At 36.4% G+C, this 111,519-nt stretch overlaps 3 protein-coding genes across 8 annotated transcripts; 1 reads left to right on the top strand and 2 right to left on the bottom strand.

Moving 5' to 3' along the window:
* Positions 1–24,009: 24,009 nt before the first annotated feature.
* On the bottom strand, positions 24,010–56,286 carry LOC127634665 (glycogen debranching enzyme-like). The gene is given in 35 exon segments (XM_052114298.1): positions 24,010–24,540; positions 24,700–24,833; positions 24,940–25,027; positions 25,205–25,302; positions 26,446–26,657; positions 27,819–27,931; positions 28,064–28,199; positions 28,316–28,433; positions 31,233–31,458; positions 31,562–31,622; positions 31,625–31,663; positions 33,974–34,143; positions 34,607–34,740; positions 34,870–35,006; positions 37,410–37,540; positions 37,701–37,835; positions 39,200–39,312; positions 40,071–40,195; positions 40,334–40,484; positions 42,423–42,578; positions 43,379–43,480; positions 44,072–44,235; positions 47,062–47,185; positions 47,450–47,637; positions 47,769–47,908; positions 48,025–48,122; positions 48,576–48,678; positions 48,904–49,030; positions 49,156–49,267; positions 49,382–49,563; positions 51,943–52,146; positions 52,749–52,918; positions 54,376–54,586; positions 55,440–55,601; positions 56,223–56,286. Coding segments are annotated over 34 exon segments (4,602 nt in total). The 5' UTR covers positions 55,522–55,601; positions 56,223–56,286; the 3' UTR covers positions 24,010–24,422.
* A 2,729-nt stretch (positions 56,287–59,015) lies between these two features.
* LOC127634337 (putative ferric-chelate reductase 1) lies at positions 59,016–72,141 on the top strand. Of its 2 annotated transcripts, none has more exons than XM_052113843.1 (16): positions 59,016–59,098; positions 60,077–60,232; positions 60,350–60,501; positions 60,919–61,013; positions 61,107–61,260; positions 62,829–63,011; positions 63,196–63,294; positions 63,628–63,778; positions 63,861–63,974; positions 64,503–64,618; positions 64,701–64,787; positions 66,838–66,935; positions 67,723–67,781; positions 68,137–68,280; positions 70,838–70,938; positions 71,026–72,141. In XM_052113843.1, the coding sequence occupies exons 1-16, from the start codon at positions 59,089–59,091 to the stop codon at positions 71,116–71,118; spliced, it is 1,812 nt and encodes a 603-aa protein (XP_051969803.1). In that variant the 5' UTR covers positions 59,016–59,088; the 3' UTR covers positions 71,119–72,141. The 2 variants fall into 2 exon arrangements, with proteins under 2 accessions (XP_051969803.1, XP_051969802.1); XM_052113842.1 differs by having other exon boundaries at positions 59,026–59,098; positions 60,037–60,232.
* Positions 72,142–72,255: 114 nt separating this feature from the next.
* Positions 72,256–107,139, bottom strand: LOC127634335 (palmdelphin-like). 5 transcript variants are annotated; one of them, XM_052113841.1, is made up of 9 exons: positions 106,893–107,139; positions 94,531–94,582; positions 93,436–93,516; positions 92,396–92,505; positions 90,882–90,996; positions 90,569–90,593; positions 90,347–90,463; positions 88,700–89,674; positions 83,808–85,770 (listed from the first exon to the last, which is right to left on the bottom strand). In XM_052113841.1, exons 2-9 carry the CDS (start codon positions 94,573–94,575, stop codon positions 85,730–85,732), a joined length of 1,509 nt encoding a protein of 502 aa, XP_051969801.1. In that variant the 5' UTR covers positions 94,576–94,582; positions 106,893–107,139; the 3' UTR covers positions 83,808–85,729. The 5 variants fall into 5 exon arrangements, with proteins under 5 accessions (XP_051969797.1, XP_051969798.1, XP_051969800.1 ...); XM_052113837.1 differs by lacking the exons at positions 83,808–85,770; positions 88,700–89,674; positions 90,347–90,463; positions 90,569–90,593 and adding exons at positions 72,256–73,134; positions 73,427–73,515; positions 73,819–75,874; XM_052113838.1 differs by lacking the exons at positions 83,808–85,770; positions 88,700–89,674; positions 90,347–90,463; ... (4 more) ...; positions 94,531–94,582; positions 106,893–107,139 and adding exons at positions 72,256–73,134; positions 73,427–73,515; positions 73,819–75,874; positions 76,137–77,896.
* Positions 107,140–111,519: the final 4,380 nt, after the last annotated feature.

Here is a 111,519-nt window from a genome sequence, read left to right as displayed (position 1 = left end):
CTCAAAGTGTCAAAAGTAATGCCAATCATGAATAGGATTTGTTCTTAATGACGTGTCACTATATTTCATTTGTGCTTAGCATACATTTGTAAATGCTGTCTTTACATCATAAAAAGTGATCTTGTGCTTTCAGACTTCTTGGTATATGATGCACAAGTCACATGAACTACTTTTATGACAATTTTGGGTTCTTTTTCAAGCCTAAAATGAGTCACTATTAACTTTTATTGTCTGGAAATCAGCAATCTCAAAAGTCTTTAAAATGTCTCCTTTTGTGTACCACAAAAGAAAGAAAGTTTGGAATGATCTATGATGATTTTGAACAAGAGAGTGAGCAAATAATTACAGAATTATCATTTTTTGTGTGACCATGAAAATACACTGCATAGTAGAATTTACCTAGAGGGTAGCTTGGCTGATGTTACAGTCCTCAACCTCAACTCATCCCCTTGGGTGTTTCTATCCCCTTTAATACCAGTATGGAATGGCTGGATGATACCATCCAGGGCTGGACTGGGAAGACAAATCGGCCTGGGATTTTACATGGCAACTGGCCCAAAACTTGTTGAGTGGGGGCGGCGTCACAATTTTCTGCATATCACGCTGCCGTTCTGCATAACGCGGCTGCTCATTTTTGCTTGTCGTGGCCCATTCTTTTCTGTTCTAACGATGGCCTGTCCGCCCCTGATTGGCCCCAAAGTGCGTCGGCCCACCGGGAAAATGTCCGGTATCCCAGATTACCAGTCCAGCCCTGATACCATCAATCACATATCAATCTCTTGTGACTGTTCCCACATTGTGGGTGGGGCATAACTGTAAGGTAGCGCCCCATTTTGAGCTCCTCCTGTTTGGTGATTTGTTGGAGAAGAGTAAGAGGAAGTCTCACTAAGTGAGGCAGTGCAAGAAGGAAGTGGAGAGCTCAGGATGTTTGGAGCCAATGTATATCTCACTTTCCCTTCCTCCACAATTTTAGAGACTTGGCACAAGACAGATGGCCCCCTCCGAGTTGACAGATGACCAAAGAGCCACACACAAGCCAAATGCTTAGAGAGACTTAGGCCTTGCCACATTGCTGCCATTCCAATAATTGCCATCCTTGTCGTGACCTGCATTGTCTTGGTAATTTATAGTCAGACCTGCCGTGATAATGACACTTCATCTGGCTTTGCTGTGCTCTCTGCGCAAGCATCAAGATTATATTTCACAAGCAAAGGATCAAGGTATAATTACACAGTCATTGTTTCATCAAAACCACTGATCTCAAAGGTATATTCCAGTTTAAATACAAGTTAAACTCTATCAATAGCAGAACCATAGCAAAAACAAACAAAAACGTTTGTTCAGAAATTATCTTATAATAGAAGTCAATGGGGCAACAACTTTTAAATGCAGAACTGTCAACACAATGAAATTGCACACTTGACCTTTTAAGAACCACTGTATGTAAGGCTTTTAACCCTTAAATGCATTGGAATTTCACCAAACACTCAAAAATCAGAGCAAATTTAGATCAGGATTTATTGAACAAATTTAATGAGACACATGGGACCTAGGGTCACTAATGGTCCTGTACACTTTTAATACTTAAACAATTAGAAAAACAAGATTTAATTATTTTATTTAAAAGTTTTTTTTAATTTTTGCATTTTTTATGTTTTACTCTATTTATAAGAGAGAGATTAATGAATACTAATGAGGTGTGGGCACAACAGCAAAAAATGGATGAGCTACAGGGTCAGGGTCACTAAAAACCCGAGGTGTGAATTTAAGTGTTAAGAACCTTTTCCTAAATAAGGTCAAATCATTACAGAACAGTTTCTATTTCATTTAAACGGACAATTGAACAGGAAATAAAACGAGTTGTACACTGAAATAATTATGAATTACCCTTGCTAATATCTATACAATATAATTTGAGTTAACCCTTTTGAAGAAGCATTGATGTGTGTACACAGAGTCCACTGCAGAAATCAATAACCTGAAAACCCAGGAGAAATGGAGCCAGACATCTGATAAGGTTTAAAGGGCATAGAGCTGTCAGCTTTGCAAGGACAGGAGTAAAGCACCGGATGATAAACAATGAGAAACACACCATAGAGACAGCAAAAGTCACAAAGGTCACAAGGTCTGTAATAGTGACCCACAAGGCAAATAAAAGCTGCTATTAAAAAAGTGTGTAGAGCTGCACTTTACACACACACTCATAGCATAACGATATATATATATACACGTACATTTGATTTTCTTCAGGTAGGCCTACTGGCTTTGGTCACAATCAAACTTACTGTAAGTACACTTGCATACAGAAATCTTCAAAGCTAAGACGCATGGACTAAAATCCACAAAACTCCCATTCTGATGACATTGAGTGTTTACATATATGAATTTAGTGTAGCTTGTGGTTCCAGTCCATGTGAAGTGATATCACTCAAGCAATAGAGGGAGCACTACAGACTGTCATGTTAACAGCAAAAACATATACAGTATGTATATATATATTAATACATACATGCAAAGTCATTTTAATTGTACTTTGGCTAAGTTTTGTGATTACATAAAATTATGGCTAGGGTCAGAGTTAGGGTTAATTATTTAAATGTGTAAAATTGCGAAATATTTATTTATTTATTGGGGGGTTGTCTAGGGGCAACAGGAAATAATAATACAAAAATCAATATATAGATCTAAATGCAATTATATAATTGTAAATCTGAATATATACGTAGTTATAAATCCTGAATATACTGCCAGAAATCTTAATATATAGTAAATAAAGTAAGTACTGAAAATATACTGCAAGAGTAACTCTGAATATATTCATATCATTTTAATAAAAATATATATAATAATTCATATACAACTCCAATTCAGAAAAAGCTGGGACAGTATGCAAAATGCCAATAAAAACAAAAAGGAGTGATTTGTATATTATATTCACCTTTTTCTATATTGAAAGCACTACAACTACACATTACATTATGTTTTTCCTTGTGAATTTAAGTCTTTTGAAAATGAACAGTAATTTCAAATCAGATAATTGCAACTCTCCAAAAAAGTAGAGACAGTCGCGTGTTTACCACTATGTAACATCACAATTTCTTCTAATAACACTTATTAAGCAGTTAGGCACTGACGACACACATTTGTTAAGTTTAGAAAGTGGAATTTCCCCCCATTCATCCATTATGTAAGTCTTTATCTGCATAATTGTACGGGGACTTCGTTGCTATATGGCGTGCTTCATAATGTACCACACATTCTCAATTGGAGATGGTCAGGACTGCAGGTAGGCCAATCTAGCACCCGCACTCTCTGCTTCACAGCTCTGCACTAGTAATCCGGGCAGTATGTGGTTTGAAGTTGTCCTGCAGGAAAATGCAGGGATGTCCCTGGAAAAGATGGTGCTGGATGGCAGTATATGCTGCTTCGAAACTAGTACATATCTTTCTGCATTCATGGTGTTCACACAGATGTGTGACTTACCCATGCCATGGACACTGACACACCCCTGGCCCATACAGACAATGGCTTTTGGACCTGACGCTGATAACAGCTTGGATGGTCCTTTTCCTCTTTGGCCAGGATAACACAACAGCTTTGTTTTTCAATAGCTTTTTGAAATGTGGACTCTTTAGACCAAAAACACAGTTCCACTGTTCTACTTTCCATCTAAGATGAGACCGAGCCCAGAGAAGTAGGCAGCACTTCTGGACAGTGTTGATGTAGGGCATCTGATTTGCATAGTTAAGTCTTAACTTGCATCTGTGGATGCAGGGGTAAATGGTGTTGACTAACAAAGGTTTACTAAAGCTATTCCAAGCCCATGTTCATGATATCTATTACAGATGAACGCCGATTTGTAAGGCAGTGACGTCTGAGGGATTAGAGACCACACACATTCAGTAGTGGTTTTCACCTTGCCCTTTACGCACTGAGATTTGACAAGATTCCATGAATCTTTTAACTGTATTGTGCACTGTAGAGCAGTAATGCCGCTCCCTACATGCATACTACGCAGTCTGTGTAGGGCATCAACTACCAAGGGGGGCAACATCTTACCCTAGGAGGGCACCAGAAAGTCCACCGGCTGCCCTTACTCGCATGTTATATGTTATTCAAGGACACGAAAGCAGTTGCGGAACCCAGATGATCGCATCACGCTCATATCACGTGTGTGCATATTCTTTTGATGGAGTGCCATATTTCAAAATCCATCCAGGACCAAAAGACAGTTTTAAAAGTATTAAGGAAGCAAATGCTCATTAAAAATTTATATTATTAAGAAAATGTACTAGGTGCATTAGATATAGTCCCTGACATGTAAACTAAGATTAATAGTTAGCCTCTATGGGTGCCAATACTCTAAGGTGTTTGGCATGGTAGTAGCTGTAACTATATTATATATTTTAGCACAGCTTGAAGGCTGTATTTACAATCAGCATCCAGGACCAGAACTGTGAATTTCATATTACTGTTATTATTTTTATGAGAGGGAATTGCCATTTATATATTATAGAAAATAAGACAACCGTGTCACTGTGTGGGTGTAAACTTGTGTAAGGGTGGTTAACATGACACAACATCACAACAGTGGTGGCGTAGTGGGCTAAAGCACATAACTGTTAATCAGAAGGTTGCTGGTTCGATCCCTACAGCCACCACCATTGTGTCATTGAGCAAGGCACTTAACTCCAGGTTGCTCTGGGGGGATTGTCCCTGTAATAAGTGCACTGTAAGTCACTTTGGATAAAAGTGTCTGCCAAATGCATAAAAAAAAAATAAAAAATGTAAACATCATGCTTGCCAACAAATTTTTTGGGATAGCAAGTGAAACAGAGTTAGACAGTGTGAGAGACCGCAGTGAGGTACAATTTCAGTACATGCTTTCAAATACACTAATGCAATATGTGACTAACAATATTTTATTCTTGCCTATGAATCATATGTGTGGTCTGAAAGCTGATGCATCTCATGAATAACGTTTTGAGTGACTTTTTGTTCTTGGTGTCACAGATGGCCTGCAACAATTGCCTGACCGGGCAATTGGTGCCATCATTGGTGCAGCTGTATTTACATTTACATTTATGCATTTGGCAGACGCTTTTATCCAAAGCGACTTACAGTGCACTTATTACAGGGACAATCCCCCAAGAGCCACCTGGAGTTAAGTGCCTTGCACAAGGACACAATAGTGGTGGGCGTGGGGATCAAACCAGTGACCTCCTGATTAACAGTTATGTGCTTTAGCTCACTACGCCACCACCACTCCATTGCTGTATCAGTTGCAGCAGGTATACAGTCCTATGAAATCAATATTTGTCAAAAATGTAAGTGTATTGAGGAGTAATCATAATATGCAAATTATGTATTGCATGTTCTTGGGGGAGGTGATGTTGTTTCTAAGGCTGTAATCTGTGTTCTTATTATTAGTGTGTGTAACTTCAAAGATAAGTCAAAGGAGAAAGGGGCATGGTCTGAGTTCAATAACGGCAACACAATTCTTACTTAATATGCGGTGATGTCAATGACAGTCAGTGTTATGGATATGAGCAGTATTGACATTAACAGATCTCAAAAGAACTTGTATCTCACCAAAAACATTATTTAGAAACATTTAGAAATTGTGACATTATTTGTATGCCCCATTCTTATTAATGTAATGCATCTGAATATTTTCCTTTTGAGTTTGTTTGTAATTATTATCTGATTATTTTTATTAGATTTTAATTACAGTAATATGTTTAATATTTTTTTTCATAAAAAATGATAATATAAATTCCTACATAAATTATATTTATATAATATGAGAATAAATTAAAGCCAGAACAACAAAAACTTGCATGATGTAAACTTTAAATACTTTATTTAAATACTGTAATAATTAATTATTTAGTTACAAAATTTTGGATAGTGGTAAAGAGAGTTTATGTGAATCTTTTGCTTACTTTTAATGATAATAAGGCAAAAATATATGTTTTTAATTATAAATGAATGATATTTTACATTGCGGCCAAAGGTTTGGAATAATGTACAGATTTAGCTGTTTTGGAAGAAAATTGGTACTCTAATTCACCAAAGTGGTATTCATCTGATCACAAAGTATAGTCAGGATATTACTGATGTAAAAAACCGCACCATCACTATTTGAAAAAAGTCATTTTTGATCAAATCTAGACAGGCCCCATTTCAAGCAGCCATCACTCCAACATCTTATGCTTGAGTAATAATTCTAAATTGATAATTTGATACTAGAATATAAATTGCCATTATATCAAACACAGTTGAAAGCTATTTGGTTTGTTAAATGAAGCTTAACATTGTCTTTCCGTTTGTTTTTGAGTTGCCACAGTATGCAATAGAGTGGCATGTCTTAAGGTCAATATTAGGTCAAAAATGCCAAAAAAGAAACCCGTCAGTCAATCATTGTTTTGAGGAATGAAGGCTGCTTGAAATTGCCAAAAAACTGAAGATTTCATACAAAGTTGTACAATACAGTCTTCAAAGACAAAGGACAACTGGCTCTAACAAGGACAAAACAAGAGGTGGAAGGCCAGATGTACAACTAAAAAAAGAGTTTAATTACATCAGAATCTCTAGTTTGAGAAATAGATGCCTCACATGTCCTCAGCTGACAGCTTCATTGAATTCTACCCGCTCAACACCAGTTGCATGTACAACAGTAAAGAGAAGACTCAGGGGTGCAGGCCTTATGTGAGGAATTGCAAAGAAATAGACACTTTTGAAACAGAAAAACTAAAAGAAAAGGTTAGAGTGGGCAAAGAAAGACAAACATTGGATATAAGATAATTGGAAAAGAGTGTTATGGATCTTAACCCCATTGAGCTTTTGTGGGATCAGCTAGACTGTAAGGTGCGTGAGAAATGCCCGACAAGACAGCCACATCTGTGGCAAGTGCTACAGGAAGCGTGTGGTGAAAGGTCACCTCAGTATCTGGACAAACTGACAGCTAGAATGCCAAGGATATGCAAAGCTCATTGCTACACGTGGAGGATTTTTGATGAGAACTTTTTGAAGTAGTTTAAGAAGTTCTGAATTTATTTATTTTTTCAAACTGTAATTATAATTTTTCAAGTTATTAATGTCCTGACTATACATTGTGATCAGTTGAATGCCACTTTGGTGAATAAAAGTAACAATTTCTTTCCATAAGAGCAAAATTTGTATATTATTCCAAACTTTTGGCCACCAGTGTATAAAATATGAAAACAAAATATAATGGTCCTAAAATTGTATTAATCTATTGTGATATACTGTGTGACCTGGACATGTTCTTGATAAGCTGTTTGATATTCAACCATTAATCAGTTCAGACTCTTTCTATCTCTCTTCACATCTCCATACAGTAGTACTGCCAAAGCAGTGTAAAATAAGTACAAAATAAAAAAATACACTAATTTACTAAAATATTCTACAAAAAATACTGCAAAAGGAGTAAAATTAAATTAAATACAAAAAATCCACAAATGTAACAATTACAAAGAGTTTTGAAATGGGATAAAAATAATGCTTAAAAAAGACTGATTATTAATTTATTCATTCATTCATTTCATTTGGCAGATGCTTTTATCCAAAGCGACTGACAAAAGAGGAATGATACATCATAAACGATTGATCTTAAGTTGTACAAAAAGTTTCACTAGCATCAGAATAGTATTCAAGACAGATTAGAGTGCAACAAGTATATATATATAATTTTTATTTTATAAAAAGTGTTTTTTTTAGCTGTTGTTTGAAGACAGAGAGTAAGTCTGCTTCATGTATGGAGTTGGGAAGGTCATTTTGGTGCCTCTTTCTGTTGGTACAATGAGGCGGTAATACAGTAGTCCAGTCTAGTACTGACAAGTGAATAAAAAAACAAGTTGTGTGGCATGTTCAGAGAGGAAGGGTCTTATTTTCCTGATACTGCACTGTGTATATCTACATGACCATGGTGTCTTTGAGATGTGGTCTGTGCAACTGAGTTATCAATGTTTAACCCTAGATCTCTGAGAGTTCTGGAAGGCGTTACTGCAGCTGAACCCAGCGGAATGGTGATGTTGTGTTCAACAGCAGGATTGGCTGGAAAGACGAGGAGCTCTGTCTTCGCTGGGTTAAGTTGCTGGTGGTGTTCCTTCATCCAGGCCAAGATGTCTGCCAAACAGGCCGAGATTTGAGCAGTCACTGTGGTGTTGTTGGGATGGAAATACAAGTAGAGATGTGTGTCATTGGCATAGCAGTGGTCTGCTATGCCACATCATCAAGTTCGCCGATGACACGACCGTGGTGGGTCTCATCATATAGCCAAAAACCTGTCTCTGAATGTGGACAAAACAAAAGAGATGGTTGTTGACTTTAGGAGAGCACAGAGTGACCGCTCTCCGCTGAACATCGACGGCTCTTCTGTGGAGATCATCAAGAGCACCAAATTCCTTGGTGTTCACCTGGAGGAGAACCTCACCTGGTCCCTCAACACCAGCTCTATTGCCAAGAAAGCCCAGTAGCATCTCTACTTTCTTCAAAGGCTGAGGAAAGCACATCTCCCACCCCCCATCCTCACTACATTCTATAGAGGGACTATTGAGAGAATCCAGCAGCATCACTGCCTGGTTTGGGACTTGCACCGTTTCAGATCGCAAAGCCCTGCAGAGGATAGTGAGGACAGCTGAGAAGATCATGGGGTCTCTCTTCCCTCCATCAAAGACATTTACAAAAAACACTGCATCCGCAAAGTGACCAGCGCTGTGGATGACCCCACACACCCCTCACACAAACTCAAAAGCATTCGGGACCTCACGGCCAGACTGTGTAACAGCTTCTTCCCCAAAGCCATCAGATTCCTCAATACTCATAGACTGGACTAACACACACACATTTCCTGAGTTGAACTTTAATTCTTATCACTTTATACCTGGCTGCTACCTCATTAACTGCTATGTCCATAGAACACTATCTCATAGTATGTTATTGTGGCAGCGGGGCGTGGTCAAGCGCCCGTCCGGGAGAGGAAAGCGGAAAGGGCGCTTACACCTGAGCTAAATTATGCCTAACACCTGTCTCTAATTCCAGTGAGCACGAGGAGAGCAGCATAAAAGCAGACACAGAGCCTCCAGTCGGGAGAGAGAGAACCCGACAAGCCAAACCAATGCGCTTGTGTACTATTGTGTGACATTTTGTAAACTATTAAAAGAAAGACGGCAATTAACGCCTTACTTTTGTGTCGAAGCCTCGTTTCCTGTCCTCCTTCCCGTGAGGGTCTTTACAGTTATGTTTACATTTGGCATTTTTAGAAACTGTCATGCAGCTTTTTGCACTACTGTGTACTGGTCTCTCACTGTGCCTATTGTCCTGTTCATTTTTAGTAATTTATTGTACTGTCCCGGACTTTTGCACGTGCACTTTATATAGGTATGCTATTTAGTCTGTGTAGTCTCATGTGGTTCTGTGTTTGTCCTATCTTGTTTTATGTAGCACCATGGTCCTGGAGGAACGTTGTCTCGTTTCACTGTGTACTGTACTAACTTTATATGGTTGAACGACAATAAAAACCACTTGACTTGACTTGAAGAGAACCCATGTGCCTGAATGATGGGTCCCAGTGATGTTGTGTATAAAGAGAAGAGAAGTGACCCAAGCACTGAGCCCTGAGGTACCCCAGTAAGTAGCTGATGTGACTTGGACCCCTCACCTCTTCAGGTTACATTGAAGGACCTACCTGAGAGATATTACGTAAACCAGTCAAGCACAGTTCCTGTGATGCCCAGAGTAGAGAGGGTGGAGAGTAGGATATGATGGTTGACAGTGTCAAAGGCTGCAGAAAGGTCCAGGAGAATCAAGACGGATGATCTAGCCAACAATTCTGGCATATTGGATCCTTGTCTCACTTTCTCTCCACCACCACATTCAATTTTTCTTCCTCAAACCGTTTATTTCAATTAACCATTAAAAACATATCGACAGTCCTGCAATTTTTTTTTATTTCTTTTTAACTGTAACTCCACAAAATGTTTGCATCAGAGGGCCACAAAGTCACACTCCCCATTGAAGAACCGTGGAGAAACGCAAATCTGAAAGCTTTCATGAGGAATGTGGAATCTGGAAAAGAGGAAACTGGTGACTGTGACCATTTTTCCCTTCACGTCATACTATAAACCATATAAATAGTCACAGTTACTTTCCATTTTCAATCAAAAAGACAAAAGACACTCACTCTCTGCACCTCAACAGGATGTGATGTCAATTGTCAAATGGATGGAGTCATTAAACTGTTCCTGCTGCATGAAGGAAAGCCAGAGATGCTGGACAGAGTGGAGGAAGTCATCTGTGTCATATAGAACAACGACATGTGTGTGGCCATGACTCTAGCTGCAACCAGGTACCTCAGAAACATTCAGACATCTGTGCTTTCTGGTACCAACAGGAAATGATTAACTAAAATGCAAAGTTTGCAGTTTTATATTGGCCCATGCTATACAGTAGTCTTCTTAGAATATGTAAATGTATAAATAATCAAATCATATTTTTATTAGTGAGTTTAAAAAATCATGACATGACTAACTTCCCCAACCCCAACCCTTTGTTTTGTCTTTCTCTGTGGGGGTCAAGCCTAAACAAGCCTTAATTGTGTGGAATCAAATACTCCCCTAAATATTCCCATAATTCACACCCCACCAACTGCCTTGTCCAACCCGGTTTAGTGACAAATTGTAGTTATAGTATGAGATGGCGAAGTTATAAAAAATTGTATGAGTTGGCTCAACCTGATGTAATGTCGGTTGTCAAATGGAGTCATTAAACTAGCCCCAGAGGTCACGCTGGACACAGGCATAATGCAGCGGCACATTTCATCTAATCTCTGCCCCATTTCATGGCCGGCCCACCAGGAAAGTCCTATTTCTCCCTACGGCTAGTCCGCCCCTGCCTGCATAAAAATTAAAAAAAATGTATTCAATTGTGGATAGTGGTTCCATGTGTTTGAAATTAGTTTTCTTCACTTAAAATTACTTTATAATCTCAATGAAAACACTTTGTGTAGAAATTAGTTGAATAGGGTAATCCCAACAAACCTAGATGTATCAATGTCATTCAATGTAACAATGTAAAATGAATCTCTTTTATTTCTTTCTGTAATAACTAGTGAAAGTGCATGTTAACATGCTAAATACAAGCTGGTTGGAAGTACTTCAGTGTTGTTTCGTAACTATGTTATGGTTAGCACAGCATTTGCTAAAGGATGTATCCCCTTTACATTCATTTGCAAAAAAAAACCCTACATAAAATAACACAATTTTAACAAATACTCTCCCAATCGAGTCCCATGCAAAGCATGCTGTGAAATGGAAATTCCCTGTCCAGTTTCATCAATGCTACATTTACACCACAAAAAGTATTCATGTAGTCCCAACTCAAATGGGTTATGGATTATGTAAATTTAGAACACAGTGAAAGCAATATGTGACAAAATGTTCTAGAACTATGTTGCTTTACTTCATTTTAATGAAGTAAATTAAACAAGCAGCAAAAAAAATATTTTGTGTGTGGAGATTTGAAATTTTAGAATTTGTAAATAAGTTGGTCTTAAAGTCATATCTTTTTGTAAATGATAAGCCTAACAATATAATTTCACCATCTCATACAAATTAGTATGAGTATGTAAAATGTCTATTATATGCCAATGGATCTTAGAGCACTTAATCTTGAGTGGCCCTGATGCCAATGTTCTGGATTGTGTGCTGAACCAACTTAATGACCCAAACAGTATGAACCCACAGGATCTGGACATAGCTGTAATTGGTGAATGTCCTTCTACTTATCACCCAATCATTGTGTTTACAGTGCCCATTTGGAAGCTAAAAATGAAATCTTCTTCCTTCCAACTCATTTTCTTGGGCATCTGAACCAGGTGAAGGAGAACTTAGCCAAGATTCCCCAGGAGCTGATACCTGCTGTGTTCTCTAACATACGAGGTGGGCACCAATGCCAGCTTTATACTACCAAAAAATGCTGCAGGCTCTGCTCTGTTCCACCTGCCTCCCTGTTAGTGCAGCCAGCTCTGCACTAGTGAGGATTCTGCACCTGTAATACTTTGTTAATGCATCAGTTATCTACCACTCTGAAGCAGAGAGAAACAAACAGGAAAAGGGCTGTTTATGCATTAATCCTGAAGATGAAAGGTTTTGAGCCAAGGGCCTAAATGCACTGAGGTACCAACTTTTGGGAAAAATAAAAAGTTATTTTGAAAACTTGGGATGGTAGGAAAGACACAGATAAAATGTTTTTGTCAGCAGTATACAGCTACATAAATGTAATAGTAGAATAAAGAATGTGATTGAATCACTTGAAAAGCAAATTAATTGGAATTGAATGAATGGAATTGCAGACGCACATTATTCTGTATTGTATAATGATTTAAAAAAGAAAAAGAGAGACCTAAGTCTGGTCCTAAATGAGAAAGTAAAGGGAGCTTTGATATGGTCCCGTTTCATGTCTTTAGCAGAAATGGATGCTCCAACTTTTTTTTTTTAACCTGGAATATAAGGTGGCTCAACAAAAACAAATGTCTTGTCTTAAACTCCCTGATGGGAGGATAACGTCTAAGACTATAGAAATGAGAAACCATGCTGTGGATTTTTATTTAAGCCTTTATGCAGCAGAAAACTGTGAAAATGATGACTGTATGACAGCTTCTTCAGAGTCTTCCTCAGCTGGACTCTGATTCTAAAACTGTCTTGGATTCTAGTATAACATTTAAGGAAATTACTGCTGCTGTGGGGCAACTCGGTTACGGACAATCCCCTGGATGGACTGCCAGCAGACATTTATAAAAGGTTTTGGAACTGCATTGGACATGATTATTTTGATGTTTTTGAGTCTATAAGAGATGGTGTTTTACCTACTACCTGTCAGTATGCTGTTTTATCATTATTGCCAAAAAAGGGGGATTTACATTTTCAAAGAACTGGCGTCCTGTTACTCTTGTTACAACATAATCACATTTTTTTTCAAAATGTCTGGCAAATAGATTAAAATATTACTTAGGTTTGTTTGTACACAAGGATCAATCATATTGTATTCCAAAGAGATCTATTATGGATAATTTGTTTAAGTGCGAGACATTGTCGATATTTGTAATGGTTTCAATGTGAATGTTGGATTAGTTGCCCTGGATCAAGAGAAGGCTTTTGATCGTGTTGATTATAATTATCTTTTTAATATATTGACAGTTTTTGGTTTTGGTGAAACTTTTTTAAATTTGATACAGTTATTATATAATGGTACATCATGTATGGTTGAGGTAGGGGGTGCTTTGAGTCGGCCAATTCCTATTCTAAGGGGTATTAGGCAAGGCTGTCCATTGTCTGGTCAACTAAATAGTTTAGCAATTGAGCCGCTGCTTTTTAAACTTCGAGAAAGATTGTCAGGTTTTAATGTGCCTGGTTTCTCTTTAGACTCAATAATTTCTCTTTCTGCTTATGCTGATGATGTCACAGTTTTTGTAAATCACACTGAGGATATTAAGTGTTTATCTGAGGTACTCAATCTTTATGAGAAAGCTTCATCAGCTAAGTGAACTGGGATAAAAGTGAAGCTTTTTGGGCAGGTATTGATAGACATTAGATCCTGAAATATGTCTTTCTGTTTAAATGCAGCTCAGAGATTGTTCTATCACATGGACGTATCATGGATAGAGAAAGCTTCTGCTATTCTCAGGCGGCTCAGAAGTATGGGGTTGGTCAAACATTTGTTCTTAATGGAGCTCCAGAATGATGATCGTGTGAATCTTAAATCCTTCTATAAGTCAGTTCTGGAATCATGGAATTTGTTTACCATTTCACATTCATCAGATACACATGCTTGATTATGGCTTTTTGAAGAGCCACTTTATCTTAATGACTTTTTACTTTCAAGACTTATGTCTGGTCCCAATCTGCGTGCATGTCTAACTGCTGCTGGATGCACAAAATGCTTTTTGTAATGGCTTTTTCCTATAAGACAGGGCCAGGTGGTAAGATGTTCTTTACGCATAGTTTGGAATAAACAAATATCCATTTCAACTGCTTTGTTTTCCATTTAATGAAATATATATATATATATATATATTACAGAGTGTAACGCATGTTGCTCTATGTTAAGAAACATATGTTCCCGCCACCTGTCCTTGATACAACCCACGGGAAATTTAAATACCATGTTAAATTAACAGGTGACCACACCCTAGTGTTGTTACAACTCTTATGAAGCCAACTAGAAATTGGGATACAATGTGTCTCTAAAGATTTCTGTTATTGAATTGAAACTGTATTATTGAGAGAGGAGTCATTTCTCACAACAGAAGAAAGTCATGCTGTGTGTGTCTATCAGCAGTAATGGGTAGACACACCTAATCCTACAGACATTACATCACATTTAAAGGCTCTCACAGAAACCACTGCCTCACAAAAATACTACGTTTATGCTGTAGTTATTCTGTGAAACTAAAAGGATTGAACATTTTGAAATCTGAAAAAAAGGAAAGAAAAAAAGCAAACAAAATCTCTGAATCATTGTTCTGAAAATAGAAGTAGGAAAAAACATTGACTGCTTTTTCCAAGTCATATCAAGATGTTTTTATCAATAAATAGTTTTTTAGATATTAAAGCAAAAAAATTAAATACAATAAAAATAAAGGAGCTAGAGTTCACTACAGTTTTGTTTAAAAGCTGATCGTCTTTGCCTCTCTGAGGATGTTAAAAAGACAATTGAATTCTCTCATCATTCTCACTCACTCTTGCCATCCCAGATGTGTATGACTTTCTTCCTTCTGCTGAACACAAACAAAGATATCTAAAAGAATATCTCAGCTCTGTAGGTCCTCACATTACAAGTAAATGTGTACCAACATTTTGGAGCTCCAAAATGCACATAAACACAGCATAAACATAATCAATATGACTCCAGTGATTAAATGTATATTTTCAGAATCGATATGATAAGTTTGGGTGAAAAACAGATCATTATTAAAGTAAATTTGACCTTCCATTCTCCTCCCTGCCCAGTAGGTGGCGATATGAACGAAGAATGCAAATCACCAAAAAGAAAAGGAACGTGAAAGTGGAGATTGATAGTACAAAATGACTATTTATTTCTCACCCACAACTATCCTAACGCTTCTGAAGATATGGATATACACTGGAGTCATATGGATTACTTGAATCATTTTGGAGCTTCAAAGTTTTGGTACCCACTGACTTGCATTGTTAGGACCTACCGAGCAAAAAATCTTGAGTTTGGCAGAAGAATGAAAATTATCCACATCTGGGCATGTGGGTGTATTTGATGTCAGAATAATTACTTGAATAGGAATTAACATCTATCAGGAACACGGATTAAATATGCAATAATCAGATATGGTGTTCAGATGTTCACAAGCAGCATTTATGAGGAATGAAAACAAGTAAGTATGACGTATTTCATCCTTTGCTTAGGGAAATACATGTAGAAATCCATTAAGTCTCTCTAAATTATTAAACTGGACATGGTACAGGGAACATTTCAGAAAAATGCTGCAGGCATAGCCAGTCCTGCATCTGTTCAGGTCCAGGGGTCTTAAAGCAGTTCAGCAAGGGTGCATATCTGAATCACTGGCCCTTCATGCCAAACATTAGTCAGACCATCTCCAATGATTCACACGGCAAGTTTGAGCATCATCAAGTCAAGTTCAAAACTATACAGCAAAGGGATCAACTAAGGACTAATTCAATTTAAACATCTCTTAAAATCCTGCAAACCATTGCAAGAAAAATAATTCACCTGTAGAATCTTGCGACTTGAAAGGGACATTTTTGCCAAAAAAATAGACCAGATCAACATGATTGTGGCTTGTCTTCTGGTATTTTATGGTTGTGTTGACTTCGAATGTGATGTGAAAACTCTTTTCTGATTTAAGCCGAGATGAAAGGATGGCCCCTGACCCTGATTAGCAAAGTGCTAGTATTACACTGCAAGAGCCATTAGCTTTTCTGTCTGTTTCCTCTCTGCTGTGCCACAGCTTCCCTTGTCCACGTTTACCAGCCGAACACCAGGAGGCCAGTGCTGAAACAGCAAGAACCAAGCAGTACAACACTGTAAAAGATGAAAGCCAACCAGCTGACTTCATACAAGCTGCTAAATCAACACCAGAGCAACACAGCGGCCTGTTTCTTTTTACAAGTTTGTGCAAGGAGTGTTCCTATGCAGAATGTATGTTGAACATTAAACAATATAACATTTTAATGTTTTATTAGAGCAGGGAGGTAAAGACAAGGTATAAAATAAGCAGAAGAAACTGTTATTTTGATATTTATTTCAAGTTAATACGAAATCAAAACTGACCCCATTTATTTTCTAAATACATGTTTTTGGTCTTCTTCTTAATGACTCATCAGTGCACATTTTCCCAAAGAAAATACAATTTTTATCTTTGTAATCTTTCATCAAAATGTAACTTGGCTCTGAAACAACTTTTCTTTTCGTCTGATGTCACCAAGCCCTTTTATTTTTCAACACCTTCCCTCCAACAGCTCGTCTACTAGAGACCACTTTTCATAATCCAGTCAATACCCAAAAGATAAAAGGAAGTCCCGCCCTAATGATTTTATTATTATAATGTTTTTAATATCTCATTTCACTCAGATATACATCATAAAATTGATAAAACACATTTCAGCTAAATAATTCATCTGCTGAATTGTTTAGAAATATACAATACAAATATTTCACAGTTCCTTAGAAAAAAAAAAGAATAAATAAACAAATAAATATGACACTGCCATCTAGTGGTTGGTTGCTTTTGTTCTGATCAAAATACAAAATCTGTTCAGTGCATACAGTTCACCCCAAAAACATTGTCATCATTTACTCACCCTTGTGTTGTTCTAAACCTTATAATTTCTTCTGTCTGCAGAATGTTCAGTCTCAGTAACAATTTACTTACACTATATGGAAATAAAAAAAGATGGTGATTTTTTACATTTATGCATTTGGCAGACTCTTTTATCCAAAGCGACTTACAGTGCACTTATTACAGGGACAATCCCCCCGGTACAACCTGGAGTTAAGTGCAATTGCTCAAGGACACAATGGTGGTGGCTGTGGGGATCGAACCAGCAACCTTCTGATTACCAGTTTACCAGTTATGTGCATTAGACCACCAATTTTTGAAGGTAAATGGTGACTAATACTACAGTCCAGTTCCACAGAGGACAGAAAGTTATATGTATTTGGCTCAACATAAAGTTGAGTAAATGATGGCAGAAGTTTTATTTTTGGGTGAACTATCCCTTGAAGTTTCAAAAACAATCTAACAATTCTATAAACATTCATGAAAGTTGAAATATACACCAATGTTCAATTAAAAACATTTGAGATAGAGAGAGAAAAAAGTCTGAGAAAGATTTGTACATTTTCACTATTGTTCTTCCATTTCATTGGGTAACTTACAGTACAGTCATTTTGGGGACTTTCTCCTAGCAAAACACAGTTAAGTTCAGTTAAGCACAATGGTGATAGAGAAACTCTACTTAGTATAAAAATAATAATAAAATTAAAAAAATCCATACAAACTGAAACAAACATCATGAAGGAGATTGGAAATGTTAGGCTTTTATGGAAATACAAATTAAGATGTACTGAGTTGATTTGAAAAATTAAACAAATAGCTTTATTTATTTGCTCATGCAAAATCTGGCTGTGGCATGTTGGACTTTCTTAACCTGCTCTGCCTATTTCAACAAGGAGTGCTATCAAGAAGGCCAGGTTTCCCAATAGAAACAGGATAAGCAGGACCATTTCAGTGCTGATCAGTACATAACAAGAAACAAAAAAAAACATAGTTAAGAATATGAAATATTTCACTCTTAATGATTATTTTATTCATATGTTTAATTTTCTTAATTATCTATATAATGAAATTTGAGACTTTTATGCAATGTTTTTTACACTTACCATTCAATGGAAATCAGAATCATCATGGCCCCGCCAGTGGTTAGTCAGGAAAACTATGGATAATCAGTTTCCATGGTTTTGAATGAGGCTCATACCATCAGAATTTAGAGCCCTAACAACTTGTTTAATAAATCTAATTTGAAAAGGACGAAAAACAACTTTATTTGTTCTAATAAACACAATTAAAGTTGCTATTATTCTTCAATATGCAATAAATGCTACTTTACAGTAAACATGAACAGCGACTGCAGTTTTAACTTTTTTCTTGGAGCGCATGTTCAGATCTTGTAGAACAAAACCTCCCATAACTGTCATCATCCACTCATCCTCCTCAGATCCTTCAATTAGTGACAGACCACTGAAAATTGCAGCCACTAAGACACAAAATGAAAAGATTTTGAAATATAGTGTAATGCCAAGTCATTAAGAAACCTTATAAAACCCTCAACAGAGCAGTAGTTCATGTACATACAAATATTAATAAATAAATACATATACAAATATATGAATATATGAAAATATTAATTTAATATTTTCATGACATTTTATCTAATATGTTTGGCATTAAATTATGTAATTGTTTATTTTTAAAGTTAACATTTTTGTTCATTAATAGACCTATTTATTTATTAATGAAGTGACTTTAAAGATTTACCAATGGAAGACATTGATCAAGATGATGAAGAAAACGTTATTGTTATTGAATTATTGAGGTATAAATCATAGCAACTTTATGACTATCAACAATAAAGTTTTCATACCTGCAAGGCCTTTTATAGCTAAAGCAATGAGCCCAGTTGAAGATAAATCTCCAGCAAAGAAAACCATCACAGTGAGATACTGTATATGATCATACCTTTACTTTATTCTTTTCTCTTATTTGATTAGATAGGAGAGGTAAACGTTGTCTAACTGCTCATGGTGCGACTCACATCGGAAAACAGCTACAATCCCCTGAATAAGACTAAGAATCATCACCAAACAGCCCAGTACAGGATGAGCCCCCTGAACACACACACAAACAATTCTATTGAAACATCTGAATAATAGAACTAAAATGAAAATATTAATCTCTGTCCCGTTAACATTTGCCATTTTCTCAAAGAGAGTGTTTTTACTTTTAAATGACAAATTAATCTTGACGACCTATATACTATGTTAAATCTTTGACATTTAATCACTAAATACTATTTTGTTATACCAATAACATTATTCCAAATTTGGGTATGTAATTTTTTAGAGTTGTGCTTGAAAGAAAATTCAATGTTAAGAGGAAGAATACAATATATTAATATATTCTTTTACTTCTAAATCTCATGTTCTGTTGAGATTGACTGTACTATTTATGTTTGTGGTCCCAATGCTGTGCATTTTAAAATAATAATAATAAAGAACTTTCCAAATAAACCTATTTCCTATTGTTCATTGGACAATCAAAAGACAGTAGGCAGATATTATCCCTTTGCTATACTACAGAGCAGTTCTGTACGTTCCAAAAAGGTTTTTGTTATCCAGTAAAGTAACATTATTTCTGTTTGAGGTCAGTTTACCCAATACTTTAAATATCAAAATAAACAACTGCCAGCAGTATAGATAGTATTTCTATAGTCTGCACACCAATCAGAAAATCTCAGCATGTGAAAATGTATTGTATTTATTTGATATTTAGTCGATATCAAGGGGGGCTCTGAGACCTCAAACACAAGTATTGTAAAAAAAAAAAAAAAAAAAGCATGTTATTGTGTTATTGTGTAAAAAAAAAAAAAGCATGTTATTGTGTTATTGTGTAGAAAAAAAAGCATGTTATTGTGTTATTGTGTAAAAAAAAGCATGTTATTGTGTTATTGTGTAAAAAAAAGCATGTTATTGTGTAAAAAAAAAGCATGTTATTGTGTTATTGAGTAAAAAAAAGCATGTTATTGTGTTATTGTGTAAAAAAGCATGTTATTGTGTTATTGAGTAAAAAAAAGCATGTTATTGTGTTATTGTGTAAAAAAAGCATGTTATTGTGTTATTGTGTAGAAAAAAAGCATGTTATTGTGTTATTGTGTAAAAAAAAGCATGTTATTGTGTTATTGTGTAGAAAAAAAGCATGTTATTGTGTAAAAAAAGCATGTTATTGTGTTATTGAGTAAAAAAAGCATGTTATTGTGTTATTGTGTAAAAAAGCATGTTATTGTGTAGAAAAAAAGCATGTTATTGTGTTATTGTGTAAAAAAAAGCATGTTATTGTGTTATTGTGTAGAAAAAAAGCATGTTATTGTGTTATTGTGTAAAAAAAAAGCATGTTATTGTGTTATTGAGTAAAAAAAAGCATGTTATTGTGTAAAAAAAAGCATGTTATTGTGTTATTGTGTAAAAAAAAGCATGTTATTGTGTTATTGTGTAAAAAAAAAGCATGTTATTGTGTAAAAACAGCATGTTATTGTGTTATTGTGTAAAAAAAAGCATGTTATTGTGTTATTGTGTAAAAAAAAGCATGTTATTGTGTTATTGTGTAAAAAAAGCATGTTATTGTGTAAAAAAGCATGTTATTGTGTTATTGTGTAAAAAAAAAGCATGTTATTGTGTTATTGTGTAAAAAAAAGCATGTTATTGTGTTATTGTGTATAAAAAAAGCATGTTATTATGTTATTGTGTATAAAAAAAGCATGTTATTGTGTTATTGTGTATAAAAAAAGCATGTTATTGTGTTATTGTGGAAAAAAAAGCATGTTATTGTGTTATTGTGGAAAAAAAAGCATGTTATTGTGTTATTGTGGAAAAAAAAGCATGTTATTGTGTTGTTGTGTAAAAAAAGCATGTTATTGTGTTGTTGTGTAAAAAAAGCATGTTATTTTGTTAATGTGTAAAAAAAGCATGTTATTGTGTTATTGTGTAAAAAAAGCATGTTATTGTGTATAAAAAAAAGCATGTTATTGTGTAAAAAAAAGCATGTTATTGTGTTATTGTGTATAAAAAAAGCATGTTATTGTGTTATTGTGTATAAAAAAAGCATGTTATTGTGTTATTGTGTAAAAAAAAAAAAGCATGTTATTGTGTTATTGTGTAAAAAAAAAAGCAAGTTATAAACTTCACTTCCCGTCTTTCCCGGCGCTGTCACAGCTCTATTGTCCACACCTGTTCTTCATTTTGTTATCACCTTGTCTGTCCATTTAAACCCCGCTGTTTTCTCCTTCCCCTGTCGATCGTTGATGTTCCATGTCTCCACCCGTGTATGGTTCGACTCTCTCTTCGTTTTTCCCTGCCTGTCTGTCAGCCCGCTCAAGGTTACCCTGTTGTCTGTCTGTTCGAGGTTACCCTGTCGTTCTCCGCCCTCCGTATCCCCTAGTATTTAGTTTGCCTTTTTTCCCATCGAGGACTTTCTTTTGTTCCTGTGTTCTGTTTATTCTGTTTTCTTATAATAAAAGCCGCACTTGGATCCACACCCCCGTCTGCATTCTCCTGTTTCCATGCATCATTACAGTAATGTTACCTTAGAGATGGAATCCAGCAAACGTCTCCCAGCACAACACCGACTCCAACACAAACTCAGAGTAAGCCAAAAAAACATTTAGCTACTGAATCCCATCTGGCTAAGCAGGAACTTGATCATGGTCGAGCGAAAACTAGAATAAACATCGGCAGGGCATTTGATTCCTGGAAGGATCTTCGTTCGGATTTGGGGATCAAAACTGACCCTGAATTGGCATTCTTCTTATTGGATGGGTAAGCTTACATAACTGCAAAGCATCTGAAATATAGTGCCATAAGGATTGATCTGTGTAATTTTAGCTAAATTGATCTTGCAAGCTACCTCACAACTTAACTTTCAAATAATTTCAACGATCTTCTCTTGATACTAAAAGTCAGGTTAATGTCAATTTTCACACTGACTGATGTGTGAGAAACTCTTCTATTCTAAATGTAATAAAATATAATATGAGAAAAAAAATGTATGTCTTTGTTTCTTCTGCACCAAACACTATAATAATGTACATATACTCACAGCCCTGCGAACCATTGGCTGTCACAGTAAAAGTGCCAATCAGATTGCTCGATCCAACTTGATGTGCTTGTAACATAAACCCGTCAAATTCCACTCCTGATTGTGCATTAAGTGTTACTGAGAAAGCAGAAACAGTTCCATGAACGTCCTTAACTAAAGTGAGACCCTCAGCTAACATAATGTACATTAACTGATAAGCGTCTTGTATGGCTATGACAACAAGCTCTGAGCATTTAACTAATTACTGACAATAAAGACTCAAAGTAATTAATTACTACTGATAGGAAGCCAATAACTGATGTATAAAATAATACAGTAAAGCATACCCTCCTAAAAGAGGCAGTCTTTCATTTTTGTCTATGAAGAGGGCATCTTGTTATTTTAAATTGTGCTTAGCCCATACATCGCCCAGTTATAAATCCTACTTTATTTTAATTGAAGAGGACACCCTGGGCTTTTCAGAAATGCTGATTCTTATTTTATAGATTATTGAAAAATGTGGGGGTGATATTTTATGCAAATTTAACATTTGATCCTCATGTCAAGAATACTGTTAAAACATCATTTGTCCATCTCAGAAACATTACAAGACTGCGCCCCATGTTATCTTTCTCTGTGTCAGAAAAGCCGATCAATACTTTTGTATTTTCTTGTATTGATTATTGCAATGCTTTACTTGTTGGGGTCTTTAAATCTACCTTAAATAAGTTGCAGTATGTGCAAAACTCTGCTGCTAGAATCTTGACTAGGACCAGGACAAGTGATCACATCACTCCTAACTTGGAGTCCTTGCACTGCCTCCCTGTCAAGTTTCGTGCAACTTTACAATTCTCATGCTTACCTACAAGGCTTTGCATGGTTTTGCCCCTCAATACTTGTCTGAACTTTTAACCCCCTTCACTCCAATGCATGATCTCCACTCTTAAATGAGAGTTAGAAAAAGGTTTTATAACTGTTCCTCCTACTCGTCTACATTCTGTGGGTGACAGGGCCTTCTCTTCTTTTGCTCCAAAACTGTGGAACTCTCTTCCATCTGAGGTTAGATATGCTGAATCTTTTAATATTTTTAAATCTCCTCTTAAAACTCACTTTTTTAGGGTTTCTTTTCTGTGATTATTATTGTATTATTTTTAAACTTCTGATTCCATGTTTTCTTTTTTGTATTTCAATGTATTTTTTATTTTCCTCTTGTAAAGAAAGCGCTTTGAGATGCAACTTTTAGAGGCGCTATAGAAAATAATGTTTTATTATTATTATACTAATTGTAAACAAACACCTAAATATACAGTTTTCAAAGCAGGATTTGATTTTCATTTACAAGAAATAAATTGTAAACTTTATTTTCCTTTTCAAAGTAATTAGTAATGTGATTACTTTTCAATGAATTAGTAAAGTATTCTGATTACAATTTTAGAGGAAATAATCAGTCATTTGTAGTGGATGACTATATTTAAGTAACTTACCCAACACTGATTATAGTAGAGTAAAGTATAGGATAGTGTATTTAGTATGGTATCTATTTACCATTTATATTAATAAACTTTATAATAATAATAAAAAAAAAATCTTCCTATATACTGTATATAGTAGGTGGTAAATGCTTTAATATGACATACTATATTTAGTATGGTATAGTATATACTTTATAAAACAAATCTATTTCTTAAGTGTTTGTTAAGTTTAGAATTGACCACATAGTAGGCAATATAGTAGGTCTACACTATAACTATAACACTAAACCATAGACTCACTAAATAGCATAAGATTGAGAAAGCAATGCATGTCCTCCAGAAAACTCATACAAATGAAACATCCGCACCTGTGATTTCATCGCCCTCTTTAAATTTGGTCCTGTCAGAAGTAACGTTGAACGGAGAAGAAATGAGGCATGCTATGGACCACAGAATAAAATGTGTAGGCTTATATCATCTCAAGTGGTTTGTTTTGAAAAGTATTTTCACGTAGGCTGAACAATGATCTTTTGTTGTCCTTGGGCAAGTAATGAATCAACCATGACATAGCAAAACATGAAAGACTGCTTACCTTGTAGATTTGTATCAAGAGCTGTTTTTAATACGTTTTTGGTTTATTTAGAGAATACAGAATGAATATTGAATATGAGTATATTAGTAATATTATGGCATCAGCTGAATTTTTTAAGTTGAGGAAAGCTGTCACCAATGGGCATACATCTGTTTACAAACAAACAAGCAAAGAAACAATCTGAATATGACAGTAATCTGGCCAAAATACAAGCCAAAATGTGTACACATGACAAAGTAAAGCTGTAAAACCTCTCTAAAAGTGAGTTTACATCCAGTAGTTAAAGATAAAGGGTTTTCATTTCTACCAAACATCTCAGAAAGTTCCAACACATATTTGTGTCTGCACGATGTTCTGAATGCAAAACATGTCCTCTGAGCTTCTCAGGCTGGCAGGAAGAGGTTGGTTAGACCTACAAGGTCCTTGCATGACATTAAAGGTCATATAGGGCCTCCAGAACAGTAGCAATGGACCATGCCTGGGTTTCACAACTGAAAGGGCAGTACTGTCCATTTTCATTGGTCAGCTCAGGTAAGCCTTTCGTAGGTGATCTATATCAGAAAGAAAATATAGACATGAATAGCAGCATATACTGTACAAGCCACTAACGGAACTATTCAATTCAAATGCACATCGATAAAAATTTATGCAAATGTGTATTTATTTATTTATTTATTTATTTTTGTCCACATATATGAGGTCTGTAATACCTTTCTAAATGGGAATAAAGTCTGGATAGGACGTTTTTCACCAGGTAAATGGTTTCGTTGTATTTCTCTTGGCCCGTTTTCTTAGCAAAATAAAGTTTGGCTCGTAGAAAGTATCCAACAGGCCAAAGCCATTCCTGAAAAGAATGATAAAATGTGTGCAGTTAAAGCACCAAAATAAATCTCTTATTGTCAAAGACAATTGGTGAACCTTAAATATACACTTAATGTATGAAAACTTACAGGTCCTTGGTGATAATTGAATCCTTTTGCACTATTGTAGTTGTCATTATCCAGGGCGTTGTCATAGACACCACAGTACAGGATATCACTGTCAAGACAAACAGATTTCAACATGCGATGACTTCACTGAAGCAGATGTAGTGTGGTCTAGATTAAGAGCACTTGTTTTATCAAACTGTGTCTGGGCAACAGACCAGAAGAGTGCACTCTGAACACAAAATGCAAGTACTATAAGTCAACAGCGGCAGGGGTTGCTTCCACTCACTCGGGGTCCAGCGTTTTCATTCCCAAAGGACCTAATAACTTCTTTTCTGCAACCTCTAAAGCCTTCCAGGCCCTTTCCACTGTAAACATCTCTGGTGCCTAGTAAAAGAAAGTACTGCATGAGAGAATGGCCCAAACATTTCATCATTCATTTTATATGGACAAAAGATGCTATTGAAATGAATAGAGTCTGTCAGTTCCTTAACATTCAGCATAACATCTACTTTTCCACATAAGAATGAAAATCATACAGGTTTGGAACAACATCAAGTTGAGTAAATGATGAGAGAATTTTTCTTTTTTTGTGAACTATCATTTTAACCATGCTGGGAAATTCTATTTAGCCCAGTAGCTGTATTTTGGAAAATGCTAGCTGGTTTCTAGCTGGTCTTAGGTGGACATAAATTAATTTTGGATTACAAACAAACCAGCAACCAGCCTGTCATGCCATTTTAAAGGAATATTCAGAGTTCAATACAAATTAAGATCAATCCACAGCAATTGTGGCATAATTCTGATTACAACTAATATTATTTTATCCTGTAAAAAAAGCAAAAATATGGGTTACAGTAAGGCACTTTCTATATAATGGAAGTGAATGAGGCCAATCTCTAAAAACTGTTTCAAAAGTACTCTATTGCCACAAGACATAAACAGTACGCCAGTTAACAAGATTTATGTGCGATAATGTTGCTTACTAACCTTTTATGTGTAGAGTTATTTCCAATTTTACAAATTCGTTGCCATGATGACCTACTGTCGGTGACAAATAAATAGAAGATCTGATAAGAACAGTAGTCTGCCGCCAAAATTACGATTTAAACAACTATACAGCTCAAATAATACACGTTTTAACAGAGGAATAAATTTAAGAGCTTTTTATAAATGTATAAGATTCACATTTCTGCCTTTTAAAAACCTCAAAAAATTGCCTCATTCATTTCCATTGTAAGTGTTTTGCTCTAACCTTGATTTTTGCTTTATTTAAAAAAAGAAATACAAGGAGACAAGTCAAAGATTAATTATAGTGTACTCAACATTACAGTATGCCACAAATGCTGTCCATTGAGCTTAACGTATATTGAACCTGGAATACTCCTTCAAGTTAGTCTATCTGTTTTTTTTTTTTTTTTTTGACATGGTAGATTTTTAATCATCTGATGACCAGCTTAGACCAGCTAATGACCAACTGACATCTGCTGTCTCTGATATCATCAGGTGTCAGGCTGAACGTGGACTCACCACCACCATAGCGATGGTAAAGTTAGGCCTGAGCTGATAATCACACCAGGGACTGGAGGCCCCGTGACTGTCTTTGTAAATGCATCTCTTGTGGACCAGGTCAGGATGCTGTTCATTTGGGTCAGAAGGGTCGTCTGACACATAGAACATCTTCTCAAAATTCTCTTGGATCCTTTGATTCCACTCCTTATAGGACACTGACTGTTCTTTACCTTAAAAACCACATTGTATTGGTCATCCTTAATCTTTAAAATATACAAAAAGTGACTAGCATGCTTTCAATTGAATATTTCATAATTTTGAGGTACTGTTGCAGGTGTTTCAACTTTATTTGATGAGTTGTGACAGTGCAGCCATACAGTCTCAAAGCTGAAAATTTATCAACACACCAACAAAACAACATTTTAACCTCATTTAAGAGAATTCCGTTAAGCTTTGGTTATCTACAGAAGTTATTACATTTGAATATGTTTGAGTGACATTTAAGGACAAAAACTACATATTGAGATATTTTTCAAGTTTGTGTGATTGTGCTATATTCCACCGTGCAGCGCACACAACACAGACAGAATGAAACCTGCGTGATATGAGCGTGAAGCGATCATCTGTATTCCGCAACTGCTTTCGGGTACTTGAATAATGTATAGGGCAGCAGGTGGACTTTCTTGTGCCCTCCTAGGGTAAGATGGTGCCCCCCTAGGGAGTTGATACACTACGCAGAATGCAAAGTCTGCTTATAGGGAGCGGAGTTACTGCACTTGCTACAATTTTACAGAGTGGTTATCTGAGTTACCGTTGCCTTTCTGTCAGCTCCAACTAGTCTGGCCATTCTCCGTTGACCTCTCTCATCAACAAGGTGTTTTCATCCACACTGGATGTTTTTTGTTTTGGCAACATTCAGAGTAAATTCTAGAGACTGTTGTGTGTGAAAATACTAAATAGACTAAATTCTCCCCATTCTGATGGTTGATGTGACCACAATGTACTAATTTTTCATAAAATGATGTTGAATGCAGCTTTCAGTACCTAACATTCTGCCTCAAATCTTTTAAAAGAAGAAATAAAGTTGTACGAGTTTGAAACATCCTGAGGGTGACTAAATGATGACAGAATTATATATTTTTTTTTTTGCCGAACTTACCCTTTAATACTGAAAATGTATTTATTATTATTATTATTTATGGATTTAGCTTGTGCACTATGCTAATACAACATTTCCAACAATACTGAGAATTTTTCATGCAAAATACAACAACAAAAATCCAAAATTCCACAAAATGTGGTAAAAATGCTATAAAAGTGACATTTTGACAGATACAGTACAATTTAGAAGAGTGATATATGCTTGTGAGAGTGTTTTATAAAGGACGTACCATCTCTGTATATGGTAACAGAGGAGTATGGGAAAAGTGCTTTGTCATTCATCGTCATCAGCCAGCGCACAGCTGACTTACAAAGGGCCACAATCTCCACCGCAGAACCATCTCTGCACATAAATAAAACAAAACCACCCACATGACACATGGAAGACTGGTGGTTTTGCGACAAAATCAATCTTTGGTGGGCAGCCAGCGTTGTTATAGAGGTTAAGCCTGAAAGTTATGTTAGCAGGGTGTACCTGGGTGTAGCAGGGACACCTCTATTATGGGCTTTGTCACTCTCTCCCATTTTGTCCATCCATGTCCCACAGTTAAAGCGATTTCCACCATAAACAAAGCCTGTCTCGGGATTTACTTTTGCCTCCACGTTAAAGCCTGTAGGGTAGGACAGTGAGCAAAGCGAGGTATGGTTTAAGACCGTTTCCAGACATTTTGTAACATGGAAACCAGACCAAACAGTTTCCAGTATGCATGAATACAAAATAACTCACCTTCATCTCGCATGTTGTGGTCGATCTGCGGCCCAGCGTTTCTCTCTCTGAATTCTATTCCCTGCATATGATGCTGCATGGCCTCTTGAATCACCACATACAATGGCTGGTCATGGTCCTGAAACCATCAAAGCAAGATTTTGTCTATTGTACCATCACAAATGTTTAAATATGCAAATTAGGGATTATATTATTAAATGCAAACATAATAGAATAGTATATAAAAGTTATATATTCTCTAGAAAATCAGGGTTCCCACTCTTTTCGAGGCAAACCCAACGATGTGCGCAACGTGTGTAATATTAAAGCAAAAACACATGAGAGGTCACGATGTAAATTGTGGCTATTGGATGTTTATTTATTTTTTATTCTGTTTTCGACAATTTTTAGACATAAAAATATTGTCTAAAAATTACTATATTACTATTCAGTAGTAATATATTGTTAGCTTTTCCCACATTTCACACAGCTTTTATTTTGCCATTTGTGCTTTTTTGATGGTAGTTTCTCACCTCCAGATTGTCAGTTTGCTATGTGGTCCAGTTTGATTATTAACCCCAAAAAGCTGTGAATTACTGAAATAAATTAATAGTCTGTATGTGCTGCGTGCTTCAGAGCGATCTGCTTTCTGTCATCTACTACACACACAGCACACGATGCTCATGACTCTGAGTTGTCAGTGAACGAGCGGCCGACTTCACAAATTCATTTTGAAGTGAGAAGAACATGCAGATTATATATACATTTAATTAAATCACAGCCTTTTGCAGTTTAATAATGACACTAGGACATATCACAATTAAAATGTTACATTAAATGTTAACTGTACATTAAAACATTTACTTTTGTACCAAATATGTCAAATTCTGTAACATTACGCATTTTATAGCTAATTACATTTTTATGACTGGATTCAGTGATTCTGTTCACAACATGGAAAACATAGCATCATAAATGAATTAAGTGGTGTCCAATACTAAAGTATTAATACTTCCAATACTGATGCGTTATCAAGAATATCAATCCTCACATAATTTGTTTTTACAGGATTATTTAAATTCAGAGTTGTTAAAACATTGATCATCTTTAATCCTCATTAATAAATGATACCCTCATGAAAACTACCCATGGACTTTCTGTAGTAATATTGTATTAAGCATGACTAGTAACCATGACTGTTGTAACCATGCTTTTTTATTTTCTTTTTGGCAGAACCAAGGTTATGATACAATTAACCATGGTTTACTTAAGCATTACTGTAGTATCAATATTGTAACTAGGTTTTAGTAGTAGTATAGTATAGTATAGTATAGTATAGTGTAGTAACGATGTAATAATATCTATGGTTAATTTTTTTATGTTAATTGTGGTTTTATATGTGGCTTATACTTAAAAAATATGTAAAAGGTAAATAAAGCAGCCTAATAATTTTCTGCTTAGGCCTAGAAATATATGAAAAATGTAAGTAGGCCAAAAATTTAAGTTACTCATTTTATCCAAAGAATTCGTAAAATTCAATTTATTAGAGGCATCGGTATTGGCGATACTGGCCTAAAAGTACTTGGTATCGGATCGAAAAGAAAATAAGTGGTATCACCCACCCCTATGTCCCATACTAGTTTTAATGGTCTGCTGCTGTGTTTTGCTCTCTCTCTCTCTCTCTCACTTTCTCTCTCTCTCTCACTCTCTCTCTCTCTCTCTCTCTCTCTCTCTCACTTTCCGTCTGTGTGTCTGTGTGGTTTGTTTTTCGCTGTGTGCTCATTTCCAGGTGTAGCCTATCGGCAAATCTGTGTGAAGGTGATTGGCTGTCTCTGATGGTGAGCCTAATAAGATCCAGTTGCAACGCTTCAGAGATGAGCTGTCATGACACCGGTGTGTTTGAGCTGCTCCCGACTCCTCGCCAGCCGCCAAATGAAACTTTGCTCATGTGTTGTTTAGACGCCTTAATGTGTAGTGTGTGACTTGACATTTGAAGATTCAACTAGACACTTTTCTTTAAAGCAGACAGGTGTAGGGGTGGCCTGCCCATTTTGGTTTGCATATGGTTTGTTCCTGTTTGTGTTAGAATAGTTAGGTACGCCTTGTTATATTTTATTTTCAATGCATTTAGGTTATTTATGTCTTCTCCTTTTTAGATTACTTTTGTTTATTATTTTGGGCCAGGGGTCACCCTGAAGTCCTTAATCCTGCTGCTGTTAATGATACTTGTTTACAACAATAAAATTACATCCTACCCTTGGGGATGTAACACAGGACTTTGTTTATGCCAGTCAGCCGTTGACGTTTTTTCACAATGCGCAGCCGGCAGCAGTGCCAGAACTACACAAATGTGCATTAGACACCTATCCATGGTCCCGATCTTTACAATGTTTTTGTACATGTAACAACTTTATTACCAACACATTCAAACTGTTTTATTATACTAAAATATTTTCCACATTTTTCATGACTAAATAACTGCATTGCAAACACAACCATATTGTACCCAAATTTCAAGCAGTCTTTAATTCTAAAAATATAGTTAAGTCAAATTGTTAAAAATCATTACTTATGCGTCCTCTTAAAGGGATAGTTCCCCCCAAAATCATTAAACATTCATGTTGTCCAAACCTGTATGACTTTCTTCTGTGGAACATAAAATATGTTAGGCAGAAGAACAGCCTCAGTAACCATTGACTTTCATTCTTTGGAAACAAAATTTTAAAAAATGCAATGAAAGTGAATGGTGACTTAGGCTAACAATCTGCCTAACATCTACTTTTGTATTCCACAGAATAAAGTCATACGGTTTTAGGACAACATGAGGTTAAGTAAAAAACAGACTTTTCATTTTTTTACGTGAACCATCCCTTTAAGATTGAACCATATATTAAGTGTCATAAGCAACAGTAAGTGATTGTGTTTCCTTTCTTCTTACCACTGTCCCCGGGGGCTGCGGCTCAGATTCATCAGTAGGATACATACGTGACACAGGACATGTTAGAATGTCTGTGCCGTCGGGCACAATGATACAGTAGTCCTGGATACATTGAAGCCACCACCATACTGCATCACGGCAGTTATACCGTGCTGCAATGCCCTGACCCAAAAGGTTAGGGATCAAACCATGACGCATTGTACCAGCAAAGGCCAAGATGATATTTCTGTACACAAAACAAACAAACAAAAAAGACCAGAAAAGAGGATAATTTACGAGTGGAAAAAGATAAAAGATAGAATGCATTTATACTCAAATAAGATGCTTACCGGGCCTCCAGGTATCTTCCTGTCAAAAGCATGAGACCGCGCAGGGCTATGAAAGTGTCTCGCCCCAGCAGCGGAAGATTCCGGTGGAGAAATGTGGTAAACCTGCAAATGGGAAAAAATTAAAACAAAACCTCTTAAAACATTTTCACACTCTCACTAGTTTATTTAATTTGTCTACTGACAATGTCCAACAGAGGACAAGACACACATACATCACAAGAGAATTCTGACATTTCTCCCAATACCCATGAACATGTTGAACACAATGCCATTTTAAACTCATCTTGCATAAAATTTCCATTAAATATTTCAGACCAATCAATTAACCATTTTGACCAATTTATTGACAAGAATAGGCTCAAAAGAACAATTAGCTCACAAGTCAGCAATCACTATCACTTGCGAGTAAATTGTTTTTATTGGATAGTGAATCTTAAAGAACTTTGACACACTAATCCATTATCTGGCCCATTTACCTGACATCACCCTATACATTAAAGTAACATGTACTGAAAGGTAATTTTGTGCAACTACACATAATTGCTACACAATATACTAAAGAAAGTGTTAAAAAAATATTGCTCTCAAAGTCACCAGACTTAAATGCTTTGAAGCTGTTTTTGCCTAAACAATATTATGGGGGAGCATGACCCTGAACCCCCATACTAAACAGGACTACAATATTTTATTTGATGGGGAACCTGCGTTTGGAAAACCTGTATTACAATTTGTATTTTAATTATAATATTTTGTCATATGATACATTTTTTACATTTTGGGATTCATATTTATTCCTCATTTTTCAAAGCTATCCCCATGAGTACATTACATTTTTCACATAATTTCTTGGGAAGTTATGTTCTGTTTATATGTTTTGATGTTTATATACAATGCCTTACATATGGCAGCATGCTGTAACTAAAATGACATTTTCAGTCTTATTTATTGTGAATGTCAAAGTGTTTGTTCAGAGTTATGTTTTCATCTAAAAGTGCCTTTTTCTTGCGGTTTCTTGAATAAGAGCATGCGCTCTCTCCCTCTATGACACATGCAGAAATGGAGGCACACAAAACAAAGTTGGTTAAAATTAAACTGAAACGCTAAGATTAAATGGCAAACAAACACGTATTTGTGACATTTATCCATGTATGACTTCAGAGAGCACAAAAATGTGAAAATCCAGGGCATTTAAGGCGATTTAGAAATCCCGGTCTCACTTTTTTAAAGTCCCTTTCGGGGGTAAGGATGTATTGTCACTCTAAACAAGCAGATATTACAGCTTTTCTTACATTAAAACTTTTGGACAGTTTTGCCGCTTGCTTTGGTGATCGTTGTGCTGCACTGATAGACTGAACACCGGGGCAGGTGAATGCTCTGTCATTGCGATCCGTGTATGTCTTCTCCTTCGTAACCAGGGCCGGCCCGACCCAATAAACAAACTAAACATTTGTTTAGGGCCCCGTGATTGGTTCGGGGCCCCACCCACCACATTTATTTAATTTTTTGCCCATCAATTACTCTAATCAACAAAACACACAACCGTATCAATGAAACATATTATGTTTCATTTCGTATATTTTTTCTAAATTAACTAGAATTTTCTAGAAACCTGTAGGGCCCTATACACTATTTTTGTTTAGGGCCCCCAAAACCCTAGGTCCGGCCCTGTTCGTTACGAATATTATCCATAACGAACAAATTAAACATTGATTGATTGTCAATAGAGGGCAAAATGTGACTGCTGTATGTGCAGGTAGGAGACGGTGAAATGGGGGTGTTTTCGTCTGTCAGTCATTAGCTACGTTTCCATCCAAGTTGCGCATTTCAGAATATCGCAAAAACAATTTGCGGTAAAGCTGCGTTTCCATCCTGTGCATACAAAAGAACAAAATCGTCACTTCTGGGGAAATTGTAGCGACTGTGTGACTTTTATTAATAAAATAATCTTGTTTTTTCCATCCAGCAGATTTTATGTGATATTGTAAAATGCGCATAAATATAGCATTGATGGAAACATAGCATTTGATGCTCTATGATAGTTTAGGCATACCAAGATGGCCACTTGAACACTTCAGGTGGCTTCACCTCCTGCCGGCAGTTTACCCTTGCGTCAGTGATCCAGTTCTATATATATATATATATATATATATATATATATATATATATATATCTCAGTGGTTGCACACATGACTGTTGGAACCCCAACTTGCTTTTTAAGTTTTAGTCAGATGATACCACCTCAGTTGATCTTATTTTAAACATCTATTGTGTTCCATGAAAGAAAGAAAACAATAGTAAATTATGACAATTTTTTTTTCTTTCATGGATGAACTATCCCTTTAAATCATAAAATAAACATAAACAGTTCCACCCATTTCAATTCCTAGAAAAAAATGGGTGTTTGAATCCAACCTGCAGCAAGAGACACGCAACACTGCTCCTCTTGTTTGGTTGCATCATTGAGACAGATTCCTTCCAGTTCAGGGGAAAGATGAGGCAGGGCAGGGACACGACCCACCCCACACATCTGAACCGAACCCAAAGCCAGCTGCTTGACCAGAGTTGAACCATTCTGAACAAAGCTGTCATTTCAAAGAAACACACTTGCACACATTTACAAACTCTCTTCACATTGTACAAATACTAAACATTCTCACACTCAGTGCGTTTACATGTGTTTCAGGGGACTAAAACAATAATACGTATTTTTTTTAATTTGTCATTTAAATGCTTTAGTCTGACTGAAATCATAAAAACTGTCTGACTAACAGACCTAGATAATGCGAATGTAGCTCGGCTTCATCCGGCATGTACACACATTAATCAGACATTTCATTCTCAACAAAACAGATGTGTGACGTGAATTACCGGTACTTCCTCAGCTCTCGTCCATCCTTCTAATATTCAGTTATGCAATGTGTCATGCATACTTGAAGATGAAGACTGTAGTTTGACTATGCAAAAACACGCTGAAGGTTGATTAGAACTGTACATGTAAACGCACTGACTCATAGACATTTAACTTATAAAGAGAACAAACCAAACCTGGACATTTGGTTGAAAACGGCATTTACAGCTGTGGTGTATGCCCCAACAATGATGGCATCAAAGTAACATGGCACTAAGTAACGTGGAATATGCTTAAGATATGTAAATATGGCAACAAACCACTTTCCCACCTGCAAAGAGTAGAAAAGGATCATTCATCGATGCTTGTACAGAGCAAATAAAAATGTATTGGGAATCATGATATAGAGAATTAAAAAAAACTGTCTATAAATAAAGGGAATATTTATTTCCTGTCCTACCTCCCGCAAAGCGCCACCTTTATTAATCAGGCGAGTGCTCACATAATCAATCATCCAATCGCCTTGTCTGAGATTGTCACAGAATGGATGCCCAAGGTCATTTTTGGGGCGAATTTCAGACAACACTGACACAAAACCTGTAAGATGCAAAAACATGGCTATGTTCGGAATGGAATGCTAGCGTACTGCTTACTTTATACTGCATTGTATACAATGGATACTGGCAACTATTTATTTAAAAGTAGTATGTGTAACTCTGCATTATATAACAAGATACAGTAGGGTTGCCACAGTGTACAGTGTTACCGGTTTTACTCTGTACATGGGACAACACCGGTGTGACATTTTATACCGGGTAAAAGGGGGAAATTATGAATGGAACTTCTAATATCAATACAATAGCTTAATGAATAGAACAGCCTTAAATAAAGAATAGTCACTCTTACTTTGCTTCAGTCTTCAGACATTTTTTTGCAAGAATAGTATAATCTATGAGAATGCGGCAAATGACCTCAGACCATCTCAGATCAGGAGGTGCTTTGAGTTCAGTTTGCTTTATTTTTGCAGAGCCGTTTGTTGTGAGCGTAGCTCTGCAGGGTCATATATATATATATATATATATATATATCTGTGATTAAATCATAAAATAATATAAAAACAAGTTCACCTCAAACCATGATTTATATTTCAGTGATTATTATCATCATTTGTTAACTATAAGTGATTATTATGTTAACATTTAAAATTGTTTTTAAATCTTAATATGTATTAGTAATTTTCCATCTGTCATCATAGACGGATACTTACATGATGGTCAATGGAAAGGTGGTTATACTGTATATGATTTTTTTTGACCACTTCGTTTTTCATTGCTTTTTCATTTCATTTGAAGTGCAATTTGAATTTAGAAATGTCATATGGTTTAGTTTTTTTTTTATTAATTAATTAAATTTTCAATGCAAAATCACCAAAGCAAGAATATTCACCAATCCCTAAGCTGGGGGGTTGACCATGTAACTGTATATTGATATATATATATATATATATAATTTCTTGTATTTTTTTTTATAAAAATATGATTAAAATATTTTACATATCGAGCATCCCTAGGACGGAACAAAAAGAATATATTCACACACATTCAAAGTCATTACCCTTCCAAAGCAGCTCAACTGGGTACTGGGATGAAAGGTAATAAAACACCAACATTATACCCACAACATCCGACAGTAAATTATGTATTTGCCCGGACAACGAAATACCGACAGGTAGCCCATGATGGAGTTAATGCATGAATGAAGTAGGTTCATTGCCAAAGAGATGTTGCCCTTCACACTGTTGAAAAGACATCTTTCAAACAGTTGAATATACATTTTAATTGCACTTTGCGCAGTTTCATTAGAATTTTGTTAAAATAAATATTAAATAGAATTAAAAGTTTGAAATCAAGCTGCCTTGCGTTATTGTGTAGGCTATTGCTTAAGGAAAATTACCCCATAGTACCACTTAGCATCCAACCAGCGGTAATACCCGGGTCAGTCGGATAGAACGTGAACACCGCACCAGTGTGTAAATTATGATATCGTGGCAAGTGGTACAGTATTCTGTGCATTTTGGGCACTGATGTGTACTGCACGAATGTCATCCAGGTATTCCCTGCATACAGTACATTAGCATATACAGCACATTATACTGTATATACTGCAGAAATAGTAAGAGTAGTATAGTAGTATGCTATTCCAACTACAGGCCATGAGGTTACAGTGGCTATGTTTGGAATAGCATTCTAACATGCTACTCTTACTACAATATTTGTGCTGTGTATAGAATGTGTACTGTGCACATTATGTGAATTTCATGCATGAAATACCCGGCTGACCTGCGTAAATACACTGTGTGCAACTCTATTGCAATACTGCATCCAACAATGTAATACACTCCACTCGATCTTCCAATTTCCAGGTTGATGAATGAATTGTTAGTAATTATAGTAGCGGTTTTAACATCTCTTTTTCTTGTTATTTGATGAAACTGCCAAAAGTTTAAGGAATTTGAATAAAAAATGCTAAAAAACTGTTTTTATTTTTAAGATGATAACTTGACACCACTTATAAGAAATGTGATGAGGCCACTTGTAGCATACTGCTGTATATAGGGGGCACTGTTGTGGTGGTAGCGTAGTGGGCAAAAGCACCAAACTGGTAAGCAGAAGGTTGTTTGTTCGACCCCCACAGCCACCACCATTTTGTCCTTGAGCAAGGCACTTAACTCCAGGTTGCTCCAGGGGGATTGTCCCTGTAATAAGTGCTCTGTAAGTCGCTTTGGATAAAAGCGTCTGCCAAATGCATAAATGTAAATGTATAACTTTTATCTAGGAATAATGGCAACCATTTCAATAACGTTTTTTAGTAGGCGATGTACAGTGTAAGTATTCAGTAAGTAACTATTCCATTCTGAACATCACCAGTCACATGTCCACAGTCCCCTGACCCAACAGCACCTACTGTATTTTGTGATGTGGCTAATTTGGTATCCTATACCTTGTAGGCCTCCATACTTCAGGGGCATCCAGGATGGAATATTGTAGCAGCCACCACCATCTTCCTGTTCCTCAGCATCACAGCGGAACAGTAAGACGTTCAGTTCAGCAAGGGTTAACTTGGAGATTAAACTGTCACATAATAAAAAATAAAAAAAACAGGTCTCAGTAACTGAACTGACACACACTGGGACATTGTCTAAACTGTTAATTGTTAAACAGCACAGTTGATTTTTAGCTTTCCCCCAAAAAAGAATCATTGTCAAATTGTATAAAGTTTAATGTGACTCACAATTCAAGTGCTATTTTCAGGATTCCAGGAACATTGCTGTCAGTCAGACTTCCAGATTTATAAAGCCGGTTAAACTGTACGAGTTGAGTTCGTAGGTAGCCGACCATGTTTTGAGAGTTTGAGTCAAGACTCACCCTGAGAGATAAAATATATGTACAGTACCAGTCAAAAGTTTGGACACGTTTGTTCTGGGTTCAATACAAGTACAAAATAATACAAGCTTAAATCAACAGCATCTGTGGCATAATGTTGATTACTTAAAAAAACAAAACAAGATATAAACATTATACGTGTTAACATGATTGTAGTGTGACAAAATCAGGTATTTACTGGTTACGGTCTCCAGGTTACCAGCATTACGTTGTCATGAAAACAAAGATTTAAAGGCATTCCATTAACAGATGCTCGGAAGATGATGTGCAAGGAAACAAAACTGTAATGCTCCCGTTAGCTTAGCAGGGTTTCAGCTGTCATCAGAGACATCTACTTGCATCCCATTTGATAAACAATGCTGCAACGCTTGCATTTGAGTGTATAATTCACCAGGTTTTGAACACCGGTCTCTGCAAGCATTTGTTAAACAAGCTTTATTATCACATAATGCAGGAACTTTGACTCATTTATCAATATTATTTAATCAAAGTTAACGTGTATCACTTTTTTTACTTAACACAAATATCCGCATGAGTTGCCAAGTTGGAATTCTGACTTAAAATGGCATTCCATTGCACTTTTCCTAATAAGAAATGGGAAAATCTGAGTTGAATGGAACGCAGCATCATGCTTAGATGCTGGAAACTATTCATTTGTTATTTTATTTTTGTTTGGGAATTCCTGTGCAAAGTGTGCAAACCTTTTCTCAATGGAAAAAGTGATTACTTTGAAGAATCCAAAAATATATTTCGATTCGTTTAACTTTTTTGGTCACTGCATTATTTCCATACTTTGAAACAACCTTATGTGCTATTAAGATTAAGATTCAACTTTATTGTCATTGTGCAGAGCCAATGTAATGCAGTTGTTTTCACATATCCCAACTAAGCTGGGGTCAGAGCGCAGGGTCAGCCATGAAACAGCACCCCTGGAGCAGATAGGGTCAAGGGCCTTGCTCAAGGGCCCAACAGTGGTATCTTGACGGTGCTGGGACTTGAACCGCCGACCTTTCAGTCAGTAACCCAGAGCCTTAACAGCTGAGCTACCACTGGCCCTATATTCCATAGTTTTGATAACTTTATTACTATTCTGCAATGTGAAACATTGTAATAAAGAATAAATGGTTGAGTCATAACTTTTGAGTGGCAGTTTTCAATCAATTATCAACTTATATTCAATGAAGGTGACAAATCAAGAAAAGTGATTCACAAAAGGTGTGGTTGAGTTGGGTTGAATTTATAATGAATAGCTGAATAAAGGAGGATTAATGACATTATGTAAGACTGCGTTAAATAGCATGACTTAATTAAGAACTGATTTCCCTGGCAGTGTGTCTGTGCATTTACCTGAATGATATAACACTACCAGGAGTGAGATTTTCAAACAAAATCTCCTCAACAAACTCACTGCGGCCCTTTGTGGTGGCATCTCCCTGTTTTACAATTTCACTGTCCTTTAACTGAAAACAAAAAAAACACATCTTATGACATCAAAAAAGACCATTTTTTTTTTCAAGATTGTAGTTTGTAGTTTGTATTTTTTTTAGGTAAATTACATATTTTTGGTGCAGTAACTGTCGCCATTGCAATAGTTTTAGGAGCTGATTTAACCGTTTTTAATCACCTTTTTGCCAATTTGTTTAAATTAATGTTTAACGGTACAAATATTCCAACTATCAATAATCTATTAATTAAAATGGTCATAAAAACTGCATGCATGATTATAATTAATATATCAAAATGTTGTTTAAAATTGTTTTAGGTGGAGTTTAACAATGATTCTCAACTGGTGGGACGTGACCCATTTCTGGTCTGTTCTGATAATGATAGCAATGCTAAATGCAAATAATAAAATGCAAATGCACCTAACCATATGATCATGCTTCGTTCCAGTACAGCAAAATAAATAGGCTTATGAACTTTTAAAAGGTTTGGTAGAGTTGTGTTGCTAATTTATATGTCACTGTAATAATCAGTAGCAAATACTAATAAATATTTGGCCATGTGTTTGGCTGTTGCAGTTTATGATCATTTTATTACATTACACTTTTTTTAGTTGTTGTTACTTTTGTGCATTTAACCATTTTGTTACTGTGCAATGTAAAATCTGGGTCCTGAAAAAACAGATGAGAACCACAACAGTATAACATGTCAACTTCCCAAAACGAATTGATGTCAACTTTCCAACCAGCTGCTGCTGGAACTGGTATCGTGTTACCTGGAGGTTTTCACGCAGCTCAACTGTGTAGTTCGGCATGCCGTTAATGAACTTCTCATCTTTCGTGTATGACTCAGTCTTTCTCTCTACTGTCCGCGCCTCTAAAATCACTCCCTCGATTTTACCTGTGCAATGAGATGGTACTTTACAGACAAGATTTCTAACAGGGTAAGCTGGTTTTTAAGAAGTATCAACTGGTATCAACTTATACATAATAAAAGAGAGATGAGATTGATGCAAAGGCAGAGACTGTTGGTTTGTACCTGGGATGTACATGGGGGCCAGATGTTCTCTGTACTGGTGTGTTTCAGGGTTTTTAAAGGCCGTACGAGACACAGTCACAACAGACTGATGTGAACTAGGGCAGTGCCTAGTTATTGCCACAGTGTCTTCATCCAGTTGATCTACATAAACCTTTGACATAAAAAGCACCCATAAAGGTACACATAAACACAGACAGTCATACACATTTTTACTGAATTTAGAGGGGTGGAGATGTAGCTAAAAGGTTCAAATGAAATGAGTTTTTAGCCAATGTGTGTTTGCTTTAAGACCATATACACTGATGAGCCCAAACATTATGACCACCTGACTGATATGCTGTTGGTCGTCCGCATGCCACCAAAACAGCTCTGAGCCGCCGAGGCATGGACATACAAGACCTCTGAAGTTGTCATGTGGTATCTGGCACCAAGACATTAGCAACAGATCCTTAAAGTCCTGTAAGTTGCAAGATGGAGCCGCTGTGGATTGGACTTGTTGGCACATCCCACATCTGGTCCAGTCATCTGGCCATAACAATTTGGCCCTTGTCAAAGTCTATCAGGTCTTTACTCCTGCCCATTTCTCCTGCATTCAGCACTTTGACTATGAGAACTGATTGTTCACTTACCATCTAATCTACCCAGTCCCTGACAAGTGACCTTGTAGGAGATGATCAACGTTATTCGCTTCACCTGTGGGTGGTCATAATGTTTTGGCTTATCAGTGTATTTGCAAGTGTTCTCCTAAACGTTGAAAAAAAAAAAAATCACTTATTGAAGAATATACGCATTTAAAATGTTATTGACTAAGACAATTTTCTGGGTTCAACACAAGTTCAGTAAGTTCAATACAAAGAATCTGTGGAATGCTGTCTATTTATTATTTATTGAAATTTTGTTTGACACATACCTCAGTTTGTATAAACAAACAAATGTATTTCTTCTGCAGAGCACAAAATAAGATTTTTAGAAGAATAAATCAGCTCTGTAGGTCCTTTCAATGCAAGTGAATGATGACCAGACCTTTGTAGCTCCAAAAATCACATAAAGGAAACATAAAAGTAATCCATAAGACTCCAGTGGTTAAATCTATAAATTCTGAAGTGATATGATAGGTCTGGGTGAGAAACAGAACAATATTCAAGTTCTTTTTTAACTAAATCTCCACTTTTACTTTTCAGTTTTTAGATGTGAAAGTGAAAATAAAGAGGCACTACACGTGACTTTCAGATGTAAAAGTGAAAGTGAAGATTTAGAGTAAAAAGAAGACTTCAATTTTGATCTGTTTTTCACCCACATCTATCATATCGCTTCTGAAAAGATACTGTAGATTTAACCACTGAAGTCATCCTTTATGTGATTTTTGGAGCTACAAAGGTCTGGTCACCATTCATTTGCACTGTATGGACCTATAGATCTGAGATATTTTTATAAAAATCTTTGTTTTTCTGAAGAAAAAAAGTCATACACATCTGGGATGGCTTAAGAGTGAACATTTTTGAGTGAACTATCCTTTTAAGAAATGCACTTACATTGGAAGCATATGGGGAAAGCATTGCACTGGGATAAATGTTAAAATACACAGTGTTACACATTATACAGTATGTGTTGACATGAGATTAGTACTCATGTAACTAACCTTGTCTGTACAAAGATATATCAAATCTATATTTTGGTGGTCACGACTGCTGTCGTCACGACTGCTGTATTTTATGGTAAACCCTGTACCTTTGGCACAAAATGTGCAAAAATACCAGAAAGGGGTTCAGGTAATGCAGTTTATCCAAGAACACTTTTACCACCACTTAAAGGATGATTTAAACAACATTACAGCTCAAATTATGCATTTTTGTATGGAACAATTAATATAAGTTCTTTAAATATAAATATGCATCACATACATCACAGTTGCTTTTAAATAATTCTGAATGCATTGCCCATACATTTCCATTGTAAGTCCAGTTTGGATAATTTGCATTTAATCAGTTGTCAAAGAACCTCTATGAGTCTCAAACTCTCTTCCTGCTGTTGGATATTGTGACTCACATTAAAATGTATTTGATCTGTTATAAGTAATGATTATCCTGACCTGGGTGAATCCCTTCTCTGCCAGCTCTTGGTGGAGTCTGTTGAGGGCCAGTTTTCCTGACATTATACCAGTTTGAAGGTTCACCTCCCCAACAGAAGAGGGCAGTGCATCAGAGTTCCACTTAGAATAAAGACGCTCTTCCTTTACTACTGAAATCTGAGGAAAAACCAAGAGGTCAAGCCAAGGTTTAGCAAGTAGGCATTGGCAGTTATCCCCTGCTGGTAGATGCTGTAACTACACCATTATGCAGGCAAAAAAGTTTATTCTGACAAAATAAAATGTTTTGCAAGCAATATATAAATTGAAAATACTTCATTATATTAAAGTAGATGTTTTTTGGAACTGAGTACCCATAAGCTGAGAAGGCAGATTTTAAAATGCATACTTCTGGGGGTTCTGTGCCAGCTAAGAAACTGCCATTGAAATGTATGAGAATGCTAACCGATACTTTCTCTGAGTGTTATAGACTCCTTGGTCCTAATATAGAGTAATCAGTCAGATGGCATTAACAGCCCTGAGTGCCAATGAAACAAAGATGGCAGATCCTGTACATCCAGAGCTGCATGTGCCAACTGAGCAACTGTCATTGAGATTAATGGAAAAGCTAACTGATAGCTCTCTCCAGGTGTATTAGAACTCATTGGGAAAAACTTTGAAGTGAAAATAAAAAAGATAACAGAAAGGCTTTTGTTTATGTATGATTTCTGACCTAGATACACAGGGCCCTGGGTGGGTGAGAACAGGCAAAACATTTGTAGAGGGAGTGTTATAATAGAGGTGCCGACAGAACAAAGGATGCCTGTGTTTATATAATTGGGATTTATGTAAACCCAAAAAAATTATGGGTCTTAATAAAATATATATATAAACAAGGCAAGAATGGAAGGGAAAGAGCATGCTTGTAATAATGTATGTTTTTATGTAACAAAACAAAACAAAATCTCATGACTCAAAACCTGATGAGGGACGAGCTCGTCGTATCCTCTAGTGCTGCCTGTGGCACAACAAGCCATAGAGACGATAGCGGAGCTGGGTAGGGCATCATACACTGAACGGGCCTACAGTACAAGACACAAGAGTTCCACAAAATGAAATACAATTCTGTAAAATAGACAAGAATATAATACAATATTTAAAAAAAAATACTTTTTATGTATTTATGTGTATTTTATTTGTGTCTATTGAATAATCTATCACTAAAATTTTAAAAAATGTTTAGTAAAGACTTTTTGTAGTAAATATTTAAATTGTATTCTTACTTTATATTTAAATATAATGTACATTTTTCTGTATAAACCTTATATTCTTATGTACTAATTATTATTATTATGTATTATTTACTTTTTTATCTTTTTTTATCTTAAGGCACAATTTACAATCATGTTTTTGTATTAAACCGCATTACAGATATTACAGCTTCTTTTACTGTTAAAGCAAAATTATCTTCAAAGCTACTTTCAAAGTGCTATTCAAATAAAAATGACTTGACATGTCATGTATATTTCTTTATTACCAAATTATAAATAAACAAAATAGGATTAAAGGAGGAAAAATCATAAATAACCTTAATAATGTCTTAAAAAATTAAGTAAAGATCCTTCACAGGATGTGAGCTTCAGTCAAAGGCTATAACAGGATGCTTTACTGACCTGAATGGGACATTCGTTGTCATGGGTAACATCTAGAAACATGGCGTGAGCTATGGAAGGCAATAAGGGCCTGAGGTTTGGCTGCACAAAAGACCCCACAGGCTCCCCTCCGAACCGGTACACGAGCCGCCCCTCCTCATGACTGTCCCTTGCACTCATGGCCTCTAAGAATGAGACAAAAGATCCTGAGACAATACTGTACCTCTCTCTAAATGGAAAATATATTTTCGAAATTACTTGAGACCAATGAAAGGAATGTTCTGGGATCAGATCAAGGGATCGTTCACCCAAAAACATTATTTTTAAGCTCTATTAACTGCATTTGTAGCATACTGATGATAGGCAAGTAAAAAATTACTGTAATGCAAGTTGTCTATATTGGGTAAAATGGGACTACTGATTTATGTTTTATGATGGATGAGTTCTGTGACATCATGTCATGTCACATTCATCTAAGGTATTAGCTAAGTGTGTAAAAATCTGTCCACCTACAAATATTCTAAAGCATTTAGAATATTTCCCATGCAGAGACTCACACACACTTTGTGTCTCACCTAGGCTTGGAGGTAATGCCAAGCCTAGTCACAAAGACATTGTCCAGCTCCTCACTGCCAGTGAAGAGTTCAGCAACCACATACAGATCAGCCATGTGTTCACGAGCTACAGCCAACATATACTGCAGTGTAGCAACAAAGAACACAGCCACAGTAGCAGGGTTAAATTATACAGGTCCTTCTCAAAAAATTAGCATATTGTGATAAAGTTCATTATTTTCCATAATGTAATGATAAAAATTAAACTTTCATATATTTTAGATTCATTGCACACCAACTGAAATATGTCAGGTCTTTTATTGTTTTAATACTGATGATTTTGGCATACAGCTCATGAAAACCCAAAATTCCTATCTCAAAAAATTAGCATATCATGAAAAGGGTCTCTAAACGAGCTATTAACCTAATCATCTGAATCAACTAATTAACTCTAAACACCTGCAAAAGATTCCTGAGGCTTTTAAAAACTCCCAGCCTGTTTCAATACTCAAAACCGCAATCATGGGTAAGACTGCCAACCTGACTGCTGTCCAGAAGGCCATCATTGACACCCTCAAGCAAGAGGGTAAGACACAGAAAGAAATTTCTGAACAAATAGGCTGTTCCCAGAGTGCTGTATCAAGGCACCTCAGTGGGAAGTCTGTGGGAAGGAAAAAGTGTGGCAAAAAACGCTGCACAATGAGAAGAGGTGACCGGACCCTGAGGAAGATTGTGGAGAAGGACCCGATTCCAGACCTTGGGGACCTGCCGAAGCAGTGGACTGAGTCTGGAGTAGAAACATCCAGAGCCACCGTGCACAGGCGTGTGCAGGAAATGGGCTACAGGTGCCGCATTCCCCAGGTCAAGCCACTTTTGAACCAGAAACAGCGGCAGAAGCGCCTGACCTGGGCTACAGAGAAGCAGCACTGGACTGTTGCTCAGTGGTCCAAAGTACTTTTTTCGGATGAAAGCAAATTTTGCATGTCATTCGAAATCAAGGTGCCAGAGTCTGGAGGAAGACTGGGGAGAAGGAATGATGGTCTGGGGTGCCATGTCAGCTGCTGGTGTTGGTCCACTGTGTTTTATCAAGGGCAGGGTCAATGCAGCTAGCTATCAGGAGATTTTGGAGCACTTCATGCTTCCATCTGCTGAAAAGCTTTATGGAGATGAAGATTTAATTTTTCAGCACGACCTGGCACCTGCTCACAGTGCCAAAACCACTGGTAAATGGTTTACTGACCATGGTATTATTGTGCTCAATTGGCCTGCCAACTCTCCTGACCTGAACCCCATAGAGAATCTGTGGGATATTGTGAAGAGAAAGTTGAGAGACGCAAGACCCAACACTCTGGATGAGCTTAAGGCCGCTATCGAAGCATCCTGGGCCTCCATAACACCTCAGCAGTGCCACAGGCTGATAGCATCCATGCCACGCCGCATTGAAGCAGTCATTTCTGCAAAAGGATTCCCGACCAAGTATTGAGTGCATAACTGAACATAATTATTTGAAGGTTGACTTTTTTTTTGTATTAAAAACACTTATTTTATTGGTCGGATGAAATATGCTAATTTTTTGAGATAGGAATTTTGGGTTTTCATGAGCTGTATGCCAAAATCTTCAGTATTAATACAATAAAAGACCTGAAATATTTCAGTTGGTGTGCAATGAATCTAAAATATATGAAAGTTTAATTTTTATCATTACATTATGGAAAATAATGAACTTTATCACAATATGCTAATTTTTTGAGAAGGACCTGTAGATAGATAGAAAAAAGGATGGATGGAAGGAAGGAAATAAGAAAAGATGGATGGAATGAAGGAAAGAAAGAAAGAAAGAATTGAAACAAGCACAATGCCAAGGTTTATAATAAGTAATGTAGATAGATAGACGGACGGATGAACGGACGGACAGACAGACAGACAGACAGACAGATAGATAGATAGATAGATAGATAGATAGATAGATAGATAGATAGATAGATAGATAGATAGATAGATAGATAGATAGATAGATAGATAGAAGGATGGACGGATGGATGGATGGAATGGATTGACAGACAGACAGACAGACAGATAGATAGATAGACAGACAGATAGATAGATAGATGGACGGACGGACGGACGGACGGACGGACGGACGGACGGACAGACAGACAGACAGACAGATAGATAGATAGATAGATAGAACAAGCACAATGACAAGATTTATAATAAGCCGTTATTGTATTAGAATGTTGAAGCAGGTTATTGTAGTATGGCATTAATGGAGTATTGTGATAGTGTGCATATGAAATAGATTGGGTAGACAGGTAGATGAGGGAGAGAAAGAGTTATTGGAATCATGAAAAGGATTAATGTTTTTAGCAAAACAAAACAGATAGAAAAAGAACACAGAGAGCAGATTTCGTGTCAAGGGCAAACATGTGTCTCTTGCAGTCTGCAGTTGTGCAGTACCTCTGACAAGACTGGTTATCCCCAGCCGATTAACAAACAAATTGTCAAGCTGTTCGTTTCCGGTAAAGAGTTCGGCTATCACATACAGATTGGGTCTGACCGCTCGGGCTGCTGCTAACATAGCCTACAGACACGACATACAACATGTCACATCCAACAGAACACACCACATAACTGAATCAATGAGCTGAGAGGGAAAAAAACAGGACTTTAGAAGACTATAACAACTTGCCTCATTCTCCCATCAAATCTATACTTTTCAAATTCTACAATTATATTCTAGACAATTATCTATTGTGTTGTGCATAAAATGTACATTGACATAAGTATATCATGTAAAGTCTGTATATTGAGCATTAAGTGTTTCAGAGTAAATATTTCAGTGTACCTCAGCAACATGAAGGGGTATGGAGTGGCAGTTATCCAGACGCACGCCAGAGAAATGTTTGGCTGTGATCTCTGTGTACTTTTTCATGTGAGCCCATAAGTACGGACAGTCTTCTGGTTTTTCACCATAACGAAGTTTAACACTGTCACACCAGCAAACAAGTTCTCTTCTGAGGTAAACATTAGACCCTAACAAACAGAAAAACCACCATGGACAAATAAACCACTGACAGTAATAAAACAGACATGTGCCAAAAGGCCTGAGCGTAATGTCACAGTTTAATTAGAAAAAAAAAGAAAAAAGCAAAGTGATGACTTACCTGCCTCTGCAAAGTTTCTGAGCGGGTCATCTCCCATGACCCATCCATTATGGGCGAGCAGATGACAAGCTTCATTTGGATTCTGCATCAGCTGTTTTTCTTGCTCCATGGACATGTCTTCAAATGGGAAGGTAAAATATCTGAATAATTAAAACAACAAAACAAGGTCGAACTTTAAATGTGGCATTCTCATAAGTATATTACAATATGGATGAAAGCATCATTAGTAGACAAAGTGAAATGTGAAATGTCTCACTTTGTCACCAAAGGGTTTGTCAAGGTGACAGGTCCAAGTTGAGGGCCATGGGCGGCATGTCTTTCATAGTGAACCGTTCCCACTATGCAGTTAATAGCCTGTGGGAGGAAATGGAAATAAATTATTAGATTGATACAGCAGCCAAACAGGACTGTTTGGGAAGCATAACTACTTACTAGAGATGGGCGATACCACTTATTTTTGTTTTGATTCAATACCAAGTACTTTTAGGCCAATATCACCAATATTGATACCAATACCGATACTCTTTGGATAAAATTAGTAACTATTATTACTTAAATTTGTATATATTTATGGGCCTAAACAGAAAATTATTAGGCTGCTTTGTTTACCATTTGTTTACACTTTTTTTCCACTTTGAAGCTTATGAGATGCATTAATGTTCAACTTATCTAAATAATAAGATCACTAGTTTAAACAAAACTTCAGAATTGATATTTTTATGTGAGGATCGATAATCTTGATACCAAATCAGTATCGGAAGTATCGATACTTTAGAATTGATCTGCCCATCCCTACCACTTACCAACCTGCTCATGATGGCCATGCATTTCCTTATAGAATTCCACATTCAGTTCCTCCAAACTCTTTTTAAACCAATCACAGCATTCTTGGATGGATGAGGGGCCATTACTGCAGGGTTTAACAAGAAAAGGCAAAGCGAATGTGTTTAAAAACATTTCACACAGTGCAAATTCATAGTGCTTTAGACAAGCATAATAAAAAGAATATATATATATATATATTAATGTTAATGTAAACAAAACAGAACAGAACACAACACACCAACAATCCATATAATTCCACAAATATCCATTATTAATCAGAACTTGAACTGGGAAGAGGAAGTAAACTCACTTGTGTCTGCCAAACATCTCCAGGGCCAGTTGCATGTCTACGGTGTTGCTGAATCGTCTGTACTGTGAATCCTGAATAATTTTCCATTTAGGCTTTCCTTCCAACTCAGGCCCCAAAGGTTTGTTGCCTATAAATGTCAAAAACTCAAATTACTACTGCTCCTACAAGAATTTACCTTCTGACGGTTCCCTTCCATGGATGGTGCAAGAGTCAGAGTATTCCTGAAGATGCCAGCAGACTTCACTCACTCACCAGCTTGAAGAAGCTTCCTAAACTGCTCCACAGCTTTCTCAACGTTCACTTGCAGAAACTCCCATATTTTCAACTGGGTGAAAACCTCCGTCCATAGAAGCCCTTGAAGCGTCTGAAACATCAAGCCAAAATACCATCAAGTGTTTCATTGGTTCATTAGCACCAACCTTTGGTATTTCTGTAGTGTATATTTAGAGTAAACTTAGGTGAGACCTTCTAGACTTACTGTTATGTGCTTCTCATTCTCAATAAGAGCAGGAAGGCCACTGTCATCGTATTTTCCAGCTGCTATGGCGCAGCTAAAGTGCCACAGGGCTCTATCCAGAAGCCAGGCAGGCTTCAGATGAGGAGAGTTTACCAGGTTATAGCCACACTCTGGATGGAGTCTGATCCATTTACTGTTGACAGCTAATTATGGGAACAGAAATTAGAAACTCAGATCTATCAAAACTGCATTTGTATGAATGCATACTGCACATAGAGGGCATATGTTACATATGACACATGTTACTGTTTTTAGATATAGACAGAGGATCTTCTTTGAGCTACAGCATACCGTAGATACTGTATAGACGCATGTATAGATACAGTATAGTGTTTCGTGGTCACTGTATGTTGTTCTGTTCTCTTTGTTTTGTCAAATAGGAATGCTTTCCTTTCAAATCCAAAATATAAGGAAGCACAGCCTGGTGTTCCTATTAGTATATTAGTTTCTAGTTCAACAGCGTGCAGATATTAAGCAAATGAAAAGGTGATATGTAAACATTTACTTAATTGGCAGGAAGTCAATCGTGAGAGTTCCTGATAAGATTGCTACCGTAGCACGTTATTACTGTCAACCAAATCAATATGTGTTTAAAGAGAGTGAACTCTTATTCATGTAATTTATGACATTCCTCATTAACAGTGTCAGTCGTTCGTTACACTACTTAGAAAATTATCACTGCAGTGTTTAAATGTTTAAACACTTTCCGTAGTATCTTACCTAAGAATGATGATATATTTTCTTACTTTTCTTCTTTCTACTTTTCTTATTTTTCCTCTTTGGAAATGTTTTTAGGAAACTACTGGTTTTAAAAAAAATCATGTTTTGTTTTTGGGATGAATTTGGGGTGCAAATTTCAGGGTTTTCAATGTATAAAAATGTCACCACTGTATTCAAGCACAAAAGGTTTCTCACAAATGTACTTTCTTGTGAAGTATTCCCATCAAGGTAGTTGGCTGAATTTATATTTAAGGAATAGTTAAACAAAAAAATGGAAATTCTCTTATCGTCTACTCACCCTTATTCCATCCCGGATTTGTATGACTTTCTTTCTTCAGCAGAACACAAACAAATATTTTTAAAAGCATATTTCAGCTCTGTAGGTCCATTCATGCAAGGGAATGGTTACCAGACCTTTCAAGCACCAAAACTCACATAAAAGCCACATAAAAGTAATCCAAAAGACTTTAAAACAGTGGTTAAATCTGTTTTCAGAATCAATATGATTGGGTGAGTGTGGGTGAGAAACAGATCAATATTAAAACCCTTCACATTATATATAGAGATTTATAGCAAAAACTGATTTAAATATTTATCTGTTTCTCACCTTAACTCATTGCGTCACTTCAGAATACATATATTAAACCACTGGAGTCGTATGGGTTACTTTTATGGTGCCTATATGTGCTTTTTGGACCTTCAAAGTTCTGGCCACCATTCACTTGCACTGAAAGGACCTACAGTGCTGAGATGTTCTTCTAAAAGTCTTTTGTGGTCTGCAGAAGAAAGAAAGTCATACGCAATTGGGATGGCATGAAAGTGAGTCAATTATGAGATACTTTTTATTTTTGGGTGAACTATCCTTTTAAGTAAAGGTAACATTTTTAAAATGTTCTATCAGGAATTGTAATAAAGTAAAATGCTATTTGGAATAGTGCCACATATGATCCAAAACAGGTAGCAATGGCATACTGGGAGGTTGGAATTTCAGACTGTAAATATTATATTGCCAAAATTGTTGGTATGATCCATTTCAGATTGTTATTATCTGTTATATGTTAATTTTACACGGTGAACTCTTTCCTTACCACCTGCAGCTAATATGCCAATGGTTGAAGAAGAACTGCAAAAATGGGAAACCTTCCCAAAACTGTAAGGAAAATTAACCCCTGTTGTGATACTTTTTACTTTTACACCTTGCTGGATTTTTTGTAAAACTCTATAACCAGAACTGGTTGGCGAGAAAATTTTTCAGTTTGACACCCTCTTAAATATGATGTTCATAAAGTCAAAATGGTTCAAATTACTTTTGTTGATTACTTGTTCCCATGGCATATGAAACATGAGTGCTACATGAAATATTAGAATGTCACAAGCAATTCCAACAATTCCAACTCCCTGCAAGCCCCTACAATGCCAATCAAAGGTGAAAAATCTCAACCATTGTCCCACAGATGTGACCAACTTTCATCAACTCTCTTATTGCAGCAATTGAGGTAGCCTATACATAGCCTAACCACTTCTCTCTAAAGCACACAGTGTAATTCTTCAAACCAGAGCTTCAACTTAGAACTTTTTGAGAAACACGTCCAGACAGTTTCTACATATACTATATGGCAAAATGTATGTGAACACCCAAACACTATGCACACATGTCCTTTTTGAGCATTCCATTTCAAAACAATTGGCATTAGTAGTGAGTTGAACCTCCCTATCAGCTTCCACTCTTCTTAGAAGGCTTTACACTGAATGTCAGAACATGTTTTATTTAGTGTGTGCATAGAGGCATAGCAGAAACATACCTGTGTGGTTGTACACCACGTCTGTGATGCAAATCATGTTCCACTCTTTCTTAAGTTTCTCAGTCAGGTTGCCCACATCCATCCATGTGTAGTTCTTGCCAGGTGGGGAGAAATCTGGGTTCAGTTCTAGTTGATCGGCTATGGAGTAGCATGACCGTGATACACCTAGTTTTTGCAGAGGTGTGATGTGGATCATGTTGTAACCTGGAGATAGAAAAATTACAACTAACTCAGATCAATAGATGTGTGCAATGTTTAAAGTTGACAGTAAACATGGGTGAATTTAAAGAAAGATGTCAAACATTGCTATTTGGACTGGGAATGTTATTTGTTTATTTAAATATTTATCCTAATATATTTCATATAATGTTTGTTTACAGCAACAAGATTACTTGAAATGGAAAATTAATGTAAATTTTACTTTTAATCTTGCCAAACTGCCCACAGAAAGACAATTTCCCACACATGCAAAGCTTTGTTGGTGGCTCTGAAAAGGTGCAATGACCCACAGACTGCTGAGAGGAATAAAGTTCAACCTGGTTTTGTGTGAGACCTTGTCAGATCAGAGGATTTGTTTTCTGAATATTACACTCTATAGACCCAGTAGACCCAATTAATGGGGAGAAAAGTCAAATTTCTTAGCTGGAAATACATATTTGTCCATATAAAACTAGGTTTATATGGGTTTATATTTTTTATTTTTTTATAATTTTATCTTTATTTTTTAATATGAATGGGTCCAGAGCAATATACAGTCAGGGGGCCCAGAATTCCTTGCTACACCCCAGCTGTAGAAAGATTCTGACCAGTTTCCTTGGCCACTTTGAGTCTGTCCAGCCATTCATCCAGTGGACCCAGACACTTGGCCAAGTAAGTCTGAATTGTGATGCAGTCCATTGGCAGCATCTTCCTCTCATGGCCAACTCGCAGCACTGGATCCACCACAATGTATCCACCTCCGGTCTTTTTCTCATTCCTGCACAAACAAAAAAAATTACTTAATAATACTGATATATAACGGATAGTTCATCCATAGGTCATCCATAGGTCATCATTTACTTACTTTCTGCCAAACATTTCCTGTGTGTTCCATGGAAGAATGTCAACATGAAGGTGATTAAATGATGACAGAATACATTTTTGGAGTAAACTATTCCTTTAACCTTTTAAGCTTGGATTGGGCCCATCGATAATAAAATGATTATCAAAATACTAATAACTACAGTAAAGAAGCTTTGAAGCTGCAATTTGCAATGCATGTAGGCATTATGACCAAAGCTTTGAAATGTGCAGACAAATCAGAAGTGTTCTGTTTTGTGATTTATTAATCATTTTGCACTGTATATGTTATTGTAATCACTAAAAATATTAAACTGATCAAATAGAAATGTGTCATATGCCGCTGAAAAGCTCTCAAAGGGTAGAAGACTATCAGCCTATTTGTTTTACTCACAGACACAAATCTAGCAATAAATAGCTAAGTATACTATCTGTCTTTTACATACATGTTACATGTTAACAGGTGCTGCTTATAAGCCGCTTTTTCACTTATAACTTAACGAAAAATAAACAAAACATAATCGCATAGCATTACTTAGAGGAGGGGATTCCCGTTAAACCGAGCCCACACACAACATAATCAGATGCATAGCTCATTAGATAATCAACACGAAGCACAATGTGCACACAGCACATAATGTGCTATCTGGCTAAAAACACATTAGCGTTCCTGGATCAGATGACTTCATCAAAAATGATGTAGTACGTTGTCCGGCGTCATGGAATGCTAAACCAATCGTATTAGGATTCAGATCACTGCAACCAGAGGTTAAGATCATCCAAATATGGGCAGAGAGAACTGTTCACTCTAATTACATGTGCCCAACAGGAGATGGCACCAAGTACATGATACAGATTCAGTTATGGCTCAAATGACACAGAATGGAACTGTTTGAGATCTCGTTACTCTTGCCTGCAAGCTTTGGAGAGAAAGCATACCTTTAGTCGTTGTTGTATGTGTAATTAGTTCTTATGTAGAATTATAATGTTTTATTTTTTGGAGAGGCTTTTGGACACTTTAAGACATTTTCGAACACTAGGATAAATTATTTTTGTAATACTATAAAATGTTATTGCCATGTCAAATCAGAAAAATGTGAAAAAAAGAACTATTTGGCTCACTTTTTTTTCAGCAGTTGCTAGGCTGAGAGTCTCATAATTTATCATAATCTATATAATGAAAAATGTGGAAATGTTTTCTTTAAATTTATACCAAACAATTGACCCACTTAGGTTTTTTTCTAGAGTTATATACCCTTTAATCTTGGGCATGCCACTGAAACAGGAAATATTTCAAAACAACCTAAAATAGTTAAACATTATCCAGATTCTGAAAAGTTTAAATCAATTTTAACAATAATAAAACTCACTAACCCACACCCAAAGTAATAATGATAAGAGCCTGCTATCTCCAGGTCCAGTTTGCAGTATTTGTCAGAGTCATCTTCTCTGCCACTGGGGTTGACCCACTCCAGGTGATGGAAGTAGGAGCTGTTGAACTTCCTTCCTGTAGCTGGGTAATTGGTGTGGACGTGCACATTCTGGCCCTGTAGGGTTGGCCCTAACCGAAACTGAAGCTCAAAACCTAAGTGAATAGAAGTGTGAGCCACATTAGAAAACAGCAAAGGGCGCTGCAAATTGAAATAATCTGTTAATTAAGTTTACAACATTTGTTTATAAAGTGCATTTAATTAGCTGTTTTTGGTGAATCAGCAACTATTGTATTCAAAGCATTAAATGCTCCTCAATTAAATGTCAACTAGTTGAGAGACTTGAGCTATGTTCATAATCAAAACAGCATACTACCATACTACTCTGCAGTATATAGTATTTGTGCATTTGTGAATTTACTTTACACATGGAATAAACAGATGACTTTCTAATAATGAAAAGATCAGCCTCTATAATTGTTTTTCTTCATTTGTCATTAGACTGTATAAACATTACAATAAAATATTTTATGAGATACCATACCCATAATAATAAGGTCATGTGGCAAGGTCATAAGGTCACGTGACAGCATTCCTGTCCATTCCTTTAGCCAAAATATTCAGTAAACTCACTTGCATACAGTATTTCAAAATGTATACACTGCAAAACCTATGAGCAGAACCACAGCACATTCCAGCACTATATTTAGCGGATCGCTTTATCGAATGTGATATTCCGGTGCAAATGCATCATGCATAACATGTAAATCTATCCAAAGTCTCTCCAGAGGTACGTCTTGAGTTGCAGTAACACTCACACACAGAGTAAAAGTTATTAGATTGGTAGAAGGGTTTCTGCAGCAAAGGCATCAATAAACTGTAGAAAAAAGTAGAAAAATGCTAACCTAACATCATGATATATATTGTGTTTATAACCAGCATTAAATCTTCTCACTTGCAGTACATAATGGATTATTATTGGACTGGAGTTGAATGACAAAGACCTACCTTGATCCAGGCGAAACAGTGTGCGCTCCAATCTTTCCATGTCATTCAGGAGAAGCACTCGTGTCTGTCTGCCACGGAACATGTTGTCGGTCCTTTTTTGGGGTGTCCTTTAAACCCTGTAACTGTAAAGGTTACCTCTGGATCTCCAAGAGTACGGACTGTCTGCCATAGGAAAACACCGAACAACATGTGAACAATCCACTGGCAAGACATGCAGTTATATTAGACTACAGGGGATTTGTGTATGTTTGACCATTTCTCAACCGTGTTTGCATAAATAATCTGACCTACTGACCTAACCGGAAGCAACAAAACGAGACAGACAGACAGACAGACCGATAGATTGATGGATAGACCGACAGACAGACAGACAGATAGACAGACAGACAGACAGACAGACAGACAGACAGACAGACAGACAGATAGATAGATAGATAGATAGATAGATAGATAGATAGATAGATAGATAGATAGATAGATAGATAGATAGATAGATAGATAGATAGATAGATAGATATTCTATCTATCTGTCTCTCTGTCTGATAAAAAATTATTAAAGGGACTGTTTATAAAACATGAATTGAGTAATATATTTATTTCAGTTTATCAATACATTTTAAATATTTTTCAAATAAGAAATGCTCAGACATAAACGTTAAACCTTTAAATAAAAATTTTAACTGATCCTGACTGTAAATCTCAAGCATTTTCATGCATTTTTCAGTAAAGCAAATGTTGCCATGAGGAGCCAAAACTGAAATAAACTATAACAAGTTTCATTACCAGCAACATCAGATGGACTCCTCACTGGTATGTCACCCGACGTTGACAGTACAGCAGTACAGCAGACCTTATGCATCTAATAAGGTCATGCATCTGGGGTGTCATGACCTTTCAGTGACCCTAAATATAGCAAGTACCTTTCCAGTTCCATTTCCCAGGTTACATCACGTAAAGAACATGTGTTGTCCATTCAGTATGTAGGTGAATATATAAATACTGTACTTACAGAAATATGTCAGAGAACTGATATAAACCTTGCAACTACAATAATATTAATACAGTAATAATAACCTATTAGTGTCATGAGGTATTTCTTTGCTTCAACTTATTTATTCTTATTTTAAATGTTTTCACAATCCAAGTAGCATTTAATGAAGAAATTCTGGAAATCATATTTACGTAACTCTATTATTATTATTATTATTATTATTATTAAAATATATTTCAGCATTTACTAAAATGCTGTACTACACTAATGTCAGTCATTGTTGTCTATCAAACACCTCTCTGCAACATTTATAAAAAAATAAATAAATATTAAAAACATATTACCATAAATAATAATTACAAATGTATATAAAATAATCATATTGAAAAGTACAGGAAAAAGTTGATTCTGCAAAATAAAACCAGAAAATAACAATTTGAAAATGTACATTAGGTTTGTATTAGGTTGGGTTACTGCAGCGTTCTGGGAAGGTTAGCTTATGGTTTAAAAAAAAAAAAAAAAAAACGTTTCTAAAGCGTACAGCAGATGATTCCCAAAAAAATACCAAATGCGAACACACTAGCATTATGGGAAAGTTCTGTCTTTGCTAGGATAATATTCATTTTATAGACATATATGTAGCCTATATAAAATTAAACTGTCTTATATACAAAAGAACATTAAAGTCCAATAGAAGCCACGAGAGATCAATACGAAACATGGCACAATTTTGTGACAAAATAATTTGTTCACAGGCTGTGATGACCCATAGGCAGCGTAAATATCGATTTTTTTATATATATATATTATACATTTGTAAAATATTGAGTGTAAATTTAAAACATTGTGCATTGTGTTAATATTACGGAAGCCCTGAACCACATGGTGGAATAAAAAAAAAAAAGTAAACGGTGAAAAAAAAAATTGCGTCTCAGTTCTTCATGAGCAAGTCTTACATTTTTTCTCTCTAAATTTTTTTTTTCTCTCTTCAAAAAAAGGAATGCGGTACCAACCTTGGCCACCAGGTGCCACTATCAGTAAACGTGTAATCTTATGCTTTTAATGATTTCTCTGTTGCTATGTGTCATGTGCAGACTTTCAAAGTGAAATTCAATTCTTATAATATATTTTAATATAACATATTTAATAGAATATATCCAAATATTGTTGGTCTGTCTAAACATGAGCTAGACAGTTACGCCCATGTATAATGCTCATCCCAAACAAATTGGTGAGGGGTGATGTTGTTTAAAACAAAATAGATAATAATAATGATAATAAAATGATTCCTTACTTTTTCACCAATAAATGGATGATCATGAAAGAGCAAACACATCCTTTACTGTTACTATATTAAAGGACGTAACCTCTATGCGTGATCATAAGTGCCAGATAAAATACCATATGGTCTAATTTGACATTTTGTGGTTTTAATTATTAGTAGTCTAGCAACTTGATTCATTCACACAAGAAATGACCTCAATACAATATGAAAACATCTTAATTATTATATCTCCATTGCAGTCGTCCGGTTGAATGTGTGTTTAGTCTACTGACTCATGCATTAACATTACCATGAACCCCTAACACCCGAGAATGAATCAAGTTGCTAAACTACTAATAATTAAAACCATTAAATGTAAAATTATTCCACAATTTTATAAAATATATATTTTAATAAAAATCATCCCATCATCGATACTAGGTGATTGCTCACCCCTCACCAATTTGTTTGGGATGAGCATTTTACATTGATGTAACTGTCTAGCTCATGTTTAGACAGACCAAAAATAATTGGATATTTATTTGACAGTCATCATCTGGAAATCTTCACTTCTGAAGTAGACAGTGTGTTTAAAAAAAATAGACAACATGATATATTAAAATATATTATAAGAATTTAATTTCACATTGAAAGTCTGCACATGACACATAGCAACAGAGAAATCATTAAAAGCATAAGATTATATGTGTACTGATAGAGGCACCTAGTGGCCAAGGTTGGTAACGCATTCCTTTTTTTGAAGAGAGAGAAAAAACATTTTGAAGAGACATTATTTTATTTCTTTTTGGAATAGAAGAAAAAAAAAATTAAGAGAAATTATTTTTTGGAAGAGAGAAAAAAATTAAGGATAGAGAAAAACGTTTTTTGAAGAGAGAAACAAATTTAAGACTAAGGCTCAGGAAGCAACTGAGACACTATTTCAGGGCTTCCGTAGGTTTCGATTACAGCTCTTGAGAGAGTGACAATACATTTGGCATCTTCTCATTTACTGTCTTAATTCACCTCGCTCTATTTTTTTAACTCTTATGGAAAGTCATTCAAAGGTAATAGTGGGGGTTTTCTTTTGGTCTTGGAGCAGATGGGTAAGTGAAAATGTTTTTTGCTCCCATTCACCCTGCAAACGTTTACTTCCGCATTCCAAAACCCGGAGTGTGAAAAAGGTCTATAAAAGCACGTGGAACTGGATCCAACTTTCAGCTATCATCATTTGAAACCCCACCCACTCTCGTGTGGGCGTGTTTTCGTGCACTGCCTTCAACAAATCACACTCCTACACATAAAGACCGCCCACATCTCAGCCCTTGCCATGTAATTAACACAGGTTTTTTCTTTGTTTTTTGTTAGTGTCGCCGGTTGATGTTAATTTATTTTAGATGAATGGAGGTAAGCATATATTTGTTTATCATTCCAATCAACTAGGAAGTAGCTTATGATTTCAATGTTACGGTGAATGTGGGCTCTTTTTGTGAACTGTTGACCCTTTGGATTATGGAAAGGGTCGATTTAATCTCAATTTTTTTCCTCCCTTTAAGAAAGGCTTTTTGTTTTTATAGGTATTATCAGTGAAAGCCATCAGTCCATCGCGCGGGACTGACTAACTGGGCGCGAGAAATAAAAACACGACCTTTATCCACACACTTCACATTCGCTCACATTAACTCTGTCATCAAAACATGAATTTCTGTCTTTAATTGGTGCAATAATAAATATATACACGGGTTCATGAGTGTTGAAACTGTAGACAAAGTTCTCAAACAAAGGTAAAGTTGCTGTTTTGGAGGAATTAACAATTGCTGTCTCGCTTCCTTATCTGTTTTTGCAGGCTTCTCTTGAGAGACTGATTAGACAACTGACATTTCTTGTAAAACGCTGTTAACTATTTTTATTTTTCGTATTTGAGACATTAACAAGCTGTTAAGCACTCTAAACTTCACTAACAAAAAGTACCATGGCATAACCTGGTTTTCTGCACGTGTACAATGGTAATACTATGAGTGTTTCTTTGGACATGTTCCTTAATACCGTATGAATAGCATGGTATACAAATATGGTAATTATTTATCAGTATTATATCAAAGTAACAGTACCACCTGACGGTACAGTAAAAGCACCATGCTACTGCTACTTTAATGTTTTGTAAGGATCGTTTTATAAACCTGTTTTTCAACCTTATTTTTATTGCGCAACCTCTGTTATTCTACATATAGAACCAGATCAGCGCATTTAGAAACACTTGATGCAAAGAAATAAAGATGGTCAGATACGCTTGTGTAATTATCATCGTAAAGTTGAGTTTTGCAGTAACTATCCATTCATTTCAGGTTTTGATGAAGACAGGGGTTGTATTTGTGCTGCTCTTAGTGTGTTTAGAGACAGTCATTTGTTACCCTAATGGAAAGGTGACCGAATCTTGTGGTGACATGATGCCTCAACATCACCATGATCCCAGCACCAAAGCTCCTCCATACACCATTATAGTGGACAAAATCACATTCAGCCCTGGTGATGAAATCAAAGGTGATCCTTTTAGTATTTCATTGACTGTTGATATATTAGTGATCATTTATATTTTTTTATTTATTGTTATGGTTTACATTAATAGAAAATCTTATCACACGTTGTTCACATTTACAGTGACATTATCAGTGGCTGCTTCAGGAAGCACAGCAAACTTCAGAGGATTCCTCATAGAAGCAAGGAATGCCGGGAATCTTGACGAAACCATTGGATCATTTAAGTTAATCAATTCTGCCATATCTCAGCTGCTTCAGTGCGGTGATAAGGACGTTAGTGAGCACAGTAGTTTTTGCTTTATATTGAGAACAAAATATTCATTAAAGCTGATGGGTGTTTTTTTTTCATTTATTATTATTTTTATTTTTTTATGATGCTAAAATTCTTCTTGTATCCCAGCTTAATATGCAAAGTCAACTATAAGGTTATAGTGTGAGTTTGTGCCAGGATGTTCTGTTTGTACAACTGAATAGAAGACGGGGAGAGTCTTCTGGAATCTGTTTAAAAACAGTGATTATATTTGCGATTCCTTTTGATGATGCTAGTTGTGCAGAAATTACACCCTTCAGCTTTCAAAAAAATTTTGAGCTACATTTTCTTTGTAAAAATCATTATTTATTGGCTCAAAGAGATTAAAAGATGGTATGGAGCTGATTATTTGCCATAATCTGTGTCGTAAATCTTTAAAGGGCTCAGCTGTAAGTCATACCAGTGATTCCCATAAGACTGCGGTCCAGGTGATCTGGGTTGCGCCACAAGACTCACCTCCCAGTGTGCAGTTTCTGTAAGTATTCAAATACTTTTGTTTTCAGAGTTTGTTTTTAGACAACTTCCTGATTACAATACTTTTTGTGGGTTGGGTTTTCTTTTCTTTCAGGGTAACTGTTGTACGAAAGTATAAGGACTATTGGGTAAAAATTCCAGGTCCAGTGGTGTCGCAAAATGGTGTAGCTCCTCCCCCAGCACGAACTACCATTGGTGGTTCCATTGGTACCAAAACCACAGTGCCTTCCTCATTGCTGTCTCAATCGGTGAGCTCAAATAAAGCTGATGTTGCAAAAGTGACAGTTCACATGAGTTACATGGGGCGTGTGGATCTGTCCTGACAACACTTTAGGCTCAGACCCCCTTTGGGTCACTTCCTATGATTATTGCTATTGTGTTTTCAAATGAACACTGACATTTTCTGTTTGATCTGGGTGATGGAATTGACCTCTGACAATTCTCTCTGGTTTAGTGGTCATTAGACATACAGTTGAAGTCAGCAGTTTACATACACTTAGGTTGAAGTCATTCTAACTCATTTTGTAACCTCTCCACAGATTTCAAGTTGTTTAGGACATCTACTTTTGCATGACATGAGTAATTTTTCCAAATTGTTTACAGACAGATTGTTTCACATTTAATTGACTAGATCACAATTCCAGTGGGTCAGAATTGTTATTGTAATAATTTAACTGTGCCTTTAAGCAGCTTGGAAAATTTCAGAAAATGATGTCAAGCCTTTAGGCAATTAGCCAGTTAGCTTCTAATAGTCTAATTGGAGTCAATTGGAGGTGTACTTATGGATGTATTTTAAGGCCTACCTTCAAACTCAATGACTCTTTGCTTGACATCATGGGAAAATAAAAAGAAATTAGCCAAGACCTCAGAAAAAAATTGTGGACCTCCACAAGTCTGGTTCATCCTTGGGAGCAATTTCCAAATGCCTGAATGTACCACGTTCATTTGTACAAACAATAGTACGCAAGTAGAAACACCATGGGACCACACAGCATCATACTGCTCAGGAAGGAGACGCATTCTGTCTCCTAGAGATTAATGTAGTTTGGTGCAAAAAGTGCAAATCAATCCCAGAACAACAGCAAAGGACCTTGTGAAAATGCTGGTGGAAACAGGTTTATCTATATCCACAGTAAAACGAGTCCTATGTCGACATAACCTGAAAGGCTGCTCAGCGGGAAGAAGCCAATGCTCCAAAACCACCATAAAAAAAGCCAGACTACAGTTTGAAAGAGCACATGAGGACAAAGATCTTATTTTTCTGAGAAATGTCCTCTGGTCTGATGAAACAAAAACTGAACTGTTTGGCCATAATGACCATTGTTATTGTTAAAAAGGGTGAGGCTTGCAAGCCAAAGAGCACCATCCCAACCGTGAAGCATGGGGGTGGCATCATCATCATGTTGTGGGGGTGCTTTGCTGCAGGAGGGACTGGTGCACTTCACAAAATAGATGGCATTATGAAAAAGTGTGTGCGAACAAGAATCCCTACAAACCTGATTCAGTTACTCCAGTTCTGTCAGGAGGAATGGGCCAAAATTCCAGCAACTTATTGTGAGAAGCTTGTGGAAGGCTACCCAAAACATTTGACCCAAGTTAAACAATTTAAAGGCAATGCTACCAAATACTATCAAAGTGAATGTAAATGTCTGACCCACTGGGAATATGATGAAAAAAATAAAAGCTGAATTAAATAATTCTCTCTTCTATTATTCTGACATTTCACATTCTTAAAATAAAGTAGTGATCCTAACTGAATTTAGTGACAATAATACTGTTCTGTAAGATATCAAATCCCTTCTCGTCACCTCTTCAGTTCACTTCTGAGGGCTGTGGAATCAGGAAGTCCTGTTTGAGAGATCCAGCGGGCTGTGACCCACAGAATGACGTGTCGTGTCACTTCCTGTCCTTCTGGACAGAGAACAGAAGTGTGATGTTTGAGCTCAGTGGACCTGCAGAGGGTTATGTGTCCTTTGCCTTATCACTGGACAAATGGATGGTAATAAAGACCTTCATTTGGAGTACTTTATATTTAATTTTATCATATAGAAGACATTAATTTCACTGCTTATAGCCAGATTGACACTTTGATCCCTGATGATTCAGTGTGAAATGTTATTTTCCCATTTAATGACTAATAGCATGCATTATGATAAATAATAGCAATCTGTTCTGCATTTCAGGGGAACGATGACATCTATATGTGCATAAGAGATGTAGACAAGGTTGATGCCAAGGCTGCGTATGTTCTTGGACGGACACATCCAGTAATGTCTTCAGAGGTACACACTGACATTAAAAAGTAAAAATGTCTTGCAAACACTGCACAGTGGCTTAAAAGTAAAAAGAAGTAAAAAAAAAAAAAAAAAATACCTAAAGGGATGGTTCTACTTTTTTATTATTTCTTTGTCATTTACCAGTCACCATTTACTTTCATTGTATAGAAAAAGATGCAACGAAAGTGAATGGTGTATGAGGCTAACATTTCACTAAAGAAAGAACGTTAAATGGAACAACACAAGGCTGAGAAAATAATGACAGAAATTCTTGGGTGAACTATCCCTTTAAGACTATCAGTATAGTTCTGAGATCTTTGTTTTTGAATTTGTTTCTAGAATGTTCTGAAAGACACAGCATGGAGGCTGTCAGATGGAGTTATTCAGTGTAGCTTTAGCCGAGAAATACACCTTCCAACTGACGATCCAAAGAGGTTCAGCCTGGACCAGACGTACTACGTCTTCATGGCACATGGTCGAGCTGAAGATGGTAAGCCTTTTTTTTTTTTATTAAATTTTTTATTAGTCACTAGTGTCACCAATTTTTTTTCTGTCTCTTTCTCTGCCTCTAGGGCGAACTCATCGACATGACCGTCAACCTCTAATTTCGGCCAATAAGAAACTTGTCACAGGACCTCCAGAGGATCTCCGTGGCTCTCGCTCACCTCTGTTGATCAGATATCATGGTACAGCTGAATATAAGCATTCTAAATGCTGATCTAATTCACAAAAGCTGACATAACTGCGTTATACTGTCCATTTGTGGTGCTTGCAAAGACAGGCATTACTGTAACTATTCGGTTTTAGGTTTTTTCAAAACCTAAACTTTGAACTTTTGCACATGCCACACTCATCCTGCAAAAATGGTGCTGTGGACATGAATAATACCGAAACTTTTGTGGCTTGTTGAGGAGGGGTGTGCTATTCATTTTTTTAAGTGATCAGTCATATGAATTCCACCTGGTGGACTATAAAATGGGTGGTAAAATTCCAAAAAAGAAGGGTACAAACCATCTATGAAGCAAAATATTCTTTTTTTCAGCAAGCAGCCAACCAGAACACCAGCCAATCTATTGTTTATTTTTACTTGTATTCAAAAAGTTTAAAAGCTTAAATCTGTTTTATTTTTAAAACGTATTTAAAATAATATATTATATATACTCTAGTATATTTAAAATAAAGAGCAGAAACACCGTGTCTGTATGTATCCTTAGGGGCCATCATGCTGATCGCCTGGATGTCAACAGTCAGTGCTGGAGTCATCATGGCACGATACTTTAAAGTGGATTGGCCTGAAAGCAACATTTGGGGGCAGAAGGTCTGGTTTCAGGTAGGAGTATCTTTGCTAATGTTAGGACTTTAGCACATTTTCAAATATGCATACATTTTTTTAAAGCTTTTTGTCTTCGCAGTTACACCGAATGCTGATGACCCTCACAGTCCTGCTTACCTTGGTTGGCTTTGTTTTGCCTTTCATGTACAGAGGAGGCTGGAGCAAGGTAACACATGCATAAACACATTCATTTCTGTCTGTGAGTAATACTCATCCTTTAACAGTGTGTCATATTTTCACGCAATGCATCACACACCTCTGACTGTTCCTCAGCACTGCCAAATGTGTCAGACCCACATGGTGTCTATTCAGAAAGGTAAAAAGAGAGCGAGAAAGAGTGAATATTCTTGTTTTGGTATTCATTGGATGCAGGGATTGGGTAACTTGTCAAAATGAAATGAAAGAATGGTTAAAGGAATATTCCGGTATCTCAGTTAAAGACATTTTGTGGAATAATATTGATTACAATAAAACAAATCATTTAGGCTCGTCCCTCCTTTTCTTTAAAAAGGCAAAAATCTAAATATTTTGCGCCTGGTTAGCTTAGAGAGTATTGACTCTGACTACCACCCCTGGAGTCACAAGTTTGAATCCAGGGTGTACTGAGTGACTCCAGTCAGGTCTACTAAGCAACCAAATTGGCCCGGTTGCTAGGGAGGGTAGAGTCACATGGGGTAACCTCCTTGTGGTCTTGATTAGTTGGTTCTCAATGGAGCATGTGGTAATTTGTGCATGGATCGCGGAGAGTAGCATGAGCCTCCACATGCTTGGAGTCTCCATGTTGTCATGCACAACAAGCCACGTATATGATGCGCAGATTGGCTGACTCCGAAGCAGAGGCAATTGAGGCTTGTCCTCCGCCACCCGGATTGAGGTGAGTAACCGCGCCACCACAAGGACCTGCTAAGTAGTGGGAATTGGGCATTCCAAATTAGGAGAAAAGGGGATGAAAAAAAAAGGTCACAGAAAGGCACTTACAATGGAAGTGAATGGACCCATTTTTGACGGGTTAAAAGGCAGAAATGCGAAGCTTATTTTTTTTAAGAATGTACATTAATTCTACTGTTAAATCGTCATCTTTACGGACCTTGCCATGGCAACAAAGTTGTAAAATTGGATATAACTTTACACAGAAAAGATAATTAAGCAATTTTATCACATTAAAATCATGACAACATGCAAACTGTTTGTGGCTATACTTTTAAATTGAGTATTTTTGTTAACGGATTTTAGCTTGCTTCTTTTTTTTTTAACACTGCGTTTTGCCTTTGCAAAACAGAGATACACATTTCATTTGTGTGTTTTTTTAATTTTTTATTATTATAGTTAAGTCTACAGTGCATTTAAATAATTGAGAGGATATAATGAAAAAAGAAATAGAATGACTGACTGACTGTTAGGTGACCACAAAATAGCCTTCTTGGTACAGAATCTGGCATGGTGGCCACAAACAGCACTGGGCAAGTTAACTTTGCCCGCACACTCTTATGAGGGAAAATGAAAGGATTCGGGCAACTGGAAGTACTGTAATTCTAAAGTTTTACAGTTAAAAATTATTTGATTTAACGAGAAAAATAAACTAAATGATTAACCAGTTTCCAGCATTTTAAAAATAATGCTTTCACTCTGGAACGATAGAAAAGGAAGTTTGCTCACATTTTCTTATTAAATTCTGCAAACAAAATTTTTTCGTTTTTGCTTTTCGTTTTAATTTATTGAACCGTTTCTAATCCCTAATTAGAAGTGATCCACCATGTGGCATTTTTGGCCCTTTTTGAAAAACTTCCCTCCTCCAGGGATTAATCAAACACATTTTTATAGAGTGTCTTATTAAATCCGGCTTATTTGTGCTTAGAGCTGACACATGTATTCATCCGTCAGTCTGAGCATGAGGGATGCATTTGTGACTCACCAGGGGCATCTGTGGTGTCTCTTTTGCCAAGTTTCTGCCATTTATCTTGTGTAACCAGCAGAGAGCGTCCTGTCCCATGGCAGCAATTTGTCGTCAAGCCCACCCATGTAAAATAATACCCATCAACCTTGTACTTGGGCAGGCTTTTAAAAACTTGTTGTCTGTTTCCAGTGTTATTGGTCATTACTGAGTTCCTTTTGATGGAGAGCAGAAATCTGTATGTACGAAATTTCTTTTAATAAATTTGTTGGCAACCTTTGATATACACTATTGCCTCTAATCTGTAATGTTGTATTGTCCACAGCGGGCAGGCATACACCCCTATCTTGGCTGTGTTGTCATGGCACTCACTGTGATCCAACCTGTCATGGCACTTTTCCGACCTGCGCCAGACGCCTCCAGGTAAAATCCTCAAACTCATACACTACAGAGTACGGACAAACAAAGGTTATGTTTGGAATGGAATACTAGTGTAATGCATACAGCACTGTATACACTGTATACTGCCTATTTTAAATGGTATATGAAGTGTTGTGAGAAATGTTTAGCATACGACAGTTGACCTTACTACATTGTATGTATGTTGTATTTTGTTTTCATCTCAGAACTATATGCGCATTGCTTTTTGAGAGTATCTCAGGCAGTGTGGTTTGATTGTATACTACACATTTTGGCTAACATATTAGGTAACCTGGGTATTCCATACATACAAACTTGCTTGATATGCACAATATACATACTGCAAAACTTGTACGAGTTGTATGCAATTCCAAACATACTCAAAAGTTTCTTTATATTGGTCGGTCTATATATGGTTGTATTCATTAACATGAACTATCAATGAACAATGCCTTTACAGCATTTATTAATCTTGATTAATGTCATTTTCAACATACTTGCATTAAGTTAGCGCATTATGAACTGACATGAATTAACAATGAACAATTCTATTTCATAAATTAACATTAACCAAGATTAATAAATGGTGGGGAGTGTAAATATTGTTCATTTGTACGTTTATGATGCCTAATGCATGTTTATGTTAACAAATACAACCTTTTTGTAGTCTTGTAAAGTTCAAAGTTCATCAACCAATTACAGTTTTTATTACAATATTAATGGATTCAAAGGGTGGTGTTTAAAAATACCCTGATTTTCTCTTATGGTTTTTATTATAACCTGCTCTCAGGAGATACATCTTCAACTGGATGCATTTTGGAACAGGCACTTTAGCACAGATCGTAGCAGGTAAGAAACAATGCTGTGTATATAAATGTGTAATTATTTGGCACATGTCCATATGGATGACTTTGATAACAAGAATGCTGGTCTGTTTTTCATTATCATTGTAATGATAATAACATAAATAATAATACAAAATTGAACTGCTAACTATAGCTGCTTGCTTTTAGTAATATGATAATAATAGATATTAAGTATGTACTTATTTACACGTGTTTTTGGCGGGTCGTTTTGCTTTTATGACTGGTAGTTATAATCATCATGATATATAATTTATAATTGTAGCTATTCTAAGCACCAGAACACATTTGGTAGACAACAGGGGCTACCATATCTGACATCTGTATTTATTCCTGATTAGTTGTCACCATCTTCCTCGGCATCCATCAGCAAGCTCTGCTCCTACCTGCTCCCTGGTCCACAGGTGTCCTGGCTTCCATTGTGGTCTGGTTTGTGGTGACAGATTTGATTCTGGAAGTCCACAGGAGGGGGTTTTTATCTGTAGGTCAGTCATCCACCCTCAACCATGTGGTGTTCTCTATTCTCAAATACCTCAGTTGTGTCCTCGGCAGTGTATGGTGTATCTGATTACATGGTAATTAGTTACCATAATCAAATTCGTTTTTAGTAACAAAAAAGCTCATGTAATGTTACATTTTACAATTTTTGTAATCAGATTACAGTTACTGACTTTCAATTTAAGTAATTATAAGTGCACTACTTGAGCTAAAGTAATATGTAGGGCTGGGGAACATTTTTTATTCTTTTACAAATCGCGATTCTTGAGCTAAACGGTTTTAAAATTGTCTTTATGATAAACTTGTTTTTTATTTATTTTTTAAATGCTACAATGATTAATAGATAAATATAGAAATCTATATTTGTGCAAAGTTTAACACAGGTTTTCTGTCTGAAGTTTTGTCTGTTTAATTCTTTACATTGTCCTTTTAATGCACCGCTGCTACATTTATAAAGCACCGTTTGTTCACTCTCGGTCTTAAAAAGTCCTCTGCTTTGATCAATGTTCCTGTTATTATGCATAATCCAAAAATTTATTTGAGAGGAGTGTATTTGTCAGAAGTCATTCTGCAGATTCTGTCTGACTATGCTTTAATAAATAGTTTATGCCATAAACTAAATTTCGCTCCCCCGCAATATTTATAATCTAACAGCCAGGGTATTCATGCGCAGTGGCGGGTAACTTTGCACATTAACCACTGTCGACAAGAAATGCCACTAGACAAAAAGACGTTGATATTTTGAAGAAGAGACTAAATAAATGCCAGCAATGTGCGTGTCTGATTAGCTTTTTTGTTCAGAAGTTTATTTGTGCTTTGGCGCTCACGCTACAGTGTCTCGTGGAACAAGCGCTAACAGTGAGTTTTCACTTTTCTTTCTCTGTCAGTCATCTGGGAGCAGTTTGTAAGAATAGAGTTGTTTATGAGAATGCTGCATAGGCTCTCAGACTATCTCAGGATGCATAAGCAAATAACATGCAACAACTTTGGGACTATAGGTGAACTGTCATGTGTGTCATAATACAGTACAGCCCCAGGAATGGTTCTTGAACAAGTTTACTCTGTAGCCTCCATTTGTATTTTCCAAAATTATTATTATGATGATAGTAATAGCCTATCATGGTAATATATGTTATATTTTACTGTATATTGAAAAATAACAAAATTAGTTTGCTTAGTTAAAAGGATATATTGTATATATTTATTTGTTGAATACAAATGGACATAATGCAGCCTTATCCATTGGTTCGTTTGCACTAACTAGTCGCCTAGCTCAGAAAACGCACTGACTGGTCAATTGATAGTTTTAAATTGGTAGTTTTGCACATTCCTACCTGTTACCTGTAAATTATGTATTTCAGAGTGAAACAATTGTCATTTTAGACTCAACTGTTCTTCAATAGACATTTTTTTCTGAGAAAAAGGAGTTTTCTTTATCTTTTTAAGAAGTTTTTATATCAAAACATCAAATCGCAATACTTACAGAATTGCAATGTCACAATACTTATCGAACTGGCTAGGAAATATAGTTGTAATATCGAATTGGGAGGTCCCAGCCCTAGTAATATGTACTGTATAATACATTTAAAATATGAATAAATATGAACATCTGTTAGCATTGCGACTATGACTGTTGGGTGTGCATGGAAATATAGACTCTAGGATAAGTGATTTAGAAAGTAACTTAAAAGTAAAATAATAAATAATGTGATTACGTTTAGGTTAAGTAATCGGTAAAGTAATATTACATTTTTTAGAAAAGTAAATAGTTATTTGTAGTACATTACTTATTTTGAGTAACGTGCCTAACACTGGTCCTCGGCATGTACATGTTCTTTCAATTGTGCAGTATGAATCCATTAAATAGTAAAAAGGTTTTATTTTACTGCATTAGTGGTTGACATGATGGATTGAATGATAATCAGTTTGAAATGTCATTACTTTCAGAGAAAAACAACCTGTTTTATACAAGGAAAAAAAATCAAATGTGGACGGCTGGTTATTTGTGTATGGCTTATACTTTAAGAATCAAGGATTAGGGGGCCTGGGTATCTCAGGGTAATGACGCTGGCTATCACCCCTGGAGTTCGCTAGATCGAAACCCAGGGCGTGCTGTGGAGTGACTCCAGCCAGGTCTCCTAAGCAACCAAATTGGCCTGGTTGCTAGGGAGGGGAGAGTCACATGGGGTAACCTCCTCGTGGTCGCTATAATGTGGTTCGTTCTCTGTGGGGTGCGTGGCGAGTTGAGCGTGGATGCCGCGGTGGATGGCGTGAAGCCTACACACGCACTATGTCTCCGTGGCAACGCATTCAACAAGCCATGTTATAAGATGCGTGGGTTGACTGTCTCAGACGTGGAGGCAGCTGGGATTCGTCCTCACCACCCGGATTGAGGCGAATCACTATGGACCACGAGAGCTTAAAAGCACATTGGGAATTGGGCATTCCAAATTGGTAGAAAAAAAAGAATCCAAGATTAAAGGTATCTGGTGAAGATTTCTGACAAAATCTCAATGTAAAAGGTCATAATTGTATGTTTTCCAGGGAAATATTTAAAAAACGTTAAAATCTACACGGAACACATTAATTCTGAGGACAAAGAAGAGATTCTTTTTGTTCCTGAAGAGAATGAGACTAATAGTACGGTGAGTTTGGTTTGTGTTTATTTCCCTAGAGAGACCATTTCATTAATGTTAAATGCTGATATAACCATTGCCGTTTTCTCTCTCCAGGAATCTTGTTTTAAAAACATAGTTCTGGCAATTTATCTCTTTGGGAATCTGGGATTTCTGACTTTTCTACTTTGGACTATCAGTGAAGTATGACACGTTCGAACCAGTTCTCACATTTAGCCTCACTAATTGTGCCTTTTGTTAAAATAAGCCAAAAATATGTATGAAGTAAGGTTGACACATTTAATCTTGAAATTAGTCTAATTTTAAATACAATTTTCAGTACTCTGGAGGTAGAAGTGCTTTTAGATGTGAAATTGTTTTACACTGATTTTAATTTGCATTCCGGAGTGATTTTATTGTTTATATGTTCTTTGATGGTCATATGTGATCCTTGCAATGAACAGCTTTTGATAACAGATAATCAGCTAGTTTAAATTGGTCCTGTTGTTTGCTTTTGTATCTGAGATATATATATATATATATATAAAAAAAATATTATTTTTATTTGACTAATGTTTTCATATCGGTGAGCTTTGTTTTAAGTTATTAAATCACGTTTGCTGCGGAATATGCCTTTTTATAAATGCTATGAAAAAGTGGCCCCAAGATGTTTTTTGAATACCCTATTCTAGATGAGCATATCTGAGAGTTTGTCATGTTGAGCTATGGATAAAAGACTTACTGTTGCCTGAGATGTAACCATTCACATTGACAGAAAAGACAAATGTTTCAGAATGTCGTTCGGATGACGTGGACCATTGATTCAAGCATTTGCACTATGCCAATCTTCAGATCTATGATCTTTTTAAAATAAACATTTTCAAATTAAACATTTGCTTAATCGGGCTACTGGTTTTATCTTCTCGAGAGATTCACAAACAATAGTCTCAAGATTTTTAGGAAATTAACAGCTTAACATATTTACTTTTAAAGAAATAATATACCAGTAAGTAAAGTTACTTTATAATGAAAGAAATCAATATGTATTTGTGTAAATGTAAGTACATATGGGGCCTTACTGGTGGGGCTGTAGGGGTAATAAAGACAAAAAAGGTTGGGAGATCACTCTAGAATACCTGCATTCATTTCCTTAAATTATCTGTGCCGTCTGTTTAGTCTCATGGATAACTGTGCTGCTGCCTCTCTGTTTAAAACAATCTTTTGGAAATGATTTGTTGTTCTTATAGATTAAATATATTACCATTTATTTGTGTGTGAAAAAGTAATCACAAGAAGAGGCAATCTGGTGAGGTTGCCTGTCAACCCAATTAATGTAGGAATAACAGACTGTTTCTCTTTTTGCCTTTTTAATTGACATTTATTTCTGCATTTCTCTTTTTAACATATTTTTTTTCAAATGGTAGGAAAAGCAAATATTGTCTTGAGACTGACGCACATGGATGCAAAGGTTATCAAGCAATACTTTTATAAGCATGGCGTTTGACATAAATGTACATTCTTTTTTGAGGACAACAAATTGCAAAGCAACAGGTTATAAGTAACAAGTTATGAAATATTAGATGATCATAATTGTTGAATTAAGAACTGGACTTTCAGAAAGTGCCCTCCATTTAGACATTTGCAATCATGGCCACATAAAGAATAATTCTTTAAAGAAAACTTTCAATTATGTTCCTTGACTAAATAGATTGTTTTTTGTGATATTTAACAAAATACATCCATTTTGTATACATTTTCACTTCGTTGTTATCCTAAAACACTGTAATGCTGTTTCATATTATTATATATATATATTTCAGAGATATACAAACATTGCCTTACAAGAAAATACATTATGAATATACAGTACATATTCTCCTTGCCTTTGTAGACAAAACACTAAAAATATGGTTTATAAGTACCTCATTAAAGAAGAATCACAAAAATGGATTAAACGGTACATTCAAATAACATTCAGGCATCTTGGCTTACACATTTCTTTTTTTCTGGATAAATAACAAAGTTACACAAGCAGCAGTAGCAAGTGTTTACGCTGTCACAATAGACAAACATGAGTTTGAGCATTGATAATTCTTTTACGAAGAATGGCTGCAGATTAACGATTAATGTAATTTCTGTTTTTCACTCACTGTTCGCAAACTCCCCTGCCTCCCAACGCACAGCCATGGCACTTTTGCGTCGGCCTCCAGAATAGGGCTCAGGAAACTAGCGAGAAAACAATAAGTGATCTTTAGTAGTTTTTCTTTCAATTATATCAATGAGCACATTTACATGGACATCTTACACCAATTATGCATAATGAGCTGACAAACAGTTTCCTGATTTTCAGATTTTTTTTTTAATAAGTTGATTTTTGGTAGTGCATCAATGCATTGGTGTGCTTGTAAAGCATTCACTATTGTAGTATTGTTATATGCTTCCATAACAATGTTCAACTAAATTTAGATTTTTCTAGACAACATTTGTGAAATAGCTTAAATATTTAAAGTGGACTTACTCGATGATCACATGACAGAGCTGACCGATCCATTCTGCATGTTTTCATTGGAGATGAAGGGGATGATTTACATTTAATTGGCAGATCATCTGAAATTAGATAAATCAAAATTATTTAATAGAGCTTATTTAACATTTCATATGTGTGGCAAACATGTTTATCGGAAGTGACTTGCAGTGCATTCAAGAAATTATATCAATATGTGTATTCCCTGGGTATCGAACACATGACCTTAGCACCATGATCTACCAGTTGAAGTAAAGGAACATAGAAACATTTTGTCCTTTTTTGACTGCATTCTATGACATTTGTTGTGATTTGCAGCCGCAGTGATGTAGCTTTTACTTTAGATCAATGTAAAATAACGAAATACTCTGTCTCTTGAGCCATACCTGAATGGTTAAACAGTGAGCCGTCCAGGCAATTTGGAAATATCAGGAAATTATCCTTTGAGTAAATACTGGCTCTTTGCCGTTTTAGTTCCTCTTCTCGCTGCTTTACCATTTTTATCTCCTCATCGACGAGAGATATTGTACTCCTGGACTTCAGCTTAAAAAATGGGTTGTTGAGGAACATTTTATCTTGGGTTTCCTCTGAGACAGAATTCAGGTTGAACTCTGATGCACTGCGAATGATAAGGTTCGATGTCTCCAGAATGATGAGATTAGGGGCATCTTCTGATCTCCAGTCAGCAGACTTGGAGGACAACATCTTACCATGCCGTGGACTTTGAGGGAAGGGTTCTGGTTCGAGGATGATAATGCTGTTGGCTGACAAGTCTTGTTGTTGAGAGCCCTTGGTTGGTGAGGATGTAATGATGAAAGAAGGTGTCATGTTGCTGGGAGATTTGGGTATCCTTCCATTGTCATCCTGGTGTTCAAACATCTGTTTCTCATTGACGTCCTGGCATAGTTTCCCTTGGTTTAAATTGATGGATCTGGTCTTCATCTGTACACAGTCACTAGAGTACAATTTTGTCATCCCCCTCTCGCGTCTCAGGTTTTCCTCACGTTCCACTGTTTGTCGAATCTCCTTCTCAATTGGGGTCTCTGGGTCGTCACATTGTGATCTGTAACTGGAGTCATCAAGACCAGAATCCTCAGAACAAGGGCTAAACTGGGTGTGCGCATAGTCCTCTACAAGTGTTAAACTTTCAAGGTCCCTCTTTGGCCTGTCAATGTTACGGACAGGTGTGTACATGAAACTGTGACTGCCTTGGCAGGTCCCAGATCTTGCTGTTGGTGTGTTCGGGTGGGGGATCAAGTTTTTCGTTTGCTCTTCTATCTCTAGCCACTGTTGGCGAGCAAGTTTGAAATCCACATGTTCTGTACTGACATTCTCACTCTTCATTTCCTGGATCACACAATAATCTTTCGGCACCTTTTTGCTGGAATCAGATTTGACAGAATCAAATGAATTGCATTTGTGGGTTGCTGAGACTCGTCCAAGCTCCTCATCATCTTCAGAAATCTTGGACAAGCCATGGAACAGTGTGGAAGAATTGTAAGATATCTCTTGCGGTTGCAGAGTTGGCCCAGTCTCTGGTTGTTCTAGCACTTCTCCAACAGGGGGCTCAGGCTCTTCGGTTCCCTTTAAATCTTCAAAAGTATTTTGAACTTCAGGTTTTTGAATAAAGAGTTCCTGTGCGCTCAGCTCAAGGCTGTCAATGTAGGAATCATCATCTTCCCTATTAATCGAGGAAGAGAAGATGTTCCTCCACTTCTCATCAGTGTCACTGTCAGATGACACCGCAGCAATTTCAACATGAAGACATTCATCCAGATCTTCTGGGTCGTGACAGGACTCTGTGGAGACGTCTGACAGGACGTCCTCTCGGATGTAATGCTCCAGGATGGTTTCTTCTGAACCATCACATTCAAAACCTTCCAAGATGGGTTCTTCTGAGTCTGTACCTAAAGGGTCTAATGTATCTCCATCATCAGTGACTTCTGTTTGAGGTACAGTGTTCTCTAATGGTTCCTGCCTCTGCGAATCTTGCCTCTTATGTACAACGTCATTCTCATATACGCTCTCAGCACTTGACGGAGTGTCAGAGATCGAAGAGGTAATTGACTCGTTGCGATAAAGTTCTTCTCGAGTGTCTTCCAAGACAAGTGCCTCTTTTGGACCGTGAACGTCTTCGAGTTCATCCTCCTTGGTCTCTGTGGGAGGTAGGCCTGCTAGAATTTCAACCATTACTTTTGTACTTATGCAGTCTAATACGTCAGCATCGTTGCAGAGTTGTTCGTCTTTGCTGCTTGTGTCCTTGTTCTCAGGTAACTCAGTCTCCAGGACTTCACAGTCAATTATGTTTTCTGTGCCAGAGTGTTCACTGGTCTCCATGGTTACGGGCTCAAATAGGGCCTCCAGTTCTTTATGTTCTGGATTCTTAGAGTAACCTGGAATCTCTTCCAGCCTATCCACCTCCTCAACCTCAATCGTAGCTCCCTGAAAGAGAAAAAGAAGAATTTAAATCGGCGGTAAGCCAAATTTAATTTCCCTAATCAAAAACAGTCACAGCATATCAAAGCAAATTTAAATCCACTCATCTTTGGTATAGATCGTATGTAATGCTACATTTCTGAGAAAGTTTTTGTGTGTTAGATTTTGTGCTCTAGTGTTGACAGACAACCGTGTCTTGTAATTGCACAACACTTCAAAAACCACGTTAGTTACAAGCATTAGTTTCATTCTGCTAAAAAGTCCTTACCTTTTGAACTGACTCTGCCAGATCACACCTTTTAACATCTCTGTTTAACATGCATTTTCCAGTGTGAATTATTTTTCACTTGCATAAGCAGGCATATAAAATTCAAATAGTAAGCACTTCACATGCCAATTTGTATTTGGCATACTTTTACCCTAACGGTGCATTTAAGGTATACATTTTATGAGTTTGAGTGTTCACAGAGAATCTATCCCATGATCTTGGTGTTGCTAGTGCAAGATGATTATGGGATCATTCCAGTGTTTTAGAGGAAAGTACAAGTGATTGTTTGCTATTGCAATGAATCATTTAAAAAAAGTGGGTTATAGTCGGCAGACAGTGGGCAGAACTAAACAGATCTATTATGTAAGACTGCAGAACTGGCTCTCTTCATCATGCATGCCAAACTTTTGTCCTGGCAGATAAACAGCATTGCTTCTAGGTTAGACCAGGACATACTTTTAATTTTGGGGCTTACAATAATCATTACCTGCATTTTTTTCATACTTCTGCATGCACATTTATACTGTAAGGCATATTTTGTATGTATGAGAAATGACACACTTTTTTCTTTCTCTTCATGCCAGCACTATTGGTTTACATGGATTTGTCTGATCTCATTGTTACCATCTGCCAAGTGCAAAAATGATCAAATGCTCAAACTCTTTCTGACAGAAGAAACCAGCTGCCACATAGATTAGAAATTCAGATCTATTTGTTCAATACATCAAAACCACAATTACACACTTCCACTTAACATCACATGATATCAATATAATGTGTAAATAGTACATACTACAGTGCTAGAAATTCACAAATAGGCAAGTTGTTTACATTGCTTTGGCTTGAAATACTTCTTTCATCCACCAGTTTGTTATTCCCTGATGTCTGTTTTGTATTCGACCACTGGAGGAAAGTCTCTACAATCATTCAAAACTTGACCGGCATGCTAATGCAACCACTAAAATCAGAATTATGTGAAATTACCATCCACTTCAGTGCCTGCCCATTTCACCCCAATCAAACTAGACAAAAGGCACAAAGCCTCATGAAAATGACAGGCGGTAAAGTGTTGACTGCCATGGCAACACACCCTCCCCACTAACCCCTTTAGCTGGCAGAACATCTCCGCTGGTGAGAAAACGTCCACAGGCTCACACACTCTCCATCTCGGCTCTTGTGTCATGACAATCTGTATTACATAAATTATTCAGTGACAATAACAATTTGCATTGAAGACAGAGGAAGGAAGATCGAGGTACCAACATGTCCTAGTACATACCGTGAGCTTTAGGAAAATCAGCCAGAAGGATATCATCTCCACCTTGCCAAAAATCTCACTTCTCCCTGAAATCTGCATGCACTGTGGGCTTGGGTAACTGTGTGCTTTTTAGAAATAGGAAAAACATTTGGATGCATGTTTCGGAAGTGAACTTGCTCTGATGTGAAAGGTATTGGCAGAAATGTCATTGGTGTGTTGGTCTTATGTCACTGATGTTGTTATTAGTGGCCACCTCGGGGCATCTTCCTGTTACAAATGCTCAACTTTTATTGGCTCGTCCAGTGTTTTCAACATTAGCCCTTGTTTTAACAGCTGCACTGTTGGTCAAGTGGTCAATAAGTGGCTTGTCAATGAGATCACATTCGAAAATGTCTGATGTCCTAACTTGCCTCCTAGCATCACAGGAAGTGATGTTACATTGTGAGTCTGGGGCGGAGCCATCCAGATGTTACCGTGTATCATGTACACTCAAACTATTTTATATTTGTTTATATTTAAATATTTTGCAATAAAATTAAAATAGATTGTTTAATAGTTAAAATAAATGTCTTTAAGTCGATGGTTTTATATTGTATTGTCGTTTCTAATTATGGTTTCTTATTACATAATTTGAAATGTTTCAAGAAACACAATTAATTTAATCATAAAATAACTTGCTGCAAGTTTGCCACTGACTATTTTCACATGCAAATTAGTTTTGTGGTAATCTCTTCATTGTAGCCACAGGTTTGCCACAAAAGTATTTGCCAGTTTGCCAGAACTCTAGATATTTCGTAAGGGATTTATGGAGTCTTAATCCTGAAAATACATCAATAACTGTCATCTAAGCTATATGACGTGTCGCATGATATAACCAAAGCAAGAAATGTTCAATTTTAACATCTCTGTTTGTGGTTTCAGTTAGCATGTAAACTGATTAGCCTGCAAAGCTAACATGTAATCATGCATTCCATATGGTTAGCAAGTTAATATATTATTCTTTTAAGCTAAGGTATTCAGCACAATATTTCACATAATTATATCAAAACATTGAATTCCATGCTAAATGGTAAATGGATATTGTAGTACTGTGTTTACTGACAGTAATGACATGATCAGCTACAACAGGAATTGGTAACCGACACATTGAATTAGACATAACAAACAACTAACTCAGCAGGACAGGATTCCATGGCGGTACTTCATATTCCGTGACATTGTAACCAAGATCACATAAAAAGTGGGCTGTCACTGTTGCACTCTTCACTCATTCATTACATGAATATGAAATATACACCGCATGTTCATATCAGTAATAAATGTAATCAAGAGATGAATTTTGAACCATTTTGTTAACAATAAGCTGTCATAGTGCGCAGCATTGCGTGAGCAATGACCATTGAAAGAGAAGAGCATTGTAACTTCAAGGATACTCACTTCAGAAAGCGGGTGGGGGGTGCAGAGCGTGGGTGGCCATTCAAACCTATGGACATATCTGACAGGCACTAAGCCTTTAGACTTCTCAGAAAAAGAATGACTGTGTTCCCAGGTGAGACAAACATCACTATGCAGCACAAGGCCATTGCAGAAAAAGATGTAAATCTCTTAAAAGGAATATATTAAAACCATCACATGTTACTTTGTGTAAATGAGCAAGTAACGAGTAATACAAATGAGCTTCATGTATTTACTGTTAAATTATTTTGTAATGCTGCTTGTATATCTAAATTGGTATTCTTACAGTAATTAAAAGGATAGTTCACCCAAAATAATTTTTTTGTCATCATTTACTCACCCTCATGTTGTTACAAAACCATTTAACTTTCTTTCATTTGTAGAACACAGAAGGAGATTTTAGGTAGAATGTTTGTCACCATTCACTTTTATTGCATCTTTTATCCATGCAATAAAAGGGAATGGTGACTGAGCCTAACTATCTGCCTAACTACTTTTGTGTTCCACGGAAGTCATTTGAATCTAGAAAAATATGACTATTATTAAATGATGACAGAATGTAAATGTTTGGATGAACTATCCATTTAATTAGTAATATGTGTAACAGGCATGGTGTGCCGCAACCCCTAAAACAATGCAGCTCTAGCTGAAGATGGAAGTGTTATGCTTATGCTATCAACTTCAAAGGTGTTTTCGAATGAGCACACTCACTGAATGGAGATGGATTGCAGAAAAAACACTCAACTGGAGGCTGCCTGCAGGAAATTGAATGAAGTGACAAACAAACTGCCAACATTTCTTTTTTGCATCAAAGGTGCCAGAATGCCTTCTGGACCGTTCTGCCACAATTAAACACCTGGTAACCTGCACTGTAAAATAAAGTGTTGTTAAAATGTTTGTTATAATTTCGCAAATCAATAGAATGAGTAGAAAAAGAAAGCTCAAAATTACAGGTATTACATTAGAATTTCACATGTCTAACAGTAGTAGATATTTTGGTACCACTTTCTAATAAACCTCTAATATATATATATATATATATATATATTAGTATATCATAAAGATATTAATATAAATTAATACAGCCTGATCTCATGAAAATTACTTTATAACAGTTATAATACACATCGTAATCTGTTATATCTTTCCAATTATTCATGGCTAAATCTTGTAGAGAGTCACGTTAACACATGACAAAAAAAAATTACATAACGCATGAAATTTAGTGATGATTATGTGTTTTACTTCATTTTACTCTTTAAAGGTGTAACAGGTGTTGTAATGCATTATAACTGTGGTTAGAATTCTTATCGAGAACAAAAAACCTATTCTAATCATATGGCATTAGAATGCACTACAAATACTTTAGAATGCATAATACATAAAGGCTTCATAGAAAGAGCTACAGAAATGTTTCCTGACATGTTAGTAGCTTAGAGAGTTCATATGGCAGCTCTCTCCTCTTCTCTGCATTAATGGTAGTGTAAAGTGAGGCTGGAGATGTTCCCCTCTCTAATCAGTTCCAGAGAGGACCCATACGCGCACTCACATTTACCCCAGGCACACACACACCTTCACTCACCCACGCAGACACTTTTAATTCACTCTAAAACGCACACACATACACACAGCTGAGAACCCCAGAGCTTTTGGGATCTTCTCTGTCAACATCTTCTATTCTGCATGTTTTGTATGTGTTTGAGGATGTTACAAGTATTCTGTGATTAATTCAACTTTCACAGATTCTAGGCTGACAGCAATGCAAAATCTTTGCACCTCAAATTAACATAAGAGATGAAGTTGATGAACAAAACCAAAAATTATGTTTTACTGATTAAAATATATTAAGTTTGCTCATGCTATCAAGATCCATGGCATGCATATTATTACAGCCAATGCACAAAATATAACAATATACAGATTACGTATCAAGGCAATTATTTCTTACATTTAGGATTAAATAATTTATGGCTCATATTAGAGTGGACATTGATGTCAAAGAATTGTATTGATTGAAATACTGAATTTATCCTTTGAAGATCAATGTAGTGTACATTACTAAAGCCAACTTACAAAATACAGTATAATATACAGATCAAGTAACAAGGCATTTCCATCTTATTTCTAACATTTATGATGCAACCGCATGTAATTTTACCTCAAAATAAAGTAGGTGTGTTTTTTTCAGTAGAAAGAACAGAAATTATATAAAACCCAAATCTCTCCCTCTCTCAGCTCATGTAACATTTATGACACATAATCACAAACACCCGAAGCAGATGTTAATTCCTGTTTGATTCTGTGTTTTTAAAAACCCACTGCAGATACATGCAGAACTCTATTCTACCTGTGCAGGCATACAAACACGTGTGTGCACAAAATCAGGTCTCTTTAGACCACATTAGCACATTGTTACTAATGTGTTTAGGCTCTGTTCGACATTGTATCTCAACAAAATTCTTTACAGCATCACAGAGGAATATAGTGCATCACACCTATACTATGTGTCAATCCAACATTATGGCACCTAAACAAGTTTTTTTCATCAGGTACACATTTACATAAAGTACAGTTCATAGTTTCACTAAGAAAATGACTGCAAACTTTTATGTAGTCAATGATGTAATTGTCCTACCTTGTGGTGTGACAAGAGCGGAGCGGACAGGGTACGTGCTCAGCGATTCAGTCTTGGCTGAAGCTCTGCTTCTCTGTAACCACAGAGACTGCGACTTACTCTGAATGTACCAGAAACAACCAATAGCTGAGCAGCCTCTGCTATTCCAACACACACACTTTTTCACAAGAAATTCCCTAAAAGATTTCTGGTAATCAGGCTTTTTTACATTTAGTGCCCTTCCTCGGGAAATTTACAGGGGCAAAGTTTAAAATAAAGTGACTAATTTAATGGAATATTCCATGTTCAAAACAAGTTAAGCTCAATTAATAGCATTTGTTGTATAATGTTGATTTCCATAAAAAATAAAATCAACTTGTCCCTCCTTTATTTAAAACATGCAAAAATCACGGTTACCGTAAGGCACACACAATGGAAGTTTAAGAGGCCAGTCCATAAATGTTAAAATACTGTTTCAAAAGTAGTTCATTATACATGTTAACATGATTTTAGTATGCTAAAATTGCTTACCTTATCTGTGTAGCATTATACAGTATATACAATTTTACAACTTGTTGTCATTTGTGATAATCAACATTATGCCACAAATGCTGTTAATTGAGCTTAACTTGTATTGAATCCGGAATTATTTATAAAATGTACAGTATTTTCAAATCAAATGATTGCAACATGCTCTAAAAAAGTTGGGTCAGTCGCATGTTTATCACTGTGAAATATCAAACTTTTTCCTAATTATACTTATTAAGCATTTAGGCACTGAAGACACAAGTTTGTTAAGTTTAAAAGTGGAATTTTCCCCTATTCATCCATTCTGCAGTTCTTCAGCTGCACAATTGTACCTTGTTTTTGTTGCCGTATTGTGTGCTTCATGATGCGCCACACATTCTCAATTGGAGATGGTCAGAACTGCAGGCAGGCCAATCTAGCACCCACACTCTCTGCTTATTCAAATTGACAAGTCTCAAATTATCCTTGCACTTGAAGGACTAAACTGTTACTATGAAATGCCTCACCTGTTTAACATCTCCTGTTTCACATTGTCTTGTTATTTTAACTTGCCAAATTGTTGTTAGTCTGAAATTGCCAGGTCTCGGTGCCTGGGTAGCTCAGCGAGTATTGACACTGACTACCACCCCTGGAGTCGTGAGTTCGAATCCAGGGCTTGCTGAGAGACTCCAGCCAGGTCTCCTAGCCAACCAAATTGGTTGCTAGGAAGGGCAGAATCACATGGGGTAATCTCCTCGTGGTTGCGATTAGGGGTTCTCGCTCTCAATGGGATGCGTGGTAAATTGTGCGTGGATCGCGGCAGGTAGCACTAGCCTCCCGTGCTGTGCGTCTACGAGCCACGTGATAAGATGTGTAGATTGATTGTTTCAGAAGCGGAGGCAAATGAGACTTGCAGTCATGTGATATGAAATTACTGTACATTAAAAAGAAAACTATGAAATATACAAGGTAAAACATCATATAATGTGTAGTTGTAGTGTTTTCAATTTAGCAAAGGGTAGGCTAAATATAATTTACAAATCACAACTTTTTGTTTTTATAAGCATTTTTCATACTGTCCCAACTTTTTTGGAATTGAGGTTGTAAAATCTAAACATATTTACTTGAGAAGTAAAATAACCAAACAGAGCATGTGAGCGGAGCGTTGAGCGATGAGCGCCTTCTTTAAGAATCCACAGACCGATCAGTGCCGCTCACTCAAGTCAGAATGCGTTTTGTGATATGCTGGCTTGGGAATCTGAGAAATAAGCAATTGGCCTGAGTTTGCAAACCTTATAACCTAAATAAATGCAAAGTATAAATCAAAGTTAAGAACAAGGAAATCGAAAGGGAGCACGGAGAGAATTAGCAAATATTCCTTTTGGAATCGTACATGACACATAGCCAGAGAGCACGAGGATGAGCTACAGGGACATGGTAGTTTTGCCCACATGTCATTGAAGCTGCCGTGTGTCCTCATTTGCAGGCGGCTGCTTTCATGCCTCTATTGTACAATTGATCATTTGATTAGTAAAAATTTCCGCTCTCGTATAGAGAATTTAATTGCGGAATTATCTCACTTAATCGACAGCCTGTTGCTTTTGATTTCTGCTTTGGGATAAAGCCAAATCCACACCTTAACGATAAGTGAAATGTACAAATAAAACTGACTCTATATTAGTGGTTGCAGATAACAACAAAAGAAATCCATGAATGATTGTACATTCAAAAAAAAACTTTTATTAAACGAAGGCAGTGTATTAAATAATTGGTATATGTTTTAGGATTATTAAGCATGATTTCGTCTAATATATATATTGGACAAAATCTCTGCAGGACAAATATTTTTTATTTGTTAAATCCATGGTTAAACCTTGCTGTACATATAAAGATCATGATCGCTTGATGCATATAAAGTCCATATTCACTTTATAATGCTTTACAAATATCAAGGAAAAACAAAGGGGGCACACGATATCTACTAATCCACTAATTATTATATAAATAACCACAGTCCTTTAGATTGCATGTGATACGTACAGTACATATAAAATGATAGGGAATATTAATAAAGCAACAGCACTGAAAAAGAGAAAAAAATTCACTGCTCTTTTCTGGATAACTTAATACACCCTTTAAAACTGAACACAAAATTAGGATGAGAAATTGCTCATTTTAATTTACAGACCCAAAGTCTGAGAGCTTTAATTCAGAAACCTATTAATGTATCAAATCTACAATATAATCATTATGGTGAGACAACTGAAGAACAAATATGAATTTCACGTTTACATGCAATATTTTTCATGGTATAAGTCCATGTTTTCATTATTGCCATAAAGGACTCGAACAAAAAAAAAAAGTATAATCAAATAGTTTGCATAAAAAATTATGTCCACATATGTGGACAGTGGGACCAAGTTGTGAAATGTTTAATAATACCAAGCTATATAAAGTCTTTTAAGATCTTCTTAAAGATTTTTTAAGTCAAATTTTATATTATGAGTGTAATGTAATTTTTTATTATGTGCAATCATGGGTGTTGCTTATTTATGTTTTAGCATCAGAAATTTGCATAAATAATTATAATTCAAAGTAATGGATAGCATCATCTAATCACTGCCAACAATGTTGTGACAGGGCGGAGGGCAGGGATAGGTCATGATGCTACACACCCGACCCCTAATCGGGCTAATCGAGTCTCAGAGAGGGATAAAGGCCAACTGGAGACTGCAGTGGGACAGAGAGAGAGAGATTTACCAGCTCCACCCTCCACCCTGTCACACATGTTAAAATAACATTTTGCATGAACATTTCTGAATCTATGTACTGATTATCATTGTCCCATGTCTGCCAAAAATGTTGAGTGGTTCAAACATCATATACAGCCTGAAACTGAACTTTTGACAGGATGTTAGAAGTTAATGCCCTTGACTACATAGGAAAGTTCACTTGCTCCCTAATTAGGGTATGAATTAACCTCCAGTGCTGTGCTCTCTGTCTGCACTGGTCTCAGAACAGTTTGAAATGTGCCTTATTTTCATCCTAACTCCATAAAAAGCCTCCGAAAGCAACATTTTCCAGTTTTTGGATACATCCATTGATTCTCAATGTGATACTGTAAATTGAATATAGGATATTTTAAGGAAAATTAACCTATAGTCTACGTATGTGATTGTTGTGTTTAACAATGTGCCGTTTCGTGATAAATCAATGACATTTTTAAAATGGCATATCAGATGAAACTAGAGACTCTACACTTTTGACTTAAACAGGTCTTTATGTAAAAACTTAATGAAGTTTCTTACCAAGACAAACTCAGCTGAGATCAGCGCCATGTTGTTTTGTTGCAAGACTCAAAAGTTTAACCCTTTAATGTATGCCTAGAGTCTCCTGAACTGACATAATTCAGTTTAATTAAATTAAATTATGAGCCAAGCCAAAACGTAATGTCCATGCATGTGGACGCGGAGTCTCAGAAGGTTACGAATGTTTTACTGATTTTTTCTGAACAAAAGCAGCGTATATTTATCGCTTTGATATAAAACAGAATAAATCTACCAAGAAACAACAAGATTATACAAATGTCTAACATATCAGAAAAAAACTATGTACAACATGGACAGTAAATCCTGCTTTGGAACTCAAATAGAAAATAAGTTTATATGTTTTTTGATCAGTCTCTCAGTCCTTTCCTTTCCTTCTCTTCTTCATCAAATATTGCATGTACTCCCAACATTGAATCTTGCTCTGTGGAGACTACATGTACTTTCCTAGCTGAGACAGTTTCATTGGCAGAACTGTGGAAAGGACATTAAGAATACTTCAGTTTAAACACACTTAAAATGCAGCATACAGGGGCTTAATTAATATCAAAACTCAGAAAGCCAATGCAAAACCCAATCAATGCCTGGGCATGATGGGTATTCAGTTAACAAATGTTCCCTACACTAATGCACAAAATAAGGGCATCAGTATAAATGAAAACAATAAATATGCAAAATTTCATAGATTTAGCACTTATTTTGCACCTTACATAACGCAGGCCAAGGATTATTACATAACTCTCTCTTTAGCAGATGTTATGAAAGACCTCTTGAGCAGACACTGTGTCTTAAAAGCAACCAAGGACAAAGTGCTCAATTATGGCTGATGGACTGGAACTACGCATTACTCTGGAGAAGACAAAACTATCAAACTACGGTGAATCACACATTAGCTGTGTAAATCACATTCATTTATTATGAAAAAAAAACAACTCCCAAGTAAAACATTGTGAATAATGGTCCCTAAGATGTCTAAATAAAATGATGGAGGACATGATGCCATTTCTATTTTTAATATCCATCAACTGTGAAGTCTGATACCTGGCAAATCTTTTTATATTGCTCCAACAACTATGTCCAAGCATTAACAAAAAAGAATTAGACAAATACAAAGTTAATATTTTAAAGCAGAGATTTATTAGTTTTATTAATAATAAAGAACAATACAACAGTGGTTTTATGACACAAAGTTAATCAATTTCATGCATGGCATGCAGATGTATAATGTTGTTTATTTGGTATTTAATTTTCCAAGTGTGGACACTCTCATGTGAAAAATTCTCATGGATTGTGATGATCTGGACCACTAGGAAATAAATTAACATGAGTTTGATCAAAAGGTTTACTAAAGGAGTTCTGTTCACGCAAAAATCCCTCATGTCGTGCCAAACCTGTATGCTGTTGTTTTTTTCTGTGCAACACTGCAGGACGCAGCTCTTTTACATAAGACAGTTCAGTTCAATAAATGAATCAACAGCAGATATGTTCAGAATGTCATGAAGGCAAGTAAAACATTAAATAATTGTAATGTTTAGGTGAACTAAACCTTTAACGAATTCTTATGGCACAATGCTCTAAAACTGTCAGGGCTACAGCACTACTATCTTGGTGTCCATTTTTAGTTTTCAATGTGGATTACAAAATTTCGATGGATAATCATTAAAGTTTAAAAGCCTTGTAAAAAATGTTTGTCAACCTGGTCTCATACATTAGAATAACGTTACTATACTAACAATTTTGCAGAATGAGTTTAATGTGGTTTGTTCAACGTACTGCGGCAGCTTTGTGGTGAAATGAACACTAGAAATGCCAAAACAACTTTTATTCACTTTTACACAAATCATGAGTAAAATGGCCGATTATCAGTTCATAAACACGTTTTGCTCTGTTCATGACACAATGCTATCTTTTGACATCGAAACACTTTTACTATAGCACATGACTTTTAGCATTTGCATTACATAACAGAATAATAATGATCAATTTGTGTGGTAGCTCAACTGATAAGAGTGTTGCACTTGTGATGCAAAGGACTGGGGAATGAGTCCTGAAGAGCATGCAAGTTGACATGTGAGCTAAAAGTGTTATAGAAGCATCACAAAATTACGTGGTTGCTTCAGCAATTGCATTTTTCATGTCACATTTGCTTTTTATTACACTACCGGTTAGGTTAAGGTTTAAGAGGTAGGGAGTAGGCATGTCATAACATATTGATATATTGATTATTGATCGCCACGTTATTTTATCTATCTATCTATCTATCTATCTATCTATCTATCTATCTATCTATCTATCTATCTATCTATATATATATATAGGCATCGATATGTTACCATAATCTGACATTTTAATTAGAAGCCTAATTATGTGCTTTCCAATTCACTCAGTTGGCCTTAGTTTTTAATGTATTCTGGCGTAATAGCATTGGGAGGCCACAAGAGGGTGATATAACATTTACTGAAGCCAGTCGCGGGTAGGACAAGACACAGATATCCCATCACACAGGACACATCGATGCAGTGTAGGTGCAGTTTTGAATCTAGTCATCATACAAAAAAGTTATGAAGGATTTTGTACTTTTGTACTGTTGATGAGTTTGCAGGTTAGTGTATTAAACTGAATTTCAAACTGAACGATTGATTATGCAATTTATATTATGCAATGTAGCTTTGAAGGGGTTTCATTCAATCTGTCAAACCTCAAAAAGACAATACTGAAAAAAACTGAAATATATTGTGTAGGCTATATGAAAGATACATATACACAATATATAATCCAGTGGTGGAAAAAGTAAACAATCTTAGTCTTTTGATAATGATTAGGGTTGATTTGAATGGAAACCTATGCAAGTTCCGTGTTGCTGCAGAATTTTAAGCAGCCTCTGAAGTTATAGCTAGGTGCTGTCAACAGACACCGAACAGTGGCGGATTGTGTGTACCTTCATAGAAAAAATAAATACATTTTAGAATGTGTCATGTCGTCCACCAGATTCATCCGGTGTACAAACTCCTTTCATTTTCCCTGCCTCTCACACTTTACGGTGTGTTAAGAAATATGTCTAATGAGACAAAGACATTTGCGCAACGAGCAGCCCTATTTATATTTGAAAAAATGCTGACATATATATACAGTATACAGGATATGGATAATCATCGGGGAAACTTTCTGATTATCAATGCATAAAAAAGTCATCAATACCAAGCCTAGTAGCGAAGTTTTGTTGATATAAACTTAAAAGAGTATTAATCTTAAAAGCTCAGAACTCGGAACTGATGCGATACGTGTAAGGAACCGCATAATATCATTCTGCAAAAAAAAAAAAATTATTTAGCTGCCTTTTACGAACCCATGCAAATTTTAATAATAGAAAAAAGTTTAGTATGGAATTAGAAACCAATGATACCGGTGTCTACTGGGTCCTCTATTTCATTGTCAAATGTCTGTCCTCCATAGCTGCAGGTTCTGACACCACAAGGCCTTATCTCAGAGCAGTGGACAGTATTATTGGGCTTGAAGACCTTGCTGTAGTAGCCCAAAGGGTGGTAGGACAAAGGCGTATCCTCTGCATCTGTATATTTATCAGCTGCATCCTCATCATCACCACCAATAACTACCAATTCAGCCTGGATTCCTTCATCTTCCTCATCTGAATCAACATTCTGATAACCCATGAAGATCATGGTAACAGGCTCACCACATTCCATCTCAGGTGGAAGGGAATTCACAAGGTTGAGACTAGAGTCTTCCTTTGGATTCAAAGGGGAATATCTTCCAAATCCCACTCCAGAGTCTGCTGTTGGAGTTATCCGAAGGATGGGAGAAGATGTTGGACTGGTTCTGTTTGTGCCATGGTTTTCAGCAACAGCGTTTGTAATTGGTCCATTTGTGATGTCTTGAGCTGATTGGCTGGTATCAAAATACTGGTTGGCTGTGGTAGTTGGAATGTGAGTTGGTGATTGGGTTCCATCTGGGCTTTGAGCTCCTTGTCTGGAAAAGTTCTCAGTCTGAAAAGGACTCTGTATCTTGTTGGACATTTGAAGGCCATGAAGGCTGATATAACCCCTCTCAGCCCTTTGAGGTGTTGTAGGTTGTCTGAAAGGGCTTGAGAAAACAGGTTCATGGTACTCCACATCTGTTGGGACTTTCTTCTCTGAGGCTTTCAACAGAAGTTCCTCCACCTCAAGAGGACTCATCTCATTCATGTCATTCTGGGACTCAAGTCCATCAGGCTGCAGGGCATAGACAGATTTCCGTCCATCATCATAGACTTTGATGCCTTGTTGATGGAGATCCTCTGGTGCGATAGTGGCCATGGATATGATGTGTCTCTCTCCAGTGCGGAGATCTTTTTCAACACTGATCTTCATGGTATATGTAGCTAAAACGAAATGAACTGCATTAAACACAAGCCATCAAATTAAAAGACTCAAAATGATGACCCAAAACTGATGGAGCCATAATTTCAACACATTCATAAAATGGATAGTTCTGGATTCTCATTGGTCAATCGGTGTTCAAGCTTAAAATATGGAAAACATCTAATCACCAGGCTACTGTGAAATATATCACAGCATGGCACCCATAGAGACCACAATTAGGCTCAAAAAGACATGAAATGTTGTGAATATGAAAATGTACAAAAATATTCAAATATTGCTCTGCTATTTGGAAACCCTTATATATGACTTAAATAAGACATACAGTACGAGGGTTGTTCAATCTTTGTAAACCATAGCTACATACAGTATTCTGTTTACTTGATAGCTGGTGGTACTTTGATTATTGGTCCTCTTTTTCATGACCATAATTGCAGTCATGGATACACACTTTTGCATGTTTTCTTTATTTTACAAAACTGAAAACAACATTTATTCACCTCAAATAGCTGTAATTAGAGAACTGGACAGTTTGATGACAGCGGTTTGCACTGACTAAACAAACAAACAAAACTTTCTGATGGCATTTCAACATAGTTATGCATTTAATATTTCAAGTGCTAATTTTTTGCCAGCAAATATTTGGTGGTGTGAACAGTGGCCTGGTGTTATACCTTTTTTCTCTTGTTCGTCATTGGATTTGTGCTTTGGAGAAAAGATTCTCCTCGTAGTTGTAGGAGTATAACATTTCGGGACATCAGGTATGGCAGTATAGATGTATTGGATTGGCTCTGTAAGAAATAATTTTGGGATCTTATTATATTGAGAAAGAGTCATATAAAGAATCTTGAACGAACTGAAATATATGCAGAGAAAAAAACAAGAAATGTCTTTACCTGGCTGGATTTTTGCGTTTAATTTCTGTGTGGAAATCAATTCAAAACCGAAAATGATAAAGGAACACGAAGATATAAAACAAAGCTACATGTCACATATCACATATATAGATCCACTACACACAAACAAACAATTTTATCTTAATGTCCATTAGAAAGCAAGGGACATCTTCTCAGCATGTTACATATAAAGATTTCCCATGTTTGCAACTCAAAAGAGGATCCAATTAAAGGGCTTCCGTCACAAACACCTGTCGGTGTAATAAACAGTGAGGAGTCTCCAGGCCTGTAAAAGTGATTACACGAGCAATACCTTTATGATGTCCTCTGGAGTTTTTTCCATCTCCTTGAGTTGCTTCAGAAGAATCTCCTCTTTTGAAGAAATCTCCAGCTCCTGTGTCTCTAGAGCCGCAATCTCCGTCTCTATTCTGCAAGGACACGGAATAACATTCATAAAGATGTTCACACGCCGTCCAGATCATAACAAATAAAAATTTTATAAGAGAGGGATTAACCCTAATGTCCTGTTTGGGCCCTTTTAATAGGACAACAAACATGTTTACACCTAAAGATATTTCCTAATCTTATGAGAATTGTTCCTAAACAAGACATGCGTCAAAGACCCTCTATGAATAGTGTTAAAGTTTGTGGTCACAGACACCTAAGATATAAAACATGAATAAATGCAATGAATTTTGATGGGCTAAGATTTCTGAACAACCTATAAATATAAATGTTTTTTTTTTTTTTTTTGTAAATTGTGTTTTTGCTGGGGTCAAATGTAAGTACATTTCACTACTTAAATGAAATTTAAATGCCTATAAGTTTCCAAAACAATTCACAGATTTAGTTACAATACTCATCTACTTGTGCGATATGTGTATTATTTGATCTTTAGCTTTCCCTTTGGCACATACTGAGAATTACTGAGAGAAACAGATGATTGTTCTCATCTTTGTTTTGCTATGGGGCTATGACATTGATCCTACATCATTTATAGGATATGATGAGCCACCTCCATTCTGAGATTGGGGTGGATTTTCCTGTGATTGCTTCTTTACTCCTAATCCACCCAGTTTAAGCTGTTGTCTTCATATTGCAGAGTGTGTTTACCAAGAGAGAGCTCTTTAGAGATTCAAGTCCTCTACGGCCTTCCCATTAATCTTCATTATGTTGGAAAGCAAAATTTACATTCAGTCTATAGAAAAGCTCCAAAGCAAAAACAGACAGAGAAGGTCTTCAGATATTGTAGCTTGAAGTGCAGTTAAATTTGTTTCAATGTTAAAACTATTTCAAAACATAGCTATGTTTGTTTGAGCATCCAAACCAGCCCGGCACAGCAACATCAGCTCATGCTATGCTGTGAGTTTGGGGCAAGACTATTTGTTTGTGCTCACGAACACTGTTTAAAAATTATTTGTAATTTCTTTGCAAAAAGTGGCACAGAAATCACACACTTCACCTTTAAACTCTCATTCTAAAAGAGCAGTTCTAGCTGATTTTTCCATTATTATGTCCTTTGTTTGTGTGACTTATGCTTTCTTCTTCAGGTATGACCTCCTGTATAAATGGTTGGCTTTTCCAGACTGAGAATGTTGTGAGTAGACAGATTATGTAACACTGTGAGTGAGGTTTCTGTCTAACCCTAGCATGACACTGAAAGCTCATCACTGACGTTAAACTAGAATAATCCAATCACTTGCCCCACACGACACAAAGAGGAAGTGACATGCTATAGGTTACACGCTGTGAACACTACAAACAATAAATTCAATGGTAAATATAAGGAAAACAGAGTTGTTTTGATTTAGTTCATACTGAAAGTACCTGTCAATATTGCTCTGCAGAAGTTCAGTCTGGGCCTTCACAGTCTCTTGTTCCTCTTCGCTCAGAGTAAACAATCCATCCATCAGCCATTGCTCCCGTAAGTTTTTTTTCTATGTGTGCAATGAAGACCACAGCATTTTACAACAAGCCAACTTACAGTACTGTCCAAAATTTCTCACCAAAACAATGTGTCTTAAGAAGGTTATTTATATCATCAGCTTTAGTGACTCCAAAACAATCCCTTTGCAAATCATAAAATAGAATAGAAGAACAGGGAGCCCTACAACAAATGGCATGGCCCCCACAGAGCCCCACAGAGAAACACACAGTGTCTGTGTGTCCAAGAATTGGTACTATTTTGAAGGGAAAGGTGGTCACATCAAATATTGATTTAGCTTTTTTTATGTTTACTGTACTTTATATGACATTAATTGATAAATTAAAACTATTTATGTAATTATTTTTGAAGACATCCTCACAAGTGCCTAAAATGTTTGCACAGCACTGTATGTATAATAAAACACTTTATATCAGAGTTCCCGTGTTTCCTTGTAAATTAATAAGTAATAATAAGTAGTCTGCTGCACAAAATCATTTGACATACTCATTTTCATTTGACATTTACATATTTCAGCAATTTGATAATCACTACTACTTTTTATTATTCTTTTAATCATAATAATATAAAAATACAGAGATCTGTTCTTCAAATATATTATAATTTATATCAAAATGTAGAATTAATTTATTTACTAATATATTTATTTGATAATTTATGATAAAATGATTTTATTATGATATAGTATTATTATATTTAATTTAAAATATTTTAATACATTTATTAATATTTGTTTATTATATAATTATTATAATCAGTATTATTGTTATTACTATTATTGTTATTTTTATTATTATTATTTTTATTATTATTATTAGCATTCCTTTATTGATGTTTTGCAGGTTGGATTCTACCAGGAGTCCTCAAGTTGTTAATAGTATTATTATTATTATTATTCATAATTAAAACTATAAAATCTTACCTTTAGATATTGAAGCTTTAATTTCTCTTCTTCAACCTTTCTCCTTTTCTTTTCTATCACCTCTCGAATTCTTCTTTTATCCTGATGGGATAGCATAGGGTTATGATTTGTTAACAAACCTAAAAACCAAAAAAATAAAAAACTTTCTGTTTCACCTTGACCTTCTATTCGGTTGTTTCTTTTTCTGTTTGTGAGATTGAATGTATTTCTGTTAACATAAGCATGTGTACAAGAGGGAACTAATATAGTCTTTATGAGAGGGAGGCTTTGCAACATTATTTTTAACTCGCTAATAAACGATGACTTCATGTAAGAAATGAACAGCTTAAAGGCAGTTTGTGGACAGAAATAACACCAGAACAGATTTCTCACATATACATAATTTTTTTCAATCCCCTTTTCTCCCAATGTTGGAATTCCCAATTCCCACTATGTTAGTAGTTCCTCGTGGTGGTGCGGTTACTCACTTCAAGCCGAGTTGCTTCCATATCTGAGATCGTCAATCTGTGCACCTTATCACGTGGCTCGCTGTACATGACAGTGTGGAGACTCACAACATGTGGAGGCTCATGCTAAACTCCACACACAACTTAACATGCGCCCCACTGACAGCGAGAACCACTTAATAATGACCACGAGGAGGTTACCCCATGTGACTCTACTCTCCCTAGCAATAAGTTAAAAGTTGTTATTTACTCACTCTCATGTCATTCCAAACCCTTATGACCTTCTATCTCCTATGGGAGATTTTTAGGCAGAATGTTAAGGACTGACAGCCTCAGTGACCATTTACTTTTATTGTATGATAATAGATGCAATAAAAGTGAATGATGTTCCTAACATTCTGCCTTACATCTTATTCTGTGTTACATGGAAGAAAAAGAAAGTCATGTGGGTTTGCAATAAAATGAGGGTTACTGGAGTTAAAGAGATAGTTAAAAAAAAATGAAAATTCTGTCATCGTTTACTCAAAGCCAAATAATAATACTGTACATAAAATGGTAAAAATACTTGACCTGCCTATATAAAACCTCTGAAAAAAAAGTTATCTGTTGCATAAAACCAAATAGAGTGAAAATCAAGCCTGATACTCACAGTAATTGCCTGCAGTCTCTCTCGCAACAGGGTTTCTTCCTCCATGCTGATTCTAACACAACAAGAAAGAGAGAGAGAGAGGGGGATAAACAACCTATTCTTGCTAACAACCTTCCGTCAATGTCTGTCTAGAAGAGTAAGAACAGGTTGGTAACAGGCTGTGATTGGCACGTGTGTGTTGGCATGACACAATTTTGGAAGCGGGTGACAAGGGGGTGGGCCGTGGGCTTCCATGCTGGAATAGAGGAAGTATTGGTTGGGGCTCTTACCATCTCTCTTTCTGCCTAAAGAATGAATGAGCAAACTGAAAAGGAGGGTGGACAGAAGTGTTTTGCCATTGTAGCGGTGTCCATGTGTTAATTAACCATAACTACAATTGCTGGCATGTCTCTCTTTGACACATCATGTGTCAAATATATCCATGTGTTTTGAAGTGCTCTCTCTGGTACAGAGTGACAGAACGTCTCTCATCAATAAATAATAGATTAAGAGCCTGACACTGCTGTACTGTTAAACAAACAGAACAAGCAGGGGTCATTTAGCTTACACTTAAGAGAAGAGGTTGTGAGCACAGCGTGTAAGTACAACAAACAATGCACAAAATTGAGCTTATGTAGCTAGAAGCATCTGCATTTACATACTGTATTTGCACAGAGTATGTTTCAGCCTTTATACTCTTTATGTACAAAAAGTATTCATACACTTGACGTAAACATTCTCAAAAATATTAATGAGATCACAGAGCAACCATATTAAGTCTCTTTGGGGAAATCAACCTTCAAAAGTCTTTCTTGTCTCAGTACATTAAACTACTACCTTCACCTTTAAAGAGTTTACGGCTCATGACAAACAAGCGTTGAGTTGATTTAGCACGAGCTGGATTCAAGAAGTGAGACAAAATGTTTCCACTGAGTGTTCTGCAAATATGTGCTTTGTGAATCTGTCCCATGCAGTATTGATTACATATACCCCGAAATTAATGCAAGGCCATTTCTTGGATGTTGTTGGGTTAAGAATAGCAGGCAGACCTCATCCCCCCTTGTACAGAAATAAATGTATGACCAGTGAGATATATCTCTCTGCTGTCACAGGTGGACTGCAAGGTTACAAGGCTTTCACATAATAACATGAAGTTATGATACACATGTAAACGAGACCTCTCTGGTTGTAGCATCTGAGCCTGTTGCTCCCCCTCCAGCCAGACAGAGGGAGCCGTCTCACGAATTCTAGAACTGTTACGTCATTGATTTCTTCATTGTATTAACCTGGGTCCGGATTCACGAAACGTTCTTAAAAAGAAATTTCTCCTTCAATACCATTTTCTTCTTAATCTGTAACTTAAGAAAAAAGTTCAGACTACTTTGTATTCCCAAATAAACTTCTTAAGAAAGTTCTTATCTTTTTTCTGTGAAAATTCTCTGAAAAACAAAAAGTTAAATATTGTTGCAAACAACATCTTAAAGTTAGGATAACCTCACAGTTGTCTTAATTTCTAAAAGACAAAATGTTTAATGAATTTACTGGGTTTTTCAAGTTGAGTCTGAAGTTGCAGTGGGCTGTTTTCAAAGAAAAGTTATTTTAGACCAAAACATATTCATTCAAACAAATGTTGTTTTAAAAATCTTAATGTGGTGGCCAATCATGCTAATTCAAACACATGCGTCACATATAGCGCTCTCTTTCCAGGGGCAGAGCCAGGAGTTTTTCAAAAGGGTGGCCAGGCAGGGGCAAGCGATCAGTCTGTGTGGGCAGCATTTTTTAGGAACGCTTAGGAACGTTTGTTCAAACTTCTTATAATTTATCCTAAGAACATTCCTAATTTTCATGAATCTGGCTCCTAGTTCTTATTTCCTGTTTGCTAGTATGTAGCATGACTAGCCCATGCACTCTTGTTTGCAGTTCTGAGCGTTTTGCATCGCTTGTGTTTCTTGTCATGGTTTGGATTTTTGCCTGTTTCTGTGACCCACGTCTTTATCTCAATCCCCTAGGACTTGTTTGCCTCATTGGACAGATTACTGTGTCATTGACCTCGCCTGTTCCACGACCATCCATGATAACCTGCACTTTACCTATTTACTCTTCTGAATGCACTAATAAACATCCGCACATGGATCCTAAACCTTTCGTGTTGTCAGAAATGTTACACTGATGATGTATCTGGAAAAAGGCCAAGAACAGAATATGACAAATGAATAGCTTCTATGATCTGCTTCAGGAACACAGCTGTGATATACAGTTTCAGCCTCATTAGAAGCTATTAGAGATTATCACAAGCAGTGTGTGTGTTTTTAGAATTTCTAAAAGAAGTCAGGGAAAATCTTAATTCAAAGTATTGCAAAATTTCACATATCTGTATAGACGTTCTCATGCCAAGAATCAATATTTTTAATGTAGTTTGACAATGCATACTTGGTCATTTCTATTCAACCAAATTGAAAAGACTGAGCTAAGATTAAAAGTCTATAGCTTGTTTCTTTTGTAAGGATCTCCATCCAGAGATGGGTCTGAAAAAAAAAAAGTGTAAAAAAAGAATGCAAAAATTTAAAACGTTTCTCTTGATGTTTATACAGCATTACATATACAGTATGTATAAGATATTATTTGAAGATTTTCTGGCTTTAGTATTATTAACACACACACACACACACACACACACATATACATATATATACATATATATATATATATATATATATATATATATATATATATATATAATTATAAAAATCAATGTTCATAACAATTCCACCAGGAGGCTTTATATGGGTCTTGAATGTCACTTTCTTTCCTATTATTGTTGACCACGTCATTGTGGTGCATCACTTTCTGATTTTTCATAACTTTTTTAAAATTTGAACAATTATATATGCACAAATTACCACATGCTCCATTGAGAGTGAGAACCACTAATCACAACCACGAGGAGGTTACCTCATGTGACTCTAACCTCCCTAGCAATCGGGCCAATTTGGTTGGTTAGGAGACCTGGCTGGAGTCACTCAGCACGCCCTGGATTCTAACTCGTGACTCCATGGGTGGTAGTCAGAATCAATTCTTGCTGAGCTACCCAGGCCCCCATAATTCTGTCCCTTTCTTAAAGACAAATGGTCTTGAGGACATGTGCTCTCAGATGTTGGGACAGCAATGTGACTAGCTGTGTATAACGCCATACCTGTGATGTGTCAGTGTTATGCCTGCTCAGATTGCACCCATCTGTTTGATGACCATATGCCCTTGATAGTTTGTAATGCATTATAGCTCAACAACAAAGCAAACACGCACTTTCTTTTGTAATCAAATGCTGTTCAAACCATGACTTTAAAGGAATATTCCTGGTTCAATACAAGTTGAGCTCAATCGAGAACATTTTTGGCACAATGTTGATTACCACAACCAAATAAGCAGAAATCAAGGTTACATGAGGCACTTATAATGGAAGTAAATGGGGCCAATTTTTGAAGGGTTTAAAGGCAGACAATTTTATAAAAGCACAATTCATTCTTCTGTTAAAATTTTGAGCTGTAGAGTTGTTCATATCGTCATTTTAGGGTTTGTTGACATTACATTGTCATGGCAAGTTGCAAAATTGGATATAACTTTACACAAAAAAGGTTAGTAAGAGATTTAATCACACTATAATCATGTTAACATGTATATTTGTATGTCTTGTGGCTATAAACAACGAATATTTTAAATGTTTATGGCTTTGCCCCATTCACTTCCATTTTAAGTGCCTCACTGTAACCTTGATTTTTGCCTTTTTAAAAAAAATAAAAGCCAACATTATTTTTTGTGATAAACAATATTATGCCACAATTGCTGTCCATTGAGCTGAACTTGTATTTAACCCGGAATGTTCCTATAACATTTACCATCAGTCAATCTTAATTTACCTGCAGCTTCAGATAATGTGTGTGCAGGAATCAGGAACTCACAAGCAAAGATGACATTTCCCTCAATGACACTAAAGTTCACACGTATAATAACCCAGTATGCTTTCAAATGTCTCACCAATTAGCAAAACTAATTTGAGCTGAATCTTGAAGCAAAAATTACTAATTTCTGTGCCACTAAATAATAATAAAATGATTGTTTTTAAACAGGTTTCCCAAACACTCAACCCATCTGACACTGGTCAACCAAACAGATAGTCCACCCCAAACTAGCGCCATTTGTTGAGCCAATGTTGCCATGTCAGGCTGGTTGGCATGATCACACACATCTACAAATGTCTATCTTATGGTTCTTTGCGTATTAAGCTGAGACAGGAGAAAGTACTTTGACCAAAAAAATTACACACTTTTAGCTTTAATACTATTTGTCACAGTCATACAACACTTTGCGCTCCATTCACTCGAATTCAAACGCATCTAAAAGCGGCAGATCGGAAACGCAAGCTCATGCGAAGACATTTGGTGAACTCTGACTTGCAAATTCACAGAAGATGTTATATTTTAACATTATGAATATCATATTATTTGTTATTTGTGATTGATTATTTATTAAAAACACAACCCTCAAGTGTGATAAAAACATATCCTGTGATATATAATTTTGTATGCTCAAAGCTCAGTGTGACCGTGGCTTATGAGAGATGTATTTGAGTTGGTTATTGCATCGTGTCATACATTATGTCCTCTTATACTCTTTTCCACTTAGCCAGAGGAAAATAAGCACTTAACACCTAATGCACAAAACAGAGAGCAAACCTTTCACAAGTACAAAAAAGACAAACTAACCTTTTAACTACATAGTACTTAGACAAAAAAAAAAAGTGGCATAATATTTTGGACATGTATTGTAATATCATGATATTATTTTAATTACCCAACAGTTAATTTTTTTGAATTAGGCTAAGTCTTTTCTTATTTTAGAATTGTAGAAGTCATCAAAACAATGTAATAACACAATATATTATATTTTAGACTTTTCTCAAGTAACTTCATGTGGTGCATCATATGATGCTTTTGAAATAGTATTGAAGGAGTTTATCCTTCACCATCCAGGCCAACTTATACAATTTAAATAAATCAATAAAGTATAAAATGTTTAGCTACGCAAAAAAAAAAAAAATCAATCAATAAAAAATCAGTTGCAGACACAATTTATTTGTATCTATATTTTCAAGCATTGAAGCATAAATCTTTATCATATGGTTTCTAAGATTATGAGAAAGTGTGTCCAAACTTTTGAGTGGTAGCATACCTACTGGGGTACCAGGTAGCCTAAATAGCATATAGTATATGGTAAACATTCTGAAGTGTCAGTTTGGTACTGTACATATTAAAGTACTATTGCTATCTGATACCATCATTGTACCGCCACAGAATCTTTTTCTAAGGGTTGGAAGCAAAAACCAGATCTACACTGAGAGCAAGTGGTGTGACATAACAAGGCCTTGATAATCAATGAAGTAGTCCAGAGCCTGCAGTTTAGACAGAGTGGAAGCCTGGTTTTCATTCACAGAAAGATAATGAGCTCACAGACACAGTCATAGTGTGGTAATGTAGGGCAGGTCAGAGAATAGCTCCTCACCTCAAAGAGCCATCAGCACAGTTGCATTTACCTGTGTTTAATCTGACCTCTTTCTTCTTACTGCCTAAAAATACCACACTGGCCACACACATTATAAGCACAAAATACTCTGTGGTTTTAAAAGATATAAGACTGGAAACACAAATTGTTTTTATTTAAATAGATGTCATGACTTCTGCCTTTTAATTTAGTTTGCGGACCACCCTTAAGAAAAAAACATGATAAAATTGTGGGGTTTTTTTTATTTAATTTTTTATTTTTTTGGATACTACTGATGTTCTTTGCAATACACAAGTATAATGAAAGTACCATGGTATATGAATATGGTAATCATACAGTACCCATGATAAGCTATATATCAAAGTACCATGGTATTACCTTCAGAAACCAACACTGCACCAGAGTAACCCCATAGTACTTTTTTGTAAGAGCAGTGTTTGAAAGATTTTCACACATTAGCTCTGTTCCAAAAACGATTGAGCTGCCTCGCTGCCTACATTAGCAGCTGCATTCTAAAGCAGCATCCTAATGGTCATGGAACATCATAAGTATCCAAATTGGACCCTTACGCAGGCTGCAATTTTATCCGCCGCACAAATAGGTCTCTGCAATTTTTATGTTAACATGTTGCTAAGCTTACAGCACACTCCAATAATTGTTGCCAACCGTTTTGTATAATACAAAATAGATGCCCTTTTAGCATCTCAAACTCAATATTTCACAAACCGAGAGAAATGGACCTCAAAGACAAACCTTTGGAATGAGTTGCGTGAGATATCGGCTGTTGCTTTGTTGCTCGGACACCACAGATCACAGAAGTGGCCAGGGGAAATATCAGTGACAGTCAGCACATGTTTCTTGTTTCATGTTTTCTGTCAGAAGCAGGAGAATTTTTCAAACCTAAAGCATTTGAGTGCACAATAATTGTTTCTTACCATTGAGATTCAAAAAACACCAGTAAATGCACCTACAGTATTCATGACATGACATTTCAGATGTCAGAAAGACTCTTTTAGTACAATCATAAAGTTCAGTACAGGTTTCCTTAAAACACTTAATGTGATTTTCTTATGCTAATATGTGATTTTCTATGCTAATATTATTCTATTTGTTTCCCTGTATCAACCTCGGGATTCATGTTTTCTATAAGCTGCTTTGAAGCGATGTGTGTTGTGAAAAGCGCTATACAAATATTAATGACTTCACTTGACTTACATTTCCCTTGTGATAAACACTATTTGCTGCCAAAACAACAACACTGTAATCTAATGAAAAATACCCTTGTGCAACCCCGTGTACACATGTGTGGACATTGTATTTTGGCTGCGCAATACGCAACATATAGTTTTATTAATTTAATTTAATTTAAACCGACTTATATCAGTTTAGGAGACTCTGGGCTGTCAGTAAAGGGTTAAACTTAATTTGACAAAACAAAATGGCGCTGATCACAGCAGTGTTTGTCTTTGGGAGAAACGACAAGAAAGTTTTGGGGAGAAACGCCATGCTGCTAAACACAATGTACACTATGTTGTACAATAGCACAAACTTTAATTCGAAATTCTATATTTACTGTGCATTTTCACATTGAGAACATGTTTATTTATTTTTTGCTTTTAATGGAGTTAGGATGAAAATAAAGTGCATTTTGAACTGTTCTGAGACCAGTGCAGACAGACAGCACACTAGAGTTTAATTCATTCACTAAATAGGGAGCAAGGGGGCATCCTATAGCTTTCCTATGAAGTCAAGAGTATTCAATCCAAACTTCCTATCAAAAGTTCAGTTTCAGACTGCAGATGATGTTTGAACCACTCAACATGGTTGGCAGACATGAGACAATGGTAATCAGTACTTAGATTCAGAAATTAAAATGTATAATTTAGTTTTAACATGGTGTCCAATGATTGGACAATACTGGCCATTAGTTGTATCAGAATGAATTATGCTAATTTCTGATTGGTAAAATCTTTCATTACAGGCTATCACTTGTTTGTTTGAAAGTTTTTGTTGCAAAAGTAGAAAAAAAGCATTATAACAAATGTCAAATCAAGTCAAGCCATTTTTATTTTATCTTTATGCATATTATGTGTTTTTGCATCCATCCATGCTTTTTTATTATTGTTTTCCTATGTAAACAATCTCTAGGTGGACCTCTTTAACTATTGCACAGTGTCTCACACAGAAGCCACACTGAATTGGAGACTCTAAAATTGCCGGTATGTGTGAGTGAGAGTGTGAATGTGTTTTTCTGTGTGTGAGCCCTGTGATGGACTCCCCACCTTTGGTCCAAGACAGCTGGGATAGGATACCTGCGATCCTACAGTATATACTGTAAGATAAGAACTGATATTTTTTCGCTGATACTTTTCATTATTGAAGGATATAAGTTGTACCTTTAGCCTATTTATAATCAAGATTCCTCTCACCTCGTCTGCCATCTTGGATTTAATTTTTCACTGATGTCTTTAAGGCATGATTTTCTCTTAAGTTGTTCACAGGTTGCTTACAGACATTTTTCTAATTTTCCTACATTTTCTCATAAGGTTTTTGGAACAGAGCAAATGTCTATTGATCTGATTCGTAGAGCAAACTGGAATAAATCAATCCACAGCTGAAAATGAACCCTAAGCGTGGGAGGAAATTACACACATAGATGCACCCACACGCTCACATACACTCACACATTAAAGTCTCATTAATGATCCAAAGAGATCCAGAGAACTGGAATTCTGATTCCTGCCTTCACAATTCCGACGCATTATCATTCCTCTCTGCTACAGTAGGCTCAGATTACAGCAGCTTGGCAGACGGGAATTAAGATGACCAGTGTGAAGATAGAATAGAGAAGGTCATATTAGTTAGTCCTGCACACACTGGTTCTCAGTGTCAGGCCTGAGGTGGGTATCACAGCACAAAATATCCTCTCTCACACAGCTGCACTGAACAATGGTTGAGTGATCATTGAACATTGACCCCTGACCTCTCTTGATGTCTGAGTCCCATCAGCTGTTAAGACATCCACCCATCCACCCCTCCTCCAGACCATGTAATTTTCTTTCTTTCTTTCTTTCTTTCACGTCACAAAATTATGTACCTTAAAATACCTTTACAAAAATTATATGATTAACATATTCATGTACCATAGTATTTTACACTGGTATTTACTTCAAATTACTTGTAAAAAAATACCATGGTAATACCATGGTACTTTGACATATACCATGGTAATACGTATGGTATTCATGCAGTACCATTGTATATATCAAAATACCATGGCATTGCCATCTGATCCCAACCCTGAACCATGCTAGCCCCTTAGTACAATTTTGTAAGCTCTAACTTTAAATTCTGTAAAGCAATAACTAAAAAATGCCCTAATCCTGCTGTAATCACAGCAAATAGTCTCTCAGCCACAGACAGACAGATCAGAGATAAAAGTTTTTCACAGTGCATGGCAGGTGAATGATAATACAGATCAAACAAGCTCTCATAGCTAAGATTATGCATGGAGTCAAAAGCTCCTCCCTGCCAAACAAAGTCCGTCAACACCTTGCACAACATGACCTCGTGTCTAACTTCGATGAGATCAGGGGCGTAGATACTGATATTCCAGAATCAAAACAAGCAAGTACAACCCCTCCATTATTTATACCATGATTAATGGAAACATGGGTAAATGCAACCCCCACCCACCCCCAAGTTCAAGCTACAACTACAACATAAAACCACAGTAAAAGTAGGAAGATGTGAATTGTTCGCTATTTTCCAAGTCTTCTCAAGCCATACGATCCGGTGAGGTTTAATGTTATTGATGTGCCAAAATATTTGATTTGTTCTCTGTATTCAAGAGCTGATCAATGTTTTGATTTGAATGGAGAGTAAATAATGACAATGTTTCAGTCTGTTCATCACACAATGTGATTGCTTGTCTTCAGAAGACTTGTAAAATAGTGAATAAACTACCTTTACTGTGATTTTATTGTGTTTCATGTCCTTCATGGAGCTTGACAGCACAGAATTGACAGAAATTACAGAATTGTAATTTTTTGGTGTACAACAGTAATCCTTTTAAAGTATTTCCATGTAAACGTCACCACACTGAACTGAACAGAATGACAACCCAGTGTGTTATCACCGATTAAAGTCAACATGAAAACAAAATTGACCCCATTTTTTTTTCTTACAACACATTCCTTGACACATTATTCCAAAAATGTATGTATATTACATGAATATGTAATCTTCAAAATGTAACAATTAGCTTCACCTCTGAAACAACATCACTTAGTGGATAATGCTAATTACTAGCCAAATAGCTAATTAGGCGCTGTTTTAGCAAACTCACATTCAGGTGTGGCTCCATTCTGCTTAGAAAACAGCTCAAGCTGTCATTACAAGTCCTTTGTAAGAGTTTGGAACATTTGGAAAGAATGTGATTTATTTAACTGTAATGCCATCCAAAAACTCTTTCATAGCCATGCAATAAAGAAAATGATCCACCTTTTTCCTGAATGCGGAAGTGTTCCACGATTCACCTGTTTTCAATTTCCGGTCTCTGGTGTTTTCACCTGCATTGGCGTGTATTCTTATCTGGTAATGTGATGTTTAAAGTATTACATTTGTAAAATTTTCCAATAAGTGGCTTTAAAGTGCCGATACTTAGAGTCAAGATGACCGTTTGTTTTTACAGTGGCAATGTCTCGTTTGGAAGGCTGCGTCCTCCGGAGGTCGCATTTGTCGGCTGCATACGTCATCGAGGCTGTCTCAGAAAAGTGAGTTGGACACTTCGAATGTGACCTTCTTTCATGGGAAATCGGAGGATGCATGAGGCGTATCCTTCATGGGCGCTCGGTATACTGCAGCCTTCAAAGGACGCGTCCTACCTAGCACGCAGCCTTCAAACAAGCAACAGCAACTGCCTCAACTGAGTATGTAGATGTCATGGTCCTATGTTGGTTATGTTGATATAATTAACTACTTTGAGTTGTTATGACAGCTATCAACTGCACAAATTGAGCCTGAAATGCATTTTTACTCCAAATAACACTTAAATGGATGTTGTTCTCTGTCTGAATTGCTCGTTTCGATAGTTTTTACATTGTGTCTCGATACTGGAAACACAAGACTTGCAATTAGAATCAAAATGGTGCCGCCCTGTTATATGGCGTGTTATATAGATGTTATATGCTCAGGAAAACTGTGGATAAAATGGATAGTTCTGGTCCTGGAACCATTTTAAAACAAGAGTACTTCATTCATAAATCCACAAGATTTGACCATCACACTGTAGATGTACTGATATGCCTCAGTGTTCATGAAACTCCAAAAGACAATGCAAAGTCATACAAATATTTCTGTATGACACCTTTGGCCATTTCTCACGTCATTCACCCATCGTGTTATAATTACATTTAAATTCTATAATTTGATTTTTTGAGTGTTATTATGGGACAGGGGAAGGGGTGCCTCTATATTCAGATACACACACATACACACAAATATACATGGGAAAGTGTATGTTTTATTTTATATTCTGTTTACAACCATTTTAATGTAGTAAAGGGGTGGTGTGGACTCAACACTTGGTGAAAAATACTTTCTGTGCTCCAAAACATAATCCATTTTGATTGACTCTTCTCAGTCAAAACACGGAAGCGCTGAGCACTGAAAAGGGGCAGGGCTGAATAAGGTGAATATTTTCTGGTGGAAGGATGGCATTCAATGATTTAATTTGCAAAATATAACATTCTAATGAACATTTGTTTCTTTAATATTTGTATTATGTGGTAACCATTTCAGAAAAGTAATAAGGCACTCAAGGCTGTGCCATATTGTGAATATAGTTACGGCTGAATGGGTTGCAGGCACTTTGTGTCATGCCTAACAACACCCTTCATCTGTGACTATATTCACAATATGGCACAGCCTCGAATGCCTTATTGCTTTATTAATCAACACCCTCGGAATGTGTGTCAACCAATCAGAATCAAGGATTCAACAATACCACACAATAGTATGAAATATACACTGCACAGGTATAGAAGTAACCAACAGCTTGACATATATAGACTTTATCTTAGAATATATGTTATATAAATAATGTTTGGTATAAAAATCATTTGGCATGTCTGTATGCCATGTGCTAAAATATTCACATTCAATAATCTGATTCAGATATGTGGGTGGAAGACAGGAGGCTTTCAACGAGTACAGCATCTCTCTCTCTCCCTATATCTCTCACACTCTCTTTCTGTCTCTCTTGCAGTTTCTTCATGTACCATTTGCAGGTATGAGCTATTAAAATACTGTATGTCCTATTCCTCTCTACGCGTGGTCAGCTGAGAAACAAGGGGTTGCCCTGGCAAGGGTGATGATGCCATCACAGTGGTGCCATAAATCCTCTGATGCTCTGACTGACAACAGCAAACTGTGGGTTTCTAAACGTCAGACCCCATTAAATCTGTTGGCAAAGGCTTTATGGACCTCTCACTGTCAAGACTGGACAGTCTGCAAAAAGTACAAGGCTTAAAGGAATTAAAAGCTTACAGAATCAATGGCCCGTCACTCTTTTTAGACCGAACAAAACAAAAACATACTTTCCCTCTCGGCAAGAGCAAAGCAATTACACCATAAACTAATCACCAGTTAACCAAACATCTAGTCTAAAAAGTCCAAGTGTAAAGTAACAGGCAGCAAAATACACTTACATTTGGAATGGACAAATGTTACATTAAAATTAATAACAGAAACTAGTAAACAATCTACAATAAATAATATCAGCGATATTGTATAGAACCAGACTACAAAGAGAGAAAGATACTCACCCGTTATCTTGTGCTGATTAGAGGTTTTTAGTTTGGGAAGCGCAAACCGGAATTCAGTCTGTTCATTCCAGCATGGCTGTATGTGTGTAAAGACCGTGTGTGTGTGTGTGTGTGTGTGTGTGTGTGTGTGTGTGTGTGTGTGTGTGTGTGTGTCCAAGTGCAGGTACTGTAGGCTGAGGGTTGATCCCTAGTTACCATTCACTGGCAGGCTGCCCCACTTGCTGTATCTCCCTCTCTCTAACTCACTCTCCTCTTCTCTTTCTCTAATGCTATCACTCTCTCTCACCCCCTCTCCCTCCCCTTTATCGTCTCTCTCTCTCTCTCTCTCTCTCTCTCTCTCTCTCTCTCTCTCTCTCTCGCTTACAGTCTGTCAGAGCTGGGCTGCCCTACCATGTGTTAGCCCACATACAACTGCCACACAATGTGCCTACACACACACACACACACACACACACACACACACACACACACACACAAACTTGTTTTTATATCTTTGTGGGGACTCTCCATAGACTTCCATGGATTTTATGGATTTTATACAGAGCTAACAATAATTTCTATTCACTAACCCTACCTCTAAACCTAACCCTCACAGAAACCTTTTTGCATTTTTAAATTTTCAATGTGAGCCATTTCCCTCGTGGGGACCGCTGGCTGGGTGATCTCAGGTTTTACTATCCTTGTGGGGTTGTTTAAACATGTACACACACACACACACACACAAACATATGTTGGTGCAGCTATCCTTTTGAGGAATCTCCATAAACATAGTGATTTTTATACTGTACGAACTATAGATTATATCCCTTAAACTTAACCCTAAACCTAACCCTCACAAAAAACTTTCTGCATTTTTACACATTCAAAAAAACATAATTTAGTATGTTTTTTAAGCGATTTGAATTATGGGGACACTAGACATGTCCTCATAAACCATAATTACAGCATAATACCCTTGTAATTACCAGTTTGTAACCTAAAACCCATACACACACACACACACACACACACACACACACACACACACACAGAGAGAACAGCTGTTGTTCCCCTTAGATGTTTCTCACATGTGCAACCATCATTGTTGACACACCATTTAATCAATTACCCGAACCAAAAACTCACTTTCAAAATCAGTATTTTTGCTTTGTTTTCCATTAAAAATATTTAATCACACTTAAAAGATCAATTTTCCTGAGAAGCAAATTCCATGATTAAGACCTGCTTTCAGAAAATGTAATTAAGTATTTCTTTCTCCATTGGCAAATTTTTGTTGTCTTTTTTTAAGCATAAATCTAAAAAAACAAAAAGTGGTGAGATTTATAATTCAAAGGATAGTTCATGCTAAAATTATAATCTCTTATCATTTACTCACCCTCATGTCGTCTCAAACTTGTATGACTTTCTTCTGCGGAACAGAGAAATTTTGAATGGTGAATGGTACATTTTTGTACATTCAATATAAGTCAATGGGGTACAAAACTTTCAAGCTCCAAAAAGGAATTACTGTAAAGGCAGGAAAAAAGTAATGCATGACGCTTGCAAGTTTGCATGTTCTCATGAGAACTTCCGGTTGTATCACACACATGTCTGTTCTTGGAAGAACATGTGAACGCACGAGGACACATGAACATGAACATGCATAGGAGAGCTGGGTGGAAGTGAAGAGTTTTGGTTAAAAAGGACTGAATTTTTGCTTTGTTTTTCACCCAAAGCTAACCTAACCCTGAGGTAAATAACTCATCCAACACCATTTGTTCTTTAAACATTATTGATACCATTATTAATATATTATATATACTATACACAGTATATATTTGATTTTCACCAGGCAGACAATAAAACATGCAAAAAAATCCTATGGATTTACCATACATTGATGAAAGACTCCAGACATCTAGAGACCAGAATATCATAGAGGCTGAATAGTGGTCTGAACATCCTAGAAATGGAATAGCAAAGGGAGTTTTACATGGGTAAATTATTTTGGGAAAAATAAAAATCTACTTTACAGTAATATAGTTGTTCTGGGAGTGTTGACTATATTCTCCGGGTGGCCCACTCCATTCCCATGACCATTCACTGTGTAAATAACTTGATGAGCTCAGAGCTCATTATTGCTATATTATTTGGCCCTCTGGCAGGAATCTAATTTCTCATTATTGTCTTGATTAATCAAGTTCCACAATCTTGTTCATATGTGTGCAATTATGCCACAATTGGGAAATAAAGCCAAATAATATTGCATGATTAAAAACATATTGATGCACCACCTGTCCCGTCCCATGGATTTCAGGAATTAGTCTTAATTCCTGATGTCTAAATAGACAAATAAGTTCACAGGATTTTGTGAGATCTGTTCTTTGCTGTGTGTTAATGCGTGTGGTTCCACTTTGGTTTAACTAATCAGAAGCATGGAGCTTGTACAAAAGTGTCCATAGCAACAGGCTGAACCCATGCCAAGATATTTGGTCCTAGTGGGCTAAAGATAGACCCACACAGCACAGGGGAAACTCTGCATGAGATTCCAAACCATATTATGTGCCTGTTCCTCATACTGTAAAACACAGAATAAAGTAAACCTAAAAGAAATTGGCTTATGAGGTTGTTTATTGATAGAGTAGATCTGCTGTTACAGTTTCGATTTCACTTCCAAAAAAGTACTGTCGTGGTACCAATGTATGGTATCAATACTTGATAATATTTGAATGTTGATTTACAGTATAGCATGGTGGTACGGAAAGATTCACATATTCATAAACGGCATGCTTGTGAATGTGATATTGCTTATTCTTGCTTAAACTTATAATTCAGACACAGTATTCTAAATCTGTTGCTACGGTGTTTTGGTGTTTTTTAGCACATTGAAATGTGGTTTCTAGGGTCTTCTGGTGGTTGCTAGGTGATTCTAGGCTCCATCAATCCCCCTGTTGAGCAAGTAATCTCTTCTGTTTACTTTTATGACAGAAAAGTACTATGGTTTCACCATAATACTATAAAATACCATAGATTCATTACTGACAGAGGCAGTAAGTGTATAGAAAGTATTATTAGTGAGTTAGATTCTATCCTCATATCACCCCTACATAAAATACTGTGGAGGTATCATGGTACAGGGATGTTTTCAAATGCTAATACCATGGTATTTACACGGTACTCTTTGATTCTTCAAAGATTGGTATAGTATTACTATCTATATCTATAGTTCTATAACTATAGTTCAAATAAATCATCTTTGTAGATTTCATAAATTCTTAACAGGCACATACACATACATACAGAGACAGCTTGCAGGGTGAACACACCAATGTGGGACATTACTGATGGCTATGCCTTGTACAACATCGTTGCAGGCTGCCACATTCCCGCTGGCCCTCTAATGAACAGAAACCCAGGGCAGATTTGCCTCTCATCAGCCTGGGACAACTGACACTCAGCCAAGCTGCCTACACAAAGGCTGTCATAGAATAGAAGAGAAGAGAAGAGAAGAGAAGAGAAGAGAAGAGAAGAGAAGAGAAGAGAAGAGTAGAGAATAGAAGAGAAGAGAGGAGAGGAGAGGAGAAGAGAAGAGAAGGGAAGGGAAGGGAAGGGAAGGGAGGGGAGGGGAGGGGAGGGGAGAGGAGAGGAGAGGAGAGGAGAGAAGAGAAGAGAAGAGAAGAGAAGAGAATGTTCAAATGTACCTCCATTTCAGCTCATGAGATACAAAAAATCCTGTTATAAATCTTTTTGTCAGTTCTGTATTTCAGATGCAGTTGAGATGTGATGCTGATGATTTAATTCAGTTGGATCTAAATGTCAGGTTGACATCTTTGAAGCACTGGTCAATAATTGATTGTTGTTTCAGACAGACACACACTTTCACAACCCTGCAGTAAAGCAATAGAGAGAGGAAGAGATAGGGAGATCAGTCTACTCCTTTGATAAATGGGTCGATGGATGGACAGACGGATGGATAGATGGATAAATAGATGGATGTCTATATATATTTATTTATAGCTTTCTGTGTGTGTGTGTGTGTGTGTGTGTGTGTGTGTGTGTGTGTCTGTGTTTTATGTTGAGTTTCTGATTGATCTTTACATTGACTGTTCAGCTGGTTCCCGCCTCCTCCTTGCCTGTCCTTATACTGTTACAGTGGTGCTGAAACCTGGAAGGGAGGAGGATGCGTTGTCGTGGAGTCCTTACTGCTGTCATCTGGCAGGGGATGCCCAGGCCTGAATCGGGTGGGGGAGGAGTGTGACAAGGACGAGGGTTTGGCCGGGCCGTGAGGCCTCACGGTATATATATATATATATATAATGCATTTTTTTTTATTTCAGACAATATGTATATGTATGTATTTGAACTGAAATCTAGATTTTTATAAAGGATGTTCTTCATTGAATGCATGGAACAATTATCCAGATTAATATGAAACATACTTCAATACAAAGATGTCCTGAGTTTGTTGCCTTCATACAAGGACCTAACAACTCATTTGTTTAAGAATCATTTTAGATATTTGTTCCGCAAAGTGCTAAAATATTTCCTCCCAAGATTTCTCAGTATACTGGCTAGACTTGATTGTGTAAGATCACATACATATACAACCAACTATACAATGACAATTGGTCTGCAGGGAGATAAATCT

This window comes from Xyrauchen texanus, chromosome 41, assembly GCF_025860055.1.
Source record: "Xyrauchen texanus isolate HMW12.3.18 chromosome 41, RBS_HiC_50CHRs, whole genome shotgun sequence".
NCBI classification, from domain to species: Eukaryota; Metazoa; Chordata; class Actinopteri; order Cypriniformes; family Catostomidae; genus Xyrauchen; species Xyrauchen texanus.
Note: the sequence above shows the minus strand (reverse complement) of the source record. Positions and strands in the feature narration are given on the sequence as shown.

Coding starts and splice junctions, on each gene's coding strand:
- LOC127634335 (XM_052113837.1), bottom strand. CDS start 94,575: ATGGAGGAAGAAACCCTGTTGCGAGAGAGACTGCAGGCAATTACT. Junction 75,875..90,881: donor CTCCAGAGGACATCATAAAG/GTATTGCTCGTG, acceptor TTTCTCTTTCAG/GGAGCTACGATTGAGGTTGA. Junction 73,516..73,818: donor CTCACTGTTTAACCATTCAG/GTATGGCTCAAG, acceptor ATCTAATTTCAG/ATGATCTGCCAATTAAATGT.
- LOC127634337 (XM_052113842.1), top strand. Junction 64,619..64,700: donor GGCAGAAGGTCTGGTTTCAG/GTAGGAGTATCT, acceptor TTGTCTTCGCAG/TTACACCGAATGCTGATGAC. Junction 66,936..67,722: donor CCTGCGCCAGACGCCTCCAG/GTAAAATCCTCA, acceptor ACCTGCTCTCAG/GAGATACATCTTCAACTGGA.